Source organism: Leptinotarsa decemlineata, unplaced genomic scaffold (assembly GCF_025532065.1).
Source record: "Leptinotarsa decemlineata unplaced genomic scaffold, Ldec_3_MD MMD2_tig00026330_RagTag_RagTag, whole genome shotgun sequence".
Taxonomy (NCBI): domain Eukaryota; kingdom Metazoa; phylum Arthropoda; class Insecta; order Coleoptera; family Chrysomelidae; genus Leptinotarsa; species Leptinotarsa decemlineata.
Window position 1 is genome coordinate 6,542,080 of NW_027412690.1, and position 105,587 is coordinate 6,647,666.

The 105,587-nt window shown below is 34.9% G+C and overlaps 5 protein-coding genes across 16 annotated transcripts; 3 read left to right on the forward strand and 2 right to left on the reverse strand.

The window, feature by feature from the left end:
* Positions 1-865: 865 nt before the first annotated feature.
* On the forward strand, positions 866-28,847 carry LOC141485728 (carbonic anhydrase-like). Of its 6 annotated transcripts, none has more exons than XM_074183053.1 (8): positions 15,620-15,715; positions 15,769-15,869; positions 16,291-16,326; positions 18,357-18,506; positions 23,168-23,291; positions 23,396-23,501; positions 25,307-25,537; positions 28,645-28,847. In XM_074183053.1, the coding sequence occupies exons 4-8, from the start codon at positions 18,437-18,439 to the stop codon at positions 28,768-28,770; spliced, it is 657 nt and encodes a 218-aa protein (XP_074039154.1). In that variant the 5' UTR covers positions 15,620-15,715; positions 15,769-15,869; positions 16,291-16,326; positions 18,357-18,436; the 3' UTR covers positions 28,771-28,847. The 6 variants fall into 6 exon arrangements, with proteins under 6 accessions (XP_074039153.1, XP_074039152.1, XP_074039154.1 ...); XM_074183049.1 differs by having other exon boundaries at positions 15,691-15,715; positions 15,792-15,869; XM_074183051.1 differs by lacking the exons at positions 15,620-15,715; positions 15,769-15,869 and adding an exon at positions 11,069-11,354.
* On the reverse strand, positions 24,613-57,095 carry LOC111507082 (uncharacterized). 4 transcript variants are annotated; one of them, XM_023162328.2, is made up of 10 exons: positions 56,801-57,093; positions 55,326-55,833; positions 53,519-53,597; positions 53,357-53,464; positions 46,077-46,274; positions 45,813-45,980; positions 44,005-44,197; positions 42,385-42,528; positions 40,129-40,390; positions 32,028-37,311 (listed from the first exon to the last, which is right to left on the reverse strand). In XM_023162328.2, exons 2-10 carry the CDS (start codon positions 55,798-55,800, stop codon positions 37,163-37,165), a joined length of 1,776 nt encoding a protein of 591 aa, XP_023018096.1. In that variant the 5' UTR covers positions 55,801-55,833; positions 56,801-57,093; the 3' UTR covers positions 32,028-37,162. The 4 variants fall into 4 exon arrangements, with proteins under 4 accessions (XP_074039149.1, XP_023018097.1, XP_023018096.1 ...); XM_074183048.1 differs by lacking the exon at positions 32,028-37,311 and adding an exon at positions 24,613-24,872 and having other exon boundaries at positions 53,357-53,597; positions 56,801-57,095; XM_023162329.2 differs by lacking the exon at positions 32,028-37,311 and adding an exon at positions 28,990-29,147 and having other exon boundaries at positions 53,357-53,597.
* Positions 46,594-86,802, forward strand: LOC111507083 (glutamate receptor ionotropic, kainate 2). 4 transcript variants are annotated; one of them, XM_074183047.1, is made up of 12 exons: positions 46,594-46,745; positions 67,335-67,778; positions 72,636-72,889; positions 77,119-77,361; positions 77,463-77,690; positions 78,692-78,898; positions 79,084-79,168; positions 79,251-79,527; positions 80,615-80,813; positions 84,393-84,615; positions 84,717-84,832; positions 85,923-86,802. In XM_074183047.1, exons 2-12 carry the CDS (start codon positions 67,391-67,393, stop codon positions 86,223-86,225), a joined length of 2,523 nt encoding a protein of 840 aa, XP_074039148.1. In that variant the 5' UTR covers positions 46,594-46,745; positions 67,335-67,390; the 3' UTR covers positions 86,226-86,802. The 4 variants fall into 4 exon arrangements, with proteins under 4 accessions (XP_074039148.1, XP_023018098.2, XP_074039146.1 ...); XM_074183045.1 differs by lacking the exon at positions 46,594-46,745 and adding an exon at positions 58,708-59,174; XM_074183046.1 differs by lacking the exon at positions 46,594-46,745 and adding an exon at positions 59,645-59,713.
* A 1,435-nt stretch (positions 86,803-88,237) lies between these two features.
* LOC141485699 (uncharacterized) lies at positions 88,238-94,570 on the reverse strand. Its single transcript, XM_074182977.1, has 2 exons — positions 94,225-94,570; positions 88,238-88,766 (listed from the first exon to the last, which is right to left on the reverse strand). The coding sequence occupies exons 1-2, from the start codon at positions 94,331-94,333 to the stop codon at positions 88,432-88,434; spliced, it is 444 nt and encodes a 147-aa protein (XP_074039078.1). The 5' UTR covers positions 94,334-94,570; the 3' UTR covers positions 88,238-88,431.
* A 3,303-nt stretch (positions 94,571-97,873) lies between these two features.
* Positions 97,874-103,002, forward strand: LOC111514609 (uncharacterized). The gene is made up of 2 exons (XM_023170866.2): positions 97,874-98,488; positions 102,410-103,002. The coding sequence occupies exons 1-2, from the start codon at positions 98,263-98,265 to the stop codon at positions 102,751-102,753; spliced, it is 570 nt and encodes a 189-aa protein (XP_023026634.2). The 5' UTR covers positions 97,874-98,262; the 3' UTR covers positions 102,754-103,002.
* The last annotated feature ends 2,585 nt before the right edge of the window (positions 103,003-105,587 follow it).

Sequence of the window (105,587 nt, forward strand, 5' to 3'; positions counted from 1 at the left end):
AACGTTTTTCCAAATGGATTCAATCTCCAGCGATTCAAATCCAATGTGTAGTGCTTGTGTTTTCTCCTTCAAAGATGAAAAATGACACCGATGTAAAATAATACCGCCATTTCTTGACTTACGGAAATCATCAACCCAAACTTCCTGAATATTGACAGCTGCTACTAGACAGCTGATTCCATGTAAAAAACAACTGACTCATTTACTTTTAGCTAGAAGACTGGTACTAGGTCTGGCTTCGTGATCCATCTCTTCTCATGTTGAAGTTTTGTGAGTTGTTTAGTAGTGATTTCGTTAACAAGGATTTTCATCAAGGATCAACGCGATCCCGAAGCCAAAAAAAGAAGAGAGTAGTTTTGAGAAAATTTCAATAATAAAAACATTATGGAACTAGACTGAGAGGATACAGTACCTACAGAACACACATTTACCAATCTGAGCTAAACTGCTTATTCTTTTACTGATATGGCTGGCTATACATATTCTCAAGTCAGTTCAGTAAATTCACACATTCAGAATACTTATCTAAATAATTCATCACCACCACGTTTTCAACATTCGTTTCAAAATGCTGTAAGTAAGTATAACGAACGAACAATGTAGAAATAATGTATGACTGTGGTGCTAAATGAAATATGGTGATTTTGTCAACAATTGCAATGTACTATCATGCGTAACATCATCGACATACACAAAAACTGCTTTATTTCATCATATTGAAAAGAAATTCCATATATACCTTGAGGTAAGGCAATATTGAGTCCAGTCAAAATTATAGACTCTGTATATACACTCTGGAACTAATAATTTTTTCAATAATCGTAAAGATTAATATTGATTGAGTTTTCATATGATCCCATAAAATTTTGCTGTAATTGGATGCATACAAAGTACAATGTTTCATTTCCGCATATTCATCGTGCTATATTTATGTAACGGTGAGTATGAAAAATTTGCACAGCTAGTATATAGAAAATCAAATATTCAAATATGCCTTGAAGTTATCATCATTATCACTATCATTATATCTTTTGAAGCCTATTCTCAAGTGGAAGAACAGAGTGTGGAGATCTTCAACAACTGCATTCTGCTGTTTGACAAATTATCAAAATAATGTCACATTTATATCTCAAATTGAAGATCATGATTATCGTTGCTATTATTAATACCTACCCGTTAAATTCAACTGCGAATGTGTAATTTCAATATACGAGTACACATACAGTACTCGTACAATGTGCGACTCAATGAAGTTTTCAGTTCTGAGAGTCTATAGTATGGGGTTTTTCAATAAGGGCGGGTAGATGTTGAAATGGAATAAAACAAGCTGTGTGTAAGGTATTAACAAAATTATTTTTTATTTGAACAGCTCATGTATGCCATTAAGTGTGGAATATGACATCATTCAAATGCCCGCCTCGGCTTCTTACGGTGGCACGGATCCGAGTTGTCCAATTTTTAATGACTCTTCCGCATAGACCCGGCTGAATTTAAGCGATGGTCTGTGTTCTGTTCACCTTCAGGGCATCGGTCGATTGTGGTTTATTTGCATAGACCTGCGACTTCAAGAAACCCCACAAGAAAATGTCTAGCGGGGTCAAATCGCATGACCTTGGTGGCCAATTCACATCACCCCTGCGGGAGATAACCTTACCCTCAAATCGTTCATGCAAAATGTCAACCGTGGCGTTAGCTGTGTGGCACATAGCGCCGTTTTGCTGGAACCACATGTCGTCTAGGAACATATGGTTCAATTTGGGCCATAAGAAATTAGTTATCATCGTTCTGTAGCGCTCGCTGTTGACGGTGACCGTCTCACTAACGTCGTTTTCAAAAAAGTACGGACCAATTACGCCGCCGGCCCAAAATCCACACCAAACGGTAACTTTTTGAGGATGCATTATCACCTGGTGAACCTCGCGTGGGTTGGTGTCGGCCCATATACGGCAATTTTGCTTGTTAACACAGCCATTCATCCAAGAATGCGTCTCGTCACTAAAGATGATTTTTTGGCCAAAATTGGGGTCCTCTTCCAAACGATTCGAAGCCCAGTCAGCGAACAAACGGCGTTGTCTATGGTCATGAACTTTGAGCTCCTGGGTCAGTTGGATCTTGTACGGGTGTAGCCCCAAGTCCCGACGCAAAATTCGCCAAGTTGAAGTCTGCGAAAGGCCGAGTTCTTATGCACGGCGAGGAATAGACTGCCTCGGGTTCTGCTGTACACTTTCACGGACCGCGGCGATGTTCTCGGCCGATCTTGCGTTCCTTGAACGTACGGGTGTTGGCTGATTGTTTACTGAACCGGTCGTCTCAAATTTGGCCACCAAACGTTGAAGAGTCAACTGTGAAGGGCCACCACGTCTACTGTAAAATGGGCGCAATGCGCGAAACGTTTGCGTTAACGAACACTCATTTTGATAATGAAGTTTTATCATTTGAACGTGCTGTTCAATCGTGTAACTTGCCATGATTATTTGGCATAAACAACTAAATAATAAACAAAAGATTTTACAGATGTCACCAAAACAAAATGGCCGCCACGGGACGCCAAAATCTACCCGCGCCAATTGAAAAACCCATTATTTCATCATATCGTGATATTGTAAGCTTTAAGAGAGAGTGTTCAAATATATTTCAACGAAATTACCTAACTGATTTTTTGATAATAATGACAATAGTTTTCAGCCCCTGTCGAGACGAATATCTTCCAAGAAAAAAAGGATGAAATATCGAGATTTTCTCTTCGTTTTCACAGTAATAGTAGTGAGATATTTGCAGAGACTATTATCATTATCAAATTATCTGGAATAACAATTCGTTCAGACCAGTCTCATATTACCTACACAGTAGGTTGAATGGACTGACGTCTATCAGAAAACAACTACTCCCCTGGCTAATACCACGAAGGGCATTGGATTATTCCGACAGGTGTCAGTGCAGGATTCTACACTGAAGTTATTCCTGCATATGCTGTTGGCGGTAAAACTGCCGCAATAGATTTTCAATTATGGGAAAACACTTGCAGACCGGTTTCGGGCTGTTTGGCCACTCGTCAGTGCAAGCTAGTGTCCACCATCAACATGAAGTCGATGATTTCCCATAATCAATAATCGGATTCCTTTCAGGGTATCATTCCTCGAACTAGGCTGAAGTGAACGACAAACAATATATTTGTCATCGCCTCAGCTGCCTGTAAACGAGGTAACAAACCGCATATCCGAATCGCCCAAATTCCTCATATAAGGAAAAAACTCACACTTGAAGACTGGCTGTAAATCAAATTATATAAAAAAACTTTTCGTTCAGGCCAGTCTCAACTCACCTACACTGTAGGTTAATAGGGTGACACCTGCCGGTATCAATTCCGGCAATTGTATTGCCAACAGCATATGCAGGAATTACTTCTGTGAAAAATCCTGCACTGCCACCTGTCGGTTATAATCCAACGCCCTTCGTGGTATTACCCAGGGTAGTAGTTGTTCTCTGATAGGTGGCAGTCCATTAACCTACAGTGTACAGCTGATTAACGAAAAAACAGATTTTCAACAGATTTTTTTTTAAACCTCGTGAAGTATGATACAAAAAGTTGGATGAGGGTCAGAGAAAAGCCGTACCTTTACAATTTCGTTAGCAGTAATTCGTGATCAAGTCTGTCGAACGCCTTAGAGAAGTCCGTATATATGACATCAGTTGGGGATCTCCCGTCAATGTTTTCAGAAATATATTGGACAACATTGAAAAGGTTGGTGATTGTCGAGCGACCTTTCATAAAATCATGTTGAAGTGGTGTAATTTGATTGCTCAAATGATGATATACCCTACTTTAGATAAGGATTTCAAACACTTTGGAGAAACTTGGCCCTTTTTTTTATAAATTGTCCGAACTTATAGGAGTTTTTGAAAAAACGCTTTTGGATTTTCTTGTTTGAAATTTTCCTTCGTTATACGTAAATTTGATCACATCAGTAGTAGGTTTGATGACTTCCGATGGTTGAGGCTTGAAAAACTACGCTCTTTACATATCCTTACCAACATATATAAATTATTTTCAACAAAACACCCCGGTTATTTATATAACAGACTTTTTTCAGACTAACAACTATTATACTCGAAATGGCTTTGTCTTGGTCATTCCCAAACACAGCTCGACCCTTTTTACTCGTAGTTTTTCTTATATTTCCTCTGAACGAAGTGTTTCAATAATTGAAAATCTGTTGCTGCAGTTGTAAGTATCGCCAAAAGCATATGCAGGAATAACTTCAGTGGAGAATCTTTCACTGACACGTCGGATATAATCCAACGCCTTTCGTGAAAATAGTTGTTTTCTGATAGGTGTCAATCCATTGACCTACAGTGTAGAGGATTGATACTGGCCTGAACGAATTGTTCCTTTAGATGATTGGATTTAAAACCGGTCTTCAAGTCTTATACGAGGAATTGGGCAAATTTCACATATGCGGTTGGTAACCCCGCTCACAGGCAGATGAGGCGATTACAAATATGTTGTTTGTCGTTCGCTTCAGCCTTATTCGAGGAATGATACTCCGAAAGGAATTCGATTTCTGATTATGGGAAATCATCGACTTTATGTTGATGGTGGACAGTATCTTCCACTGACAAGAGGCCAAATAGCGCGAAACCGGTCTGCGAGTGTATTCCAATAATTTAAAATCGATTCCGGCAGTTGTGTCGCCGACAGCATATGCAGGAATTACCTCTGTGATGATGTATTGGATTATATTCGACACCTGTCGAATATAATCCAACGCCCTTCGTGGTATAAGCCAAGGGAGTATTTGGTCTCTGGTTGGTGTCGTTTGGTGTTATTTATTTCCAGCTTGTTGCAGACCAAAGTATGAACGTTTGCAAAGTAACTATTTTGCAATTTTAGAGTCATAGCCCTGTTCGATTTGATCATTATCCTCAGGTAGCATTTCTGTAAAGAGCCGCGTTATATATCACAGATCTCTCTTATTCGACCATAAAAAATTTAATGCTTTCTTTGGTCATAAGTTATTAAACCTGTTCGCTTGTTTTTGTTGATTTCATTGTCGACAAATCTCGAAATTCCAAGTTTTCATCCACTGATTCATAACAGGAAAGTAAAAAGTTACTTGAATCGTATATTTTGAATTCAAAAATATTATAAAGGCCACGATTTAACATAATTTTTTCTATCACCAGGATGGACAATTGGTTTAGAAACACATTATCGCTTATTACTATATACATTTTTGTTCACTCTACAGTCTATATCTTAGGCTTAAAACCTTTTTCGTATATAATGACTTTTCTGAAGGCAATTTTCCAATCAATAGCACTGATAATTCCGAACATTTACAAGCATAATCGACCGTTGAAAACTTTTTCAAATAATAGTAATTTCCATATCTAGAATCCGGTTAGTCAACCTTTTCTATTTTCCCATTTCGTAAATTAACTGTTTCCATGTTATAATCAACAGTTGATAAGATAAAGATTGTAGACAGTATACTATCATCGTTTCTAGGAGTTACTATAGTCAATAATACAAGTGGTATATATGCTTCCCCAATTAACGATAGACAACAATTGTGTAATGCATTTTTTCTCCTTTAATAATAATAATATCTGGAATAATTATTACAATAACTTGGGAACAGCTGTATCAACTCGACGTGAAAACACAAAATGATGCCTTTCCATCCCAAATCATCCGTTTCACGGTGGTACTTCCTCCGACAAAATCTGTTTTTCCGTTAACCGACTGTCGCACCCCTACGAACGACAACCCTCAGAAGTGAAGTCTTACTTTTTAACGTGTGATTCCTAACACGGGTCGGACGATAGCAAGTAAAAATCGATTGTTCAGCATGGGGCTTGAACCACCGACCAACACGGTAGTCATTTCGAGTAAGTGCACAAAGCACCCACGTCGAACCGACCGGTAGAATTACTCTTTAACATTTGCTTACATGTTGTGACTGGATCAAAAAATATCGATAAACTGGCTTCGAAAAATGCTTGTCTGACGCTCGACAGTTTATTGAGAAAAGCAACTAAACAGTCAATACAGTCTGCCAAAAGCCGGTATGAAACAAATTCCTTTAATACCATGATTGATTCTGTGATAAGCAATATGGATTCGAGATTTATATCTTTAAATGAACTCTTTGAAAATTTTGGTTTTCTCTATGACTTGAACAAGTTTGAAAAAAATCCAAAAGAGGAAAGTCAAGATTTTTACACAATCCTGCAAGGAGGTGAGAGCAACGACTTCCAACCTTACGAGTTTTATGAAGAACTACAAAATATGATCCCGAAATTACCAAACTCATTTAAGACGTGATACATTAATAGCAAAGTTAAAACATTACGGACTCAGTAACCATGTAATAACTTTTTTTATCTCATATTTGAAGAAAATAATACAGCATGTCACCTATGGAGGAGAAAAATCTGAAATGTTTTTGGCAGGGTCGGGAGTACCCCAAGGGTCCAACCTAGGCCCATTTTAAAGTTCATAAATGACCTCCCGAAAAAAATGTTATCGGACTGCTTGCTATACGCTGACGATTTCAAAATGCTTATAACAATCACAGACCTAAATGACTATTTGGAACTCCAAAATGATATACAGGGCTATTCAAATTCGTTTCTGTACATGGGGATCTCGTAAACGATAACAGATAGAGTGTCAGTTAAATTGTGGCAAAGTTGTGTATTTTAGAGACCTATTCAATGATGTAAAGAAATCGGATATAGCTCTTTTGGTTCAAAAAAAAATCCCAAATTATTTTTTTGCCTATGTCTTCTTTAGTAGCAGACATATTGAAAATCTGTCCATATTTTGCTATTGGCACTTAATGTGGGCTCTGAGAATATATCCATAAATATTTTATACAGGGTGTCATCTGATTTGGGCCACCCCCATCTTCGAATTTGTAAATACGGACCTGTATTTTTTTGTAGTTTTTGGATAGTAGACATTCATTTCATACTGAGAAATTGTATTCAATTTTATATTTCGGGATGTTTCGGTAATATTCCATTATAATTGTGTGAAATAATCCCTTTTAAATTACGGCCCTAGAAATTGGTTGACTGAGTTGAATAAAATCATAATAGCAAATTTCACGTATGTATCGTAGAGTTTTTCGAGAGTTTTTTTCATTTTTAGGTACCTATTCATATTTTTTTTCATTGCTCTTAGCGTTTTCTACAATGAACTTCGAATAAGAAAACCTTTTATGATTATTTGAAACATATCTACATCAAAAATATATTATATATGTTTCAATAAGCAGAAAAAAAAATTATAGCAATAATAACATCAGAAACGAACACTATAATTGTAATGAAAATTACATGAAGTAATTGAAGTAATTTATATAGGTACCCAAAAAAATTATTGGCGCAATAAATGTTCGAATTAGAGTCCTTCCATTTTGAGACATTTTTAAACTCGGTTTTTCATATAATTTATTGCCCTTAATACACTTAATACACTTAATCATTCAAAATCCTCAATCTCGAGTCTTCCACATTTTCTATCTCTCTGCCAGCGTAAATTCTATTTTTCAATGTCCCCCATAAAAAATTGTCCAAAATAGTAAGATCTGGTGATCTTGGAGACCATCTTATTTTCCCATTATTTGTCTCAAAATGGAAGGACTCCAATTACTTCATTTCAATTTTCATTACAATTATAGTGTTCGTTTCGGATGTTATTATTGCTACCATTTTTTTCTGCTCATCAAAACACATATAATATATTTTTTTAGATATGTTTCAGATAATCATAAAAGGTTTTCTCATTCGAAGTTCATTGTAGAAAACGCTCAGAGCAATGGAAAAAATATGATTAGGTACCTAAAAATGAAAAAAACTATTGGAAAAATCTACGGTACATAGGGAGACGTGAAAGTTGCTATTGTGTTTTTATTCAACTCCAGGCCGTGATTTAAAAGGGAATAATTCACACAATTATAATCGAATATTACCGAAAAATCCCGAAATATAAAATTTCATTTCATTTCTCAGTATGAAGTGAACGTCTACGATTCAAAAACTACAACAAAAAATACAGATCCGTATTTAAAAATTCAAAGATGGGGGTGGCCCAAGTCAGATGACACCCTGTATAAAAGATTCATGGATATATTCTGAGGGCCCACATCAATTGTCATTAGCAAAATGTGGACAGATTTTTAATATGTCTGCGAATAAAAAAGATATAGGCAAAAAAATAATTTGGGATTTTTTGGTTTTTCCTGTAAATCTCCAGAACCAAAAGAGCTATATTCAATTTCTTTACAGCATTGAATAGGTCTCTAAAATACGCAACTTTGCCATAATTTAACCGATACTCTATCTCTTATCGTTTATGAGATCCCCATGTACAGAAACGAATTTGAATAGCCCTGTAGATAAAATAACTAATTGGTCCAAGGATAATACATTACCTCTCAACATTTCTAAATGCAAAGTTATGACGTTCAGCAGAAGTAAGATTCCACATCAGTTTGTTTATATAATGCAGAATACAGTTTTAGAAAGAGTTCAAGAAATACGTGAGCGATATCACTGATGAAGCTAATAAACGACTAGGTTTCTTCCACTTCCACTTATGAATTTACAGACACACACAGTATAAAATATTTGTTTAATACAATTATTCGGAGTAAATTAGAATATGCTAGTAATATATGGGAACCTAATCATGAAAAATCTAAGCAGATTTTAGAAACAATAGAAAACAAATTTCTGAAATGATTTTGAAAAATACGGCAATTCGTCAGGTGTTATGTTCTATAGACCAATCAGAGATGAATTTTACATAGAATTACTAGAAAACAGAAGGATTATAAAGGGTATACTTCTCTTAAGAAAAAAATTTGGTGGCCACGTAGATAGCATTTTTCTCACCAGTCCAATCCGCTTTTCTGTTCCGCTGCCGCGACAAATTACCTTTCATGTCAATCAACATAAATCCCCTGTTGACAGAATTTGTTTAATGTATAATAAAAACACAAAGATCCTCAGGTTTGATATCTTTGAGTTATCATATTCAAAACTAAAATCTAACGTAAGAGAGATTTTCAATTCCTGATTCTGCTGACGACTGTAAACGTACCTACATTCACATCAGTTCAATAGTTTTTTTTGTATTGGCATTATTATTAGTCTCATTTTTGTAATCTGATATTCCTAGCTTTCCCTTTTCTCTATTTTTTTTTTCATTTTTATTCAAAACTTGTACATGTAGCTACTAAGAAACATATTACTGGGCTCTGCCTGTTTGTTTCGGAATAAATAGATAAACAAATAAATACAAAATGTCTTCTGCTGAAAGGAGCTTGTCAAAAGTGAAACTAATAAAAAAGTATTTAAGAAACATAATGGGTCAAGAAAGACTTTCAGCTTTGGCAGTTTTATCTATTAAAGCAAATATGGCATCAAATATAAATTACAAATCAAAAATTAGGGACTCCAGTAAAACCAAAAGTAGAAACTTTTTGTTTCTTCAATTCATTCTTTCATTGTATTATGAGTTCGACTTGTGTATCTGTGTGTAGGTCTGCGGCACTGTAGCTCCTATACTAGTAGACCAATTTTGATGCGGGTTTTTCATTTAATATCTGATTTTGTTGTCTCCAGTCGTTTAAAAGTTACCAGCTCGTTTCCATGATTATGAAGAGGAATCATGCATTGAATTATGGTTAACAATACATCCACTTGACTGAACGAAATAAAAATTCGATATTTTTGAGAGTACAATAACATTTTTACTTTGATTTGATGCTACAACCAGAACAGTTTGTAAATGACCTCAGCAACTTACAGCAGACGTGACGAGTACGGCGGCCTAGACATGATGGTTTTTATTACTTTCGAGTCAGTGTTTTTTGTTATCTTTGATTCTGTTGTTGTACATAAGTAAAAATTTTGGTGTTTCATAATGAATAAAAAATTGTTTAACTTAAAACGTTTTTTTTATTTTATAAACCCTTCTTCTTGCACCATCTGCCCAAGCCCTAATAAATGAATCATCAACAACAATAACAAATTCACTTCGGCAATCTGACCGTATGAAAAAACAAACAAGAAGATAAAACGTTCAGTTTGAATAGTGCCATGAAGATGATAGCACAGTCTGCAATCAGATGCGCTTGCATATAATAATCAGAAGTTATTAAAGCTTCAAATCCTTTTTGTGAACTTTGTGAATAAGTGTTGATATGAAAACATTGAAATAAAGGAAAACTAGTTGCATCGGCTTCGACATACTTTAATAACCATATATAAACTCTACCCATTTGCATATCGAGAAAGTCTAGTTGACAGTGCGGTGCGAAGTGCTCTAATAAGACAATATACATTTGAATATTAGTTTGAAGTTTTGGTTGGTTTCCGGGTTTTGACGTGGTCTTCTTTGGTGACAATCTCCAAACGTTTCAACTGCAACTGCAGCAGACATCTTCAATGCCGTGGTCGAAGTACGTATCAGCTGAAAGACCACTACAGATCCTGGAAACCAACCAAAACATTGACGCCAGCCGTGAAAGCCTACGTTCCTATATTAGTTTGAAGTTTCAGTTGAAGTGTTTGTTTTTATTGTCAGTGTAGCAGTGAAATAAGGTTAAGTTTAATTGATCACTATAGTGAGTTATTGTCAAAATCACGGGGGGAAACGTGACAATATAATACTAATTATTCATTACATTCATTAAATTTTTGTTTCTCGCAATATAAGTAAGTTTCGTTACCAAAATGTTTAGAGAACCAAATAGGTTTACTGAAAATGTCTGATTGGAAAATCCTCTTTGATTTTCATTTGAAATACATTTTTTTTTGCCTTTCCTATATTCTATATGAAATGTTTTTTTTTGTTTTCCATTTTTATCTTTCCATTCAATTTACCTCATTAAACGTGTCGTTTAAAAGATAAAACATGTTTTTTGTATTGTTTTCGATGTTGATTGCTTTGTTATTTTAGGAAGTTTATATTTAAAGAAATTGCGTTCGATAATATTCATAAAATCCCTTGATACAATGTGAATCTCTTTTGCATTCTATAAATTTTAATTGTTGATTGCAGGTGAGTATGAAATTCAGAGAACGATAAAATTAGCATTTTCGAAAATTTTCATTTCACTGTTTCAGAAGGTATTCAAGTTGGGTTTGTATCACGACACCCTGTAGGCAGGTTTCGCTTCCTGCAATCAGTCAAATTTATCTGGTAAGTGGTTTTCGGAAACCGAGCTATTGATAAAACCGCCAGCAGTTGCGAATCGGCCCCATTATCAACTTGGTTCTTCAGATCGACAATATGAAGATATTTTTATACTTGGTTGTCGTAATTTTATTTCCAGGTGAGATTTTAATTTATTCATTCTAAATTAACCTTCTTTCTTTCACGAACATATGAATCCTTTTACTTTTGAAGTTGGGGCGTTCAAAATATAATTGAGAAGTGTGTGCTGTTAATTATATTGTGTGTGGATAGATTTCAAAACACGACTTGAATACTAGGTTCATCAAGACTATTTGAGAGTTTCTTGTTACATTGCTACAGAGTGTCCTTTTTTACCATTTTATTTTTTTATCCTATAAACCGTGTTCATTTTCAGAAAATGTCGGTATTAAATGGTTTATGTGATTTATAAAAATCTTACCAGGCATTGCGGATAATTCCAGAACACTGAGAAAAAATATAATAACCATTTTTGAAATTTTGGTAGTACAAAAGCTTAATTGATTTAAGTAATGCAATGATGGCGTCGATTTAAAAATATATTTATCATCATTCAACATTCAACAATCTTAACTTTTCGCAGGCTAAAATCTGCCTTCTTAGATTTTTCCAAATCTGAAGACGGAGGAAGATTGTAGGAAGTGAAATATCCGAAGAATTTCGAAAGCTTTTCAATAGAAAATTCATTATGGGAAAAAGTTACTTCAAATTAATATTTTGTTTCCGTTCTAGTGAAAGTTGAATGCTACGACGATATCCAATACTTTCGAAGTAGTTCCCTGGATTTCTCTAAAATTTCTATTTTTTGTCACCTAATTTTGTTCTTCGTTCAAAAATAACGTTATTCGAAAATCGGAAATGTCAAACAATTATTTTTGTAGGGCTCACTATGGGCAACAAAAATTTGTAAAATGGCGCTTTTTATTGTCAACCGCAAACTGGTAACTTCAGTTAGCAACTTTTTAATCACAAGAATAAAAGACATTATTTCCCATGAAAAACTATACAGGGTCGCTGATATGTATGGAAACGGTCGATTATCTCTTAAAGTAAGTTAGCTAGCAAAATGTTAAGATACAAAAATTTTAGGGTTTATCAAAATCTATCAAACTGAATAAAAACATACAGGATCAATCAAAAAGTCTTAAAGAAATAAAGTTGTTTTTTTCTTCAATAGAACACCCTATATATTATTCCATATTTCAATTTTGCTAGAAATTTTGAACCAAATTGATATAGCACATCATTTTGAATATAACTTTTTACTACTCTCAAATTCATTAAAGAAAAAGCTCGAACAGATAAATATTTTTTATGAAAGTCACATAAGGTGGAGTATGTGGATATGATTATAATTCAATTATAATTTTTTTACAGAAAATACAAAAGCATAATTGTTCAGGGTTGATAAAAATTCATGAAACGATAAAATGTTTTTCTTAATGAATGTCCAGAATATTTAGAATTCTATGAATACAATAGTTATGCCAGGAGAGAAAGAGAGAAAACAAGTTTTAATAAACAACAAATATTTACTTTGGAATTCTGTTTAATAATGTGTTCAAAGTGTTTTCCATTTACCTAATGACAGTAATGAACTCGCTGAACAAAATTTTGTAGTGAATCTAAAATCATGTGGGGAGGAATGGTAGAAATTTCATGCCTTATTCTTTCTTGCAACTCTCCGATATTTGGCGGCCTATTATTCTAGACTACATTTTTTATGTGACCCCATAGAGAAAAGTCAAGTGGGGTCATATCGGGAGACCTAGCTGACCATTCAATTGTTCCCCTGCGTCCAATCCATTCATCAGGAAAAGTTCCATCTAGATATGGAACACGTACCACACGTCCAAAATGTGGAGGAGCACCATCTTGTTGAAACCATATTTATTCTGCCGGCAATTTGGGATAGTTATTATTCGAGAATTATTGTCTAATCTCTGGAATAATATGCTGTTGTAAAATCAATGAATATCGTTCAGAGGTCAATCGGTAAATAAAATAGGGTCCTATGACGTGTCTACCAATAATGCCACACCATTCATTTACTTTTTGTGGCCGATGAGAGTGAATTTCCTCCATCAAATGTGGACTTTGGTCTGACCAACACCTACAGTTGTGGCGATTTAACGTGCCCGTTTGAATAAAATGTAGATTCGTCAGAAAGCAATATGTGGTTGACAAAGTTGCATCTGATTCAGCCATAATAACTTCACAGAACTCGATTATACGATCAAAATCGTTTTCACTCAATACTTGTACCAAATAAATTTTATTTGGATGCAATTTTTGCAGTTTTGCAATTTTTTTGAATGGAATGTCGACTCACTACTTGGTCACAACTTCTTCTTTTATCACCGTATCCGATGATCATTATAATTTCAATACGCTTAGTATCAGTCAAACGTGCCATTTTGCGCGAAAATTATTGACACTAAATGTATTTTTGACATGCGTTGTCAAGATCATCACTGTTGGACAAAAAAACGACGCTGCGTTGTTATGGAGTTGGAAACTTTCGAAAGGAAACTTGATGGACTGTAAACTTAACGCACTAAAACATTTTTGGGTAATTTATCAGAAAGTTATTTTCAAAATTCGATATCTAGAAAACGGTTGAATTTAGGAAATGATGCTCTATATCAATTTTGTTCAGAATTTCGAGCAGAATTGAAATATGGAATAGTATACAGTGTGTCTCACTTCTCATGGAAACACCCCCGTATCTTCCAAAATGCACCTACCACCTGAATGGGGTTGGCCAAAGTGATATACACTGTCCGCCACTCGCGATGGAACACCCCATTTTTACGGTAAAACATATTAGGGAGCAAAATAGACTCAAAATTCCTTCAGATTCGTGATCAGGACTACCAACTTACTGCGAATACACTTTTTTCCTGAAAAAATTTCAGTCCTGAAAAATCCGAATTTGTCTCACTTCTTATGGAAACACCCCCGTATCTTTCGTAATATTCGAGGTGGAACGATGAAACTCTCAGGACTGATGGAAACGCTCAAAATGCACCTACCACCTGAATGGAGTTGGCCAAAGTGACATACACTGTCCGCCACTCGCGATGGAACACCCCATTTTTAGGTAAAACATATTACGGCGCAAAATAGTTCGCTTCCAATACCTGAACCCCTTCATTCTATCTGGAGAGTACTCTCAGGTATAAAAGATCCTCGTTAATGTTTTGATGTCAAAACCAAAAAAAAATCTACTTCAATTATTACGGAAGATACGGGGTGTTTCCATGAGAAGTGAAACAAATTCGGATTTTTCAGGACTGAATTTTTTTCAGGAAAAAAGTGTAATCGTTGTGAGTTGGTAGTCCTGATCACGAATCTGAAGGAATTTTGAGCCAATTTTGCCCCCTAATATGTTTTACCGTAAAAATGGGGTGTTCCATTACGAGTGGCGGACAGTGTATATCACTTTGGCCAACCCCATCCAGGTGGTAGGTGCATTTTGAGCATTTCCATCAGTCCTGAGAGTTTCATCGTTCCACCTCGAATATTACGGAAGATACGGGGGTGTTTCCATAAGAAGTGAGACAAATTCGGATTTTTCAGGACTGAAATTTTTTCAGGAAAAAAGTGTAATTGTAGTGAGTTGGTAGTCCTGATCACGAATCTGAAGGAATTTTGAGCCAATTTTGCCCCCTAATATGTTTTACCGTGAAAATGGGATGTTCCATCGCGAGTGACGGACAGTGTATATCACTTTGGCCAACCCCATTCAAGTGGTAGGTGCATTTTGAGCATTTCCATCAGTCCAGAGAGTTTCATCGTTCTAACTCGAATATTACGGAAGATACGGGGGTGTTTCCATAAGAAGTGAGACAAATTCGAATTTTTCAGGACTGAAATTTTTTCAGGAAAAAAGTGTAATCGTAGTGAGTTGGTAGTCCTGATCACGAATCTGAAGGAATTTTGAGCCTATTTTGCCCCCTAATATGTTTTACCGTAAAAATGGGATGTTCCATCGCGTGGCGGACAGTGTATATCACTTTGGCCAACCCCATTCAGGTGGTAGGTGCATTTTGAGCATTTTCATCAGTCCAGAGAGTTTCATCGTTCTAACTCGAATATTACGGAAGATACGGGGGTGTTTCCATAAGAAGTGAGACAAATTCGAATTTTTCAGGACTGAAATTTTTTCAGGAAAAAAGTGTAATCGTAGTAAGTTGGTAGTAAGTAAGTGAGTAAGGTAGTAAGTGAGTTGAAAAAAAAGCAACTTTATTTCTTCAAGACTTTTTGACCAATCATGTATAATTATTTTTTATTTAGTGTGATAGATTTTGAAAAACCCTAAAATGATGAATGACATCGCTTCAACTTTTTTCTGAAAAATTGATTATTAATTCGTTTTTTGAAGAAGTAGGTACAGTTTCAATCAATGTCATTTTGAAGTTTTGAATTTTCACAGTTCTATTGAATAGAAGAATAGAATTGATTAGATGAATATCGGTATTGTAATGAAAATAATTCATCAGAATATTCATCAGTTATTTTTTCAACAGGACCATTTTACTGTTGGTTGCAGGTTTCCAAATTTTGAATTCTTGGGAAGGATCAACTCATGAATACAAAGTTGACGGAATCCCGTGTGTTGAAGAAATTAGTTAAGTAGTTGACAATTTTGTCAGAAATGATCTAAAAATGGAAACTCCCTTTTATGAAGTTTTCTGAAAGATATATCGCAAGAATATTCAAATCTTTTATCCAAGATGAAGCAAATAGTCTTCCATAACGCATTCGAGTATTATTGATGAGTATAGTAAGATAGTAATAATAGATTTCCGAATTGTAATGAGTGAAAATAGAAGATAAAGCACACTATGAAAATCAATGATCGAATCCGTCATGATTATGTCAAAAATATGGGTAATTGCTGTTCGTGCGGAAAAGGTAGTCCTTATCTGTACGTCCCTAATATCCTTCACTATGATTGATTGTGATATTTTCAAACAAACCCCAAATTACACAAACTAACAGAGGAAAACATCGAGAAGGAAAATACTTACAGAATATTTTTGTTTTAGGACGGAAATCCCAAAATTGGAACTACGATAGATTTGGTGAGTACAAACAAAGGGTTAAATTTAACTTTGTGGGACACTTTTGTATTTCCGCGATTTATTTGAGGAATGATGAATACATGATGGCTGAAAATTACAACAGTTTTTATAGTAGGCTCAATTCGAGATACAGCGTGACAAAGTATGTATGATATCATATCTCACCTTTTTTTTTCTTTTCCTGATTGATTCGGCTGTTGATGAATTTCCATAGTAATTTCAAAACTACACCTCACGATTTGATCTCTATAAATTTTGTGGAGATCAAATTGTGAGATTTAGTTTTCGAAAAAAAAATCTCACCTTTCTTTAACAACAATAAACGACTTTCATACACGTTTCAGTTACTAGATCCCTTTTACACCATAATACACCTTTTATCATCTTTTTACATTCAATTATCGCCAAATTTCTTCTAACTTGAGTGGAGTTTCATAGTTCGTCTGATGCTTGGACAAATAACACTGCTCGCATTTGTAAATTAAATAAAATTTCACAATCAGGTTCAGAAAATATTGAAACTTTGAAACTATATTTTTGTATGGTTCTTGTTTATTAGATTTTGACGTTGATACCTCAGATGAAAACAGTAGATGACATGGATCGATGGAATATTGAAAAATATCGATACGAGTATTTGTTGAATCATTGATGCCTGGTTACACTTTTTCACCTATCACTAACCGCTATTTGGATTTTGGGGCGTGCGCAAAATGCGAAAACTGAATAAAAATATTACACTGAGTCAGTGTAAAAGCCACAAAGCCACCTAATTCGTTTGTTCCGGTCGTCATATTATAAAATATTTCACGTTGGATTTGAATCGCTGGAGATTAACTCCATTTGGAAAAATGTTCACCGGAAGTTTATTCCACATAAACGCAATCCTCCAAATGAAAGAGTTCTCAAACAGTGAAGTTCGAGGTGTACTAAGTTGAACCTCAAACCGATGAGCAGCCACAGTCCGTCGTGTATTTCTGATACGTCCCGCTTTTGGTGGAATCAAGTGTGCCAAGTCACTTGAACACTTTCCGTGAAAGTATCTATAGAAGAGAGACAAATCTCCAACCTTTCTTCGATGTTCTAGGCTATCAAGGTTGCAAGTGATGTTCGCGTCTCCAATCAAGCGGATGGTTCTTTTCTGGATAGAATTCAGCAGCTTCAGGTTTTGTTTGGGGCAGGAGCTCCATACATTTGAACAATACTCCAAAGAAGGTCTGATCTGAGCTTTATAAAGCATCAAAAGTTGTGGAGGTGTGTACAGTTTTCTGGTTAGGAACAGTGTTTCAATCCTTCGAGAAGCGGCTTTTGTAATTTCAGCGACATGATTATGCCAAGACATATTGGTGTCAATTTTAACCCCCAACAAACTTATCTAAACAGAAAGTGGAATTATCTGACCTGACATTACTTTCCTGGGGACTTGCACCCCAATTCGAAATAAATTCTAGATCCTCATTAAGATATGCAACCTCCTGCTGCCGGTGAAGACTTGCATCTGCCGCCGATGTCCCGGAATCCAAATGGAATAACGAAACAAGTGTGCTGTCGTCAGCAAAGCAATATATTTGATTCTTGGTTTTTTCCAATAAGTGGTTGATATACAATAAAAAGAGGGTTGGAGACAATATGGATCCATGGGAAACACCAGCGTTGATGGTAAAAGTATCTTATAATGTTATCCACATTGGTGCTGAAGAGGCTTTAAGGCAAGTGTTTCATTCCGAAACATCGATGCATTCAGAATGACAGTGTTCCATCTAAGTGAAATTTTACCTCTCTCAATTTTACCTCTTTCATATACTATATTGTGTAGCAATCCTGTGAATGATATCTGATTCAATTCCATAACGAATGATTGGAGTACAAACTGAATAAAGTATTTTTTCTTTCGTGTAATTCAATGTTCATATGAAAGTACTTGCGTTGAGACGGTTTTTTCTTCCAATTTGTGTCTGAAAGTGATACACCCATTTCCTTGCTACACCCATTTTCTTGCTAGCTCCATAACTATTTTTTTTTTGTTCTAGATAACTGGCCACTAGAATGTAGGCTGGGCAAAAGTCAATCGCCAATACCAATAAATAAAGATGATGTGGTGAAGCAGACCATGCCGTTGTTTAATTTTATCAATTACGATATCCCATTGACCGCCACACTCGATAATACGGGAGCAACAGGTGAGAATATTTTTTTAAGACGTTTAATTATTATTTTTATATGGCTGACCTTATTTGTGTAGGAGACCATTTTTTTTTCGTAGGACCATGTTGGTTGAATAATAACGTGAAACTGAGAAATATGTGTAATAAAAAGAAAAAATTATATCAAATGTTGTTACAATATAAAACAGAATTCAAATATTTCTATAATTCGAATGAAACCTACCCAAGTAACATATTTTCATTCAGATATTATAGTCACATCATTCATAACTCATGACTTTTGATTTGTTGGATTTATTGCTGCTCGGAATAGCGGAATAACCATTAAACAATTGAAAATTTGAGAAATAAATTGAGTTTACTTGATCTGAACAAATCAAGTATGTATGCAAAAAGTCAAACCAAGCATGTTTCGCTATTTACAGGCTAAAATATACCCTGAGCAAAGAATCTCTAGTCAATGTTTTTATTAAGCTCTTGCTCATTTAACAATTAGTTTGCAACGGAAAAAAGCCGGATATTCACTAATCAAAAAAGAATAATACGACTGATCAAAGCATCTAAAAAACAATTTGTTCAGGACAGTCTCAACTCCCTACACTGTAGGTTAATGAACTAACACGTATCAGAAAACAACTACTCCCCTGGCTAATACCACAAAGGGCGTTGGATTAATCCGACAGGTGTCAGCGCAGGATTCTTTACTGAAGTTATTCCTGCTGCGATACAACTGCCGCAATAGATTATCAGTTATTGGAACACACTTGCAGACCGGTTTCGGGCTGTTTGGCCACTCGTTAGTACAAGGTAGTGTCTATCATCAACATAAAGTCGATGATTTCCGATAATTGAAAATCGAATTCCTTCAGAGTTCATTCTTCGAACTATGTTGAAGTGAACAACAAACAGCAGGTTTGCCATCGCCCCATCTGCCTGTGAACGAAGTAACCAACCGCATATCCGAAATTTGCCCAATTCCTGGTATAAGGAAAAAAAAATGTTCACATATTGTCTATGGCTATAAATCAAATCATCTAAAGGAACAATTCGTTCGGGCCAGTCTGATTCGTTGTATTCTGATAGGTGTCAGTCCAATAACCTACAGTGTAGGGAGTAGTGTAGGTAGCCTGCAAAATTTGAACATTCAACTTATTTTTGGAACAGTTCACGTATTATAGAAGATTGAAAGTGTTAACTTGTTTCAAAACTTATATTTGAATCATATAATTATGTTTCGATTACTTATATGAACATTTGAAATATATTCTTTGGAAGAATATACAGGGTGTAACTGAATAAGTGTAAAACATTTGAAGAGGTGATTCCTCATCGAAAAAAAGACAGGATCTTTCATATAAAGAAACTTCATTGGAGCATCCCTTGTTAAGATACAACCCCTTAAAGGGGGTACATAAAATTTGTATAACAATTTTTTTCACAAGCACTGAAAAAGTTACAATATTGAAATTAACCTGACGTTTTGTACTACCAAAAAGACACTTAGCCAGAAATTTATTTGGTTTACCCCATGGTTGTAAGAGGTGGAAAACGCAACCCCTAAAATTTATTTCCAATGTAACTTTTTGTCTTATTATTTGTTTTCCATTTGAAAATTTATTTCCGATAGCCTGTTTCGTTCTAAAAAAAATGTCTCTTGGGTTTTTTGCCCAAAATAAACCAGTTCGCAGCAAAAAATTATTTTACGAACCACTACAGAGATACATCGTCATAAATGCGAACTGGATTTATTGTTATTTTGTAGTTAGTACCTGCATTAAACGATTGAAGGGTAATAAACAAAATTAATTTATTAATAACAAAACACACAACATGTAGAAATCATAGTAAATGTTCAATATGTCTACCTTCAGACATTACGCATGCGTCTAGACGTCGGCGCATTGAGCCATGTATTCGCTCAAATATTCCTGGAGTCTCTCTGATTACCCTGCACGCATCGATGATCGGGTTTCTTAAGTCCTCTACATCGCGAACAGGAGTACGATAAACCAAATTCTGTAAATCGCCCCAAATAGAGAAATCGAAAGAATTGAGATCCGAGGATCGAGCGGGCCAGTTCTGTGGTCCTCCTCGACCTATCCACTGATTTGCATATGTTTCAGTTAAATGCTGACGTGCTACTTGACTAAAATGGGCGGAAGCCCCATCATGCATAAAAAACATATCCCTTCTGACGCCCAAAGGAACTTCCTCCAGCAGTACTGGATGCACTTCTTTTAAAAATTGAACGTATGCCTTACTATTTAATCGAGGAGGTAGAAAATGAGGCCCAATTAAATCATCCCCAATAACTCCGAGCCACACGTTAAGAGAAAACTGTTCTTGATGGTTAGTTTCGACAATAGCGTGAGGGTTTTCATCAGCCCATATGTGGTAATTCTGAAAATTAATAATCTTGTCCCGAGAAAAACTACATTCGTCTATGAATTCTATTATCTTCAGAAAGTCACAATTTCTTCTAATCATTTCCAGCATCCAATTGCAAAATTCAAGACGGTTTGGAAAGTCTCGCGATAACAGTGCCTGTACTCGTTGCAGATGGTAAGGGTATAAGAGTTGTTCCTTTAAAATTCGAAATACCGTCATATGATCAACATTGAGCTGGAAAGAAATTTTTCTAGTACTGGTAGTAGGTTGTTCTGCAATCAAATTAAGTACTGCTGTCATCATCTGGCATTCCTCAAACTGCTTTTTGCTGCAGTTTGAGGAGTGCCAGATGATGTACCAACTGTCGAAAGCGCTGGCAGATAATTAATAGAAGATATAAAGCTTCAAATCCTTTTTGTAGAATTTATTATTGAAATATATATATATATATATATATATATATATATATATATATATATATATATATATATATACATACGATAAACATATCGTCCATACAAACAAGCAAACAACAAATAAAAAAAACTAGGAATTAGCAAAATATTCACTAATGTCATAAAAGCAGGACTCCGCTGAATATTTTTTCAAACTTGTTTTGTATTTATTAATATTTTTTTCGTTTTTGATATTACTTGGGCAATGATTGAAAAATCGTATTCCATTATATTTAGGTCCTATCTTTTTTTCGATGAGGAATCAACTCCTTAAATGTTTTACACTTATTTAGTTACACCCTGTATTTCCAGATAACGTACCAACTACCAACTACCAACTGTCGAAAGCGCTGGCAGATAATTAATAGAAGATATAAAGCTTCAAATCCTTTTTGTAGAATTTATTATTGAAATATATATATATATATATATATATATATATATATATATATATATATATATATATATACATACGATAAACATATCGTCCATACAAACAAGCAAACAACAAATAAAAAAAACTAGGAATTAGCAAAATATTCACTAATGTCATAAAAGCAGGACTCCGCTGAATATTTTTTCAAACTTGTTTTGTATTTATTAATATTTTTTTCGTTTTTGATATTACTTGGGCAATGATTGAAAAATCGTATTCCATTATATTTAGGTCCTATCTTTTTTTCGATGAGGAATCAACTCCTTAAATGTTTTACACTTATTTAGTTACACCCTGTATTTCCAGATAACGTAACACAGCTCCAGATAACGTAACGTAACTGGCTGGTAACTCAATCGCCACAAAAGAAATAACCAGGAAAGGAATTTCTGGCAAAAACATAATAATCTGCACTAACAGCAGACAAGCCCTATTAGCCTTGAACAGACAACGTGTAACCTCAGGGCTAGTACAAGAGTGTCACCAAGATTTAGCCAAAGCCTCGGTAGATAATAACATCCTGGGGTGGGTTAAAGGGTACGACAGGAGTAAAGGTAATCGCATTGCCGACTCTTTAGCCAAGAACGCGGCTGGACTAAGAATTTTAGTACCCAGTGGCACCTGCGGCCTGATGACTTCGACAATTGCGGAACTAGCCACCCATGCTCAATCCCTAAAGAGATGAGATGGAATCAAAGGATGCAATCTTGCCAGGATTACCCTGGGCAACCCTGGGAAGCTGGCGCCGAAGAAATCTCTGGCGATGACCAGGAAAAATCTACGCTTAACAGTAGGATTTCTGACTGGCCACTGTCAACAAAGGAACACCTCCATAATATGGTGCTAGTGGACACACCTCTATGCAGGATGTGTGAACAGGAAGATGAGACTGTCAGGCATGTCCTATGCGAGTGTCCGGAGTTATCGTCAATAAGAGAGTGTGTGGTCGGCGAGTCTTGGCCTACACCTGCCGATATAAAGGAAATATCTCCCAGTAACCTGTCCCCTTTCCTGGAAAGGACAGGATAGACGATGACCTAGGAGGACAACTCCTCGGGAGTACAATGGATCCCATGTGGCCTAAGTGCTGTGGGCTTACACTCATCCTCCGTACTCTACAGATACAGAACAGATAAGACAGCTAAAATTGAGATTTTACGTTGACATTAGAGAACACAGTCACCTGCTATATTACTGCAGAAAAAAAAGGAAAATTCGAATTCCATGAAAACTGCTAATAAATATTTCACAGCGAAAGTAAAACCCTGCTTATTATTTTCCAATTGTGGGCTTCTCGAAATCAAAATTAAGGTTTTTCATTAACTCAGCTTTCTTGGTGCAGCCTAGATCTCCCACGTACTACAAGATATAAAGTTCAAATAATATTGAGGTTTCAGTTGAAATAAAATTTGAAGAAAACATAAACCATCCATCAATACAAGGCAGCATCTTACAATCGGATTACACCCTTGACAATATCCATTTCCACTGGCCCAGTGAACACACAATAGACGGTAAGAGGTAAGTCTTCTAAGAGAAGTGGTACTACTGAATTGTTTTCATGGGGGTGGATTTATGAAAAGCGGAACACACTGTATATAAAATGTACATTAAATAATTTTCAGATATCCTCTGGAAGCTCATTTCGTACATTTTAAAACGAAAGCGAAGAATTTGCAAACTGCTCTAAACTTCAAAGATGGCGTTGTTGTGTTCGCTGTGATGTATGAGGTAATTTCTGTTCATATATAATATACTCACTATACTACATGTATTATATTATGTTGTTTCAAAAGTGTTTTGTCAGTTTTTATGAGTTTACTTTGAACTGTTATATCTCAGTCAACGGGTGTATATATGCAACACTTTCTAAAACTAAGAACTAGGCGTTCCACCATAATGAATCAACTGAAAACCAAGACCTTAGGTCAAAACGAAAATGAGCATGCGCCACATTGAAATTTTTTATGGCTGTCAATGAGCCGAGAAATTTCAAAACGACTGTTTCAAATTTGTACCTGTTGAAACAACGTAAACAATTGATGAAAGAGCGTTGTTAATTTTTTGTTTATATGGAATTATTTTCAGTAGGGTTCAAAAAATAAGGTGAATTTTCATTTTTTTCAAAAAATATTAATTTTTTTCATAAATTTCTAATTTGTTCCTTCCAAATCAGTCCCTCACAGATATACCTAATAATAATAATAATGTCTGCCTTTTTTCAAATCATCAAAACACTTCTGACATGCATTTTTTGGTGCGATTCGGTTTTCATCTCCTCAATCGTCGCAAAACGCCGCCCTTTCATTGATCTCTTCAATCTTGGGAAAAGGAAAAAGTCGCAGAGGGGCAAATCAAGTAAATACGGTGGCTGAGGCATGATAACGGTGTTGTTTTTGGCCAAAAAATTACGAACAAGCAATGACGAATGAGCAAGTGTATTATCATGATACAAAAGCTATGAAATGTCTTTCCATAATACCCGAAGTTTTTTTCGCATTGCTTATTGCTAGCGACTCATCGCGGTCGCTGTCGGTCCTTTTTTATGTATTGGTTTTTTTGACCTTTGAGAGTGCCGGCAACTTTAAGTATGCACAATATCGTTTGCTTCGACTATACTCCTTATTCACCGTAAGATCATGTGACAAGAACTCCTGATGCACTCCACCACAGCATAGGTAAATCCCTAAACGAATGTACATAGCCCAGGAAATTTGAGCCTTCACCTTATTTTTGCAACAATTCACATATAGTAAAATATCAAATGAGAATTATTGTGGTTATGCTAACATGCGCATAAACCTTTTTTTTTTAGGTGTAACAATAATTACTAGTTATTAGGTTAATTTCTTATGTATTGTTGAAAAAATCCGCTATTGTTGTCCTATATAGTTTCAATTGATTTTGATGCGTTATCTATATAGTTTGTTTTTCACTGAAGAATTCAAGTATTTTGTTGTAAGTATAATTGTGCAAATCACTATCTGATATCAATTCAACTGTCAAATCACTATCAAATGGATCATTCAACAAAAGTCATTTTTTGTGGAGGAAAATCAGTTTTCCATCGACCTTTTTTTGGTATTTTTTGCCTCCCACGATCTGAAAAATATAAAAAGTATAATGAAGAACTTTATACAAGTGTAGAAAGGGCAAACTTTTTAGTTTCCCCATATAAGTTACTGCGTAAAATGAAAGTATTTTTCACAAAGAAAAAATATTTATCCGTAACTCGTCGTATTTAACAATTTTGACCATCAAAAAAATTGCTAAGAAATAATAAAATACTTATCTTGACGTTTCGGAGGCCAAAATCTGCCTCAGTTTTCAGAAATGGACAAAAAATGTTTAAGATATTTGCAGTTATTTGATTATTCATTTCTCAACTTCTTCGATAGATGTCAAAGGTGTTTTGAAATATGGATCATTCTGTGGTGAGCAAGTAAGTTTAGTTAGATGGACTGAAACAACCCAGATAAATAGGAACTGACCTGAATATGAATAATATTTCAACCTCAACAATCTTTGATTTACAGATAAGTAAACTTCCCAATGATTTTTTGTATGACATAACAGAATATGTTGAAGATATTGCACACAAAGTTCGCCAACCTTTGAAATTGGATGCCCCATTCTTTCCAAGCAGCCTACTCCCTAGTAAAACTGATAGCTACTTCACATACCAAGGTTCTCTTACGACTCCTAATTGCGACGAATCAGTTCTATGGTTCGTTTTTCCACATCCTTCCAGCATCAGTCAGGCACAGGTGAGTCGAAATCTGTTCTTCCGTTAATCAGCTGTCGTCAGACATTTACGCTATTGAATTTTGTGAGGAGAGATCGGAAGAATCCAACCTCATACACAAGCCTATAAAAATATTCTCGGACAGTCAAACGGAGCTGGAAGCTCTTGGCTCCTACCGAGCAACGTCTAAATTGGTAGCAAATTGCCAAAAACGACTCTCCTCGATAGGATGACTTAACAGATTGTCTCCGGTCTGGATTCCTGGCCATACTAGCCTGGAAAGCAATGAGGCTGCTGGCTCCCTTGCAAAGGAGGGTGCTGCAAATAGCTTCATCGGACCAGAACCTGTCATTGGCATCGCTTTAGGCTTTACCAAACAAAGATTGTACACCTTGATGACAAGAAGATTTATGGACTTCTGGCAGAATCTTCCAGGATTGGCTCACTTCAAGGCGTTTATGCACCCTTCGAAGCTTGATATCAAACAGTTGTTGGACTACAGTAGGGATGAACTACGATGTCTAACAGGCCTTCTTACAGGTCACTGTCATTTGAATCATCACATGCAGAGACTCGGACTTTCGGAAGACAGTGTGTGTCGCCTCTGTTTGGAAAATGATGAAACCGCAGAGCACATACTTTGTGCCTGTCCCGCTGGGGACCTAATCAGGTTTTTAGAGTTCAGCAGAACCGTACTCTTACCATCTGACCTTAAAGACCACTCACCATACAAACTAATCGGCTTCGTTACGAAGTTAGGTTTATTTGGTCGAGTGTGAATAGGTGTGAGCCACAATAAACCCTTGCGGGTTGCGTTGGAGGGTCGAATAGACCCACTCACTTTGGATCTAAACTAACCTAACCTACTAGACTTTTTCTGTGACAGAAATATTCCAAAATGAGACTCGTAGGTGAAGGATATCCCAAATAAGAAGAGTAGGTACTATTAAATTTCATATTAAGAAGCAATCTGAAAAAGTTTACGAAAATAATTCCTATTTTGTTATTTTGTTCAATTTCGGTTTGTTTGAACTCTACCTTAGGCGAATTAACAAATACAATATTTCGCAGAAATATCAATACTAAATGTCACTTTAACAATTCTTTGTTTTCTTGAAAAATTTTCACTGTTACTGCTACCTTGCAACAATGATCCACTTAAATACTTGATTGCGATTCTTTATATATCAACTTTGTGCTATTCGAACTTTTCTGTTGGACTGAATTCATTTAGTTTATTTGGATTTAATTTACTTTCAAAAATCCTTATTGAGAAATACTGAAGTTCATGATTACAATACGAAAAGAAATAACAATTTATTTCTACGTTTGTTTGAAGGTGGCTGACAATGTTTCGTGGTGTATTTCATCACTTCGGACTTCCATTGTCCAATATAATATGAATTGATTTGAAATCCCTGAAAAAAAATTATTAGGATCAACCGAAAATAACAAATTTATTAAACAAAAAACTGAAATTACAATAAAATACCAGACAAGCAACAACCAAAAAAATAAAAAAATGAAATATTAATAAAAGCTGAAAATTAAAGAATATCATTAACAAAAAATGAAAAATAAAAATTAAAAGATTCCAAACCAAGTTACGTAACGACGTTTCGATTGTTAGTATCCACAATCGTCTTCTGGTGATAACTGGACTTATTCCTCCGAGATCTGACTATTTATATGTCATTCGAGTGCTTTCACGTATCCCCTCTTCCCTCTCTCTCCGCTTCATTGGTTTCAGCGGGAGATGACCGTTTGGCGGGAGTTGGTCGTTTTTCGCTTGATTAGAGGTATCCATATGTTACGTATCTCTACGCTAGCTTGACTAAATGCGTTGTTGGACAACATATACGCGGCTTCTTTGAATTTTCTCCTAAGCCAGTGTTCCTCTTTGTGGATGATTTCAGCTTGAGCCCACTTGATATTATGTTGATGAGTCCAAACATGCATATTCCGGATTTGCTGGTTTCTCCTCGCTGTGTGTGTTTCTTGTGCCCGGCAATGCGAACTTTCAATGGTCTCTTAGTTTCACCGATGTATGAATCTCCGCACTCGCAGCATATCCGGTAAATGCAATTCTTGGAATCGCAGTCCGCGTTTGGTGGCCTGGTTTTCGTGAGGTTGCTACGGATAATGTTCCCAGATCTGAAGCAGGTCCTGATATTATACTTGGACCCAATCCTTCTTATCCTTTCCGATAATCCTCTGATGTAAGGAAGTACAAGTAGTGGTTGTGGCGGCTTCTCTTCCTTGTGGAGCTCTTGCTGTCTTCTAGCTAAAGCCTGTTCTGCCATCACTCTGGAGTAACCATTCTGTTGAAGGTCATTTTTGATGATGCCTAGTTCCTTTTCGAGACCTTCCTTTGTATTATAGAGCCCGAAAGCACGGTCTAGTAGAGTCTTGATGATTCCTCTCTTAGACGATTGATGGTGGTTGGATTTCTGGTTCAGATACTGTCCTGTGTGAGTGGGTTTTCGATATACAGATGTTTCCCATTTAGTGTCGGTCCTCTTCACCAATACGTCTAAGAAAGGCAATTCGTTGTGGACTTCCTTCTCCATTGTGAAAGTGATGGAAGGTCTTTTCGTTTAATCCTTTTAATTTTTTTTTTTTCAGGGATTCCAAATCAATTTATATTATATTAGACAATGGAAGTTCGATTTGATGAAATAATTTATTTCTACATTACTAAAACTAACACTAAATTTTGAATGATTAGTATATTTCATGAAAGCTTAAACGAATTTAATGAACTACCACAATTTGTAACAGAATCTAATTCAATAAACCAATTCAAGTCATCATTAAAGAAGCATATTAGTAACAGCTCATTATATTTGGTTTTTTTGTTGGTGTTTCTTTAATATGATCTGAACCCAACAATCTATAGATATGTATGTATATTTTGTTTTCCTTCAAATATACTTTCAAATGTTCTTATATTTACATAGTTTGATAATGTTGTAAGATATTTATCAATATGTAATTTTTTTGTATATTACGATTGCCTACTAAATAAATAAGTAAATAAAAGATTCAAAAGTTAACTTTCAACAATTCTATTTCAACGTATATGATATTTCCTTCTTGAAAATGTTGATTACTTTTGAATTATTCCAGTTGGATGACTTGACCAATATCTACACAAGGAATGGTGAGCCACTTTTGTTCAACTCCAGGCCTCTTCAAAAAATAAACGGACGAGAAGTGCTATTCACAAATGGAGTGCACCGCCATAGATCTTAAATTCATAGTCAGTTCGAATTGGATGTTTTTTATTTATTTTTTATTTATATCGAAAAATTAAAAACCATCAACTTTTACTGCTGTATTCTTTCATTTCACGGAACTAACCCCATTACACATACTGAGATACTATATAGTCGCGTCGAAGATTACGTAAAACAGGCAATTTTCGTTTTCAGTAACAGATCTGATATTTTTTCAAGTCTCTATTCATTATTACAATTTGAAATCGGAAACCTTTCGAAGCGATACAATATGCATAATAAATATATGAGAAATGCATAATAATATATTATTTTGCTGCAATGCATGATGTCGAAAATGGGCTAGGTTGTAGGTATAGTGTTTTCAGAGATTTACAAAATGACAGTTCAATTCTGGAACAACATAATTATACTTTATTTTCAAACACTGGCTGTTTATAATAAGTAAATTCTAACTGAAAATGCGTTTTAAAATATATAAACATGGACAAAGATTAATTTTCCAATGTAAGAAAATACTTTTCATCTCATATATATTTTTGGAAATATTTTGTTCACAAAAACCAGGAATTACAGTCCACATATACAGTGCCTTCATTTCAAAACTTCCCACCCCTAGTACTTCGTTTAGCAGTGAGAATTTGCCGTATGCATAAAACACGTCAATTTAGATATCGAGGGGGAAATTTAAAACCAGTGCCAGTGGTATTTTAGGTTTAACCCCCTTACCCCTAGCTACCCACACTTAATAATTTTAAATAGCATTCCCTATCTTGTAACACATCATTTTAAAGATCTTAAAAATCTTCACTCAACCCCGTTTAGAAAACTGAAATTGGTTGATCCGTTCTCGTAAAACAGGGCAAAAAGAAAATGAATTATAACAAAATGCAAAAATTTATGGAACCGCTACCACTGACTCAATAACGGTATATTTATGTCTCTTTTTTACACAGAGTTTTTTGCTTTAGCTGAAAGTGAGATAAGGGCACACACTTGCTTCTTGCCGTCGGTTACAAATAAATGGTGTTACAACATTTATCAGAATTAGTTATTCCTGATTTTAAACTGTTTGTCAAGTGGTGTCAGTTGCACCGACAGTAATACAAATCGTAATGGTGTACACTTTACAAGAAAGAACTGAAATTATTTTTATTTATGGTGCTGAAGATAGGTGTGCTCATAGGACGGCCTGGGTTTTTAATGAAAGGCATGCAGGCCAAAATGTGAGTCACCGATATATTCTAGACCTTGTTCAAAAATTTGAAGAGACCGGTTCTGCGTGCAACAAAGCAGCCGAGAGTTCTTACGGAAGCCGCACAGATTGAGATTTTTGGCCAATTCGCCGTTGAGTCTACTACTTCAATTTCGAAAGTCGCAAAGTTAGTAAATAATTTAGTTGGTTCTATACACAAAGTTTTAAAAGTAAACAACTTCTGTTCTTACAAAATGAGTATTCTTCAGCAACTCAGTGAGAATGGCTATGATAGGAGAATTGAATTTTGTGAAATAATGACTGCGAGAATTCAAAATTACTCGAATTTAATAAAAAATATTAGCTTCAGTGATGAATCAACTAATTTTCTTAATGGCTTTGTAAATAAGCATAACCGTAGATACTGGGATAATGAAAATCCATACTTGTTTCGAGAGAATCATACGCAATATCCACAAAAAATAAACGTCTGGGCTGGAATTCTGGGAAACGAAATAATTGGCCCTATTTTTATTGAAGAAAATTTAACTGGTCATTTGTATTGGAAAATGTAATCGATCCACTCATAACACAGTCCTTAGAACGCCAAGTTGATGAAGAAGACAACCCGCTCTTGGATGAACAAAATTTACATTTTCAACAGGACGGCGCACCGCCACACTACGCATTACATGTCCGACAGTGGCTCGATCAACGGTATCCTGACAAATGGATTGGCAGAAGTGGCGCTCTGGAATGTCCGGCGAGACCTCCGAATTTAACGCAATTAGTTTTTTTTCTCTGGGGTTATTTGAAGACAATTGTATACAAAACTCCCCGCAGGACATTCAGGATCTAAGACACAGGATTACTGACACATGCAGACAAATTAATAACGAAACATTTACAAAAGTCCGACAGGGATTCGAGAATAGATTGTACTTTTTCTTAGCTACCAATGGTGAACATTTTGAACACCTTATAAAGTAAGGTACATTTATAATATAATTAATTTTTTGGTAGTTTTTTTTTTGGTATCAGATAGAGTAGTAGAAAGCCAAAAACTTTCTTTCCCAAAAAATTGATCACTCCTAAAAATATAACCCCTTCAATTCATAATTAATTTTCTTTTTGCCCTATTTTACGAAAACGGATCAACCAATTTCAGTTTTCTAAACGCAGTTGAGTGAAGATTTTTAAGATCTTTATAATGATGTGTTTGTTACGAGATAGGGGGTGCCATTTGAAATTATTAAGTGGAGGTAGCTAGGGGTAAGTGGGTTGAACCTAAAATACCACTGGCACTGGTTTTAAACTTCCCCCTCGAAATCTAAATTGACGTGTTTTTTGCCTACGTCAAATTCTCAATGCTACACGAAGTACTAGGGGTGGGAAGTTTTGAAATGAAGGTACTGTAGAGAAAAGTTCACACGATTGAAGGGAAATTTTTGTACCAAAAATTTTTTATATGAATATCATATATATTGCTCCTGAAATTTATATTGACTTTCAAGTCGTTATCAACAAAGTATAAAAAACATTAACAAAAGAAATGTTTATTGTATACAATGAATACAATATAACATTTTTTTGGTGTTAAATACTCACAAAATCAAATACGGTGGACAAGTTTCACAGAATCCCATATATTAATATCTAGCAGTACCTTTGGACTACAAATATATCGCGAAACACCGTCAAAGAAATCAGAGAGCTGAAATGGAAATCATTCGACAGCACAAGTACTTATCACGCAATCATTGGAAAATCAGGCCCGCAGGACCACAAATATATACCAGTTTTTTAGGAAAATTACCCACATTCAATAGTTCTTGAGTTAGTATTCAGAATGTTGAAATGAGAAAACATCCACATTTTCGCTATTTTTTTTGCAAATATATTTATCAATTCTCAAGTTTCATATGTGGAAAAAATATTCTGGGGTATTGTGACAACGTATTATTCAAAATCTTCAGTACAAAACCAAATTTGGGATGAATCTATAAAAGACCTCGACGTGTACTTACCCTTCTTTGAAAAAACTTCTTGAGTAGAAGGTTCTAAATGAAAAACACAGACATGACTACAGGAATGTTTATTAAAAAAATTAAAATGTTGATAATACAAATATTTACAGACTAAAAATCACAATATTGTGAACATCAATTGACTTCATTGGTCTTTCATGATACAAAAATACGACATTGATAAATTTAATACCAGACATTTTCCTTTCCCATTGTTCGATGGTAGGGAGAAAATATCTAACTATGGAGTATAAGGAGGGAACAATGATTTTAGACAATCTCCCCCATAATGATAATACATTTTTACATGAGCTGGACTGAAGCTGAATTAATTTTAAAATGGGAAAAAAATAAAATAACTGAATGTTTTGAGTTTGGACTTTCATTGTCTAAAAAGGGGGTGGACAGATTTGAAATCTATGAGAAATGTTGAAATTATTAAAAATACTGAAAATTACAGAAAAAAAGTGCAAAAAATTAATGAGCGATGATTATGGAAATAAAAAAAAAAACTGGAAAGAATTTTTAAAGCAAGCAAATTATTGTGACGTGGAATAAAAATAAATGAATATACAAACGATAAAAGTTTGCTTCAGAAATTATCATTTATACATTTCAATGAATATTTATCGCTCATTCATTTTTTATCAATTTTGTGTTTCAACTAATTCATCCGAGTATTTCGGTTTGATATTTTTTAGTTTGAATTGAAAGGGAAATATTTTCCAAAAGAGATTAGTTTTGGAAAAACCAGTTTTTAGTTCCCCACTTCTCCATGTTCATACAAAAAGTGTGGGAAACTGTTAAAGGAAGAAAGTAATTAAGTTTGAAATCAATTCCTTACAAAGATGTTTAGATCATGCATAGAAGCTATTTTAATACACAAACTGGTAGAAAAAGTCTTCCCGAAACAACTACTCTCACATGAACGTTGAACTATACGAAAGAACAATTTCATAAGAACATTGGATTATTTATTACTTGTGATGCACTCTTTGGAACTTTTGGTGTAGTAATGAATCTTCACAGAAAATTTCCTGCATATGCAATTGGCAATACAACTGAAAGAGTCGACCTTCAATTCTGGAACGGACACACTTGCAGACCGGTTTCGGGCTCATTAGCCACTCATCAGTGCAAAATAGTGGCCATCATCGACCTAAAGTCAATGATATTCCATAATTGAAAATCGGGATTCTTTCAGAGTATTTCATTCCTCTTCTGAGTGGGAGCAAACAACGAAATGTCACTCCATATAGTGGACGGGGATGGTCTGCAAATGTGCCCGTTCCAGAATTGAAGGTCGACTCTTTCAGTTGTACTGCCAATTGTATATGGGGGAAATTTTCTGTGAAGATTCCTGCACTGACGCCTGTCGGATATAATCCAACGCCCTTCGTGGTATTAGCCAGGGGAGTAGTTGTTTTCTGATAGGCGTCAGTCCATTCACCCTACTGTGTTCATTTCTTTAGATTTAAAAATAAATGTTTGGTGTTGGGATAGATCTCCAGTAATATTCATTACTATACCAAAGGTTCCAAATGGTGCATCACAAATCATCGTGAAATGAGTAGATTTCTCTTCCGATGACATGAATGAAATTGTGCTTCGTTTTGTAATGTTATCCGAAAAGGTGCTCTTCATATTCCATATTATGTAGCTTTCCTTTGAGACACCTCGACACGTGTTTCGATCACCAAGTGATCATCTTCAAGAGGAAGATCAAACATAATCATACTCACAAAGCTATCCTTATTTATACCATAGACACCTGTTTCAGGTACCTGTGTACCTCACCTTTTGTGAGTGAAATCTCTTTTACTTTTTGGGCATTCAGTGCCATACACGAAGTTGTCATCAACAAATTTTAACCACACTTTAGGTTTATGTGGATTTCTTGAAAAGTGATTTGATAGTTAAGACCAGTGAAAGTTGTGATTCCGTAATGAGTTCATCATCTTGTGTGAAAAGTTAACACCTCAGCTAGAAACAGTAGTGCTGGACCCAGCATTTTACTAGTTCCAGACACAGCATTTTAGTAATACCATGATCAGTTCTATTAGTTTCTAGATTCTTGTAGTCCGAGAGCTTTCTCTAAATAACTAACTCATTCGAAGAATTCAGTTTTACTACTTCCAACATTCCATTCTTTTATTTTCTTTTAGATTTAAAATCTGTCAATACGTTTTTAGAGAATGGAAAAGTCTGACCTCCAACATTTTTATGAAACATAATTTGCATAGTTGATAATAATAAAAAGTTGAATTACTTGCACTTCTGTCCTTAGAAGGGAGTACAATTAGTATTATCTTCATTTAGAATTTACGAAGAGAGTGAACTTTCCGGTATGCTTTACGTACTCGACATTATTGGATTTTTTCCAATTAATCAACATTAGAGTTTACTCAAGTGCCATTTCACAGACAAGTTGCACGAATAAATAGTTTGAAATTCATAAACAATTTAGTTGAACATAAAAACATTGATTCCATTGCAAATGCAAATGTTTCAAAAACTGCAACACAGATATTCAAAATTCGATAAAAGATTCTTGAAGAGCAGAAAAATTACCAAATTATATGTCTCACTTCCCGAAACTGTGGGACTAATATTTATAGTTTCAATTAAGAGGTGAAAAACGGGCGAAAATAAGCGGTTTAACTCGTACACAATGCCCGATTCGGGCGCTTCAAAAAAATATCATTTTCCTCCAAGAAATATGAATATTGAGGAATTGAGGACTGAAATTGAACAGGAAATAGTTTTAGCAGAGATTAGTTTTCTCCATCATTGAACAGAAAATGTGGGAAACTTTCAAAGAAAGTTTCACAGACGTTTCTTTCAGATACACTCTGGACGAAAAAACCTTTTCAAAACAGTTACTTTCACTTTTTGGGAAAGAAAGTTTTTGGCTTTCTGCCACTCCATCTTGATACAAAAAAAAAAGATGAAGGAATCTTCCAAAGAAAGGAAGGAAGTAATCAATTTGAAAATAAGTAACTCTATACAAGGATATGTAGATCTTGCAAAGAAATAAATTTCAGACGCAAACTGAAAGAAAGTCCTCCTGAAACAGCTACTTTCATATAAACATTGAATTACACGAAAGAAAATAATTCTTTCGAAACAAATACTTCTATATGAACACTGAATTATACAGAAGATACTTTTTTCTACTCAGTTTGTATTTCAAACATTCGTTGTGGAATAAAAATCAGATATCATTCACATGAGTTCTACTTTGAATGAATGGTAATAAAATTATTGATTTTTATTATCAAAATTTATGCTCGGTGAAGAAAGTGCATCGTGCACTTCTTCCAATTATTTATGGGCAGTTTCGTCAGCCCACTGAGGGAACTATTCGGAAGCTTGTGACTAAATTTCGAACCCAGTTTACATTATTGGACATTAAACCATCAACACGCATACGTAGAGTGAGGACCGAAGAAAATATTGCGGCTGTATCCTCCAGTGTTCGTGATGACCGTGAAATGTCGATTCGCCGCCGTTCGCAGCAATTGGGTTTTTGTTACTCCACTACGTGGTAAATTTTGCGAAAGGATTTGGGTGTAAAACCTTGAAAGGTACAGCTGGTGCAAGAATTGAAGCCACACGACCTCCCACAAGGTCTAACATTCGGTGAATGGGCGCTGGCGAAGTTGGAGGAAGATCCACATTTTTATCGAAAAATTGTGTTCAGCAACGAGCCTCATTTCTGGTTGAAAGGATATGTTACAAGCAAAATTGCCGCATCTGGAGTGAAGACCTGCCACAAGCATTGCAAGAGCTACCGATGCATCCCGAAAAGTCACTGGTGTGGATTATGGGTCGGTGGCATCATCGTGCCGTACTTCTTCAAAGTCGACAATGTCCGGAACGTTACTGTGAATGGCGAGCGCTACCGTGTGATGATTGACGACTTTTTGTTGGCCAAAATTGAAGAATTGGACATGCCTGACATGTGGTTTCAACACGACAGTGCCACATGCCACACGGCACGCGAAACAATGGCAAAATTGAGAGCCGCCTTCGGTGAACAGTTCATCTCACGTTTGGGGCCCGTCAATTGGCCGCCTAGATCGTGTGATTTAACGCCTTTGGATTATTTCTTGTAGGGTCATGTTAAGGCTCATGTCTACAGGGATAAACCAGCAACGACTGACGCTCTGGAAGCCAATATTCAAGCATTTATACGTGAAATACCGGTCGATATGTTAGAGAGAGTGTACCAAAATTGGACCTTGCACATGGGCCATCTAAAGCGGAGCCGCGGACAACATTCGCATGAAATCGTCTTCAAACATTAAATTATATTGATCGTTCTATCGAATTCAATAAAGATTTCATCAAAAAAATTACCCTTTATGAACATTGAATTACACAAAAATCACTATTTCTTATTCAGTTTTTACTAAAAACATTCGTTATGGAATTAAAACAGATACCATCCAAAGAAAATTACAACATGTGATAAATGAAACGGTATAAAATGTAACCTACATGGAACACCATTAAGCATGATAGTGTTCCATGTAAGTGACTTTCATATCAATACTCAACAATGTGTACAACAGTATACTTCATCTGCTGAAGATATCAACATAGTTAGTGAGACATGCGTCGAGAAGAGTGTTGTAGTTCTGGTGTTTGGGAACAGTGCTTGTTTTGGATGAAGGATCTAATTTTTTCAATGTCTCGATTATTTAGTTTTTTCATTGATGAAAACACCATGAATACATAATTTTTTAATTTCAGTAAATTTTCTGCGAAAGTTATTGAAATATTTGCAAAAAAGCGCCCTCTTTTTTGTTTAACGGAATTGCTTATAACTTTTACGGTATTTATTTACTCGACCGGTCTTAAATCATAAATTGAGAACTGAATGGCATCTCAATCATAAATTTCTGTGAAAGCGAAATTAAATTTGGCGAAATGGCACTTGTGGACTAGTCTGAACTTAACAAATACTATTCAAAAATTATTCCAAATCAGTAGTCTGGTTCTGTAATAACATAAAATGAACAGAGAAAAATATTAACTCAACTATGATTGTATAATTGTATTGAATCATAATAATCAAACAGCTGCCAAAAATTCGATAACCTTTCAATTTGGTTCATGTCGAGTATGTGATAACAATAAAAAAATCTTTGAAAATCGATATCGAGACACACTAAGAGATATTATTCAATCAATTCATGCACATAATTCAGATCGTTCAGTGATACAATAGGGGAGAGATTTTGAGCGGTATGCTGTATTATTGTCTGATGACTTGGCAGTGTAGTTTGGAAGTATGGCACCAGCAGTCCAACAGTACTGCTGCTGTTTGCTGCAAGTAAGTTGAGTACAGTGAGATTGAAGGTGATGAAAACAACAAGAATTTTTTTATCAAAGTGCGAAAGAGTCTTTAAGTCTATAAAGCATTTTATTGTCAAGTATAATGTTCTATTTTTTATCTATAGCACACATTTCGCTTAAAAATTCCAAAAAAGTAATTCATGAATATTTTTCCAATTCAAAATCCATTCAATATCATGGTTTGCTATGTGTTACTAAGGAGTTGCTATAGCATTTGTGCATTACCAAAATGTTTATTTCTGTATCAATAACTCCAAAATTCATGAGCCTGAACAGGTTAATGAATCCTACAGACGAAGAGGTAATTTTTAGAATTACAGCTCATCACTTGTCAAATTTTTTATAGATAACTTCAGGCTGTGGCAATAGTGGATTTGTATGGGGCATGCCAATAAGATGACCTCTAAAATTGAAGGTGAGAGATGTAAATGATAGAAATTCAAAAATAGTTAGACTTATCGATACGAATACCAAGAAAGACTGTACATTTTTTGTAACAATGACCGAGATCATGATGTGAGTGTTTTGGAAATTAATAGGAAGTACGTTGCCTTGCACCTCCAGAATATCCTACATAACAAGGTTATCATAGGTTATGTCAGCGAAAGTAAACAGATGCCGTGAAACTGACAAATCTGTAGTTGTACACAGGATATTGTTTTTGTCATTCTGCAGCTACGTTAGCAAATACTTGTGCTTAGTTACTGACAATTAAAAGAACAGGAGGGTGGAAATCATCTTCGGTTGCTGAATACTACATTGAAGACAGTTGCTACAAAAATTGTAGTGAAGAAGCGAATACTGAAAAAATACGGTGATACAACTGCCAGTGATGCATTTAGATCAGTATCGACTGTAACATTATTGAAATTACTTTGAGAAGAATCCAGAATACTGCCAAAAATTGAAATTTCCATCAATGTAAAGGTGTCAAGTTGAAATTTTCATAAACACTAAAAAGCAAGAATAGGAGTGTAACAAAACATTGGAAAAAGTGTTCATCTAAAGAATGTCATCAAATATTACTCTAAAAAATAACTGTTTCACTGTACGACTTGTAGTTTGATAAAAAATCAAAGTACTTTATCCAAGTCCTCAAGTGCAACTCGGTCTATATTTTTGAGTTGGTAAAAACTTTAACATGTGGTTAAGAGAAGAAAAATATTTCCTTACTATTATCATGAAAAAGTGATCATCGGATTATACAGGGTGAGCCAATGAAAACAAAACCAGGCTGACTTCTCATAACTGACATTTGAAAAAGAGTGATTTCATTCGGTGTATGTTTATCCTGAGAGGCGAAAATCAATCCTTACACATTGTAAGAGATCAGGGATCAAGCGATACCTTATAAGTTCATTGATTTTTTTCAAAGCTTCCTACATATTACATTTGAAATAGTGGAAATTGGGAGAAAACGTTTTGAAGAAAATCTGCCAAACGACAAACTTTATTAACAATTTACATTCCTTTGTATCTCACAGTATTTTGATCAAGACTATTTCAGCTTATTATTTTGGTCAAAATGTTTTATTCCACTGCGGAACGTATATTGATAATTCAACTTTCTTACGAAAACAATAGTTGCACAAATATTACAGAACAATTTTTAGTGACCAAAATCTTGATAGGCATGCTTACAGGATATAAGCCACCAACTCATAGTAGCTTATATTTGGCTGGCAAAAAAACCTTCAAATGTAGTATTGGAAAACAAAGCAAGCCAGAATTGATCCTAATTCAAGTACTAGGCAATTGTCCACAGTTTTCAGTTTTGTGAGGTACTTAGTTCATAACTAGAATTTACTGTTCCTCACCTGTTTTTCAGATGAATGTTCATTTTTTTTTAGCAGGATTTGTTGATCATAATCAACGCGATTCTGTTCTGATCAAAACCTATACTTAGTTCATGAAATTCACACACAACATCTTGAAATAAAATGTGTAGGCTGCAATTTGAAGCAACTCTGTACTTGGTCCAGGAAATCTTACAGGAAAAGTGTACTTGCAATTACTACAAGACTCTATAAATCCTGCATTGAAAGACATTTATATAAACATAGTTATTAACAATTATAATGAGCTGACATTTCAGCAAAATGAGCAACTTTTTTTTCTCTTCACCGCAGCTTAGCTGTTCAAATTTGAATCAGAATCTGAGCTTTTCCTGTAAAATGAATCGATCGAAGAGTACCGGTAGAGTGGCCTGCAAGGTCACTGGATTTGAGTTGGCTATATTTATTTGAAACCTGAAATGATTTAAAACATCTGAAACTCTTCGAACAAAACTGTGGTAGTTTATGAAACAGGATAAAACCATTTTCAATACTTATTAATGATTATACTAATTCCACAATGAAGTTGCATTTAAATACAAGTGAATTTCATAAAATCAATAATTGGTTAATATGTCACACAAAAAATACTTGAACCTTTCGGTTGAAAGTTGATGAAAATTCACATCATTCACGTTTACTGTTTATTCAATCATAAATTTTTTTTATATTCTTTGCATCGAATTTAAAAAAGTAAGAAGTGTTGAAAAGGGAATTTGATGACCTTTCAAAAGAAGTGTCTCTTGGCTTTCAACTTCATTAAATATTCAAGGTTTGGATCTCACTCCCATGAGGAGATGGAAGTGACAAGGTTGAAAATCTACAAAGAAGACTTTCCCAACAAAATGAACAGATCCAAACGATGAGCCTTGTTTCATTTTCATTCACCCAACCTGTAAATAACCTCAAATATTCTAGGAAGCTACTCTAACGAATCAACAAGGAATACTCACCAGCTAGAAAATCCATTTGCTGGCTGAAAAGAACCTTATCGTCCAACAAAGGAAAGTTAAACAACCCTTGTTGCAAAAGGAGTTCCTCAGCTTTGCTGAAACTCACGTCTCCTATGATCGTCCCCAGATCTGAGGCTATCTCCGGCATTGCTACCGTTTGGTTCTGCGGTGGAGATGGTACGGGTGGAGCTGGTTGTGAAGGTGGTTGTTGTGGTGGCGGTATAGATGGCGCTGGTGTTGGAGGTGCCTCCTCCTTCACAACCTTCATCAAATTAAAGTGATGTGAAAAAAGTGACAGAGAAATTTTGAAAAACTGATTTACGCTACCCCTAATAGAAGACACAAAGATCAAGGCAAATTTCAACAGTTGAATGATCTCATATTGTGATGACAGTGTTTTTTTTGCCCACAGTTAATGAAAAGTTCTGATTTATTTTCTGTTACAAATACTACTGCTTTATATATATATAGAGGTTTATCAAAGTTAAAGTTTTGCTCCTAATAAAAGCTTACCTGCAGCTATCGTTTGTTTTTCATCTTATAGATATACTTGACACATTTTTTTTTGTAGTATGAGTATCCTAGATATATTAACAGAGTTTCTCCAGAATATAACTCCATATTTTATCCTGAATTGAATATAAGCATGGTATGCAGAGAAGGCAGCTTTGGTTGAGACATGTTCCAATAGTATTCCCAATACATAGCAATATTTTGCAATATTTTTTGAAAAGTAGTCAATGTGATTTTTCCAGTCGTCTCCTATCTATCAATAGTCCCACAAATTTTACCTGATTGAATATGTTTACATTTTGATTATTATATTCAAAGGTATCCAACTCTGGCAAGTATCTATTTGCGAAATGAATTATTTGAGTTTTGTCAATATTGAGTAGTAGGTCATTTGCTGTCAGGCAATTGTTTAATGCGTCTAATACATTTCTTGTCTTTGTCATGACCAACTTAGAGTTCTTTTCTTTTACGAGGACTGATATATCATCAATATCTTCATTAACTACATTTGGTATTTCATTTGTGTACAATATATATAATAATGGGTCTAGGATGGATCCCTGTGGCACATCTTTTTTTATCACGATTGATTCTGATTTAATTATCCCCAAGATGTCATTTTCAATCAAATGTTGGGTTCTGTTTGTCAAATAGAATTTGATTAAGTCCAAAGATGTGCCTTTGATTCCATATTCATGAGTTTGTTGCATAAAATTTCATGGCTGATACTGTCAAATGCTTTTGACAGGTCAATACACAAAGTTACAGTACCTACTATAATCTTTGTTCAAATGATGTAAAATTTTTCCAATGGCTTGATATATTGCTTGTATGGTTGATTTACCTTTACGGAATCCATTTTGTTCTTTTGCTACACATTATCATCTAAAAACTTAAGTAAACATTTGTTCATGAGCTTTTAAAAAATTGTACTGGGATTTGGCAATAATGATATGGGTCTGTAGTTACTTTCTTCATCTCTGTTTCATTTTTTAAATATAGCTTTGATAGATGCAGGTTTATTTGGGTCAGAGCAAGCTTCACTAAAATATTTATTGATTTGATTTACTATAGTTTGTGAATCTTTATATTTTTTTGCAAAACTTTCTAGGATATTGTTTTTGTGGTAGTTGGGTTTTATTTTTTTTGATTAATGACCATGTAGCTTTGGTTTTATTTTCGGCTTTTATTATATATTCAGTGTTGGACATTTTTTCAGCAGCTGCAATAACTTTACTGAGAACGGAACAATACTTTTTAAAATACTTATCAAAAGCTTGTACCACTTGTAAAAAATTTTCAGATACAGAGTACAATCATCGTATGCCACTGTCAACATTTCAAGTGTTTTTGAGCACTAAATTCCATTCTTACACAAAATTTGATGCAAATTTTTTGATCCATTTTTTTTTTCACAGCAGAAAATCAACAAACAAGCAAAACACTTCTAAATTTTATGCCTCTCACCAAAAAACTAAACTCACATATCATTTTCGAGACAAGTATATAAAAAAATTGAAAAATCCCTAATCAAATGAACATTCACTTAGTTTTTTCAACAGACCTCGTACAGTTTGGTATACTTCAGCTCATTGCAAGTCCAGAAAATATCCTTCGGACATAAATGTCCAGAATTAACATTCACTGGATATCCAGTGGATGTCCGTGAATTGTTTGAGCTGGGACATGTCTTGGTAGAAAAAAACTCATAAAGTTATTGGTGAAAATGTTGGTAATAATTACCTTAGGTTCAAGTTCAGCTCCCGTCTTATGATCCACTTTGTGTCGTCTGCGAGTATGCTTCAACCAATTTGGGTAGTTTGTAAATGTGCGTTCGCAGTATTTACACTTGTAAGGTCTTTCTCCGGTGTGGATGTTATAGTGTTGCTGAAAATTGCGAAGTAGTTATAACAGGACACCAGGCAACAATGGGAATTCTTGCCTACTGTAGTCTCACCGATATATATATAGTTAGTGTTGTAAATCGTGCCCTAAAGAAAATAACACCGGCCGCCACTGGTAGCCATAAACCAGTCGTGACGTAGCTAAGAGCGCGCGAATGTACGATATTCGCTGCCGCTCTAGATGCAGCGATAATAATGCTACCGATTTCGATAGAATTCCGGCGAAATTTTCTAGCGCATATTACTATATATAAACGGTAGCCACAGGCATATCGACAGTCAAGTGAAAGTTACAGTGCAGTACACGAGGCGATCTAGTAAAGCGATAGACATTCGAACAATAGTTGAGTTTTAGTTGAAATGCTTATTGTATTTAAAGTGAAATAAAGTCAATTATTGGTTAACCCGCCGGGAAACACGTAACAATATAATATACTTGTACTGAATAGATAGATAGATATCCTTTATAAGTTCTTTGTAATAAAAAACCTTTCCAGGTGTAGAACATGTCAATTGCAGTAAACATTATAGAAATAGTACTGAATAAAAAAGGATTGGCGGACATAACGCTCAAAAGTGGAGCAAAACCGCAGACACGTGTTTCTGGCTATTGGCCTCGTCATCATGGTGCAGCCAAATGTGAGGATGGGCAACTCTCGTTTGCCAAAAACTACACATATGCAAGGAGTCACCAACCGGAGCTATGTTCATTGAACACTTGAAATATTTGAATTGATATGATAACCCAATCTCGTTGTTCTCTTTGTTTGTTGGTTTTCCTTTTCAATTCTCTGGAAAAGTGTACTGTAGTTTTTTGTTGATTGAAGGTGACACAGAAAAATTGTTTTTTGGGGAGCGATAGGGCACTATAGAGAGTAGTGAGAAGCACTAAACGGGTCGGAATACTTTGTAGCACTGAACACACCATGAGATACGTATCTGTACTGCCCTTCTTTCAAGCTTCGCGGACGACGCTGTTTTACAGTGTTCGATTAGGCTGTAACATAGTGCAATGAATTTACTTGTAATACGAAATGACTCAAAAATGATCATTGTTTATAAACCAATATAAAAAAATCGTGAAATATATACATACTTGATGATAATTTTGAGGAAAAATATCCGTATGGAAATTGAGATTAACAAACACCGGATGTTAACAAGTTAGAAACTCGTGTCCGCTCTTTTGCCTCATTTTTAGTATTGTGTCCGATAAGTCAAAACTAAATAATAATTCAATTTTCAAATTTGAATAATTTCTACCATTTCATGCGTTATTATAAGAGACGCTTGAAGATGCTATTGTATAGCGAAACAAGCGACACGGTTTTGTAAACTGTCAAGTATAATCTCACATTAGTGTTTTTTTTAATACATTATAATGGATTTTCATAAGATATTAAGTGTAATCCATTTACAAAATAATGGAATTGTACAGAATATTTAATAAAAAATTCACCTTCAATTTAGTACTACTTAAAAATCCCTTGTTGCAATATCCGCACACGAAAGGTCTAGCTGCTGCATGGACAAGACTATGAACTTTCAAGCATCTTTCAGTCTTATACATCTTTTGGCACACTTCACATTTGAAGGGACGTTCCTCGCTGTGGAAACTATAGTGACGAACCAAATGCGATTTTTCAGCAAATCTGTAAAATTTTGAACTTTATAGAGTAGTCGATAGATTTTGGGGTGTAGAATTGTTAAAATCTAGACTTGAGCAACTCATTTCGTTGGGGTGACATGAATATGTTCCACTCAAATATAAATATACGTATAGCTCTAAAAATTGTACATCATTTTGAGAATTATAACATATTCACAAACTGCCAGTATGGATTCCGAAAAGGTAGAAACACTGAAATGGCGATACTAGATCTTAGCAACAAAATAACAACAACTTTTGAAAAACTAGAGTATACAGTAATAACTTTTTGTGATCTAAGCAAAGCATTTTATTGTGTATCACATGAAATTCTCTTAAATAAATTAAAACTATATAATTTTTCTGACAACACTATAAAGTTGATCAACATATACATAGAAAATCGATTTCAAACTGTGAAAGTGGGCAATTCTCTATCAACAAGAAAAAATTTACAACTGGTGTACCGCAAGGATCTATTTTGGGACCTCTACTACTCATAATTTTCATTAATGACCTACCATATTGGGAGAACTCGTTATCATATATTTTATATGCAGACGATACTACAATCCAAACAAATGCTAAAACTCTAGATGAGGTACTTATATTATCCTCTGAAGCACAGTCACAAACTGAAAGGTGGTTCAAAGCAAACTAATTATATCTGAATAACAACAAAACCCAAAACATGGTATTCACTCTAAGAAATATGGAAAATTACTCAAATTCGCAAAGTAGTGTGAAATTTTTGGGAATTCATTTTGACAGTGAGTTAAAATGGGATCATCACATAAATGAACTATCAAAAAAGCTCATGAGAAATCTATTTTTAATCAGAAACCTCTCCAGACAAGTTTCAAAAGCTACTCTTCAAACGGCATATTTTTCCTTGTATGAATCCATTATATCCAAAATATCATGAAAACTTAATATACATAAAAAGTTCTATCTCAATATGGAAGTTTTGAAAATGTGCACAACCACAACACTAGGCATAAAAATGATTCGAGTACAAACTACTGCCGCTTAAAAAAGATGACCAAATTTTTGGGCTGTGAAATTTTACAATAAATTACCACTAAAAATAAGATCTCTACCTATTAACATATTCAAAATAAGGATAAAACATTTTTTAATGAAAAACGCCTTCTTCAGTCCTCCCACATTCCACTTGGTCAAAGCTGAATCAAATACGGACAGGACAAGGTAAATGTGCTCAATCCCTATACTGATGGGGCTTTGCCGACAATCTAAAATGCGATTGTAGATCACCGAGACAAAACGATCTGCCATATCGATTCAGTCCATGCTAATGGCGGAAACCTACAGGACTACGCAGAATGCTCCCAATGCAATCGAATGGCTGTGCAATTTGGACGTTAATGTATTGTTTGTCGGAGGATTTTTTGATATTATAAGTGTTACGTCTTGTTTATATTTTATTGTTTATATTTTTATTTTCACTCACAGTTTCTTTTTATCGCATTGTAAAGAATCCATTCACTAAATAAATAAATAAATCAGGAGAAGGAGGTGGGATATGAAAATTCAGAAGGCTATATGTGAATAGTTTGTTATTTGGAGTTTTTAATTATGACATATGTTCGGGCACTTACGTTTTTCCACATTTGACACATCCATGAGGTTTATCACCAGTGTGTTGCTTGACATGCTGTTGCATGTTGACTTTTTGAGTGAAAGTTTTTCCACAAACGTCGCACATGAATCTCCTCCCCAATCTATGAACATTCATGTGAGAAGTCAGACCTCCTCTCGTATGCAATCTAAAAAACAATATATTCAAAAATCAATAATGGCGTACAACCTCATTACAATTTTTATTTTCACTACATGTAAATATTTCGAAGAGGAAAACTCACACTTTTCCACACTCCACACAAGGGTAGTCTTCCTTCGTTTCAGTCTTGTGTTTTTTCATGTGAATCTTCAGACCGGGTTTTGTGACGAAACTTTTGCCACATTCCTCACACATGAAAGGTTTTGCTTTGGTGTGTTTGGCCATAATGTGCACGTGCAGCATGCTCTGCAAGCTGAAACCTTTGGGACACTCTTGGCACCTGGAACACAACATTATGTTCCACTGATCTGTCCATGATTTTCACCAGTAGAATGAAAAACAAAGTTCCATTATCTTTCTTTTGTAAATAAATGATCTGACATCGTTGAATATAAAATGAAAGTTTACTTTATTCGCAGATGACACCAAAATACTATGGCACAGTAAAATACCTCAAATCTCCACAAGGTTATATCTTTAGATATCAGGATTATCAAGAACTGGTGCGATGCTAATCTCTTATCTTTAAATAATCAACAAAAGTAATTTGATATCTTTTCGGGGTTCTATTAATAACTTTCCTATTACTATCAATGTGAAAGTGTTATCGAGAATAAATTAAGCACCGAATTCCTGGGTATTATCATACACGACTTGAGATTTGAAGACGGCACCAGAAATCTCACTAAAAAACTTTCTTTGGGTTGTTATGCAGTTAGAATACCTTCTAGAGAATTGAGATCTTCTGCAGGTAAATCTGTTCACTATTCATTAGAAGAGTCACACTTGAGATATGGAATTCCATTCTGTAGAGTATTTTCTAGAACCCATATGAATTCTGTATTTGTACTTCAAAAGAGAAGGATACTTTATAAATAAAACAACAAGTCTACTGTTCTACTGTAGGCCTATATTCATCAGAAATAATATTTTGACAGTTTATGTGATTTTGATATTAGAAACGGCCTGTTTGATAAACAAGAATAGAGATGAATTTCCTTTGATCTCCTCTAACTATTCCACTGGTTAGACTGACGATTTCAGTCTGCCTATACCCACCTTGACACTTACTAAAAGCTCAGTAATTTACAATGGCCTAAAATTATTCAACCAGAATTTAGAAAAGCAATCAAAATTTTACTCTCTGATAGACCCTACTATAGTTTGAACGAATTTTATGACAATAACTTCCACTAACACTCATTATAAAATTGAAGTTAGTGTCAAACTAAATTACAAGTTCCACCTAGTATCTGCAATAACTTATACCATTTTTATATTTTGTGTAATTTTTCTCTTGATTTTTATATTCTTATGTCTCATTACCACCTTTTACACACATGGACATTTTCTTTATTGTGGTAAACATCTGTTTTTAGCATATTTTCATATTAACTATCTGTGTATATTTACATATAGATATTTTTATATTTGTATACATTTTTATCTTATTCACACCCGCTTTGTCAATAAGATAAATTCTTTTGACAATAAAACTTATTTATTATTATTACTATTACTCTACCAGACTTTCCCTTGGTTTATTGCAAAAAAGGTGATTTACCAGGTTGGATTATTAATAAGCATAACATTTTTCGACAGAGCTAGTTTTATTTCCCAAAATAATCATTTTTAAGCTCTAGAGGTCCTCAAAATTAGTCCCTGTTTCTGTAATAATCTCCTCCCTTGCCCAAATCGTTTACCATGGAATCATTTTTCCTAGTCTGGAAGTAAATAATAGTTGGATGGAGCCAAATCAAAAGAATACGCTGGTGACAATTTTGCCTTTTTCAAGGCAGTAGATGTGAGTTACACATAAGACTTTGGCTTTCTTCGGGTTCGATTTGCCCAAAGTTGCTCACTGTTTCGACTTGTTTCGGTTTCTTGTATTAAAATAATGGTTAGAAGAAGGTGTTCAACTTAGTGGTTGAGCATGGTAAGTAACTCCTTTGAAATGGTATGACGTTTGTTAATGACAGGTACCCACTTGGCAGTGAACTTCGACAGCCCCAAATATTTATGCAAAATATCAAATAGCCATTCTGTTGACATGACCATTGCTCAAATATCTTAAGCTTAGTTAGTCTTCGGTTGTCTAGTCTAAAATAATTTCAAGGGTTTTATCAGCTACTTCTGGCGTGGTAACTTCATTTGAAGTGCCGAGTCGCACATTACACAGGTCTACAAAAAGAACTTTTAAAAAAATTGTTTTGATTTCGTTAACTGATCTTTATGTAGTTTTTTGCACTAATTTAAAAAATGACACTTGTTTTCATCTATCACGTAAGGTTTGCCTACAAAATAAGGATGAAATAATTGAAAAAGTACAAAAAAAAACGAGGAATTGTGTATTTATTTTTATTATTTTAACCTGAAGTAAAATAAAAAAAAAAACAATGCTACATAGATAAACTAAGCATAATAGTGCTACACCAGTGTTTGCAAAGTGATTATAAGTCTTTGTAAAATTTCTTTTTCCGTCAAAGCTTCTTTTAGTACTTTTTCGGCCGTGTTCTTGTGGATTTTTCCCTTTCAACATCCAACAGTAGTCTGCCATCATGTTAACATTCCACTGACCTTGGTATCTGCGTTCCATTTCTTTAATATCTTGATGGAACCGTTCTCCTTGTTCCTCATTTACAGCTCCTAGATTATCGAGAAAGTAGTCCAGATGTAAGTGAAGGAAATGGACTTCGACATTCATGTTGCAGGCCAACATTTTGTAGTTTTGTATCAATTCAGCAACCAAAGTTTTGTAGCTTGGGTCTTTTTTGTTTCCAAGAAAGCCTGTTATAACAAGTTTAAACGAATTCCAGGCATTTTTTTCTTTCATTTCCATTTTAGTGACAAAGCTTTCATCTTTTAAAAGTTCTCTTATGTCAGGCCCAACGAAGACTCCTTCTTTTAGTTTAGCATCGGATAGACCAGGAAACTTTTCAGAAAGATACTTGAAACAATCTCCTTCTTTGTCTAATGCTTTCACAAACTGTTTCATTAGCCCCAATTTGATAAGGAGTGGTGGAGATTTTTTTCGAATCCTCTGAACTTTGTTTTTTAATATTTTTAACTCCAGGAATAATACCCTTTCTTATTGGCCACACTTGCTTGACATACTGTTGTTTCCTGTCACGGCTATCCCATTCATATAGGAAATATGGAAACTTGGTGCAACCACTTCGTTGACCTGGTAACATTGAAAAAACTTTCAGGTCTCCACAAATGGTCCACTTAGTATCAGAGTAGCTGAGCTTATCAAGAACAAATTCAAGATTTTCAAATGGACTTAGTGTCCAACAGGCACAGAAGCATATTGGTTCCTATTGTAAAAAAGTACAGCTTTCAAACTTCTTTTTGATGAATCATTGAAAAGTCTCCATTTCTCTGGTTCATACGTTATGTTGAACATTTCCATGACGCCAGGTACATTGTTGCAGACAACTAGGTCACCCTCTTGTGTAAAAAAAGGGACAAATTTCCTTTCTCTAAATCGGTACCCACCATGAAAATGAAACACCGGAGGCTAACATATGCCTTTCTTTAAGTCTAGACCCTAAAACTTCTGCTGAGTCCTTTGAGAGGCCCAGATCTCGTACTAAATCGTTCAACTCTGATTGAAAGAAAAGTTCAGGGTCATTGGTACCTGGATTGTAGCTGTCATCACTGCATAGCTTCATAATTCAGACTCAATTTACCGGTTATATAGGCTATATAATACAGAAACATCGAACCCATAATGAACGTAAAAACCTATTTAATAAGAAAATTTCAGGTAAAATTTGTGACTCAACTATAGGTGATAGAATTTTTGTACTATGTTTTCCATAATCTGCACACAAAATACTGTGAAAATCACTAATTAAATATCCTACAATTTTTTCATCGCAGACCTGTATTATCAAAAAAGTTGGAAAAATCTTTTTTTTGTTCAACCGGAAATGGACTAAATATGAGGAGAATTTTGAATAGAACTCTTTACATGTTTTTGGGCCATTTGATAGGATATAACGCAAGTGACCATTTTCTTTCAAAATGGCAGCATGAGAACCATTTTCTCCAAATTCAATATGGCGAAACTATTACGTCATTAAGGGAAATATTGTCAACAATTTAATGTTATGAGAAATGAAAGAGACGGTGTTTGCCCAGTTCATAAATGAAAATTCAAGAACTGAAAATTTTCATTAATCCACGTACATTTCATTATTTCTTTAAATGCCATTTTCGAGGTGATTGAAGTAAATTCATCTCAAAAATCTCAATAGGAAGAGGTATTTTTCATGTACAAAGTACAAAGAAAAAGTACACTTTCTACAATAACTGCTTTTTAATAAGATAAAGTGGAAAGCTTTGAATCACATAATTTTTTTTGTTTGTTAAGTTTGATAAATCACACTTCGTATTGAAATTTTCAAGATGAATGGAGTAAAAAAATGCATTAAACAATTAAAGAAAGGGTACGACTAGTGAAAACATTCAATTCAATTCTCAAATTGTTATTTGAAAACTGACCAAACAGCGGCTTTTGTTTCTTAGAACATCAAGTTGTTTCCCAATATTTTCATGGATGACGTCATGGCACCGCCATATTGATTTTGATAAAATGACTCCTATGGCGCCATTTTTAAAAGAAGCGATCACTTGTTTTACAGTGTTTGAAAGAGAATCTTATGTATATATGAAAATATACACATGGTCTATTTAAAATTCTTGGCCTGACCAAAATGTGTTTTCAATTGTATTTTCATTAAAAATATCGGCTACGAAGAATTAACTAAATCTTCATTTTGAATTTAAAATTTCTTTCAACAGAAGCAACTGAATGACGCTGTTGATAGTCAACATGGATGCCAAAAATATCAAAGTCAACCAACTTACAACAGTAGGGACCGTAAATGCACATGTGCCAACCAAATATGCGCTAAAACAGATGCTTTAACAGCATCCTTTTTTTCTTCAAGTGGAAAAAAGTGAATACTCAACTAGAAAGAGCTATTCTTTGGATAATATCTCAGTACATTACGAGGGTTGCCTTTTATATTTTGGGATTAAAGACCAAAAACAAATATTAATCATCGAAAATCACCTTATTGTTTTTCAAAATATTTCACATGAAGATCTATACACTTTTGCATACGTTTGAACCAATTGGTGAATCACTTTTGCCACTCTGATTGAGATATCTCCAAAACATGCATTCTGAATGCAGCAACCGCTTCTTCAGGTGTCGAAAACCGTTGACCTCTCAGTTTGTTTTTTACGTGCGGGGATAAAAAGAAGTCATTCGATGCCAAGTCGGGACTATATGGCGGATGACTCATCGAATCGATGTTTTGGGTGCTCAAAAATGCAGTTGTTTGAGAGCTCGCATTGTCGTGGTGAAAAGTGATCCGTCCTCGGCGGTTGGTTTTCCTGGTTTCTTGGAAGGCAACTGGCAAACAAATGGTTGTGTACCACTCAGAATTGACTGTTCTGCGTTGTTCTAGTGGTACGGTTGTAACATGTCCAGTTTTTCTGAAAAAACAGGCAACCATTTGCTTGGAAGTGCTTCATGCGCGAACAACTTTTGTTGGATTTAGCTCATCTTGAAACACCCATACAGTCGACTGTTGTTAACTTTCGAGCTCATAAGCGTAAATCCACGAATCATCACCTGTCATGATGTCATAGACGTGTTTCAAAACACCGCGATCTTATTTTTTGAGCATTCCCTTCGACCAATCGACACAAGCCTTTTTTTGAGCGATTGACAAATTGTGTGGGATCCAATGCAAAGACATTTTTTTGGCAGTCAAATGTTTATGCAATATTGAATGTATGCTGGCCCCACTAATGCCTAAGGTTGTCTCAATCTAACGATAGGTCACATGACGATCTCGCAATATCAGTTCGCGCACAGCATCAATGGTTTTCGGAACAACAACTGATTTTGGATGACCTTCACGAAATTCGTCTTGGAGTGAACTATGACCACGACTGAATTCACCATACCATCGATAAACACTGGTCCTTGATGGAGCTTCATCGCCAAAAATTGAATAAAGTTCATCCATACACTGTTGCTGAGTTAATCCACGTCAAGAGTTGTAAAAAATAATGGCACGAAAATGTTCATGATTTAATTCCATTTTTGGGCCGAGATGAATCTTTTGAGTTACTGTAAACTATTTCAAATAGCCATGTATGTTGAAATGTTCTTAGTACATATAAGCTCAAAAATGTCCAACTTTACTATAAAGCTGTCAGTTGTCAGATTACAACACTAGGGTTGCCAAATCCCGAAACATAAAAGGCCCCCCTCCTAAGAAGAAATAGCTGAACAAAAGTAAGCCACTGAAAATGTCTCCTATTTGCAGACAATTTTTGACACTTCACATTATAGTAATGATAATATTTATTTTGAATCGCTAAGAAAATTTACATTTTATGGACCAGTCAATTAATAAAATACAAACTACATACAATAATACAAACTACAATTAAATATAACAATTTCAAGTTACAAGAAAATATATTTATCAGTTGCTATTTTAGTAAAATCGTGAATACTATAAAGGCAATGCTCAGTCAGTATGTTTTTCAATTTGTACTTACATATTTTAAACGATAAGTTGGGAAAATGGATGGGTAGGGCATTGAAAAGGTAAGTGTCCACTTTTTGCGTCTTTTGCAACCTCAATTGTGGTTTTATTAGATTGTTCTTTGACCTGATGTCATGGGCGTGAACATCAGAATGAGCTGAATACTCATTAATATGTTTCCTGACATATAGTAATTTTTCATATACAATGACGGCATATAAAGTCATGATCGTCAGAACTGGGAATATTACTTTACAGCTCGAGTCCCAATTTGCTTTGACAATTTTTCATATAGCAGATTTTTGTAAGATAATTACTTTCATTAAATGTGATTGAGCTGAGTTTCCCCAGGCTAATATACCATAGCGAAGAAGAGAATTATATATATACATATTGTTTATTGTAAGTCTCCGGTTTCAATGTTTTTATACTACACAAATACTTTTTTTCACCACTAATAAACTTCATGTTTGACAGTGAGTAAATTTTATATAGCAATTTTAAATTTTAACCACAAATTTGGAATAGCTTTGTCTAATGTTCTCTTGCTGAAAAGTTTATTGTCAGCATTCAAAGTTACCGGATAATACTGAATTACTTGGAAATCAAACAGGCAGACTCAAAATTACTAAAAATTCCAAACACAAACTGCAAATTTATACAGAATTTCATTAACTCATCGAAAATACGTGATAAATATGATATTCCCATAAAAACGTGACAATAGCTTCATCGATTCATTGAATTACCATTGTCAAAAATAACAATAAAGGATTATACATACTTGTAACGGCCCTCAGTAATGTGTCGATAACAATGCGATCGAAACGTTGAATACTTCTCAGCTGACTTATTGCAAAACGTGCAGGTATATACAGGGCTCAAGTTGTAACTAGAAATGTAATGCTTGTCAAATTCAGTTTTGAATGGAAATACTTGTTCACACATGTTGCATTTCACACCCCAATGAGCTCTCCATTCTTCCTTGACATTGTCGATCATTTCATCGTCTAGAGTTTCACCATCTGGAATATAAATGAAATTGAAGAAGTTTGATTTTGACATTTTTGGCAAATGATTTTCATTATTTGAATAGATTTTAATGGCATATTCATGAAATGTGATGATGAAAACTTGTTATGATTACTGTTGGAACTTGTGATACCACACTTTCGTGCTTTATGTCCTCGTTTATGCCTTTCAACCTGAATATTTTTTGTTACATGATTGTAATTGTGAAAGGAGATGAACCTTGAATGTTTCATTCTTTTGATTCAATACTCAAAATCGCCAAAGGTTCTCCAGTATGAACTATCAACTCAAAAGTACTTTTCTCTCTCTAGTTTGGATATTCAGCTAGCACCCTCAATACTTGACTAGAAATTAATGTTTTGGTTGATAGGTAAAATTTATGAATACTAGTTACTAGTATTTGTAGGCATAACCCACAATCTGCTAGCATCATATCTAAAGCAAGCAAGAGAAAGCAATGTGTATCATATAATGAAGAACTCAGTAGCTTACAAACGATATTGAATGAAGATCCACAAGGTAGTGTGCTTAGACCGCTACTTTTCTTTAATTATATTAATGACCTGCCAAATTCAATGACAATGTTTACAATGCTATTCGCTGATGACACTTCCTTCGCCATACGGAAAAAAAATATTGAAGAGTCATCAGAATTAGAAAAGCAAGTTATTCAAGAAGCTACAGACTGGTTTAATGTGAATAGCCTGTGTGTGAATAAAAGCAAGACACAAACAGTTATGTTCTTGCTGTCTCATAATTTGTCAAATAATGTGAAATGTCTTGGTATAACAATTGACTCAAAGTTAACTTGGAAACTCATATTGACAAACTAGCAAAAAATCTATCATGCAAGGTCTATGCAATCAGGCAGATAAAAAATAATGAAGCTGCCCATACCGCTTATAATGCAATGTTTCATAGTTCCTTAATTTATGGATTGATAAACTGGGGCACATCTGTTCATATCTCGAGAATATTTAAAATTCAAAAAAGAGCAATCAGAGGTTTAGCTGGAATAGGTCTAATGGAGAGCAGTAAGAATTGGCTTATCAAGTTCAATATATTAACTCTGCTATCATGTGTAATATACTGCAATTTGATACACATTCAAAAAAATTTACAAAAGTTTACTACAAACGGTAACAACCATTCGTATAAATAATACCAGGAAAAAGGATAATATTAGAGCACCAAACCAAAGACTAGAAATAACAAGGAGATGCAACTCATACATATCATTGTACAACTCACTGCCCCAATGAATGAAAAATGCAACCCTCGCTAATTTCGAACGGAAACTGATAAAACATCTCTCAGAGAATGCTTACTATGATGCGTCTGACTTCAGCTTTACAGAGTGACTATCGTCAATGTAGGTACTGTCTCTATGTATCTTTATTTTTACATTTTTATTTTTACATTTATATATTTATTTACTTTATTTTATGCTTGAGTATCATAAACAATTTTTCTCTACTCCTTTTCGGTAATTTTAATTGTAATTAACATTTATTTTATACATTATTGACTTATCATAGCACTAAGGTGTAATAACTTGACCAATAAAAAATCTAATCTAATCTAACTGGTTGAATTTTTTTTTCAGAAAAGTACTTTATGAAATGAAATTTGGTAAGTATAGGTAAAATAAAAGTTTCAAAAGGTAACGGTACAACTACCAATCATTATTGTCCAATAAAGATATATTTGACAAACCTCACCTGCTTCCTCCTGCAAGTCTTTAAAAATATCATCTTCACTTATATTTTGAAGTAAGTCATCACAGAGCTCCTCGCTATCACCAAAATCAAGCAGAGAATCATCTTTCATTCTCAAACTCAGATTCTGAATATTACCAAAGTTCAAACTGTCTGTGTTATCTTGAGATGACTCTGAGCTGTTTTCAATAGAACCGGTCTGGCTAGACTCTATCTGAATGGCTCTTTGAGGTGCAGACGCCTTCCTCCTGTTTTTGCGGACGGTTTTTGTGAGAGAGTCCAGCTCTTCGCAACTGTCGCTTTCATTATTGAAGTCAAAGGTGATCGGCGGTTCATTGAAACTATCTTCATCGCTAGTGAAGCCACTTTTCATCAAGTTATCATCCAAGATGTATTTTGGTAATTCATTTTTGATGTAAGGAAATGAATCTAGTAGACTTGGCTTCTGGGAACATGTTTCTTCAAAAGGGGATTCCATATTATTATTGAGATGTTACATTGCCCCTATCACCTACAAAATAAAATGTTTCAAAACAAAAGTTTATTGATATTTTTACTTTCCTCTTAATATTTCAATGTTTCCATAAGAAAATGAGTAGATCATCCCAAATTGTCATACATATTGAAATTTAAAGATGTCATCGAGTTTAATGAAATAATGGGGTCTGATCGTGAGATCTCAGTGACTAGTTCACATCACCTCCACATGAGATGACCATGCCCTCAAATCGCTTGTGCAGAATATCCAATGTTACATGAGCTGTGTGGCACTACTTTCCACTTGGATATTCCACACAGCTCATGCCACATTGGATATTCCACAAGTAGTGTGGCAAGCCAACAAAATTTTGAGATTCAAGACTAGAGAGAGAATAATTTCAGGAAGGACTCAATTTCTTGATGACTACATAGGCCAATTTTCTTAGTATTTTGTGATGGATTGCAGTTATAGTTATTTACATTTGAAATGAATATCAAGTATCAGTTTTCGAAGTTACAATCATCCTCAGTTTGTCAAAGTTTAGGTGTATTTTGGAGTTATTTTGAAGGAATTAGGGTACCACTTTCTAGGAACCCTAAAATAGCAGTATTATAAAGCATTTTCCACGAAAGACATTTGCACAATATTTTTCAAGTTGTGTTTGTGTAGAAACTGAGAAAGGAAAGTGATATCTGTATAATTCAATATCCACATAGTAATTGTTTCAGATTGAGTATTCTTTCAGTTTCGATAGAAATTTCTGTTGACAATCTACACTTTTTTTTGCTAAAGTGTTATCTTAATTTTTGTTATTCAAATTCCATTCTTTGGAAGTGCTTCTTTATAAATAATTGTGTTATTAGAGCATACAGAAAGCCCAAAACATGTTTTTCCAAAAAGGTAAAGAATTTTCTCTCAGAAAGCAAGTTCAAATGTTTATTTCAATGAAATCAATGAATCAAATAACTACAAAAAATTTGGAATATTTGTATCTCACCTCACAAAGACACTTCTGATATCACTGGCACAGAATAATTCAGAAATTTCTTTTGGCTATTGATTTCATTTAAAGGACTTTTTACGGAATGTGTGGAGATATTTATACTTCTATTGATATTTTGACACTAAGTAAACATTCAGTACATTTCTGGCAACTTCACTCATAACAAAAATGACATTTTTCTCTTAGGGCCTCTATCAACACGTTAGGAGCCATTTTGCATGTTGATGTTGATCTCTTTAATTTGATAAAAAGTGTCTGTGTCTAGGTCCGGAATTCAAGACACAGAAATACAGGAATCCATGTTTCAACAGTTTATTGTGAACGTAATTTATAGCCATCTGTATTTCAAAAGCTGAAAATATTGTAATTCCATATTACGGATATCTAGTTTTGATACTTTTTTGTGAACGTGATTGATGCCATCTCTGTTTCAGAAGATGAATGTAATTGTAATTTCATTACAAACACCTAGCAATAAAAGCTCACTCAAAACTGTTTTTGCTGTGGGCTAAAATTTTTATTTGGCTATAACGATAATAAATGGCAAAACAAAAACTGTGATCTCTGTCGTTTGAAAGATCTTGTTCGATAAGAAAATCAAGGGTGGAATTTTTATAAAAGTGCAAATATTAAACGCTAGATGTCACTGGTGATTGTATCAAACCGGTTTTCTACAGACGTTTACAAACTATCGTATTTCCTTTGTATATAAACTAACCACAAAGGTATTTCTCTTCTAACAACACTCATATATTCTCCCAGTGCCATTAATTACTGAATCTATATCATTGGCAAATCACATGACATTAGGTCACAATTTTCTCGACGGGGAATGCAGTATTGAAGTTTTCTACTCGAACCTCATAAACCTATAATAGTTTTTTGACCTACAATGAGGCATTTGTATTAAAATTTTTCATTTTTGAGATTCATCTCTATATTCTTGATTATACAATGTACCTACAGTCTAGTCTCATTATCAAACAAACCGGCAGATAAAATGTAGTTCTGTTCCAAAAAAAGAAGTGAATTATCATTTTTCTCAGAAAATATTTATTTATTCATCATTTTCTGTTTTGTCTCCTTCGAAGTAGCCCTCTTCTGATATAATACACTTGTGCCGGCGTTTTTTCAATTCTCAAAGCAGTTCTGATATCTACTATTTGGTAAGTCCTAGAATTCTATCAGCGATTTGCTTTTCATCTCCTCAATCGTCGCAAAACGCCCTCCTCTCATGGGTCTCGTCCTTGGGTGCAGAAAAGTCGCAGAGGGCTGAATCTGGTAAATACGGTGGCTGAAGCATGATCACTGTTTTGTTTTTGGCCAAAAAACTACGAATAGGCAATGAATAGTGAGCAGGTGCATTATTATGATGCAAAAGCCATTATTTGTTTTTCTACTATACCGGGCGTTTTCTTCGTATCGCTTCTCGCAAGCAGCGCATAACTTCAAAATAATATTCCTTATTGACAAGACAAGAACTCCTGATGCACTACGTTACGGTAATCGAAGAACAGTGTGCAAAATCTTGACATTTCATTGACGATTGGACTTTGATTTCGATGTCCTAACCATATACTAATGATTTCTCACCAGTTATGACCCTTTCAAGCAAATCTGAATCGCTGGTGATGTCATTCAACAATTCCTGAGCGACGTTAATGCAACGGTTATTTTGATCAAGAATCAGCAATTTTAGAAGGAACTTCGCTGACATAGGCTTCATGCCCAAAATTTCCGAAAAAACTGTTCTCATTTCTGGCTAAATTTCATTGGCTTTTGAAAATGTATTTTGTATTGTGATTTTCGTGAAATATATTCTTTCTATTCATATAATTTTTCTCGAAGCATTGAACTGAATTGTATTGAACAATTGTAACCATTTCTACATGTTTCTGTGAATTTTGAAATTGTATCAGAGCTACCAAATTTGCTTTGTCGACAAACTAGCCGTAAGATTCGATTTTTGGCACATCTCCAGAGTCACAAACAAAAACCTATATTCAGCTAACATAAAATGAACCTATAAATTAACGGCTCAGCTGTCAGAATATAACACGGCAAATTTTTCCATGTGCTTGTCTAAAAATATGCGTTTATTCTCATGAGGCCAACTGAAGAAACGCACATGCTGACGCCCAAATCGATTAATACTTCAACGCGATAGAAACTGCAGGTTCAGGAAATGTTGAAATGATAACTGCAGTTGTGAATGGCGGTTTCAAGTTCATAAACAGTTCAGTGGCTGGTTGTTTACGGCTGTCGTAGTCAAACTGAATGAAAATGGTGGTGACAGGAGTTATTTTAGTGTTGTTCGTATATCACGTGCAAAAGACAGGTGGCCATGATAAACAAAAATACAATATAGGTGAGTTTTCAAACAACGTGACATGCTTGATGGGTTCAATTCATTTTTTGGCTCCATTGAACTAAACTTGTGCAGCTTTGAATTTGAAGAGATGTGCGAAGGGACGATGAACTGACCAGTTTCTGCTTCATTTTAATGAATGATAGTCATTTTTTGAAGAGTTTTTCGACCGATTTTGGAATATTTTCGCCTTTCACAATCTAGCCTATCTTCATTGCAATGCAGACTATAGGTAGAAAATACTTTGCTAACCAGAGAAAACAACCACCAAAATAGCATAATTACAATCCAAACAACTAGCACATAATGAAAAACTGATATAAATTTTATTTGATAATGATGCACTTAGGTAGGGAAGGATGGATAAAGTGGTCCAGGCAGGTAAAGTGGTCACCTTCTTTTTCCGTCCGAACCAGTAATAGCTATCTGTCAAAGACATATGGAAATAAATTATTGGTTGTATTGGTAGTCTCCATAAACACTGGCCGGGTCTGTGCTTTTATGGTGAAATAATTGTGTTTTGTAGTATCTGATCTAAAGTAAGTGATTTGAATATAGTTAAAAAGTAATGTCATCAGTTTCATAGAAAGACAATGCACGATTTTATCGATTTAGTGAATTAATTGATCTATTCATTTCGCTGCAAAGTGGATCAATATAAGCTCATTTGTCATTTTCTGTATATTTTTTTCACCGCATGCTAAATCGGGCCTGGTGGGCCACTTTAACTCCTTAGTGCTTATTTTTCCTGCAAACAAGTAATGTTTTGTGTTATTGCGGGTATGCCAAATAAATACACACGGACGTCACAGCAGCAGGAATGCAGGTCAGAGGTAATGTATAAAGCTATACAAGCTGTACGAAAAGGTGAATTGGGCTTTTTGAAAGCAAGCGAAGCCTTCGGTGTTCCTCGAACAACGCTCAAACGGCGTCTAAACGGAAAAAACAAAGACGCCGTTGAAAATATAAAAATACTGGGGTCTCGTCGTTCAATTTTTAGTCCAAAACAAGAGGAAGAATCAGGACATTAATATAAATACACCAGCTGCAGTTACTCCTCCAACATTTGATCCTTATTTAAACCCTCAACCCAGAATATCCTTCGCAATATCTTCTTGCAAAATATTTCTGATTCCCAAAGCATTGCCTAAGACTAGACTAAACTTGAACTGTATAGAAAAAGGGGGCGTACGGTAATTTTAACCAGCACAAGGAGAGTGAAAAAAGCTGAACCAACCCCAACTAAAACTGCGAAAAAACATAAAACTAAAATAAAAAACTTGGCACGAACGTTGCTAAAAAGAAAAGTAACAAATATACCGACGACGATGATGACACAGATGATGACTCTAAATGCTTTCACTGTGGCGAAGTTTGGTCTAAATCAAAACATGAAGATGGTTGGATACAGTGTTCTAGTTGTAAGCGATGGGTCCATGAAGAGTGCTCGGGTTGTGATCACAACAATGATAACTTTCATTGTGAATTTTGTTCCTAAGAATTTTTTCTATTAGGTTCGATTATGAATGAACAAATACAAATGAAGAGGTTGTGACTTATACTCTATAGATTAGTAACTGAAAGTTGATTTAATTTGTTATTAATGAATAATTGAGAAGAAGCTAACAAGTTAAGACTTAATTTTTACAATTAATATAAAAGGCTGTTGATAAGTAGGTAAATAAAGACTGTTTATGATGGGTAAACGTAAGTATATTTAGATCAAGAAAATTAAAATACTCTTGATTATTGTGAATCACTATGTAGAATTAATTTACTTATTGAGTTAAAAACTGTTTGGATTTAAATATTTTTTCCATGCAAAATTTCAATAAATCTGTATTAAAATAACATCATCTTGATGTTTTATTTAAAGTAGGCCATTTTACCCGTTAATGAATTTGTATATGCCATTTTATCCGACCAGGATAGGTAAAGTGGTCACTTTCCCATTTCGACTTCAATCTTGAACTATGCTAAAATTATCAGAATATTGATCTGTAAACAATATGATATCGAAACTTAATAAGTACACGGATAATAATAAACAAACAAACGGTAAAAATGTGAAGAGTTATGCAGTGAAACACGGCATTTTAGTTCGTGGAATACTTTATTTTAGCTTAATGTAAAATCAAAAATATATAACTAGCCAGACAACATGGAATCGCCAGCTGTCAACTTCAACCGGAGTGTCTACACACCCGTCTTGACGTACAACTACTATTAGTGATCGAAATCTCTGGATTGTATTTTAACAAAATGTTGACATTTATTCGGTTGGCGTGGGTTTAAAACTTAGGGTGGCCACTTTACCCTACCTGTCCCTACACCTGCTGATACATATATGCATATATACAAAAACGCACACCACTCCTATATGGAGATAGTTTTTCGAAATATTTTGTTAAGGTTTTCTTATCGGAATATTTCGACCAAAATTCATTTAATCTCTTTTGATATGCTATCATTGCCAGAAAAGTTGAATCAACGCTTCCTGGGGATTAGGCTAGGTTAGGAGGTTAATAAATTTTATCATTTCACTCAGAATCACAATGTGATACAGAAAGTCCGTGAAAAAGCAATATAGATCACAAACGTCAAAATATACCTACAACAAATACTACATGGGCTTGAAAGTTTCGTGCCTAGCACTTAGATGGCACTAGTCTTATTGCATTCACCGGTTTTATTCAGTTAGTTAATAACCTTCAAAAGAAAGCTGTTGAAATTTCATGATATTCTACTCATAAGTTTGTGAGTTATGTGCTAAGAGTGACACCACTTTTCATTTTCAAAACAATGGATCAAACACATTTTCGTGTTTTAATTTTACATTGCTTCTTGAGCAAAAATACCGTTCAAGTGAAGCAATGTTTTATTTTATATATTGAGTAATCTACATAACAAGCAATTCAAATAATCAATTACAATATCAAAAACTAAACAAATAACCATTCTCGATATAATATAATGGCTGAAACTGAAGTTACTCCAAATCACCTGAATCAAAATCAAATTCAAAGACACATTCAGTTGAAAATGACAAATGGACCTTTTTCATTTAGATTGACTCTTTACAATTAGTAATAATTTCTAAGGATGACATCTCAATTTCAATATTTTTTAAAAATGTTTTTCCATTACACCTGACGAAGAAATCTATATTTCTCAAACAATTTGCAAGAGAACACATATTGTAAAGTGGCGAATTTAAACCTAGATTGGTTCGAGGTTTAGGCAAAACAAATATAACTTTCCTTCTATTACTGAAGTATTTACTGCAGTTCAGATAAATTTTTGACAACAAGTTTAATTTATCATGCAGGAGCTTATAGAAAAATAATAGAAAAGCAAGTTTTCTTCTAAATTCTGAGGTTGTGAATTTAAATTCATTCATGGAAGTATGTAAGTAAGATTGAAAATATATTCAACATCTTTTTTGTAATGTAGAAATCTCAAGAATTTTTTCTGTACCTTTTCAATTTCATTTTTATGAACTGTATAATAAGGAGATCATATTATTGCACCATATTCCATTATACTACGGACAAATGCATTATAAAGTGTTAGTGATGCGAATATTTTTGTGAATTTGAATGAGTTTCTAATAATGAAGCGAATCATTCTTTATGCTGTGTTTATATTATAATGTTGGTCATATGTTGCTCAGAAGTGAGTTTTTCATCCAGCGTAACTCCCAAATCTCTACATTCTGTCTTCTTGGCTGAATATTCATTGTTTATCTTAAACTGAAAATAATTCCGTGGTTTTTCATATATAGTAATTGATATACTAAAGCATTTGTTAACATTAAATGTGGGGCGATTTGAGAGGGACCACTCGTAAACTCTACCTACGTCATTTTGTAGCAAAATCACATCTTCTTGACTTTTGATTTCTTTGAATAAATTAAAATCATCCGCGAATAGTGTACATTGCGAGTCCTGACCTACCCCTGGCAGATCATCTATTAGTAATAAAAAGAAGAGGGGTCTGAAAGCCCAAAATGTATAATGAAGAAAACAGAAATGAAACTTCTTTTTTTTTATACCACTTTTATTTGTTACAAAATCGTTTTGAATGATCGAAAAGTGGTAGAGATCAGATAAAAGTTATTTTTTTATCCTACATTCAATTTCGGTTTTGTTTTGAAAACACTTCTGTAAAGGCAATTTTCAAACAGTGAAGTTGAGTTCTTTTGCAATGTAACTAAGTTGAATCGGGTTGATTTTGAAAAATTGACAATCCAAAAACTATAAAGATGTGAAAGAAAATGGTTCAGGTTTAAATGTGTGTAAAAATTACACGGGTAAACCACCCCTCAAAATGGGTTGTTTCAACTTTCCTCATTATCTAAAGTATTGAAATATTAAATTTTTATCAAAATATCATGAAAAATCACAAAAGTGAACTGTTTTCGAAAGGGGTATTTTTAACTTTCCTCATCGATGGCAATATCAACATATGAAAGGAGGTAAATTTATTAGGTTTGATCGAAATATTTCAATAAGAAGGCATTATTGAGCAGAAAGAATATGAAATTACAAGAGTAAAATACCTACACACAAGAGTAGATTGTGATTTTATGTAAGGCGACATCAGTATCAAGTAGAGTTCATATAAATTTTCTTATATGAAAGTTTTATTCGAATTCTGAAGGTCACATTTGGACAATTATTTTCTGGTCATCATATTAAACATTCTCATATCAAATTATACTTCTTACGTGCCAATAAGAAAAAAAACTGAATATTAAGCGACACCAATCATGATGATTTGTAGCCATAGAGATGTATCATCTTTAACAAAATGCAAAAAATAACTGAACTCAATTTCTTTTTCATTCTGCTACTTTCTCTAGGCATTTTTATCAAATTATGCAGATGTAATGTCTTCTTCCTCAACAATTCTCTTTCAGGTCTTTCCCCGCATTTGAAAAATATGAAAGAGGTTTCAACAATTAATCGAAAAAAATGTGGTTTGGTTTTTTGCAAATATCTCAGAGACTATTTGACATTTTCCAAATTTGAAAAAAGATTCAAAAATAGAAGGTTATTTCCTAAAAAATATCTCACCTTCCGAAAGTGTAGAACCAATATTTATAATCGTCCCAGAGGGTCGAGAATACGTTTTGAAACGAGTATAGTATTTAGTATATACGAAGTCAATTCTAATGGCATAAAAACTAAATAGTTCATCAATGAAAGGGCGAAGTTCAGCCGAGACTGTTTTACAACTTAACCTAGGGGATAGCATGTATTATATAGAAATATAAAAATAATTACCTAGTATACATTATAATAGTATACATAATAAGGCTATACATTTCCGAGTGAATATTAAAAATCTATTTAGTTTAAATAAGGTAAAATATATAGCAAAACATATACGGAAGTGAGACAAATGAAAAACCATATGGGCAAGGCATAACATGATATATTATCTATCCAGAAGACTTCAGTTTACGTTCAGAAACAATAACACACAACATGAGCTGCCAGTTTTTCTAAAATGATATTTTCAAGACGATTGAGAAGCAATAAAAATTTTCAATAAAGTTTACAGAGTTGTTTTGCTGAATGATTTTCTTTATAAATTCCACTGGGGGAGTTTTCATATCGTTGTTTCTGTACACAATGAACCGAACTTTTTTGCATTCAGTATATTTAATGATTTTTAATAGAGAGGGCCAAATTGGATACTTCTAAAGGGAAACTCCTGTTTTCAAACTAGATAGATGAAAACTAATTGTTGGGTCTGGGGGTCAAATTTTATGACAAACCTAATGGCAAAACCGCATATCGATATCTATCATCGTTTCTGAGTTTCACATTTTCGAAAAGTTGCTGTAATTTTTTTCCTGTAAAAAATTTCTTGTTTCTATGGAAACATTTATGAAGCACTTTTCCACGAAGAATTCAATGGTGCAAAAAAACTCATTTTTTTCAAATGAGATATAAATAGTTGTTGATGGAAAACAATTTTTTAATGGGACACGCTGTATATTCCTGCATATTTCAATAGAGCCTAAAATTACTTTTCCAAAAATGTAGCACACTTGATGTTTTGCTGGAGTCATCTCTGTAATACAGAGCTTTTAGTTTTTTCATGTAGACTTTGTAACGCACACTTTTATCAAGTAGGCTTTGGACAATGCGGCGATAAAACATAATACAATTTAGTGGTAGCTGTCAAATTTTGATTTAAGCAGTAAAGACGCTCTTCAATTAGTGGTTTTTGTTCGATTCTCAAACACATTCGCAAAAAAGTATGATAATTATGAAAAATGTGATATATGATAGTCTGTTTTATACAAACCGGGGAAAATGTAGAAGCAGCAAGAAATTTGTATCACAAGAAGTATCCAGAGAGACAACCTTTTAGAGACATTTAACAAAATTGGGACACAACCTAATTGATGGTGGTCAATTTGAGAAGAGACGGCCAAAATTATGTGAATCAAATAGGAATAAGGAGTTGGAAGAAATAGTCGTTTTAGGAGCTGTTGAAAATAATCCCATAACGTCAACGTGAAATTCGAAAATATCAACAGGCCTACTAAGAACTAACGTTTTGAAAACACACAAATTCAAGCCATACGCATGGCTTCTTGCCAGTGGTTCCTGGAAAATGGTAACCAAGTGCGTGATTTTTCGTTAAATTAAATTTGGGCAGACGAAGCTTATATGAGCAGGGCCGGCATTTTCAAACTCAACATTTCTTATAATTGTGGACATCAAAATTATCGTTCCATTGTGGAGTAGAGAATTGAAAGGAGTTTTTGATTCAGTGTGTGGGCAGGTGTTTTCAGGGGTAGAATCATTGGCCCGTTCATATATAATGGCATTCTAACATCTCAGAAGTATTTAGAAATTTCAAGACGGAATATTGAACCACTTGTTGATGAATTGTCGCTAATGGAGCTCCGAAAAATATATTTTCACCAAGACGGGACTTCACCTACCAACACTGCAATCGTCACCAGTTTTTTGACTGCAAATTTTAGTAATAATTAGATAGCCAACCAAGGACCCAATCGTTGGCCGCCCAGGTCTCCGGACCTAACGCCTATGGACTTTTACCTCTAGCAAAGGTGGAAAGATGTTTTTTTCGAAATGCCGACCAATTCTAGATACGAATTGGAAGCTGCAGTGATGCAAAGTTTTGCTTCTCTCACTCCTACTGAACTAATTAATACACCAAAAAACGTTTGGAAAAGTTGTCACCTGTGTGAAGGTGGTAGAATTGAGATGAAAGTAACCAGGTTCAATTCAATGCCACAAAAACCCAGGCATCGGTTTTCTCCAAAAAGATAAATGTCTCCAAACTGGATATAATAATGTCAGGTCAGGCAATTCCGCTTTTTGCTTCTAAAATTTTATTGGGGGTCAAAACGGACACCAATATGTCTTGGGCACAATCATGTCGCTGGAATTGCAAAGGCTGCTTCTCGATAGCTTGGAACACTACTCCAAACTAGAAAACTGTACACACGTCAGCAACTTTTGATGCTTTATAAAGCTCAGATCAAACCTTTTTTGGACAATTGTTCTCATGTATGGAGCTCTACACCTAAACATACCCGAAAGTTGCTGGATTCCATCCAGAAAAAAACTATCCGCCTGATTGGAGACGCGAACATCACGTGCAACCTTGATAGCCTGGGACATCAAAGAAAGGTTGAAGATTTGTCTCTCTTCTATAGATACTTTGACGTGAAGTGTTCAAGTGACTTGGCACATTTGATTCCACCAAGAGCGGTACACATCAGAAATACGCGACGAACTGCTCATCGTTTTGAGGTTCAACTCAGTACACCTCGAACTTAACTGTTTGAGAATTCTTTCATTTGGAGAACTGCATTCATGGATTTAATCTCCAGGGATTCAAATCCAATATGAATCGCTATTTTCGCACAGGCACCGCTCTGAGAGCGCCATGAGGATTTTCCTGTAGTGCTTGTGTTTTGTCCTTGAGAAAAAACGATGATAGATATCGATATGCGGTTTTCACCATCGAGTTTGTCATAAAATTTTACCACCAGACACAGCCATCAGTTTTCATGTACCTGGTTTGAAAACATGAGTTTTCCTTCAAAGGCGTTCCATTTGGCCCACTTTGTACAACATGGACATAATATTCATTAAATTTTTTTAGGTGGAATTTTCCACGACGAATCCCAAGAAATAGCATTCCAAATTGCAACGTATTCCATGAACAACAAGTATCCAGTCTCTCACATCGAACTTTTTCCACATACCTACCGAATTTCCCAGTACAACACTTTGGAGGCATACAGAGCAACCTGCGAACTTTTCGAAAACAGAGCAATTGCCTTATTCGGACCAAACTCCGTTGAATCCTCACCTTTCATCCAGTCCCTATGCGACTCAAAAGAGATACCTCACATAGAAATTCACCGTAGTTTGAATTTGGAAAGAAACGACACTTTAGTGAATTTTTATCCCCACCCGAAAGTGTTGTCGTTTTTCTTCATGGACCTGATTGAGGCCTTCAACTGGAAAAAAGTTATTATCATTTACGATAATGATGAGAGTTTGCTGAGCGTCAGTTCTCTATTGGATTTCAACAACCGGAGAGGTGAGAATTCATTTCTTCATAAGAATCTGTTAGTTGAAATCAGAAAAGTATGATAGTCAGATCCGCGATATCATTAAGCAGGCAAATGTTTTTGAAAAGAAACTTCTCCATTATAGAAATGTAGGCTTTCACGGCTGACGTCAATGTTTTAGTTGGTTTCCGGGTTTTGCCGTGGTCTTCTTTGGTTACAATCTCCTAACGTTTCAACTGCAACAGCGGCAGTCATCTTCAGTGCCGTGGTGGAAGTACTCTTCTTGACGTATCAACAGATACGTATCAGTATGTATGACGTAACAGTTGATACGTATCACTATGTATCACGTATCAGTTGACACGGCAAAACCTGGAAACCAACCAAAACACAAACAGAAACTGCTCTCTCTCTCTCTGAAATTTGCTATATTCACATTTCCAATTAATAATATATAACAGTGCAACGCCTTCAAAACCGAGGTCATATTCACCTACTCCATCTATCAGTGGTACTTTGTACTAACTCCAAATTGTTACTTACAGAGCTCTGGCCTATGATACATTTGCCAACACACCATAGGCGTAGAATACATGTGACAAATCGGAGTGAAATATAAATGTATCACTATACTCAACACGCCTCCTTACATTTATACTGTACTTACATTAATTCAAATTTAACATATTTCTAAATTTTTCAAACTTATCTCTACACAATGCTTTTATATGCTTCCCTGTTGTTTGACACTTGAAGTCACAGCATTCTGGAAATGACCTGTGACTTCATATGTATGATGGAATTGGCCGATACTTGATGTAAATCCATAAGTAACGTATTCAAAAAACACATTATTGTCAGATTTTCATTAAACACTCTGACTTTATGCCTTCAACTGTCAACTATGAACTGCCTTATAAAGTACTGTTCCCGAGTAGAGAGGACTGGATCTTCCGGGAGAAAGAAATATTGAAAGCAGATAGTTGTTGGTCCACAGATGGATCAAAAACATCTTCAGGTTCTGGTGCAGGTGTTTTCAGTCGCAGACCCAGGACAGAGATATCAACCTGCCTAGGAACCCATGCGACTGTATTTCAAACGGAAATTTATGCTATTGAATTGTGTGCGGAGAGATTGGAAGAATTCAACCTCATACACACGTCAATAAAAATATTCTCGGACAGTCAAGGGGCATTGAAAGCTCTTGGCTCTTACCAAGCAACGTCTAAATTGGTAGCAAATTGTCAAAAACAACTCTCCTCGATAGAAAGACTTATCAAATTGTCTCTGGTCTAGATTCCTGGCCATACTGGCCTGGAAGGCAATGAGGCTGCTGACTCCCTTGCAAAAGAGGGTGCTGCAAGCAGCTTCATCGGACCAAACCTGTCATTAGCATCGCCTTGGGCTTTGCCAAAAAAACACTAAACACCTGGATGGCAAGAAGATTTATGGACTTCAGGCAGTATCTTCCATTATTGGCTCACTCCAAGGCGTTTATTTACCCTTCGAAGCTTGATACCAAACAGTTGTTGGACTACAGTAGGGATGTACTACGATGTTTAACAGGCCTTCTCATAGGTCACTTTCATTTGAATCATCATATGTCTGCTCCGCTGGGAACCGAGTCAGGATTTTAGAGTTCGGCAGAGCCGTACTCTCACCATCTAACCTGACAGACCACTCACCATACAAACGAATCGGCTTCGTTAAGAAACTGGTCGAGTATGAATAGGTGTGAGCCACAATAAACCCTTGCGGGTTCCGGTGGTGAGTGAGGTTCCTGGACAATTTTGCATACGGTCCGTTAGTAATGAGAGTATTGACCCTTTCGTAGTGGTACGATTTATCCAGAATTACTACTTCGTTACCTTTGTCGGCTTTCAAATAAAAAACGTCCTTGTCTCTCAATCGTTTGATAAGTTTCGTTTAGTTTTTATTGTTGTTTATTGAATGCTTCTGTTTATCTGTTATCTTGTTCTTGGAGATTTGATTCCTGACATTTTCTCGAACTAGTCCCTTCGAGGAATCGGGCATATATTGAATCGAACTTTCAACACTAGCAACGATATTCTCAAGAACTTTCTCGGAAGGCGGGATGCCAAATTTCAAACCGTTGTTCAGAAGGTTGATCTCTTCCTTATCAACAACCCACTCACTGATCTTTGAAACCAACGAATCAGTCTGAAACAAGTTTAGATTCATCTATGAAATATTGTTATATCCCAATATAAAGAATGGCTCAACAAAGTCGTAACACCAATTCGTTGATAATCAAAATCTCACATGTTTACTTCTATTCCTTTCAATTAGTCAAAATAGTATATTGCACAACAAGTGAGAAAAACGACATATTTCTCACATGCGCAGCAGTAATTTAAAGAAAAAACGTGTTTCATTTGTGCATGGTCGAAGCTTCACAGAGTTTTTGTAAATTTGGTAGAATTCTCTTGTGACTGTGAAATTTCTAGGAACCTTGGTTTTATTATCGGGTAATTTTATTGAAAGGGCCGAATTGAGATCTTCCATGTCATCAATTTTTAATTTTCGAAGTTCATCACAACGGCATGCTCCTGTAAGGTCAATAGCTAAAGCAGTCTGAAATCAAAACCAAACATTCATTTTTCGATAACAATTTAAAACTTTTCAATTCATACCTTTATAATACTTTTCATAAGGTGCATCTTTTAAAAATTGTTAATTTCTTCAGAAGTTAATGTTTTTGACTGTTTTGGAGCATATTTTTCAAATTTGCGTTCTGAAAATGCACGTAGTTTTACGTAATTTGATATATCAACACAGTTTTCAATAATTAAGCATCAGCATCGAGTACTGAGACCATAATGTTGATGATTTCAATCTTCTTGACAACTCTTCAAAATAAACTAACAAGGTATTGTCGGAACGAGAATTTACCTTGGCTTTCATTTTCCAGTCCATAAAGTTTCTGTAAAATATTTCATATTTTTCTCTTGATGTGCTTGTTAGCAAATTATTGCAAACATCTATTGCTTTCTGAACAATTTCTGAAGAAGTATTTTCCAACTCTAAATCTTCGTATTCCATTATATTCAATATATTTAATGAATTTGAACTGTTCATACTATAACAATCAACAATAAAACTATTTTCGTTGGTAAGTTGACAGCAAAAATTATGCAGTGCTTCGGTTTTGTTGTTATGGAAACGCCGACAATGGGCTACTTGGATATTGCACGCGCATCGTCTGCGTAGCGTTGTCAACATGGAGAACGTGTCATATCAATCTGACATGTAACAATTCATGACTGACTTGGGTTATCGTGATAACAGTTAGAAATTATTTCTCACTGTAATGGTAGATATTTCTCACTGCGTGAGAAATCCTTCGTTTTGAACTTATGAAAGCGATGAGAGTGGCACATTGTATAGCATCCGTAGAACAAAACTATTTTTTGTACAACTGTCAATGAAAATGATATTTTTAATTGTTGTTAAGAGTATTTGAAGATGATGTTTACAAAGTAGTGTTTACACTAGTGTTAAAGTATTTTTAACACGATTTTTTTTTCGACCAAATAGCAATAAACAAAACATAATTATTCAATTTCCACGGAAGTGGAAATATAAATAAATGAATGAATAAATAAATAAAGTATTTATTTATTTATTTATTTATTTATTCATTCATTTATTTATTGTCTTTCCAGCAATTAACTTGTGAAAAATACAGGAAAATTGTGAAAAATGTCAAAAAGTAGTATAACAACATAATACAATAAAGATTTGAAAAAATTGTTATAGATATTCACATAAATATAAATATAAATATAAATACACATACATGTTTACATACATAAATGCACATTAGTTCGCATATACATGAAAAGCATATTGCCTACATATTCCATTTAAAATTAAAGTTTCCTGATTAAAAAATTCTTCTATGGTGTAGCAGTTTTTGTGAAGTAAGTGTTTTTTCAGGAGATTTTTGAAAATTATTAAAGAAGCTGCATTCTTTATGTGATCTGCCAGAGAATAATAGCATTTGCATCTAATATATTTAAAGTTTTTTTGATACCGGACGGTGATATGCCGGTGGGGTGAAATAAGGTTTTTTCTTCTAGTATCATGTTCATGGTGTGTTCTGATGGCATTATAAGTGGCCCTATTTTTGAAAATGAAACAACACGCTTCGAGGATGTACGTGCTCATAACAGTCAAAATATTAAATTTTTTGAAAATCACTCTGCATGACTCTTCTACTCACTTTTGCAATTATTCTGTTTGCGTATTTTTGTAATAAGATATAGATACAATTAAATTCTGTTACAAATGTATCAAATACACCAATTACATTATTATTATTATTTATTAATATTGTCGTTTCCTTGATAATTATCAAACTCGAGAGCCATGACCAAAAATAGCACGTCAGGTTGAAAAAAAAATCGCTGGGGGACAAAATAGAAATTGATGATTCATTTCATTTTCTGAACAGACAGCTAGAGTTAACAGAATTATATTCCTGCAAATGAATTACTTTTTGAATCCATAAGATCAACCATAGGTATCAATTTTCTTTTAATTTTAGTTCCTGGATCAGAGATAACTCAAAATAGATTTCAAACTTGAGTATCGTAGTTTGCATTCCAAACATTACCAATGAAAAAATTTCAGTTTCAATATTCTGAAATATCTTATTTCAGTTGTTTTCAATTCACAAACCACTTTGGATTTCAAGTATTATGCTTTACCTGAATTCTCAACCACTTGCAAATCAAAACAAGTGAAAAATATAACTTACTCCATTCAAATAAAAATTGAAACGATGGTTCAGCTAGAATATTTGTGAACAAAAAATATTGTGAGAAAAACTAACAACTTTTCAATTCTACCTGATTATCAAGGTAGAAAGGTTTTACTCAAGCAACTACATTCGGCGGGTAGCAAAGGAAACTATAGACAAATGCTGAGCGAAGTAAAAGCTTTAGGAGAAACTAGATTCGTTTTGACCTGCTCCACTGATATTTTGGAAAATGTTTTGAAGCAGTTGCAACAAGTAGGAATGATGACGGAAATATATAGCTACCTTATCACAGATCTGGATATGCAGACCATAGATCTCGAGCCATTCCGGTATGGCGGAACCAATATTACAGGGGTAAGAACTTTTATTGTTCTGCATGTTTTTTCATAATCAAAGTAAAGCGCACCAACCACTGGGCTCACGAAAAATCATAGCACTTATACAAATTTACATGTTGAAAATTATTATAAATATTATTAACCTCTCGAATAGACGTGCGGTTATTAGTATTATATTTGTGATGCACTGTTTGGAAAACCTTTGGTGTAGTAATAATACTGGAGTTTTTTCCCAACACCAAACCGTTACTTCAACATCTCGGTACGTGTTTTGATCACCAAGTGATCATCTTCAAGGTTCGATCTTCCTTTTGAAGTTGATCACTTGGTGATCGAAACACGGGTCGAGGTGTTAAAATAGGTTTGGTGTTGGGAAATAACTCCAGTAATATTCATTGGTATTACAATTGCTATGTCTGTGGATGTACTCGTAGATGTAGAACGAACCACAACCACACTGTATTCGATATACTCCTGGGGTACGTGATTAATTCCTGGGGTCTTTTGGTGACCTGGGACTGTTCTCTGTTGTTCTCGTAGCGTTGAAATTAGACGTAACTCCATGTTTTTCAAGGATCCTTCCAATTGGGTTCGTTACATCGCTTATATGGGTCAGAAAAGTTCTTCCATTGGCCATTCGCTCCAGTGTCACCGTGGAGAGTTTATGTATGGGTCGTAAGGGTTGGTTGATTTCTGCCTCGTTATTTCTGCCACCCGAAAATGCATCCTTCAGATGACACCTTTCCTTTTTTTAGCCCTTCTGGCTCGCAGATACGTCTTGGCCTCTCTACCAGTGTCCTAATAACCCTTCTTTTTTGTCGTGGATGATGATTGAACTGCTCATATGAATATCAGTTCGTCTTGGCCTCTCTACCAGTGTCCTAATAACACTTCTTTTTTATCGTGGATGATGATTGGACTACTCATACGAATATCAGTCCGTATAGGTTGGTTTTCTGTTTTCTTCATACCCCAGTCTGTCACTATCCTGTCTTTCCACTTATACATCCATGGAAGCAGTTCCCTTCCTCTATTTTCTCCGTTGTGAACTGGGGTTTTCGATTGTAACAATTTATATGTTCCATAAATTTTGTCGATTTCTCTTCCCCGCGACTTTAAATCATTTTATAATGTCTGCCGCAGTAGCAGACGAAACGTCAGGTATATAAACTTGCAGGCCACGGCTAATAAAGCCAGAATCATCAGACAAAGCAAGTTGTTTGTTCGTAATCAGATCTCCACAATGTAATGAAAGGGCATGAATTAATTTCTCAAGAATTCGGAAATTACAGAAAGTTTTGTAATTGAACAATAATTCACAAAATTAGCCTTATCATTGTGTTTGAATATTGAATATCACTGTTCCATCATTCAACTGAAAAAATTCCACTTGGTGCTGATTGATTGAAGATCGTCCAAAATGGGTTACTTGGGGTATGGACACATCTTTATAACAGATGAGCGGGAATTCCATCTAGTCCACAACCTAACTTATCCTGTCCTACTAACAGCTCGGTAAAATACTTCGACAGAGTCAATTCAATTCGAAAAATATTTGTCGAACCGTTAGAAAAGTTATATTGTTGTTAGATTCTGTAATATTGCTGGAATAATTGATGGAAAAGTTGATAGCAAAAAGGTTTGCAATATCAGAGTCTCCATCTCTGTTATTGTCTTTAGGATACATACTGTTAGCTTTGTAACAATCTTTATACATTGTCATCTAAAACACGCGTGACATTATGTGTGACGTTTCATTTTGATGTGTTGCATCTTCAAAAAGTGAACAGGTTTCTAGTACGTATGTCACCGTATGCCACTCTTATGCGACAAATGGGTTGCTCACTTCGACAGAAGAGATATTCACGCGAGAAATTTTTATGTCCAATACTTCTGGAAGAGCACAATGGAATGTTTTCATCGGTGACGACTCAAAAGTTTTCTCTAGCCAATCCTCTTATCGTTCAGCATATATGCGGTTTTCGATCAAATTTTCAGCGTCTCATGACATTACTCTCCTAATTGCTTTCACCAGGAGAGGAAACAAGCCTCCCCTGTGCAGCTCTGCAAACGCATATGCTCAAATTATTAACCACCCAGAACTAGCCCATAGCTATATCTATTGTATCGTCAGGTATAGCTGAATTTCAGATGCCCTCATTTAGGAATGTTGTTGGATCTTCCAAACTTGATCATTTGACAACCTCAATATTCACCAATTTACTGGAATCTATGATGTATACGATATTTCAGAATATGGTCAACAGGCATAATTCCAGAGCTATACATTATGGCCTGGATGGCTATAGTTCGTGTTGCATACTGACTGCCGATCAGGTATATTATTCTCATGGAGCATATTTTCTAGGATATGTTTTTCTGATGGAGATAAAGTGAGGTTACCTTTAGGAGTTGGAGAAGAGAGAGATAGAGAATATGATTTTTTGTTCAAAGATACAAAATCTTGTTAACAAAGGTAAAGTAAAAGACACACACAGAAATAAGAAATGGAACAATAAGTCGATACCGACATTATATCAGAATGTCTCATACCTACAACAATATATAAAATCTAGCACATGAGAAACATCTTACAACATAATGAAACAAGGAACTGATGGATGTAGCCGTTACTACGTGGTAGGAAATCATAATGGAGGAAAGAGAATTGAGAATTTCTATGTTTTTCACCACTTTTATTTGTAACTAATGTTACTGCAGTTTCGTCCTATAGGGACATTTCTTCTGGTTTATCCAACAGGAGAGCTTTTACATCCTTTCTGAAATGTTCTACTGAACTTATTTCTTCAATGTGTTTTGGTAAGTGATTAAACGTCTTACTGCTTCCATAAAATACTGAATCTTTAATTAGTGTCAGTAATGGCATCGGGAGTTTAATGTTGCCAGTTTGACGGGACGTTTGTAAATAGTGTCAAATTTGTGAATATGTTTTTTAATTAGACATACCGTTTCCATAAGGAAAATTGCGAATACTGTAAACATTTTGTGTTTACAGGAATCTCGAATTCTTGCTTTGTACATGTATTTTACTGCACGTTTCTGTAAAACAAAAACAGAGTCTTTGAGATTCATATTATACACCCCCCCAGAATGGGATTCCATATATCAGGTGGGATTCTACTAAGGAATGGTACACAACCTTTGCGGAAGAAAGGCCAAAGTTCATTCGATGTTACTCTTACGGCATAACATCCAGAGGACAACTTTTTATTTAAATTTGAAACGAATTTCAGTCTGCAATCTATATGAACACCTAGAAATCTTGTATGTTTAGCGCTGTCTATAACATCCTCACCCATGACAATCTCATTTAATTCACCTTTGAGAAAAAGGTTATGGTGTTAGATAACATTGGGGGTAATATCAAATTCAATTCTTCTGAATGTCGTTCTTTCTCTCATGGAGAGGTGAGAATATAATGAGGTTCGTAACAATGTATGAAGCGTATGGCAAGCTCGAATATTGTCCGCAGTATCTCGGTGGAGGTTCGCCTGCTTCACATCATAAAGTAGAATCTGAATGACGTGCAATCTCTCAAGAATTGAACGATCTATATCTGATACATATTAGATCTGACTAGGGATCTGACTAGAGGTGTTGTGTCTGCACTTCTTGTGATCTTCGACAGCATTTTGAACAGATTAATTCCTTTTTGACATTTCTTATGAGATTGCTTCTGTGTACTTTTCGGTCTAATTTGGATCAAAAGATCGTTTCGAAGAATCTTAGATCACCAACGTTGTTTAGGTTTCTGCCCTGTAGGTTTGTATCTCGGTCACACCTGCTTTGAAAAAAGTTATCTTTGTTTCGTCTGCTGAAAAATTGAAGCCAGTTTCATTGGACCGAATTTAAGACTGTGGTATAGTTTCTATTTTTTTGCCTTTGGTATATGAAATTAGATCATCTATATAAAGGAACAAAGTAGCACCAATTTCAGATATTTGTGGAGCGTTAATTTAGTGGATTCCTCTTCTTTTGGTTTCAAGAAAATTTGAAATGTAAGCAAGGATGTTACCTCAAATATTTTCAACTTGTACTAGGTGTTCTCTGTTACTGGTTTTCGTAAATAATCAGGTTTCCTCTATATTGCTCTCGTGAATTCGATGAGTCTTATAATATTTTTAGATCAGAATGGTTGACCCAGAACAGACTGATGTCAAGCAAATAGCTTTGGTTTCCTCTATATTGTTCTCGTGAATTCGATGAGTCTTATAATATTTTTAGATCAGAATGGTTGACCCAGAACAGACTGATGTCAAGCAAATAGCTTTGATAGTGCAGCCTCACGGTGATGGCCATAAGGTGAGAGTGGAAACGGCCCTGATAATCGATGCGGTGACCCTATTCTACGAGACACTTTATGACCTTACTATTGACCAGAAGAAGATTTTGAAAGCACTGCCACTAAACTGTAAATCTACAAACAGTTGGAATGACGGTTATACCATAATAAACTTGATGAAATCGGTGAGTTCATTTGAATATTCAATTCCTGTGGTATATTTTAGGATAAACATGTTTTTGGTGCAATAATAATAGTGATGGATATTTTTATTGCTTGATTTCAGAAATCTACACAAGGCATAACGGGACTTGTGCAGTTTGATGTGGAAGGTTTCCGAAGAGATTTCAAAATAGACGTTCTCGAGTTATTTCCTGATGGATTGCTCAAAATTGGAGAGTGGAATTCGTCTGTGCGAAATGTTCATTTGAATCGACCAGATAGAGTGAAATATGGAAGTGGTAAACCAGGAGATAATATCTTCAACAGGACATTTACTGTACTGATAAGTATAGTAGGTTCTTTATATTTGTTTAGATTTGCATATGATCCGCTTGTAGAATATCGCTTGTTGAAATTTCTGTTACATGATTATTGAAATCAATAATACATAACTCACCAATAATTTTTCACAAGATACTTCTCATTTTATAGGTTTTTTCAGTTGAAATATCTGTATGTAACGAATTTATTTTGAAACGTATAGAATTTTTTTTTCCGCATTTTCCAAGTTTTTTAGCAGACATAGAAACATGACATATGGTTATATGAAATAAACATACTTCAAATTGAATATCGCAGGTTGCAATATTGCTTAATCAAAAACCAAAACTGAATAGAAAATTTAATATTTAACATTCATATATTTTTGAATAAATGAACATCAGATCTATTATGAATTTCATTAGTTCGGACTTCCATTGTCTGATATTATATAAAATGATTTGAAATCCCTGAAAAAACTAAAAAATAAGAAATTAAAATTTAAAGAAGAACAATAAAAATTAATAGACCCTACTGCATCAATTGAAGGGAAGTTGTACCAGATTTTGAAAAAACACCAAGTCTATTTTTCGGACAAGGCGAGATAATCCCTAACACCGCACCACAGTAAGCCTCCTCACTTTTATGAACTACCCAAAATCCATAAGAAGGACGTTCCGCTCAGATCGATCATCAGCTCCAGAGATTCGGCTACACAAAATTCGTCTAGATTTTTACTCCCCATAATACTACCATTACAGTCGTTGGATTGGCCGTCGAGGTCCTACAGAATGGCCAGCTCGCTCGCCAGATTTGACACCTTTGGACATTTTATGGGGCTATTTGGAGCAAAAAGTGTACGAAACTGAACCTGCTTCAATATTGAATTTACGGCAGAGAATAAAAATATTTGTAGAGATATTGACGTTACTGTGTTCGAAAATGTTCGGCGTGAAATATCGGATATTTATCATATTTACCATGCACGTATTCAGAAGTATAATTTTAAAAACTGTTTTTGAATGTTCACAGACTCCTCCATATGGAATGCTCAAAGAAACCACGACACAGCTGAATGGAAATGATAGATACGAAGGTTTTGGAGTAGACGTTATTCACGAGCTATCAAAAATTTTGGGATTCAACTACACGTTTGTTCTTCAAGAGGACGGACTTTATGGAAACTACAACAAAACATCAGGGGAGTGGAATGGGATGCTCAGAGAGATTATAGATGGGGTGAGGATTGGAAATTTGTATGATAAGAAAGTTGTATCAAGGATGTAAATAACAAACTGTTAATTACAATATTTTTGATATTGAAAATCATTTTTTATATTCTAAGGGTATTGAAATTCATAAACCAAATGAAATCATTGAAAATTTGCACCAAGCAGACCGTTTTAGTAAATTTTTCTTTCAAGAGAGCTGATTTGGCGATCACGGATTTGACTGTTACATCTGAAAGAGAAAATGCAGTAGATTTCACAATGCCATTCATGAACTTAGGTGAGTTTCACAACTTTTTCATTTCTCTACCAAATCAACAGTGAATCTCAAGGTTACTGATTATAATGCGAGAATTTTCCAGGTATAAGTATTCTCTACCGAAAACCAGAACCAGTTCCACCAAGTTTGTTCATGTTCGTGTCACCATTTTCATTCTATGTATGGATCTTGTTAGCAGTTTCGTACTTCGTAGTTTCCATCAGTTTCTTCGTGATGGGAAGGTTATCCCCCACAGAATGGCAGAACCCCTTTCCTTGTGTGGAGGAACCGGAGTACCTTGTTAATCAATTCACCGTCAGGAATTCTTTATGGTTCACTGTTGGAGCTTTGATGCAGCAAGGTTCGGAGCTGGCGCCAGTGTAAGTGTAATAGAAGAAAAATTATTATTTTGTGGTTTTGTGGTTTAAAACCTGAGGTTTCATGAAAACGAGCATATAAAAAAATAAATGAAAGGCTATGTACTAATTGATGGCTCTGAAGGAAATAAATTTGGGTTTTTTTTCATATATGACCAAGATCTTGAATCTTTTCTAGAACAACTTATTGAACGAGAAGGAACAACTCCAGAAACACTTTATAACTACCAACTTCACCGCAGTACTCGTATCTTTGTTATTTGTGAACCTTACCTTTTTTCATGTGAACTGGATGATCTGAAAATTCATCTTGGCAGGACTACAAATGATCAAAATATCATATTCAAGTTTCTGTTTATTCATGATGAATCATGGGAGTATTTGGCCAGTTACGGGTCTTACAGTAACGATACAATGCTTCTTCTAGGACAAAATCTCATGCTTTTTCTATTGGAGATTCATTTTGGTCATTTTTGTCACTCCAAGCGGAATCTTGTGAAAAACCCAACTTGAGGTGCGTGTGAAGTGTGTTAGAGTGAGACAATGCAATATGTGTGTGTGAATGAGGGGGAAGGCGATGACGTCACTGTAGAGTGAAAAAAAAACAAACATGGCGGCATGCCTAAACGACACTAAGCTGTATCTTCGTTATTAATAGTCGGATCGTGACGTGCAGCATATCAAATGAAAGGGAAAGAAACATCTGTTGAAGTCGTTTGGAAATTAAGTGAACCAAAGAAAAACTGTGAGTTACATAAGATTTTTTCAATTCTTGAAATGAAAGCAGATTATGGCCTCTGAAACAATGAGTATCTGTACAATTTCTCAGCTCTTTTTTTATAAACGAATTTACACATTCCAGTGGTAAGAAGCAGATCGTTATTCATGAAAAATACTTTGAATTTACGCAGTAACTCATCGGGATGAACTGAAAACTTTGCCATTTCTACACCCCTATAAACATTTTCTTTGCAAATTTTTTCAGGTTGTGGAAGGTGAAAATCTCCAAAGAGGTCGATGAAAAAGTCTGATTTCTTTCACAAATAACGAATTTTGTTCTATCTATGTGACTTTATTTCTTTCGTTCCAGTGCAATTTCTACAAGGACCGCGTCAGGAGTGTGGTGGTTTTTTGTACTGGTTATGGTATCTTCCTACACTGCTAATTTGGCGGCTTTTTTGACAGTCACTACGTTGGTCACCCCATTCAAAGATATCGAAGAGTTAGCTGCTCAAGAGGAAATCAAATTTGGTGCTAAAAAAGGAGGAGCAACAGCCCACTATTTCAGGGTGAGAGTGTATGTATGATAATTAAGTAAGAATTACTACCATCATCACATCCGATTTGTATCGAAAAAAAAACCTTTTTGGTAGCTATTCCTGTATCAGAAACTCTCGAAAAATTTCAATTTGAATATCAATATATTTATCATATTTATCCCTATTCAGCTGATGACATGCTAGCAGTTCTCATGAGCAACAAAATCATACAGAATCAAGACCGTTCATTGAATATATCACTTTTATGGCTATTTGAAATTCAATAAACAGATCATCAGCTTTCATACCCAATCTAAGTAGTGAACATCAGTAGTAAACCCTTCTCCTTCACGAAGACTATCACATCCACCACTATTGTGATTCAGCAGTCGAAAGAAAAACTCCATAAAGCATATTGGACTATAAATATCTCAAAATAAATATGAAAGTACCGCCCCACTGATTCGTGAATTGTTATCTTCAGTTGAAGGATGACATCAGTCTGTCAAATTACATAGAAATCAATCTGAAGTTACTGAAGAAGTTCCCTAAAAACAAACATTTCGCCTAATTGAGGTACCATGGAGGTACAGACAAATACTCTTCGAAAGTAATTCACTTCCATATAATCTGCAATATTCGAATCATCAGAATCATTCCAGCCATGAATCTTCAAAATAAACCAGAAGGAATTTTGAAATGCATCAGTAAAATTGCTATCAGAAATAATTGAATATTACTGGCCGATACTTAATGAAAATCCATATTAAAACTCATTCATACAGTTGATTGTAGGTATAATTTTCCCTATACATGTATTAATAATATTTTTGTTATCAGAAAGATTGAGTGTAACAGTTACTGTTACTGAAGCAAGTTCTATAATAATGATTATAATAGCATTCATTGCTCAACAGTATGTACAATCCATTTGCAGAGCGACATCGAAATCACAAAAGTTAGAAAAAAGAATGCTATTACAAAAATAAATGAAAAAATAAATATAATGTAATATATTTCGCAACGCATGCTCAATTTGCTTGAAGCTTACCCAGAATAAATTGCAAAAGTTACAAATTTTGTCAAAACTATTACATTTTGTGCTGACATCGTTACTTGGTCGGAAATTATAGAAAGTTTAGTTGTTTCTACGTGATAATTGCAGTAATTTAAAATTCAGTTGGCTTAGTAGGTCAGAGCAGTCAATAAAATTATAAACCTGTTTATGGAGATATGAAAAAACACTGATCATCTTCTAAACTCTAAGCTTTCAAAGTTGAATCTGTACATATGACCCCGGTGTAGATACATACTGTCAACTTTAAAAGGCAAATATTTGAGGAACTTTTTCTGCAAGTTTTTGATCCTGATAATGTGTTGAGCATAGTGAGGACTTCATACATCAGAACAATAATTTAACATCGACCTAACACAAGAAAAATATGAAGTCTTCAAGATAACAATGTTGGTGAAATTGCGGCAATTGTTCACCATAAATCCATACATCCTAAATGCATCTGAAAGTTTAACATTATTGTGTCGAAGAAAACTAAATCCAGATTCAAAGATAGCCCCCAGATCTTTTATGAAAGTATTTTATAATATGGCAGTTTTATTCAGATTATATGAAAACTTGGAGATTGTTTTCGTAGTCTACGTAACAGTTTCACGTCTAGATACATCATGTCATAAATCAGTAGCCAAACACCAATCATGTACCACATTCAGCAGGTTATTTTGAAATTGCTCACAAATGGTTTAGTGTGATATTGGTAGATGAAGTTTTCAATCATCTGCATATAGCAACTGAATATCAACTGAATCATTCACAAATAATAAAGAAATGAATACCCTAGATTGCAGCCTTCAGGGACTCCAGAAGATGAAACATATGAATCGGAATAATGGCCATTATAAAAAATGAACTGTTATCGATCTGAAGAACTATATGATATCTCTGGATGAGCCAAAACGGCTCAGCTTTTCCAACAAACTTCCATGATGTAAGCTCTGGTAGAAGTCCATTATATCTCAAAGTGGAGTGCAGTATATTTCCGGAGAATAAAAACTCAAAGTCGTCTCCACAATTTATCATCACCCTCAGATGTTAGAATATATGACTTTTTGATGGTTTTACCATCCTAACAATTGAGGGTGATAATAAATTGTGGAGACGACTTTGAGTTTTTATTCTTCGCAATTTCCATGATCTATCCTGTCAAAATAGATAAATCTAAAGCAGAACTTTAAACTTTCAGGCCAGTCTCTATATACCTACATAGTAGGTTCAAAGGACTGACGCCTATCAGAAAACAATTATTCCCCTGGCTAACACCAGGAAGGGCGTTGGATTATATCCGACTGGCGACAGTGCAGGAATCTTCCGAAAGCATAGCACACTGACTAATAAGAAAGTTTTTCTTCCTTATTCAGAGGAATCGGGCAAACTACGGATATGCAGTTGGTTAGTACCTCGTCCACTAGATGGAGTGACATTTTGTGATGTTTGCTCCAACTTCGGAAGAGGAATGAAATACTCTGAAAGAATTCCGATTTTCAATTTTGGAATATCATTGACTTTAGGTCGATGATGGTCACTATCTTGCACTGACGAGTGGCTAATGAGCCCGAAACCGGTCTGCAAGTGTGCCCGTTCCAAAATTGAGAATCGACTTTTTCAGTTGTATTGCCACTTGCATATGCAGGACATTTTCTCTGTGAAGATTCCTGCACTGACGCCGGTCGGCGTGGTATTAGCCAGGGGAGTAGTTGTTTTCTGATAGGCGTCAGTCCATTAATCCTACTGTGTAGGTATATAGGGACTGGCCTGAACGTTTAAAGTTCTGCTTTAGATTTGTTGACTGCCAGTCTTCAAGCATAGCCCACTGACTAATAAGAAAATAGATAGATTACATAGAGAGTTATTGGGTGATAACAATAAGAAATTTATCACCAGACCTTAAAACTGGAACGATTTCAGTTCATTTCCACAAATCTGAAATGATTTTCCTTCTCAGTGCCAAATCGAATAAAACAAAATTCTATCTGCACCAGATGTCATTTTGTTCTAGGCCAGATTCAACAATTCTTTCTTTAGTTACATCAGATATAATAATGTTGACACAAAAAAAAATGGTTCTCGTACGTATGCATTTCAATATTGATGGGATCCGATGTTAGGACGAATAAACCCTCAAAAAGTTCAGCAAATTTATCAATACTATTCTGTGGCCCAGAATATTGTTAATAAATATGGGACACCGTGCCAGACATCCAAAAGGACTTATTGTTTAAACAAGTGTATGACTAAAAAGTTGTGATTCATTCGTATAATGGAGAAACCAAAACATCAATTATTAGTTTCAAGTCTTCGAAATTGATGTTTCTTTGTTGTAGCCCTAGGACCGATGATATCTGGGATTGATAAAGTAAATAGTTCAAAGAAACCTTGCATTAAATAAGCTATGTTCAGAAATTGACTTCATTGTAAAAATCAGTTACATCTTATTTATAAACAGAATACTATAAGTAAGCAAAATTATTTTTATAAAATATGTGCAAATATCAATCACAACGTCAGTTCCAACAGCACTTTCTGTCTATTTTCAGGATTCGAATTTATCCAAGTACCAAAAAGTCTGGAGCTACATGGTTCACCATCCAGAGCTGATGATGGACGACAATGACGCTGGTGTGACTAAAGTTGAAAAAGAAAATTACGCTTTCTTAATGGAATCCACGACCATCGAGTACAATACAGAGAGACACTGCAGCTTGGCTAGAGTTGGAGGATTGTTAGATGACAAAGGGTATGGAATAGCTATGAGAAGAAGTAAGTAACTAACTGGATAACTTCTAGAATCATCAATTTCCTGTGGAATGAATACGTTATTGATAAGTTGTGCAGAAGCTAGGAAATGGTTTTCTTTTCAGATTCGCAATATAGAAATGATCTGAGTACTGCAGTGTTACAACTACAAGAAAAAGGCATATTGACAGGTCTGAAAATAAAATGGTGGAAGGAAAAGAGGGGCGGTGGAAAATGTTCTGTGAGTAATAATCGTATGCATGAAGTACAAGTAAAAAGTTCACTTCTCATAAACATATACAGTTTTCAGTTGGATACATAAAGTTGGGAAAAAGATCTTGGCACAAAAAAGTGAAAATATGGAATTTTCATGTACAATGTGTCAAGAAGCTCAAAATAAATAAAACTATTGTAACCAGACTGTTTGGAACCAAATGTTCCAAAAAGTGCATCACAAGTATTAAACAATATATTTGGACAGTGGTTCAACCTTCGATCAGTTTATTAATATCCATTCTTTAATTTTTGGCAACTGGTTGAACATTTTGCAACCATTATAGATAATGGAATCTCTTATGAGTGATGTACTAGGTATTGGCAACTTGATGTTGTTGGATTGCCTTGTCACATAATGGGTTGGTGAAGATTGAAATGTGTTCGAATATTTTTTAATTGAACAAACTGTTTCCATTATAAAGATAGAAATCACTGTTAGAATTGAATGAGATTCAAACTGTGTGGTTAGCCATTCAGCAGTCTGGTTAGCAGGAAAACTCATGCCAAAGACAATTGGTCGAACCGACTTGCCAGACTTGTGAATTTTTAGTAAACCGTATATTTTAGGAACTGTGGGATTGGAAACCCGTAGCTTTCTGAAGTGCTATTCATAAATATAATACTGATCATTATTGAAAAATGGCACTTACCAGAATGCAGGAATAATATATCGTATCTTCAAGCTCAAGAGCACCTTCAAACTGAAACAATTTTTAGTGCATAGATGTTTTTATGACTTGGAAAATGCCTAGCCTATCGAAATTTTTGTGTATTTTTCTTCCTAGTATGGATGACGTTCTCTTATACAACGCATTCACTGTCTATACATTCTTTTAACCCCCACCAGACATCAAACCGGAGTTTATTTTGCCACAGAATTTTCGAAATAAATTGAATTACTACGTTTTATATTGATATTTTAGATTTAATTATGAATGGATTTTTTTTATTTTGATTTTTTTTTATTACTTGTTATAGATGTTTCAATGCTAGCATTATACTACGAAACATACATGAACTATTCATTTTTGACTTATTGGTTTTTTTTTTCGCAGACAAAATCAGAAGATAGCGAAGCAACTCCTCTGGATCTGCAGAATGTAGGTGGAGTATTTCTAGTATTGTTTGTCGGAGCGATACTGGGCATCATTGGTTCCTTTGTAGAATGTGCTCTGCGTCTTTACCGAAAGTCCGAGAGAGACCAGGTGTCGTTCAAGGAGGAACTGATGAAGGAGATGAGATTTTTCATTCAGTTCAAACAGAACGTCAAAGAAGTTGATGGTACACCTCACGATAGCACTAGTAATAAAAATTTAATGAGTAGCACGAAATCGTTAGATACTGTGAGGATTAGTTGATAAAGGAAACATTTCAGAACTAGTCAAACAAAATTTGATTTTCCAGGAAGTTTATTCCAAAATATTCAACTTCAATATTTTTCGAAACAAATATTCTGTTCAAGTATATAGCAAATAAGATCTATTTAATAGATTTCGAATTTAAAATATATTGAATTGTCACAAGAACTTTGTCACAAGAACTTGAGTATGAATCGAAATTTTCAGTTCAGAGTGAGAATCCCAATAGAAAACTTATTTGGTGATCATCTGATCAGTAGTAATAATTTTAAATACAATGCATAATCAATCACTTGAACTGTTGTCGTAATCTGATTGTGAAAAAAACTAACGAATCTTTTTACACATTGTATAAGTTTAACTATTTTTGAGCACTCAAAGATTCATATTGTATTTTCAACACCGAAATTCTTAGAAATTCTCAATTCATTCATATATTTATATATCAATGGTTCTATGATAATGTGTGATCTTGATAATTTGAATGTTGATGACACTAAGAAAATGTCTTGACTCATAAATTGTATAAACCACTGTAGTTCCTTGGGAATAAATAAACTTTTGAGTTATTCAAACACTTTGAAGTTTGCATAATCTTCATTTATTTTACTTGCAGAGACCCAAATCCCTCATTCTAAACGATTACATCAATGACAATGACGATACAATGAGGTTAGATTGGTCCACACTCAACCAAATAAACCCAGCTTCTCAACGAAGCCGATTAGTTTGTATCATTAGTGGTCTTTCAGGTCAGATGGTAAGAGTGTGGCTCTGCCGAACTCTAAAAACCTGATTCGGTCCGAGCCTCTGCATATGATGATTCAAAGGCCTGTTAGACATTGTAGTTCATCCCTACTGTAGTCCAACAACTGTTTGGTATCAAGCTTCAAGGGGTGAATGAACGCCTTGTAATGAGCCAATCCTGGAAGATCCTGCCAGAAGTCCATAAATCTTCTTGCCATCCAGGTGTTCAATCTTTGTTTGCCAAACCCTGAAGGGATGCCAATGACAGGTTCTGGTCCGATGAAGTTGCTTGCAGCACCCTCCTTTGCAAGGTGCTCAGCAGCCTCATTGCCTTCCAGGCCAGTATGGCCAGGAATCCAGACCAGATACAATCTGTTGAGTCTTCCTTTCGAGGAGAGTCGTTTCTGGCAATTTGCTACATATTTATAAAAAATGTTTTTGAGCTCTCTCTGCGATTTGGTTTTTATCTCCTCAAGCGTCGCAAGATGCCATCCTTCCGTGAGTCCCTCGATCTTGGGAACAGAAAAAAGTCGCAGGGGGCAATTCTGATGAATACGGTGGCTGAGGTATGATTAAGGTGTTGGTTTAGGTCAAAAATTGTGAACGAGCAATGACAAGTGAGCTGGTGCTTTGTTGTGATGCAAAAGCCATGAATTGTGTTTCCACAATAGCGGACATTTTCTTCGCATTGCTTCTTGCAAGTGGCGCATTAATTCAAGATAAAACTCCTTATTGATCGTACAACCATGTGGTAAAAACTGCTGATGCACTACGCCACGATAATCAAAGAGAACAGTGAGCAACACCTTGACATTTGATCGAACTTGGCGTGCTTTTTTGGTCTTGGCTCTCTTGAACTCTTTCATTTGGACTATTGGACATATTTCCTGAGTGATGTGGTTTGTTTTGAAGTTACTCATTTGCCTCCTTTGTATAGAGTTTATTTTGAAATTAATTTCTTTATTCCTTTCTTTGGAAGATTCTCATATTCATTTTGTATAAAAATGGAGAAGCAGGAAGCCATTTTTCTTTACCAAAAATTAGTCTCTCCAAAAATATGCCCCTTTCAATTGAAACTTCCTTCAACGTACTGAAAATATTCATTATAGTTATACACGTTATATTTATTGTTGTTATAGTTTTCTGTCAACTCATCGTATAAGTTGCCAAATATATCATTATTTTGAAAAAATATTGTAAATGTTTTAAAAAAATAAAATATTTGAAGCATTTGTATATTGTACATATTTTTATTGAAAAAATCAGAATCACAAAGTTTTTTTTGTAACCTTCGAACCAGTAGCAGTTGAAACAGTGGCACTCATCTCACAAACTGAAGTTCTTCATTTTGAATTGGAATGGTATATTTTCTATAACATCTCGAATATTTCTCAAAAGGTGCCACATTAACTATTTTCACAATTCAGGGTAAATAGTGTTTCTAGTTTTATCATCTGCATCAACTTCTTTTCCTTCTACGGTAACTGTATTCTGACACACCCTTCTCCCAGTGATGTATCCCTTCGTTTTTTGGATAAAATTGATGTCCTGGATGTTCATTGTGTGGTAGATTCACGTTGTGACTGTAGAATTCTCCGCCAGGTTCTGCATGATTTCTGATGATATTGACAATCCAGAGAATTATTCCCAATTTTCCGATGAATATGCTGTTCAATAAAACGAATTTCATGAACATCATTGCGATGGGCATAAACATGGTCTGCATCATGAATGGTGTTGCCAACATTGGAATGATTCTGGTCATTGTATCTTTTGAAATTATATTTCTTGGTTCTGTAACAAAAAATTCAATATAAATACGAGAAACTCAAATAGTAAACATGGGAACTGTGCTAGGAATCGCACGTTTGAAGATAAGACCTCGTTAATATTCAGGTCGCACAAGTTTGAGTCATAAATATTACGTGATAACGTAGACTGGATGGTAGTGTAAACCTGTTTTCTAACTATCATTTTTCATTGAGTATCAATCTAGAACTTTCCCCCTTTGTTGTTGAAATGATAATTTTATTTGAATCTTTTTAATGTGAATTTTGTTACCACATCCAGTGAAAAGAAATTCGATTCATTAGCAATCATAAACTTATTATTTCCTATCTTCATACTGAAAATTAAATGAGAGATTCCCAAAACTTTATCAATTTTACTGTCACAGTTAAAATTATTGACTTATTTTTAAGATGCTTTGCTTTCAGTATAGTAAACGTAAAGGAAAACATTTGTTTTTTCTAACATATTCTCTTCACTGTTAGCTTTTGAAACAATTGATTTCATTAGGTTTCTTTTTGTCATAGCAAGTTCTGGAAATAATAAGTTTTCGATGAGAATATTGACCTTGACAGTGCTTTGGTTATTATCAATTTCTGCTCCATTCAATTGATTATATCGATCCAGTGCAAATAATCACTGTGAAACTGTGTGAATCTTTTGATGAATCAGAAAATATAAGAAATAATGAACTTCCCTTTGTACCAATGTTCCAGAATATCGATAATATTGTAAGTTATACTATTGTATATTCTGTTGAAAAATACTTTCATGCCAAATATTTCGAGAACATTGAAATAGAATTTTCAAAACATACCTAGTTTTTAGTGAAAATATCTATAATGTATTCTTCAACTGAACAATAAAAGGAAAGAGTAAAGATGATTCAGATAATGGGGATGTAGTGAATCTAATGAATGCCTGCCAAAAAACGACTACTTTCCGGCCAATATCATATACCCGACAGACATTCATGCAAGTTACCTTACAGAGGATAGTCTTGAAGATGCTTTCATATCTTTCCCACACTGAAGAGAGTTTCTACTTCGAAACCGATCGTTAGTTAATCTACTCGATAGATTTCAGCGTTGTCTTGCTGCTGGATCAAGGAAAAGTATTGAGGTAACTTGCATAACTGTCCGTTTAATAAAATTCAATGCACTCCGTGGTAATAGCAAGGAAAACAGTTGTTTTTCAGGAGTCATTTGCTAAATTTCAAAATGACCGTCATCGGAGTGAGCTGTACGTGGCGAACGTGCGTGCAAATACTCAACAGTTATGCTCAAGGTTATGCTATCAGAATTTTGGGATGCGCTGCATCGACTAACTTGAAGACTATAAAATAGTATTATTGGGGTGTTTGAAAGACGAAATTGCGGAAAAACGGCCCCATTTGAAGGAAAAAAAGTGCTGCTTCATCAAAATAATGCATCCGCATCCACCATATTCCCCAGATCTGGCTCTTGGCGACTTTTTCCTGTTCTCAGAACTCAAGAGAAAGCTCGTTGGAAAGAAATTTAGCGTCGATGAAGAGGTGCTTGTTGAAACTGAGTTAGCCTGCGGACTTTGCAGCCCAAACATCGATCGTTCCAAAAGTCAGTCAAAAACATTGACATATTTGAAATTTCAGAACTCATCTGACATCTGTCGAGGAAGATTTCGACTGAAACGAACCGAACAAAGAAAAACTGCAACTGATGTATGATGTTTCAATTCTGGAGTCGGGGGTAGATTTTCGTCTCCGTAACGTTGTCTGTATAATTTTCTCAGCTCTTTTTTTTGATGAGCGACATTATCAGATACCACAAATTACTGAAAAATGACGCATTTTCTTTTGTTAGAAATACATTCAGTTTACGCGGTAACTGGTGATATACAATGAATTATGTATGTTCTTATGTGAAATGATGAGCAGGACACGATTTTGAGGTCAAAACGCGGCGCACTCCTTTGATTCCGAAATTCTGTCCACAAAAGATGAAATGAAGGTCATATATTTCACCTTTTTTGGACCAAAAAACTATCGGAATACTCATGATCTTATTAACCATTACGCATTTTTCCATTATGTTTCATATTTTTTTAATAACCCAAATTAACTTTATTCCATAAAAAATATGTATTTTTGTCAGAGATGTTTCCTGGTAATTTATTGTGCAAACATCAAATTTAAGTGTGTGAAAGCTATTTCCGGTTTTTTGGCCGCGGTCTGCAGGTTTTTATGCCTGACGTTTCGTCTACTACTGCGATAGATATCATAAAAGGCGATGTGAGAACCGTCGCAGTCCCGAGTTGGTTCTCTCGTTTTTCTGAACACATTAACTACGGTGCTTTTATTTGACTCTAGTTTCATATTACCATTAGTGAGCCTGACCTTGTGTATGTACATCTAAGGACAGGTAGCCAGATTTTATTGATGTTCATTGCTTCTTCTCTATTGAAATCATTCCTGTATTTTTAAATTCATATACTATATACTATTGAATAGTAGTTTTTTGAGTTTTACTGTTTCTTTGTTGAGAGCATGTTCTGCTACAGCTAATTTGTCGGTTTGTCCGAGTCGATAATTCCTTATTTTTCAGAAAGACGGGTACCTACACTATTTCGTGGTTCCAATGAAGACCGACCCGGTCTACAAGGAATCTGGTATACCCCGGGTGTTGTTAACGGTTCTCTGGGATCCTTTACGTTGGTACGACCGTTTAACTCGGATATTACAAATTTGAGTGGGGTTATGGCGTCATAGTGAGTCATCTGGAAATTATTCATATTTGGAAATTTATGTATTTTATGAATCAAAAGTATATACTCATTTGGCTTATAGAGAGAACTATGAGCAGCAGGTACCCATGGGTTGGGCTACCTATCGGGTGCGTCCCCAGGTGGAGGATATGGGAACGGCCAGGGGACTGGAGGCCCTGTCCGGGAAGCCAATGTGGCCTTACGGAAGGGATCGCCGGCCTCCTGGTCAGTGGCAGAAATAAGTAGGGTGAGGGGAACTAAAACTCCCCAAAAGTCTTTGCAAACATACCACCGTGGACCAGCCTACCCAAGCTAAGGTGTAAGGAATCGTGCCGACAGCTGAAAGGCTGCAGGGAGATATGTAGTCACGAACGATCCCCTTGGAGAACTGAGCGAAACGTCACCTCTGGTAATGCGGGGCTCTGCCAGAGGTGACCAACTCTTCCCTTGCTACTCGTGGACACAACGCAAAAACAAAAACAACAAAAACAAAAACCAATTCCAAGGCTGGACAGAAGTGCTCACCTCAATCTAAGGCGGTGGCTGGGGATGAACAGAAATTTCCACTCCAATCTACCGCTTGGAATGAGGCTGGACATAGCAGATCACCTCCAACAGCAAGGGCACTTCCTGCGGCGGGCGCCAACAGCTCCGCCTGAATGAAGGTAAAAAACCAGCTGCCCCTGCAGGAAAGCTCCCTCACTTGTACACCTCCACGGAGAGAACCCCAAGAAGGTCGAAGAAGCCACGCAACAACAGTAATATCGCTGCACCTTCCAAAACCTTCGTGGAGGTCACCGTGAGACACCTCAAGGTTGCCAAAGAGAGTGTGTGTTCGGCGAGTTTTGGCCTACACCTGCCAATATAAAAGAGATGTATCCTAGTGACCTGTTCACATTCCTGGAAAGGACAGGATGGATGATGACCTAGGAGGATAACTCCTTGGGAAGATGTACAATGGGTCACATGTGGCCTGAGTGCTGTGGGTCTACACTCACCCTCCCTACTCTACAGATACAGATGAGCAGCAGCTAACTCATTTCTTGAATTCATGTTTTCTTGTCAGAATATGGCGTCGAAAATCAATTGAATTTTTCTGAATCCCCTTCGAATTCATAATATTTGAGTGAAGCACCGAAGTGTCAATCACACAATAAACTATCAGAAAACAGCACTGACAAAAATTTAAAAAAATTGTGCGGAAAAAAGTATTAAACAAGGTGTAATAGAACTTGTGCGGAAAATGAATAGTTTGTCGAAAAAATTTACTGATTGGTGTAGTAACAATTCCTTAATTGTCAATCCTCACAAAACAGTATGTCTACAGTTTTATTCTAGTATAAGAATCTCAAATGATTATTTTTTTCGCGTTAACAACAAAAATATATATTTTTCGGATTCAATAAAATTTCTGGGCACATATTTAGATGCAAATTTTGAGTGGAATACACATACATCAGGTGTGTAAGAGACTAAATATTAGTTATCAAGCAATTTTGCAGCGGAAAAATATATTCACACCAGAGCAAATAATAAATGTGTACCATGCTCTCTCATATTTACATATTTCTTACAATATTGTCCTTTAGGAAAATATGGCCAATGCTCGCAGAGTTTATATCAGTCAAAAAAGACTAATTCGTCTAATCTTTATATCAGTCAATAATTCGTCTTATCTTTGGCTTAGATTATCTATTGACGTGTAGGAATAATTTTAAAAAGCTTAAATTACTGACGGTCCCATCGATTTACATTTATAAAACTGAAACATATCTAAAACTCAACATCAAGAGTGTTTTGAAGATTTCTAACCCTAATGACTATGCTACGAGGCATGGTGACTTATTTAAAAGTACAAACTATAATGGGATACGATTTTTCAATAGATAGATAGATTTATTTGACTGTTTTACAATAAGTTTACAGCATGTCATATATCAAAAATGGTCTTAGAGAGACGTGGTATATATATAAATCAATAAAAAACTTTTTGTTACATTCAGTTTTGAAAGGACAGCACAATATAGTAAAACGTACACATTAAAAATATGTTGTAAAGTAACATACTTCACAAATATGAATATATCAGTGAAGGATTATTGTTCAATATATCAATCAATAGATTATTAACTATTCAAAAATTCATTAATTCTATAAAAACAGTGATCTAAAAGTACATTTCTAATAGACCTTTCGAATTCAGAATTTTTCAGTGATCGCATCTCTGAAGTCAACTTGTTGTAAAGTTTCAAATTTATGGAGTTCGTTTTGGATTTTGTCTGAAAACTCCATGACAAATATCGTTTTGCTCTGGTGGTCGAGAAGGACTACACCAGGCTTATTAGCTTGTTCATACAAGCCTAAGGGTGGGAAACGAATAGTTATTATCTTTATCATTATTATCAATATTATTATTATTATTATTGAGTGTTTTAACTGCAGGATTGCCCATCATTTTACAAACAAACAGTTTTTCAAAATCTCTGTGGACAACATTTCGAATATTCATTCAATAACGTTTCCAGATACTTTTCCTCCATTAAAATTTTTATATTTTTCAAATCACATTTTTCAGTGAGAATGGAAAATACTACTAAGTTTGTCAGATTTGTCAGAGCTTCAGCGTATTTTAAAATACTCAGTTGTTGGGTTAATTCATTCGGAGGATTAGGTATAATTTCTATCGTCTGAAAAATGATGTGTACAAAAAAAACGTACCTACCTTCAGTTACGTCAACAAACTTTGTGTTTTCCAGTTTCCCAGAAGACACTTCAGCACAAAACCACATAAACCAAAAAAAAGCGACAAACATTATAGAAGTGAAGTCCATGTCAACTTTTCACTAAAAACTCTATAAATATGAGATGCATGTAACTGTTTAAATGCACATCGGTAACTGTGCTACTGGCATTACTTCATTTCTTATCATGCATTCCACTGAACTGTTTGAACTACGTTTTGCTAGTTAAAGTAGATCAAAAGAGAAGTGAAACGAATGAGTTACTTTTTATTGGGTAGAGATACACGCGAAAGAGGCGTCAATGATTCTGATTCAATATTGGAGAGGTTCGGTAAAAGCGAATATCTAATCAAGCTGTTGAATATTCATTTCAGGTACAGTTGCGAATGTTGCTATCAGAGCGAAACAGCTATTTTAACAAGCCACAACTGATCGTGATAACTGTAGCAAACGTGTTTGTATTTTTGTCAGGATGACAATAACATTCCTTCAATTGCTCTTTAAATCTGATAGAAATTACGTAATGTTTACGGCGTAGCACTCAATCATTCATATTTCGCAAGCACTCATAGATTTTTTCAAGTTGTCCATGAAGTTCGTAGTTAGTTTACAAAAAAATGCTTTATTTAGGCTTCCTCACCGAACTTTCCTAATATTTGATCAGGTATATTTCTGACATGACTGTGTTGATTGATAATTATTGTTAGTGCTTCTATATATTTTCGGTGAACATCTGTATGCCTCGATAGAAATGTCTTTACATTTCAAATCCTAAATACCTATTCAATTGTTCTGTTGGTTGAAATTTTCAATAAAATCTTCAATGTGGCTGAAAATAATATGAGTGAAAATCAACGATCCAAAAGTGACCCATTCAATGCAATTGTTCAGAAAATGTTTAAATGTCATGAAGGTTGAAAAGGGGGTATTATTTGGAGAGATTAGCTCTTCAGGAAGAAGCTTTTAATGAATACTCTTGACTCATGATCATGCTTAGATATTTCTTCCGGATGCAAACTGGAAAAATATCTTTCAAAACAACTACTTCCATATGAAAATTGAATTACACAAAAATCAGTTTTTCCCATTCAGTTTGTACTGTTTTTACTGTATATAATTTTGTTGAAGGCTCAGGATGTGGAGTGTACTCCAGATGACTAAGCCTAAGGATTAAGTGGGGAATAGGAAAAAATACCAGCGTGGTCCAAACAGAACTGGCTAGTATCTCAATCGCTACAAAAGAAATAACTAGGAAAGGAATTTCTGGCAAAAACATAACGATCTGCAGACAAGCTGTATCAGCCTTGAACAGACAAGGTGTTACCTCAGGGCTAGTACTAGAGAGCCACCAAGATTTAGCCAAAGCCTCTGTAGATAATAACATTATCCTGAGATGTGTTGAAAGGCACGACAAGAGTAAAGGTAATCGCATTGCCGACTCTTTAGCCAGGGAAGCGGCTGGACTGAGACTTTTGGGACCCAGTGGCACTTACGGCCTGATGACTTCAACAATTGCGGAATCAGCCAAATGTTACACCCATGCTCAATCCCTAAAGAGATGTGATGGAATCAAACGATGCAATATTGCCAGGATCACCTTGGGCAACCTTGGCAAGCTGGCGCCGAAAAAATATCTGGCGATGACCAGAAAAAATCTACGCTTAACAGAAGGATTTCTGACTGGCCACTGTCAACTAAGGAAACACCTTCATAATATGAAACCAGAGGACACACCTCTATGCAGGATGTGTGAACAAGAAGATGAGACTGTCAGGCATGTCCTATGCGAGTGCCCGGAGTTATCGTCAATAAGAGAGTGTGTGTTCGGCGAGTCTTGGCCTGCACCTGCCGATATAAAGGAGATGTCTCCAAGTGACATGTTTACCTTCCTGGAAAGAACAGGATGGACGATGACCTAGGAGGACAACTCCTCGGGAGGATGTACAATGGGTCACATGGGGCCTAAGTGGGCTTACACTCACCCTTCCTACTCTACACATACAGATTGTAGTTATGTTTTCCTTCATTTCTTTGAAAGTTTTCTACATTTTTGGAGAAGAAGCTACTGATTTCTCATACAAAAAATGTAAGAAACATCAAAAGTTCCCCATATTTTTTTATTTTAAGATGGAGAGCCAAAAGTATACCTCTTTCAATTTTTGATTTTTCGACTTTTTGGCTCTTTGGCACTTTGGCTTTCTACTTCTTCACCATTGGAGACGTAAAGAGCTAAAATTTATAATATAGAAACTAGTCACCAAAAATTATCAGTTTGCAGTTATACATAATTACCTAAATCTTCTCAAAAGTAACGCAGTCAGCTCAGACAATATCTCACTTCCAATGATCCATCTCTTAGATAGTCATCTATTAGATCCGTTAACCTTCATCGTTATTGACATTTCAACTAAGAGTGATTTTCCAAGTTGTGTGATCAACGGTGTTATTATCCCTTCAACTAAATGCAACTCCCTTCCGGATTTCTCTGACCTGAGGCCTATCACCATCCTACCTTGTCTTTCGAAAGTTGTTGAGATGATCATGAAGGACCAAATTTATAGCTCCATAAATGACCACAAAATCATCACACTCGTGCAGTCCGGTTTCAGACATCAACACAGCTTTACTTTCCATCACCGACCTCTTCAAGGTTGTCGACGAAAGTGGATTAACTCGTTTAGCACTTCTTGACTACAGTAAAGCCTTCGACACTTGACTTTGACATCCTGTGCGATAAACTCAGCTTCTTCGTTTTTTCGTGAATGCGGTGTCTCTGTTTTGAAATTACTCATCAAACCGAACTCAAAGAGTTGGTTCGATGAGTTGATGGACGGTATCAGCTCAGAGACTCTGCCCGTAACTGAAGGTGTATCTCAAGGATCCATCCTTGGTCCTTCACTATTCCGCTCATATTTTTGTGACTTCCATTAGTCGGTAGAAAAATGCAACATTCATCATTTCGCAGATGATACTCAACTGTTCTTCTCTTTTCAATTCCCTGACATTGATTCCGCTCAAAACCTGCCCAATCGTGATCTACCGAGCATCTTTGATATTTCATCAGCTCATAAATTGAAGTTGAACTCCAAAAAGTCGACAGTAATGATCTTTGGACCGAAAAGATAGCGAGATATTGCTAATAATAGTCTTCATATTCACATAAACGGTGACGTTATGCCTTTTGTAATTGAAGTAGAGAACTCAGGCCTGTAGTTTAATTCTGAACTGCGCTTCACAAAACACTTTAGCAATTTGTTCCAAACGTCTTTTAATATCTTGAGGCAAGTGTTTCCAAATCGGAACTTACTCACCAAACGACTCAAACTAAAATTATGTGAGGCGGTAATCATTTCGAAAGTTTCATATTGCGAAAGCATGTATAACACATTTTTCCTCATTATTTATATTGAGTCGAATAATTTTTTGTTCAAGTGACTTTTGCGGTCAATGCTCATAGAAGCGTTACCATTATTTGTTCAAGGCCCAACTTTCTTCTCGAAATTGGATTTATGAATATTGTAACATTTTGGGAGGTGAAGTTTTTGGCTCTTTACAGATCTTTTGAGATATTTGCAAAAAACAAATCACTTTTTCATTGTAACTGTTTGTAACGTCAGGAATTTTTGCAGGCACTTCTCCAAGAGTTGCATAAAGTTTTTAGGAGCCATTCTGAAACGACTGACAGGTTGATTGATATTTTCTGACTTGAAGGTTAGGGTTTCGATAAAATGGCACTAGTGAAACAGATTACCAGGTCACGGTCACAGAGCAAATGCGAGCTAATCGAACTCTCCTTCCATGAAATTGTTCCATTTCAACGAGACACATTACACGAATGAAGAAGCGTTTCGAAGTAGACAAATGTTGAAATTCAGAACGGCAATTCAAACGAGCACATTCTCTTAGTCCGATACCAGTTTAGCTCAAGTCTCCTTCCGGGCTACGTCAAGATGGTCAGAAAGAATATAATGACGTGAAACCGAAGAATCTGGTTATTCGGGCTATTTATATTCGAAAGCATGCTTTCCGGTTTGTGGATTCTTGCGGCGATTTTCTTAATTGAAGTTCACGGATGTTTATGCAATGTTTTGGACGCAGCTAATGAAGCGGTGGATTTGAAAAGAGACAATTTACCAACAACCAGTGCTGAAAACAATGGGACTATAAGAGAGATAGAGGGTCTTTTGAGTGAAATTTTCGAGATTGATAGTGCGAATGGTAATGGAAATGGAACTCTCATTGAAGGTATTTGAAATTACTTATCGATATTTCATTGATGAAAAATGAGTACATATTGTAGTTTGTTAGTTGAAAATAGTTGACACATCATATACTGTAACAAGTGCACAATGTTGACAATCTATAAAGATTGTTTATTTTGTTTGTATAAGTAGATAATGACTTTTATTTTCGCAGTCACCTCATTAGTGCCTTTCTTTCTCAGGAAGATGTGAATTGGTAAAGGAAGTGAAAGCACTGAGAGGTCACATACTTATTGCAAATATCAAGTGTGTGCTCTTAATTTTCGGTAATAATCACTTTTCGATTACCACAAGTATTTCTCTAGAAATTCTCAGGAAGAAATCTATAATTTCTAGTTTTCTTGTTCATGAAATAATTAGGTTCAATTTTTCTAAATAAACGAATGGAATATATTCTGAATGGACTGTTCTTCAGTAGCAACTGATTAATATAGAGATAACTAGCTGATGAATAAAATCTAATGAAAGATAATAAAACTATTCAATTTTGCATGGTTCTTAGGCAAAGTATTGCCTAGAATGCGTGAACATGAGCAAATGGTTTTCCTTTCTGATTTTTTTACCTGTACAATATGTATGTCTGATGAAAAAAAGTCAAGTTGAAGCACTTGCTTGTGTTTATGCATGTTTATGCATTCCGCCTTTAGAATTGTCAATTTTTAACGAAAGAGGCATTTATTATTAACGAACGAAAGAGGCATTTATTATTAACGATGGCTTCAACAATATTATTGATGCATTCCATTAGTTTGAACTTCCGTTGTCTAATATGATAAAAATTGATTTGAAATACCTGAATGAGTCTGTAAAAAATTAAAAAAAGATGAGCTGGAAAATAACAATTGTATCAAGCAAAAAAACTGAAATTGAAATGAAATGAAATACCAGCAACAACCAAAAAATCAAAAAACAAATTGAAACTATTAACATGCTTTTGGGCTCTGTAATACAAAGGAAGGTTTCGAAAAGGAACAATACATCATCAAAAATAACCTTCAACGAAATGGTTACTCCAAAGTGATAGTAGAACAGGTTTCAGCTAGAAGACAGCAAGAGCTCCATTTGGAAGAGAAGCCGCCACAACCAGTACTTGTCCTTCCCTACATCTGAGGGTTATCGGAAAGGATGAGAAGGATTGGTTCAAAGTATAACATCAGAACCTGCTTCAGATCTGGGAATACTATCCGTAGCAGCCTCTCAAAAACCAGGCCACCAAATTCGGACTCCGATTCTAAGAATTGCATTTACCGGATACCCTGCGAGTGCGGAGAATCATACATCGGTGAAACCAGGAGGCCATTAAAAGTCCGCATGGCCGAGCATAAGAAATATACAAAGCGAGAGAAACCAGCAAATCAGGAATAGCAGAGCACGTTTGGACTCATCATCATAACATTAAGCAGGATCAAGGTTTGTTTGAAGGTGATTGACAATGTTTCGTGGTGTATTTCATCAGTTTGGACTTCCATTGTCTAATATAATATAAATTGATTTGAAATCCCTGAAAATAATAAAAGATTAACCAAAAATAACAATTTTATTGAAACAAAAAACTGAAATTACAAGAAAATAACATACAAGCTACAACCAGAAATGAAAAATTGAAATATTAGTGAAAGCTAAAAATTAAAAAATATTATTGACAAAAATGAAAATGAACGGTGATAACCAGTTATCACCCGAAGACGTTTGTGGATACTAGCAATCGAAACGTCGTGACGTAACTTGGTTTGGAATCTTTAAATTTTCATTTTTCATTCTCATTTTTGTCAATAATATTTTTTAATTTTCAACTTTCATTAATATTTCAATTTTTTATTTTCTGGTTGTAGCTTGTATGTTATTTCCTTGTAAGTTCAGTTTTTTGTTCCAATGAAATTGATATTTTCGGTTAATCTTTTATTATTTTCAGGGATTTCAAATCAATTTATATTATATTAGACAATGGAAGTCCGAACTGATGAAATGAGTGGGATCAAGCTGAAATCATCCACTAGGAAGGACACTGGTTTGGGAGAAAATTCAAAGAAGCCGCATACATGTTGTCCAATAACGTATTTAGCAAAGCTAGCGTAGAGATACGCAACATATGGAAACCACTAATCAAGCGGATCACGACCAACTCCCGCTAAACGGTCAGCTTTCCCTAAAACCGATGAAGAGAGGTGATAGGTGAAAGCACTCGAATGACCTATAAATAGTCAGATCTCGGATGAATAAGTCCAGTTATCACCTGAAGACGATCGTAGATACTATCAATCGATATGTCGTGAAGTACCTTGGTTTGGAATCTTTTCAATTTTTAGTTTCATTTCTTGCTAATAGTTTTTTTTATTTTCATCTCGTGTTAATAGTTTTAATTTTCTTTTAGATATTTGGTTGTTACTTGCATTTTATTTCATTGTAATTTCAGTTTTTTCGCTCAATATAATTGTTATTTTTCAGCTAATCTCTTTATTTTAATTTTTATAGATTCTTTCAGGTACTTCAAATCAATTTATATCATATTAGACAATGGAAGTTCGAACTAATGAAATGCATCAAGAAACATTGTCAACTACCATCAAACAAATATTGTTAATATTGTTTTTGTAGAACCATGCTTTCAAAAATTCAATTCAAAAGGTTTGGAACAATAAAAAAAATATCAATAAAACTCGTCTGCCAATATGTCTAAATGATGTTGTTATGTACAAACCAAAAAAAAACATGTGAACAACAGTTCATTGCTATTTTTATACAGAGAAATTACTCTTTCTGTTCCATTGAATAACATTGGGAAAATAAAAAAATCGAAAGTCACTTTTTTCATTAGGTTGATGAAACGACCTCTGTAGAAGAAACTTGGAGTGGGGTCATATATACTGTTGAAACATGCTGAAAATGCACACGATCAAACCTGAATAAACACTTTGGGCATAGAAAAAGCGTCATTTGCGACATTTACGTCAGTTGTTAGTGAACCAAAACTTTTTTCATTCAATTACCCACTGTTTTCTGTTCTAACAAACGCATGCACAAGAATTAGCTTGAAAAAAATGGCTTCTTTCAAATATCTAGGACTAGTCATATATCAATATATGCAGAAATCTGCCAGTATAGTACAGATATGAAGTAGATTATAGATTTGGAATTGAAATTTCTATGTAAACTCAATTACAGGTTCTGATGGTATTGTCCTTCATCTGATCGAAAATTGTATCTTCATTGTAGTAAAATAACATTGGTTATTCCCTCTATGCAGAACAATTTCTCTGAGTCACTAATTACTTACATTGGTACAAAAAGAATATTTTACATTGATACGAGAGTTTTCTTGGCAGATGAGTCCAGTCTGTCAAATATGGAAACTCTGCCTCAAAAATTGAAGTACAATCAGAAGTGTCTCAGGGATCTCACATGGTACCTCTGTTCTTTTAATTTATATTTCTCATGTTTGCAGACGATCTGAAGATGTTTCAAACCATTCAAAATATTTTAGATACTGCAGAACTGTAGTATGACCTTGTCCAAGTGGTATATCATCAACTTTTTGCACTTAAATGCAGATGAATATCATAGAATTGCTTCCTTGAGAATCAACAATTCAATTGCTTCTTCATATGAAATCTGAAGAATATGTAAAATGAAATAATACGGATTCAAAAGTGCATAATAATATCGAGTATAATTAATATAAGCCAATGTTTATTTTTTCGCAAGAAAGCTTTTGTACGAATGTCACTTTAATTATATTTGAAGAGTTTAACTCCAAACTGATACATTTTAATTTCAAACGATTTTCATTGAATATAATTTTAAAAACACTGTAATGTACCTGCTTGAGTGAAATGAAGAATGAAAACTACTTCAAAGCTCACCCTCTGCCTAAGCATCAACTTTTTACTTTTATGTATTATTACAGAATCTCGAAAAAAGAAAAATGACAACAAGGAAGATAAGGGATTCATGGAGAAAATGCTACCAATGATGGTAATGCCTTTCATGGTATCAACAACGATGATCCCGATGATGATGATCTCTATGTTCGTCATGCTTGTGAAAAGCGCCTTCATGGGCAAGATCGGCTTGATTCTGATGTTGGTCAACATGTTCCGAAACAGATCAAATCAAGGAGGGGTCATTTCTCACAACCCCTATTCTAGAAATGATGATACCAAGGAGGCCATGAGCTACTATGGCTATCACGGAGATGAGGAATATGGAGCTTACGTTAATAAGAGAAGGAAACGAACACCAAAATATTAGCTAGTCCTGTACCTGTTGAAGATAGTTGATAATATTTATTTTAGACTAGAACCTTCACAAAAATTGATGTGATTTTGTAATATTCGTGCAAGAAAAATAAACATGTGTATTAAATTATAAGACTTTGATACAATTCGCTGTTTGTATTCCATAATTGTGTTTCCTCATTCTAGTTGGCATCATCAGGAGATGATCTGAACAGTATAGATCATAGTTTGTTGACGGTTTTGGGTGATTTAACTTTCTTCAACCTGAACAATTGAAAATTACAACGACGAATTTTCATAGGCGAACTCTATACACATTCATGAAGTTAACCGTTATTATTTATCTGATGATGTGTTTACTAGCAGTAACGTCAGGTGCGTCACAGAGGGTAACTTTTCTGATATATATATGGTAAAAATCATTGTATGCCCCTGTTTTTCTCCAAATTTGATATTTTTATTACACTGAACAATTAATTAAAAAAATGTTTGAAGACAAGCTTTTCTTTAAATGTAAGCTTCTCATTCGTAGAATAACCTAGATCGGATTATGAAAAAAATTAGTTTTTTCAACTTCAATGCATTTGTATAGAAGCTTCTCTTTGAAATTTTTTTTTTATTTTTTATTTTTAGACATTTCTAAATCGAAGTAAAAATTGAATATGTATTGAAAATACATAAGGGCTTTCGCTAATAAGGGCTCTCGATCTGACTGTGCATCTTAAAGGCCTATATCGCTACTTAGTCAATTTCTAAGATTATTGAATACTGTTTCTATCAAAGATTATATGATTACTTTAAATCATTCAGATTATTTTCTCATAGAAGAAATAAATCTATAGTTGGTGAAATTTATCATCTCATTAAACATGCGCTAGGAATATTGGAAAATAAACAGCAGACTCCAGGATTATTTTTTAGTTTGAGCAAAGCTTTTGACCTCGTTGACCATGACATACTGTTAGACAAATTGCAGTTTTATGGTATACGTGGTTCTGCATTACCTAACTGATCGTAGTCAGCTGGTCTGTGTGAATGGAATGAATTCTGAAATAAAATGTATATCAAGATGGGTACCTCAAGGCTCTGTTTTGAGACCCCTTTTATTTTTGGTTTTTATAAATGATCTTTCTTGGTAGCTACGGGAATCAGGTCCGAAGTAATTGTCAAATTTCTGAGTGGTGTTCTATAAATGGCCTGTTGCTAAATTCTGCTAAATCTCAAATGCTCAACTTTGTTACTGAAAATACAACAATTCATATAAGCTATTTGGTTAGATTAAATAATGAAACTTTACATCAAGTTGATTGTGCTAAATTCTCAGGTGTTGACATTGATAATAAACTTACCTGAAAGTTCCATGTTGATAGTGACAAACTGAAGCTTAGTAAACGTATATATTTATTTCGTCGGTTAAAACAGTTTAAAGTTTTTGTTATTCAGAAAAAAGTTATCAGAATTCTGTCTGGTGCATCTTCAAGTGCACACTGCAGGCCATTATTCATTCGTTATAGTTTATTACCAATAACTAGTTTGTATCTCTATCAAACTCTGATATATATATATATATATATATATATATATATATATATATATATATATATATATATATACAGGGTCCTGCAACAGTGGCGCGGTGTTCCATATCTCTATATAGGAAGCAGATAGGAATCTAATTTTCTATAATATTACCTTATTGCTCGAGCTCGACAAATTACACCACAAAATGGACGTTCTTGAATAGTTACAATAATTTAAAAGATCTCGGAATTTGTGCCATATTCTTTCGGTCTAAAACAACCTTTCAGCGAATGAAATATTTATTGGAAATCAAGTAGTCTGGCAAATGACAGAACAAAATATTTGGCTGCAAATGAATATTGAAATTTTTAGTCAATCGTGAAGTTGAACTGTCGGTATAATTTCATCAGAATGTTGTTATCAAAAAGTGATTTGATTGATATGATTTTCATATTAGGTGAATCAGACAGGAATTGTTTATTGGCAAGTAGAATTTATTCTCAACGGTATCCAGATAGAAGGCATCCAGATGAAAGATCTTTCCGAAAGGTCTTGGGACGATTCGTTGAAACTAGATCTATTAATTATTCCAAACATGAGCGCATCAAGCCAGCTACTAATGAAGATAATGAATTGCAAGTTCTTCTTGCTGTTGAAGAAGATCCTAGTAGGAGTCAACGACAAATTGGGGAAATAGTGGATATAAGTGAGAGATCAGTGCAACGAGTATTGAAGAAACATCGCTTGCATCCATACCACGTTCAGTTACATCAAGAACTACTGTATGCTGATTTCGAGAAAAGAGTGAGATTTTGCAATTGGGCCATGAACAAAATTCGTCGAAACGAATATTTTTTCAATAATATTTTATGGTCGGATGAATCGACATTCCATAAAAATGGATTTGTAAATCGACATAATTACCATTATTATGCGACAGAAAATCCTCATTTATTGAGACAGGTGGATTATCAACATAGGTGGTCGATAAATGTCTGGGGAGGCATCATTGGAGAATATGTAATTGGTCCATACTTTTTTGAGGGACATATGAATGGTGCAATGTATCTCAATTTCTTACGAAATGATTTACCAGGTTTGTTAGATGATATTCCTCTTGACCTCCGCAACAGAATGTGGTTATAACATGATGGTGCACCTGCTCACTATTCGGCAGAAGTGAGCATTTCCCAATAAATGGATAGGACGGAATGGGCCTGTACGGTGGCCCGCTAGATCACCAGATTTGACGAAACTAGATTTTTTCTTATGGGGATACATAAAAAATATGGTTTACGTTGAGCCACCAACTTCTCCCGAAAATAT

Bases quoted from the DNA above. Each gene is read 5' to 3' on its own strand.
- LOC141485728 (XM_074183049.1), top strand. The intron at 18,507-23,167 runs GTGAGAATATTT...TTGAGGTTTCAG, and splicing joins CGATAATACGGGAGCAACAG to TTGAAATAAAATTTGAAGAA. The intron at 25,538-28,644 runs GTGAGTCGAAAT...GAATTATTCCAG, and splicing joins CCAGCATCAGTCAGGCACAG to TTGGATGACTTGACCAATAT.
- LOC111507082 (XM_023162326.2), bottom strand. From the start codon at position 55,800: ATGGAATCCCCTTTTGAAGAAACATGTTCCCAGAAGCCAAGTCTACTA. The intron at 53,598-55,325 runs GTGAGGTTTGTC...TTTATATTCCAG, and splicing joins AGACTTGCAGGAGGAAGCAG to ATGGTGAAACTCTAGACGAT. The intron at 37,312-40,128 runs GTGAGTATTCCT...ACTTACTTGCAG, and splicing joins GCAAATGGATTTTCTAGCTG to CAAACAGCAGCAGTACTGTT.
- LOC111507083 (XM_074183045.1), top strand. From the start codon at position 59,084: ATGAAAATGGTGGTGACAGGAGTTATTTTAGTGTTGTTCGTATATCAC. The intron at 79,169-79,250 runs GTGAGTTTCACA...AGAATTTTCCAG, and splicing joins AATGCCATTCATGAACTTAG to GTATAAGTATTCTCTACCGA. The intron at 79,528-80,614 runs GTAAGTGTAATA...CTTTCGTTCCAG, and splicing joins GGTTCGGAGCTGGCGCCAGT to TGCAATTTCTACAAGGACCG.
- LOC141485699 (XM_074182977.1), bottom strand. From the start codon at position 94,333: ATGGACTTCACTTCTATAATGTTTGTCGCTTTTTTTTGGTTTATGTGG. The intron at 88,767-94,224 runs GTAGGTACGTTT...TTTTTGTTACAG, and splicing joins GTTTGTTGACGTAACTGAAG to AACCAAGAAATATAATTTCA.
- LOC111514609 (XM_023170866.2), top strand. From the start codon at position 98,263: ATGCTTTCCGGTTTGTGGATTCTTGCGGCGATTTTCTTAATTGAAGTT. The intron at 98,489-102,409 runs GTATTTGAAATT...GTATTATTACAG, and splicing joins AAATGGAACTCTCATTGAAG to AATCTCGAAAAAAGAAAAAT.